General features: G+C 43.9%; 1 protein-coding gene across 1 annotated transcript; it reads right to left on the bottom strand.

Moving 5' to 3' along the window:
- Positions 1-41,808: 41,808 nt before the first annotated feature.
- On the bottom strand, positions 41,809-101,268 carry LOC143987566 (visual pigment-like receptor peropsin). The gene is made up of 6 exons (XM_077486378.1): positions 101,016-101,268; positions 89,092-89,297; positions 65,585-65,684; positions 63,102-63,206; positions 44,918-45,141; positions 41,809-42,856 (listed from the first exon to the last, which is right to left on the bottom strand). The coding sequence occupies exons 1-6, from the start codon at positions 101,134-101,136 to the stop codon at positions 42,398-42,400; spliced, it is 1,215 nt and encodes a 404-aa protein (XP_077342504.1). The 5' UTR covers positions 101,137-101,268; the 3' UTR covers positions 41,809-42,397.
- Positions 101,269-144,179: the final 42,911 nt, after the last annotated feature.

Below are 144,179 nucleotides of genomic sequence, written 5' to 3'. Positions count from 1 at the left end.
TCTAAGTAATTTTCTAGCAAAAAATACAGATTTTAACTTGTAACACCAAATGTCAAAATTAGTCATCATAACATATTTTTATTTCATTAAAGTGTATCTTTAGGCAAAATGTTTTCTTGTTAGCTTTGGATGGAGTGCTAAAGAAATAAAATATCTGTCAGGTTTTCATGTTCCTGCCTCCCTATTTACCCAGGTGACCCATATCATCAGGACTAGGGATGAGCCGAACACCCCCCGGTTCGGTTCGCACCAGAACTTTCGAACGGACCCCAAATTCGTACGAACGTTAGAACCCCATTGAAGTCTATGGGACTCGAATGTTCGAAATTAACCACTTGACCACTGGGCACTTAAACACCCTTAATAACCAGACCAATTTTCAGCTTTCGGTGCTCTCGCATTTTGAATGACAATTACTCAGTCATGCAACACTGGACCTATATGAAATTTTTGTCCTTTTTTTCACACAAATAGAGCTTTCTTTTGGTGGTATTTAATCACCGCTGGGTTTTTTATTTTTTGTGCTATAAAGGAAAAAATACCGAAAATTCTGTAAAAAAAATGAATTTTTCTTTGTTTCTGTTAGAAAATTTAGCAGATTAGTAATTTTTTCTTCATAAATTTTGGCCAAAATTTATACTACTACATATCTTTGGTAAAAATAAGTACAAATTGGTGGATATTATTTGGTCTTTGTGAAAGTTATAGAGTCCACAAGCTGTGGTGCCAATATCTGAAAATTGATCATACCTGAAGTACTGACGGCCTATTTCAATTCTTGAGACCCTAACATGCCAGAAAAGTACAAATACCCCCCAAATGACCCCTTTTTGGAAAGAAGACATTCCAAGGTATTTAGTAAGAGGCATGATGAGTTTTTTGAAGTTGTCATTTTTTCCCACAATTCTTTGCAAAATCAAGATTTTTTTTACTTTTTTTTTTTTTTCACAAAATTGTCATATTATCAGGTTATTTCTCACACACAGCATATGCATACCACAAATTACACCCCAAAACACATTCTGCTATTACTCCCGAGTACAGCGATACCACATGTGTGAGACTTTTACACAGTGTGGCCACATACAGAGGCCCAACATGCAGGGAGCGCCATCAGGTGTTCTGGAGCACCCAGGACAATTCTGACATTTCTCTCCTACATGTAAAAATCATCATTTATTTGCTAGAAAATTACATAGAACTCCAAAACATTATATATGTTTTTTTAGCAAACACCCTGGAGAATACAATGGTGGTCTTTGCAACTTTTTATCTCGCACGGTATTTGCGCAGTAATTTTTCGAATGCTTTTTTTTGGGAAAAAAAACAGTTTTGGGCTTAAAAAAAAAAAAAAACAGTAAAGTTAGCCCAATTTTTCCATAATGTGAAAGATGAAGTTACGCTGAGTAAATAGATACCTAATATGTCACTCTTCAAAATTGCACACGCTCGTGGAATGGGGCCAAACGTCGCTACTTAAAAATCCCCATAGGCGACGATTTAATTTTTTTTTTACTGGTTATATGTTTTGAGTTACAGAGGAGGTCTAGGGCTAGAATTATTGCTCTCGCTCTAACGTTCGCAGCGATACCTCACATGTGTGGTTTGAACACCGTTTTCATATGTGGGCGGGACTTACGTATGCGTTCGCTTCTGCATGCAAGCACATGGGGACAGGGGCGCTTTAAAAAAAAACTTTTTTTTTTATTGTTCATTTTACTTTATTTATTTTAGTTTGACATTTTTTTCCCCAAAAATAATTTTTTTGATCACTTTTATTCCTATTACAAGGAATGTAAACATCCCTTGTAATAGGAATATGGCATGACAGGTCCTCTTTACAGTGAGATGTGGGGTCAATAAGACCCCACATCTCACCTCTAAGCTGGGAAGCCTGAAAAAAAAAAAAAAAAAAAGATTCTGTCTTTGATCGTATTAGCGATTCGGTAGAAGCACCGGAGGGCGGCGGGAGGGGGGGGGGGGGATGTCTATGGCTGGGTATTGCAGGGTATCACCGACTATGGCTGGGTATCTCAGAGTATGGCGTTGCAGAGTATTGCATTGCAGGGTATTGGCGAGTGTTGCAGAGCATTGCAGAGTGTTGCAGGGTATTGGCGGGTGTTGCAGAGCGTTGCAGGGTATTGGCGGGTGTTGCAGAGTGTTGCAGGGTATTGCAGAGTGTTGCAGGGTATTGCAAAGCGTTGCAGAGTGTTGCAGGGCATTGTGGAGTGTTGCAGGGCATTGCGGAGTGTTGCAGGGCATTGCGGAGTGTTGCAGGGCATTGCGGAGAGTTGCAGGGCGTTGCGGAGTGTTGCAGGGCGTTGCGGAGTGTTGCAGGGCGTTGCGGAGTGTTGCAGGGCGTTGCAGGGTATTGCAGAGTGTTGCAGGGTATTGCGGAGTGTTGCAAGGTGTTGCAGAGTGTTGCAGGGTATTGCAGAGTGTTGCAGGGTATTGCAGAGTATTGCAGGGTATTGCGGAGTGTTGCGGAGCGTTGCAAGGTGTTGCGGAGCGTTGCAAGGTGTTGCGGAGCGTTGCAGGGCGTTGCGGAGTGTTGCAGGGCATTGCGGAGTGTTGCAGGGCATTGCGGAGTGTTGCAGGGCAATGCAGAGTGTTGCAGGGCATTGCGGAGTGTTGCAGGGCAATGCAGAGTGTTGCAGGGCAATGCAGAGTGTTGCAGGGCAATGCAGAGTGTTGCAGGGCAATGCAGAGTGCTGCAGGGCAATGCAGAGTGTTGCAGGGTATTGCAGAGTAATGGGGGTATTGCAGAGTAATGGGGGTATTGCAGAGTAATGGGGGTATTGCAGAGTAATGCAGAGTAATGGGGGTATTGCAGAGTAATGCAGAGTAATGGCAGGGTATTGCAGAGTGTTGGCAGGGAATTGAGGGGTTAATTTTCGGTGCGCAGCAATGTGGGCACTGCAGATGCAGCCCACATCGCTGCTGACACCGATCTCTTCCCCCTCCGCTGTACCGATCGGTACACAGAGGGGGAGGGAGGAACCGGCGTCATAACATGACACCGGTTTGTTTACAAGTGATCACTCCGTCATTTGACGGAGCGATCACGTGGTAAACGGCCGCGCTGAGCGGCTGTTTACCGTGATTCGTGATGCGCCGGGTCCTGTGGACCCGGCGGTCATGGATGCTCTCGAGTGCGCGCCCCAGGGGGCGCGCGAGAGCAGAATTCTGGGAGGCCGTTAATTAACGGCCTCTTAGAGTTAAACAACCGCCCTGAAGCCGTTAATCGGCAATGGGCGGTTGTTAAGTGGTTAAAAGTGCTAATTTTAACTGCTAATATGCAAGATACTGTCCTAAAAAGGGTTTGGGGACCTGGCTCCTACCCCAGGGGACATGGGTCAATGCCTTATATGTTTTTAAAAATTGCCGTTTTGGCGGGAGCACTGATTTTAATGATGATTAAAGTGAAAAAAAATTGTGAAATATTCCTTTAAATATCGTGACTGGGGGGTGTCTATAGTATGCCTGTGAAGTGCCACGTGTTTCCCGTGTTTAGAACAGTCCCTGCACAAAATGACATTTAACGGAAATAACGTCATTGAAAACTGCTTGCGGTTTTAATGTTATATCTGGTTCCTGCAATATGGTTGAAAATCATTGAGAAAAATGGCATGGGTAGCCCTCCCTGCCCATTACCAGCCCCTTTGGGTCTTGTATGGATATTAAGGGGAACCCCGTACCCATATTAAGAAAAGGAAATACGTGTGGCCCCCAGGCCCTATATACTCAGAACAGCAGTATACAGGCGGTGCAAACAAGACAGGGACTGTGTAGATTTGTTGTGTTAAGTTGAATCTGTTTGTAATTTTCAACTGGTACATTTTTAAAGTGTAGCTCCAGTCAAAAAAACTATTTTTAAGCTTTTTGGAAAACCTAGGGAAGGGTTATCACCCCTGTATAATTTGTTTTGCCATCTGTCTTTTTTCATCTCACTTGCTGTTGTCTCCTTCCGTTTGCAAGTAGGAGATGTTTGTAAGTTGGATGTTTGAAAGTAGGGGCCTGCCCTATATGCTCTGCAGAAATGGCGGAACAAGGTGTTGGTTTTGCCACAACATTGTAAGCCCTCAAAATGACTCTTGGTGGTTGCTGAAGCGCCCTGCTGTGAACGATTATATCAAGAATTGTAATTACATGCCATTGTTGAACAGTGGTAGAAAAATTGACCTTTGGTGGTTGTGGTGCTGGTGCCACAACACTATAAGTCCTCACAGTTACTCTGGGTGGGCACAGGAACGGGCCCTCCTGTGAAATATTATATCAAGAATTGTAATTACATGTCCCTGTTAAACAGGGGCTGAAAAATTGGGCTGCTGGCACTGGTGCTGGTGCCACGACACTGCAACCTCTCCCATATACTCTAGTTGTAGTGCAGGAATGAGCCCTGCTGCAAAGCATTGCATCAAAAATTGTAATTAAACGCCCCTGTTAAACAGGGGCAGAAAAATTGGGCCTTAGGCACTGGTGCTGGTGCCCCCACACTGCAACCTCTCCCATATACTCTAGTTTTAGTGCAGGAATGAGCCCTGCTGCAAAGAATTGCATCAAAAATGTTAATTAAACGCCCCTGTTAGACAGGGGCAGAAAAATTGGGCTGATGGCATCACCCAGAACCAAAAATGTTCTTCCAACATATCAGCGGAGGAGGAAGAGGATAGACAATCAACATAACAGGACAGTCACTCAGCATCAGCATAGGCAGTCTTGAAGGGATGTGATATTTCAAAAAAAATTATTCGGTTACATCAGCTTCAGGTGCTTGGTAGCTGTGGGTGATCCAAGACTGATTCATCTTGATGAAGGTCAGTCGATCAACTGATTCGGTGGACAGGCACACCATGTGATTGGGAACAAAGCCACCAGCAGCACTGAAGGTGCGTTCCGAAAGAACACTGGATGCAGGACAGGCCAGTAGCTCAATTGCATACTGTTCAAGCTCTGGCCAGTGATCCATCCTCAAGACCCAGTAGGCCAGAGGATTTTCGTTGGGAAAGGTGTCCAAGTCTGACCTTGCCCCTAGGTATTCCTGCACCATGTAAATCAGAAGCTGGCGATGGTTGCTGTAACCGATCATACCTTGGGGCTGCGGACTAAAAAATTATCTGAAAGCATCGGTCAGACGGCCACCTTCTCCACCGCTCCTTCTGACCGATGCCTCAGCAACACGTTGTCCAGGACCAGGAGTTTGTAACCTCCCAGTCTCTGGGAATGCGTTGCACAGACCCTTTTGCAAGTCCTCCCGGAGATGTCTCATCCTCTGCTCCCTCTGCGACGGCAAGATAAGGTCGGCAACCTTGCCCTTGTACCGTGGATCAAGGAGAGTGGCCAGCCAGTAATGGTCCCTCTCCATGACCCAAAGAATACGAGGATCCTTCCGCAGGCTTTGCAGGATCAGGGAGGCCATGCAGCCTAGGTTAGCTGAGGCATTCGGTCCGGAGTCCTCTGGGTCACTAAGGACAACATGATCCGCAGCTACCTCCTCCCAGCCACGTACAAGTCCACGTGTTTCTTGGGACTGTAAATCATCCCTACAAGACTGCTGCTGCTGATGCTGAGTGCCAGCCTCCACCTCCATGCTGACACAATCATCCTCCTCCTCCTCCTCCTCCTCATCCTCTTCCTGTGTGATGGGTGGCACAGCAGGAACACTGTCTGGATAAAGGGGGCCTTGAGAGGCAAGGAAGTCCTCCTCTTCCTGCCTCTGTTCTGCCTCAAGTGCCCTGTCCATTATTCCACGCAGCGTATGCTCCAAGAGGTGGACAAGAGGTACAGTGTCACTGATGCATGCACTGTCACTGCTCACCATCCTTGTGGCCTCCTCAAACGGTGACAGGACAGTGCATGCATCCCTGATCATGCCCCACTGGCGTGGTGAGAAAAAACCGAGCTCCCCTGACCCTGTCCTGGTGCCGTAGTCGCAAAGGTACTCATTAATGGCCCTCTGCTGCATGTGCAGCTGCTGCAGCATGGCCAACGTTGAGTTCCACCTGGTGGGCATGTCACATATAAGGCGGTTCTTGGGCAGGTTCAACTCCTTTTGGAGCTCAGCCAGCCGAGCACAGGCATTAAATGATCGGCGGAAATGCACACAGACTTTCCTGGCCTGCTTCAGGACATCCTGTAAGCCCGGGTACCTGCCCAAGAACCACTGAACCACCAGGTTAAGGATGTGAGCCACACAGGGCACATGGGTCAGTTGTCCCTGTCGGAGGGCGGAGAGGAGGTTGGTGCCATTGTCGCAAACCACCATTCCTGGCTTAAGCTGGCGTGGCGTCAACCACCTCTCGGCCTGCCCCTGCAGAGCTAACAAAACATCCCCCCAGTGTGGCTCCTGTCCCCCAAACAAACCAGCGCAAGCACGGCATGGCATCGTTTTGCCTGCGTACTTGCGTAGCCCCTGGAACGCCTACGGAGCACCGCTGGTTCTGAGACAGAGCACTGGAAGAGGCCATGGAGGAAGAAGAAGAGGAGGGGGTGGAGGAAAGAGGTGTGTTACAACCAATAGTAGCATTTTGGAGGCGTGGTGGCGGAACAACCTCCAACACTACTGCACCTTGTCCTGCATCCTGAAAGGACAGCTAACGTCCCTGTCCATGCCTGCTGGACCATGAGTCAGCGGTAATATGCACCTTACCGCTGACCGCCCTGTCCAGCGAGGCCTTCCACATGCCAGTAGAGAGCCGGAATCGCCTTCTGTGAGAAAAAGTGGTGTTCGGGGACCTGCCACTGAGGAACCGCACATTGTACAAACTCACGGAAGGGGGCCGAGTCTACCAACTGAAAAGGCAGCAGTTGAAGTGCTAGCAATTTAGCCAAGCTAGCATTCAACCGCTGGGCATGTGGATGGCTGGGAGTGAACTTCTTTCGGCGGTCCAGCAGCTGGGGCAGGGACATTTGCCTGCTATAATCGGACGTGGGTGTACTGCTAGCAGAGTGCCCGGAAGCACTTGGCTGTGACACACCTAATACACCTTCATTCCTCTCAGAGCAGATTTCAGAGAGGACTGAAGGTCTAGTGATGTTGGAGATCCCAGCTGATGAGGAGCAAGAAGAGGTCCGCTTTGTTCTTTGGTGTGGGTCTTTGAGGTATGCTTGCCAACGAGCTGCATGGCAGGTCAACATATGTCTGGTCAAGCATGTGGTGCCCAAGCGGCTGATGTTTTGGCCACGCGAGATACGCTTGAGACATATGTTGCAAATAGCAGCGGTGCGATCTGATGCACCTGTCTCAAAAAAGGCCCACACCAAAGAACTTTTAGAATAACGCGCAGAGGCAGCGCCCTGCACAGGCGGAGCTCTGCGGTGTGATTCAGTCGGTGTGCTGCCCCTAAGCTGGCCCCCGGAGGGCATACTGCCTCGTTGGACATGTGCCTCCTCCTCCTCCTCCTCTCTCCTACCAGGCACCCACGTGGAGTCAGTGCCCTCATCATCCCCTCCCTCTTCATCGCTGGAGCAAACCTGGCAGTATGCTGCAGCTTGTGGAACATGACTGCCAGATTGCTGTCCTTCTTGAGCATCCCCTCTCTCTGCATTCACGCTACTGCCTTCCTTTAGCTGAGTATCATTATCAGAGCCTACAAAACACTGGGCATCCTCCTGGAGCATGTACCCAACACTGTGCTCAAAGAGTTCAGGAGACTCCTCAGGAGGACATGGTGGGTCTAGGGAAGGAGTCACTGATGATGACATTGAGAGGAGGGAAGACGATGCGTTGGCAGCTGCTTTGCTAGTACCCTGAGCCTGGGTGAGAGAGGATGAGGAGGATGAAGAGGGCTTGGTCATCCACTCTACCAAGTCGTTGGCATGTTGCGGCTCAACATGTCCAGCTGCCGAAAAGAAGGACAAGCGTGTCCCATGGCCACGTGCTGATGATGACGATGCACCGCGTCCACGACTAGCACTGTTGTCTCTAGACACAGAGCCTGCTTGCCCTCTTTTATGGGCTCGCGCCTGTCTGCCTCTCCTTGCTGGCCTTCCAGAAATGGTAATGGCCTGAAGGGAGTTGGGAAAACCAGCAATTGGGTAATGTATATTGTGCTGGAGGCACGCACAACACCCACTAACTCCTGCAGATGGCAGATGGCTCAATTAGAGAAGAGCTATGTAGGTGGATATAACGGTGTATACTGGGTTCAGGGCACGCAGACAGCACGCACACTCTCCTACAACTGACTGCAAGCTCTATTAAAAAAAAGCAAGATAGTTAGCTATATAGGTGGATATAGCGGTGTATACTGGGTTCAGAGCAGGCAGACAGCACGCACAATCTCCTACCACTGACTGCAAGCTCTATTTAAAACGAGCAAGATAGCTAGCTATATAGATGGATATAGCGGTGTATACTGGGTTCAGAGCACGCAGACAGCACGCACAATCTCCTACCACTGACTGCAAGCTCTATTTAAAACGAGCAAGATAGCTAGCTATATAGATGGATATAGCGGTGTATACTGGGTTCAGAGCACGCAGACAGCATGCACAATCTCCTACCACTGACTGCAAGCTCTATTTAAAACGAGCAAGATAGCTAGCTATATAGATGGATATTTATTTTTTATTTTTTTTTAATCCAAAAACTGCTACCATATGTACAATATTTTACATTTCAAACTATTACATCTTCAAAAATACAAACAAAATAATAATACTATACAACTTAACTCAAAATTTTTACTCAGGATTCTGCTCCCGAAGAATAAGGAGCACAAAGCCTAAGAAACTGAGCAGGGGTCATGCTGTCTAAAAGCTTATCCCACTTTTCCCTGTCTTTTTTCTTCTTCTTACTATTTTTCTTCCCAATGCCACCTCTACCACTTGACACCGGGCTCTTCACACCTTCTGACACCACTTCAGATACTTTACCACCCACCTTAGATACTCTTTCCTCCCCTGCGTCAGAATCCTGCTCATCTTCCGACATAGATGAGCCTGAAGATTCTCTCGCCACCACCGAAGGTCCAGGCGGCGCAGAAGGAGGCACGGGACTAGAAGGTCTAATAGGACTCCTACTACGAGAAGAGCTCACTCTCTCAGGCCTCCGCCTCGTACCCCTCTTTTTAGAGACCCTCCTCCGCCTCCCCTCCACCGGACTCAACCCCCTACGGGGCGCCACCACCCCTCCAGGGCCATCACCGGCAGAAGGAGCGACGGGAGGAGGCTCCCCATTCTCAGACACTGTAGGAGGAGGGACCCCACCGCCAGGAACCTCCACCCTAGGACATCCTTCTTTCTCCACCAACACGGCCTCAGCACTTGGCCTAGTGTCAGTGGACAAATTTCCACCCGGGCCCTGAACCCCATCCGAGGAAGGGGCATCAGTAGGACCCCCTGACTTTTCCCTGTGAGCCCTGGGACACCTGCTGAACGGGTGTCCCATCTGCCCACACAGGTTGCACTGGATGAGTCCACAAGAGTCACTCGAATGACCAAATTTATTGCACTTAGCACAACGAACCACTGTGCAGTCCGCACTGAGGTGGGTTGGACATCCACACCGGAAACAGCGGCGGGGCTGACCGGGGTAGAACACCAATATGCGGTCTCTGCCCAAGAAGGCACTACCTGGGATATGGGCAACTGAGTTACCTTGCCTCCGCAACTTAATCTTGGCATTCCAAGCCCCGGTCCACACCCCGCGCTCGTCCAACCCTTTCCTCAGTGGGGCCTGCAACTGGCCATGCCTACACAACCAGGTACTTATGTCCTCCGGCGGAAGGCTCTCATTCCGCACCAAGATGGTAACATTCTTAACTTCCTCTTGCCTACTGATGGGAATGACCCTGAACCCTTTCCAGGGCTCTGCATTTTTAATAAGCCCAAAGGTGGTAATGAATAGTTCCATAATGACAGCACTAATGAAACTAACATCAAAGTCGCTGGATCCAGCGGGATGTATTACCGCAAAGATCTCCGCGACTTTGATGCCCAGGGAAAGCACCATATCTACTACTTGCCCTCTACTGGGGCACTGACCTTCACCCTCCCACCTCAATTGCACCACATTCCGGCGCCTTCTTTCCTGCCCACCAGTCCCCCTGGACCATGTATTAGCCCCTGAGAACTGATCCGCCGGAGGCACCCGGAAGTTCCCCGTACCAAACTGCCTGTATATTGTATCAAGCGGCGCCGTGGACCCCACCACATTGGCGTACGAGCGCCGCTCGCCCAAGGCCGTTAAAAGTCTAACCTCTGGTGACCCCTGCAGAACCCGCCCCGGGGAAGACCCCGGACCGGACCCCGCAGGAGCCCCCGCAGAAATCTCCCCAGCAGTACTTTTACTCTGGACTGTCTTATCTGCCACCTTGGACTGGGCCTGAGAAACTGGGAGCTCCCCGGCAGATGCACTCTGAGCCAAGAGCGCATCCCAGTCCTCTGACCAGCCTTCTCCCATATCCATGAGAGCACCCACGGACCCATCCCTCTGTGAGCCTTCTAATCCCCGAATAAATGCAAGCGCGGGGTCAACCTCACCCATCGGACTCATAGGACAGTCACCCCATTCCATCTTCTGTGCTGGGCATAAGGATTCATCTGCCATTGAACCTGAATCATTGCCCTCAGCGGCTGAAGTCTGAGGACCGGAAACCTCGGAGGTCGCGGACCGGAAGTGACGTACTGCCGCTTCCGCCGGAACTCCGTCCTCACGCACTGCGCCATTCCCGGAAATCGCGGAAGCCGCGAGCCGGAAGTGACGCGCAGCCGCGTCACCCGCTACTCCTCCCCCTTTTTTCGCGCCGTTTCCGGAGGCCGCTCTCTGATTGGACTGAGCTGGGCTAGTAACTCCCTCTGCCCTCCGGGAAGACGGCGTGCCTCTCCCACCTCCCTCCATCTTAGCGTCCACAACTACCTTGGACACCATTACACTGTCCACATTGGGCTGTTCAGCCCTAACTTTCCCCTCACCCTGGGGCTGATTTACAGCAACGATGGCCGACAGGACCACTGACGGCTCATCTTGCACACAGTCTCCACCAAGGTTCACCGGGAAGTCCTGCACAGGTAAGTCCGTTTTCTTTTTTGCTTTCTTTCCTTCTTGGGTTTTGGGGTTCTTCACGGCTGGGGTTTTCTGTACCGGGTCATGTGCTGTATCCTTAGGCAATCCCCCTTTACTCGCACCATCCCCCCCACACATGGGTAAGGATTTAGATGTTACAGGGGCGCCCTCCACAACATCCCCCTTTGAATTCCCCACCTCACCATCCATTGCTGAAGTCTCTACTTCCATAGCCAAGTCCACCTTCATCTCCACCGCTTTATACATACTTGCTGGGTTAACCATTGGCGCTGACCCGGTCTCCTGTGTTCCCTCCTCTGCAGTTAGGTCCGCCATCTTAACTTTACTCTCCGCTGTTTGGGAAAGATTTCGCCTCCTCACGGCCTGGGAACCTTCCTCATTAGCCACACGAAGGGTCTCAATAATCCCTTGCACTGTCTGTGCACTCTCACTTGTGGGTTCCTCCGCCTCTCTCATGGGCTCCGCCGCCTGTGATAGACGCTGGTTGCGGCGTCTTACCGCTTGAGAGCCTTCATCGCACGCCACTCTCATAACTTTTTCTATATTCAACAGAAAGTCCTTTTCTCTTGAGGCACTTTCAATTAGATTTGATAAAAGCTCACCAAGCATATTACACTGCTTTTTCAGTCCATCTATGACAGGTTTGAATTCTGTTCTCTTCTTGATAACTGATCTGTCGCGTCTATTCCTCAGCTCGGCCAAAACTTTCATTTTTTCGCAGTAACAGCGAGAAGCCTTTACCATTAAGCTCTTGGCTTTTCTTTTCCTCTCCGCAGATTTCTCCACGTCTTCTCCTGGCTGTCTCAGAGACCAGTCAACCAAGTCAAGCTGGTTTTCTAAGTACAGCCTCTCCTCCTCAACGAACTCCAGGAGCTTCAGGGCTCCACGCTTTTCCTCAGGCCGAGAAACAGGCACCTGGCCTGGGCTGACCGACGCCATCAGCTCCCTGTCCTCCTCCACCTCTCTGGAAGTCCTCAGAGATCAGAGCACGCAGCCAGCACGCACAAGCTCCTACCACTGACTGCAAGCTCTATTAAAAAAAGCAAGATAGTTAGCTATATAGGTGGATATAGCGGTGTATACTGGGTTCAGAACACGCAGACAGCACGCACAATCTCCTACCACTGACTGCAAGCTCTATTTAAAACGAGCAAGATAGCTAGCTATATAGATGGATATAGCGGTGTATACTAGGTTCAGAGCATGCAGACAGCACGCACAATCTCCTACCACTGACTGCAAGCTCTATTTAAAACGAGCAAGATAGCTAGCTATATAGATGGATATAGTGGTGTATACTGGGTTCAGAACACGCAGACAGCACGCACAATATCCTACCACTGACTGCAAGCTCTATTTAAAATGAGCAAGATAGCTAGCTATATAGATGGATATAGTGGTGTATACTGGGTTCAGAACACGCAGACAGCACGCACAATCTCCTACCACTGACTGCAAGCTCTATTTAAAACGAGCAAGATAGCTAGCTATATAGATGGATATAGCGGTGTATACTGGGTTCAGAGCACGCAGACAGCACGCACAATCTCCTACCACTGACTGCAAGCTCTATTAAAAAAAGCAAGATAGTTAGCTATATAGGTAGATATAGCGGTGTATACTGGGTTCAGAGCACGCAGACAGCAAGCACAATCTCCTACCACTGACTGCAAGCTCTATTTAAAATGAGCAAGATAGCTAGCTATATAGATGGATATAGCGGTGTATACTGGGTTCAGAGCACGCAGAAAGCAGCACAATCTCCTACCACTGACTGCAAGCTCTATTTAAAACGCGCAAGATAGCTAGCTATATAGATGGATATAGCGGTGTATACTGGGTTCAGAGCACGCAGACAGCACGCACAATCTCCTACCACTGACTGCAAGCTCTATTAAAAAAAGCAAGATAGTTAGCTATATAGGTAGATATAGCGGTGTATACTGGGTTCAGAGCACGCAGACAGCAAGCACAATCTCCTACCACTGACTGCAAGCTCTATTTAAAATGAGCAAGATAGCTAGCTATATAGATGGATATAGCGGTGTATACTGGGTTCAGAGCACGCAGACAGCACGCACAATCTCCTACCACTGACTGCAAGCTCTATTTAAAACGAGCAAGATAGCTAGCTATATAGATGGATATAGCGGTGTATACTGGGTTCAGAGCACGCAGACAGCAGCACAATCTCCTACCACTGACTGCAAGCTCTATTTAAAACGCGCAAGATAGCTAGCTATATAGATGGATATAGCGGTGTATACTGGGTTCAGAGCACGCAGACAGCACGCACAATCTCCTACCACTGACTGCAAGCTCTATTAAAAAAAGCAAGATAGTTAGCTATATAGGTAGATATAGCGGTGTATACTGGGTTCAGAGCACGCAGACAGCAAGCACAATCTCCTACCACTGACTGCAAGCTCTATTTAAAATGAGCAAGATAGCTAGCTATATAGATGGATATAGCGGTGTATACTGGGTTCAGAGCACGCAGACAGCACGCACAATCTCCTACCACTGACTGCAAGCTCTATTTAAAACGAGCAAGATAGCTAGCTATATAGATGGATATAGCGGTGTATACTGGGTTCAGAGCATGCAGACAGCACGCACAATCTCCTACCACTGACTGCAAGCTCTATTTAAAACAAGCAAGATAGCTAGCTATATAGATGGATATAGTGGTGTATACTGGGTTCAGAACACGCAGACAGCACGCACAATATCCTACCACTGACTGCAAGCTCTATTTAAAACGAGCAAGATAGCTAGCTATATAGATGGATATTTTTTTATTCCAGTATACTGCTACCAAATTACAAGCTTAACATAACAAAACAAACATCAGTTTACATTCACTTTACAAAAACTAACAACGATAAACTATACAGTCAAAAAGGGAAAAAACTATTTTTACATATCATCTTCCCCCTCCTCCTCCCCAGAAGAAAAATTTATAAGTAGAGCATCACCCCTACTGCTAGGCCCTTCTGGTGGCCCAGGATCCACCTCAGGTAACGGGGCCCTTTTTTTCTTCTTCTTCCCCTGCTTTTTCCTAACCGTGACCCAAGCCACTTCACCCTCCTCATCCGATACTTCTTTTGGGCGTTTCTGAGCCCCCTTAACTGAGACTTCCATCTCCTCCTCCCCAGACCTGTCTTCCCCAGCCGAAGAATCGGATGAGGAGACAGTGACCAGACGTCTGCCCGGCCTACATCTCCGAGGAAGGGGAGTGGGAGCAGTAACCTGGGAAACAGAACCCTGTGCCCCCCCCTTATCCAAAAGGGGAGGCCCAACTACCTCCACCTGACCAATATCTGGACCGGGCACCTGAACTTCAGTGACAGGGGCCTGGGCAACATCTGCAGGCCGTACCCCCTTTTCTCTTTGAGGGACCCTACTTGCCTTCTGGGCTCGAGGTGCACCCTGTGGCTCCGCCGTAGGAGCGCTTCCCTGCCTTTCCCCTCCAGAACTCTGCCCAGCAGGAGGAGGTGCACTATCCCCTCCTGGCCCACCACCTGCTGCAGCTTCACCCCTGTAGGCTCTGGGGCATCTGCTAAAGGGATGCCCCATTTGACCGCAAAGGTTGCAGCAGATCAACCCACACGTGTCACCTGAGTGTCCAAACTTATTGCACTTAGTGCAGCGCACAACTGTGCAATCTGCACTCATGTGGGTTGGACACCCACACCTGAAACACCTACGGGGCTGGCCTGGGAAGAACACCAGGATTCTGTCTCGTCCCAGGAAAGCACTTCCTGGGACATGTGCAACCGTGTTGCCAGATCTTCTCAAACGAATCCTGGTGTTCCATGCTCCAGTCCATACCCCACGCTCGTCTAAGCATTTATTTAGAGGACACTGCAACTGGCCGTGTCTCCCCAGCCAAGTTGCTATGTCCTCCGGGGGCAGGCTCTCGTTCCTTACTAACACCGTCAGGTTTTTAATCTCCTCCTGCCTACTCAAAGGAATCAGGCGGAACCCTTTCCAGGGATCAGCCCCTTTAACCAACCCAAAAGCGGTTATAAAACGCTCCATGGTCACAGCGTTGGTGAAACTGACATCAAAGTCAGGGGTGCCAGCTGGATGGATCACAGCAAATAGCTCAGCCACCCTGAACCCCAACGCCAGGACCATGTCAACCACTTGACCCCTCGTGGGGCACTGACCTTCACCCTCCCATCTCAGCTGGACCACATTCCTACGCTTGCGCTCCGGACCACCTGTCCCCCTAGACCAAGTACTGGCCCCAGGGGTCTGACCAGCCGGGGGTACCCGAAAGTTACTGGCCCCAAACTGGTGGTACAGGTGGTCCAGAGGCACACTGGACCCAGCTACATTGGCGTAGGAACGCCTTTCACCAAGTGCCGTCAGCAACCTTACCTCCGGTGTCCCCCTTAGTACGGGTCCCGGAGGAGGAGCCTCTGCCACAGACACTGGGGGTACAACATGAGAAGCAGCCCCCCCACTCACGGCATGGGAAGTCACACTCCCCACATCGTTTACCCCAGCCTGAACTTTAGGATAGGTCTCATCCTCAGAGCTATAAAGCAAAGCCTCCCAGGCTTGCTGCCACTCCACCTCCATATGGGCCCCGCAGGAATCCACTGACACTTGGCTCGGCCCTGATTGAGAACCCTCCAAGCCGCGAATGAACGTCATTGCAGGGTTCTCACCATCAAGCTCGCCCATTGGGCAGTCACCCCAGGCCGTAGCTTGTTCTGGCACTATACAACTAGACATTTCAACATTACTGTTACTGTTTACACTCTCTTGACCAGAAAGCAAACCGGAAGTCCTTTGAAAACGACCCTCGGGGTCAACTTCCGGACCCGCCACCGTCACTTCCGGCCGCGGGCTATTCCCGCCATGAACCAGCTCGCACACCGGAAGTGCGTCATCACCCCTTCCCGCGCTACTATTGGCCTCGCGGTCAGTAGCACCACCCCTCCTCCCGCGGGAAGACGGCGTTTTCTTATTCACGGCCGCCATTCCCGAACTGTCAGATGCTATGCCGCCGGCCGACACTGCACCGCTGCCCACAGCGGCAGCCAAGCTGGCTTGACTCTCATATACCCTAGTCCCCTTACCCTGAGACCGGCTGGCAGCAGTGGCAGTCGACAACGCAACTGACGGCGTGCCCTGCTTGCAACCACCGGCTGGGATCACTGGGGACTGTACAGGTAAGTCCATTTTTCCTTTGCTTACTATCCTAGCAAGCTGCACCACTGGTATCTTCTTAACAACACTCCTGTCTTTAATGTCCTTTTGCTGCCTCCTTCCCACTTCACCGGGGTCTAACCTGCCCTCTGGGGACACAGCCTCATTCATAGGCTGGCAACCCTTAGGCTTACCTGACCCCTCTGCAGGATTAGCGGAGTTAGCAGGGATAGCAGTCTTTTCATCAGGAATGCTCTTCACATTTCCAGCCTTCACAGCACTCTCTCTCTCCAAAACTGTTTCTTTACACACCGCTGGCTTTCTTTCCACCACAGTCTTTCCCTCTGGTTTGTCACTGGCCACCTTTCTTTCCACCGCACTTTCCTTTTCTTCATGGCTGGCTTCCACAGAGGGACCCGCCATTTCCTCTTCAGGCGCTGTGTCAGGGGCTGAACGCTGTCTGCGGCGTCTCCCTGCCTGGGTCCCCTCGTCACACGCAATTCTCATCGCTTTGTCCACATTAGATAGGAATTCTTTCTCACTAGAAGCACTGTCAATCAGGTTGGATAACAGCTCACCCATCAAGTTGCACTGCTTCTTCAACCCGTCTATCACCGTCTTGAACTCCTGTCTCTTTACAACACCCGATCTGTCTCTCCGGTTCCTTAGCTCCGCCAGGACCTTCATTTTCTCGCAGTAGCTGCGGGAAGCCTTCACAATTAAGCTTTTAGCTTTCTTCCTTCTGTCTGCAGATTTCTCCGCATCCTCTCCTGGCTGTCTCAGAGACCAATCTGCAAGATCCAGCTGGTTCTCCAAAAACAACCTCTCCTCCTTGACGAGCTCCAGGAGCTTAGGGGCTCTACGTCCTTCATTAGGCTGAGAAACAGGCACCTGGCCTGGGCTGACTGAAGTCATCAGCTCCCTCTCTTTCTCCACCACTCTGGAAGTCCTCAGAGATCAGAGCACGCAGCCAGCACACACAAGCTCCTACCGCTGACTGCAAGCTCTATTTAAAACGAGCAAGATAGCTAGCTATATAGATGGATATAGCGGTGTATACTGGGTTCAGAACACGCAGACAGCACGCACAATCTCCTACCACTGACTGCAAGCTCTATTTAAAACGAGCAAGATAGCTAGCTATATAGATGGATATAGCGGTGTATACTGGGTTCAGAGCACGCAGACAGCATGCACAATCTCCTACCACTGACTGCAAGCTCTATTAAAAAAAAGCAAGATAGTTAGCTATATAGGTGGATATAGTGGTGTATACTGGGTTCAGAGCAGGCAGACAGCACGCACAATCTCCTACCACTGACTGCAAGCTATATTTAAAACGAGCAAGATAGCTAGCTATATAGATGGATATAGCGGTGTATACTGGGTTCAGAGCACGCAGACAGCAGCACAATCTCCTACCACTGACTGCAAGCTCTATTTAAAACGCGCAAGATAGCTAGCTATATAGATGGATATAGCGGTGTATACTGGGTTCAGAGCACGCAGACAGCACGCACAATCTCCTACCACTGACTGCAAGCTCTATTTAAAACGAGCAAGATAGCTAGCTATTTAGATGGATATAGCAGTGTATACTGGGTTCAGAGCATGCAGACAGCACGCACAATCTCCTACCACTGACTGCAAGCGCTATTAAAAAAGAGAAATATCAGCTAGCTATATAGGTGAATATAGCGGTGTATACTGCGGTCAGGGCATGCAGACAGCACGCACAATCTCCTACCACTGACTGCAAGCTCTATTAAAAAAAGAGAAATATAGCTAGCTATATAGGTGAATATAGCGGTGTATACTGCGGTCAGGGCACGCAGACAACAACCACTACAGAAGAGCAAGAACGAAAAATCATCCGATAACGATCGGTGTATACTGTGTTGAAGGTACACAGAACACCCACTAACTCCTACAGACGCTAAAACACTACACAAGGCCGCCGCGCTGGCAGCCTTATATAGTGTGGGGCGTGTACTACACAGCCTGAGCTATGATTGGCCACAGGCATCCTGCCTGTGGCCAATCATGGCTCTCCTCGCTGCCAGCGCTGTGATTGGCCAAGCATGCGGGGTCACAGTGCATGCTTGGCCAATCATGAGCCAGTAATGCACTGCGATGGCGCAGTGCATTGTGGTCCGTGAGCGCCACACGAATTTGGCGCGAACGGCCCATAACGTTCGGAATTCGCCGAATGGGGCGAACAGCCGATGTTTGAGTCGAACGTATGTTCGACTCGAACACGAAGCTCATCCCTAATCAGGACAGAGGGGAAATACAAAATGTTATACTTGTCACATTTACAGGGGAGAAGGGAACCCTTCCACTGGGGGGCACCGGTTCTGATGGCAGTGGTCTATGGTGTGTTCTGATGGCAATGGTATTTTTCAGCTCATTTTGGCAAGAAGTATACTTACTTCCTGTTGTGTTTCCAGGGCAGGAAATGAGGGGAAACATTTCCAATGGGACATTGAGAGTAAAACAAAATACCAAGAAGGGTTTCTAAACATTTCATTCTCTGTCCAAAACAACAAACCACATTTTGGGTATACTGTACATACATTCTAATTTTCAAATCTCTTATGTGAAAATAACGGCCAACCTTTTTTTGCATATATAATGAATAAACGCTACAGTATTTTTGAAGTATTTGAAATAATACTATAGCTAAATACAGATTAACAATTTGTAATAAAACTAGAGGGCAGTTATAGAGGAAAAAAATGGGTATAGTTGACTAAAAGCATTAGAACAGTGTAATAAACATAAATACAAACAGTGTAAATCCAATAAAGAATTCTGAATATCACCTGATCAACAAATTAAAGAAACACATATGCTGCTAGCCATAAATATCTTTAATAAAGCCTAATTTTAGTAAAAAAAAGAATTAGCAAAGGGACACTATTTAGTAATAGACACTTTTACCCCCTTCCAGTCCAGGCCAATTCTCAGGTTTCAGCACTGTCACTCTTTGAATGACAATTATTCAGTCTATACCCAAATAAAATGTTTATCAATTTTTTAGACAGAGAGAGCTTTCTTTTGGTCATATTTAATCCCCACTGGGTTTTTTATCCTTTGCTATAAATAAACGAAAAAAATTAAAATGTTTCTCTTAGTTTCTGTTATAAAATTTTGCAAATAAATAATCTTTTATTCTGCTACATTTCTTTAGAAAAATAATCAAATCAGTGTATAGGATGCATTAAGGTGAAAAAACACGACAGTTCACAACCCCTTTAAGATATAGGAAGGAGGATGTTCAAGGATGAGGGTATCCTTGCTATATTTACATGATTGGACCCCGTGTCATAAAAAGATAAAATATGTTGAAAACAGCAAATTCGTTTTCAGAGGGAGTCCTGTACAAATAGGACTATGCTATGGTTATCATGGTACAGTCAGGGACATTTTTTCCATCCAGTGACACGGATGCAGGGACATTTTTTCCATCCAGTGACACGGATACAGGAATTTTTTTTCCATCCAGTGACAAGGATGCAGGGACATTTTTTCCATCCAGTGACAAGGATGCAGGACATTTTTTCCATCCAGTGACACAGATGCAGGGACATTTTTTCCTTCTGGTGCGGGGACATTTTTCTATTTTATCACACCAGTGATACAGAGGTGATTTTTTTCTCACACTGATGGCAGAACTTTTCTTCCCTTTGTCATTGTTGGCAGTAGTGGGTACATATGGTATGTGTGCAGAATATAGAGCAAATAGGCACAGATTCTTTCTTTATCTTAGTCATGCGTTTTATCTCAGTCTTGATTGTTTAGCTGGAAAGCCAAGCAGATTTTTCTTATGGATATTATTAATGTTTACATATTGTTCATACTGTTTAACCACTTCAATCCAGGGCACTTATACCTTCTTCCTGCCCAGGCCAATTTTCTGCTTTCAGTGCTGTCACATTTTGAATGACAATTGCACGGTCATGCAACACTGTACCCAAATGATTTTTTTTTTTTAATTCCCACAAATAGAACTTTCTTTTGGTGGTATTTGATCACCACTGGGTTTTTTATTTTTGCCAAACAAATAAAAAAGACGGAAAATGTTGAAAAAAAATGTTTTTCTTTATTTCTGTTATAAAATGTATTAAATAGGTTAGTTTTCTCCTTCACTGAGGGGCACTGATGAGACGGCACTGATGGGCTCTAATGAGGCGGCACTGGTGAGGTGGCACTGATGGGCACTGATGATGAGGCACTAATATGCAGCACTGATGGGCACTGATAGGTGGCACTGATATGCAGCACTGATGTGCACTGACAGGTGGCGCTAATATGCAGCACTGATGGGCACTAATAGGTGGCACTGGTGGACACTCATAGGTGGCACTGATGGGCACTGATAGGTGGCCCTGATGGGCACTGATAGGCCACATGGATGGGCACTTATAGGTGGCATTGATGGGCACTGATAGGTAGCACTGATGAGGAGGCACTGCCAGGCATTACTGATGGACACGAATTGGCATCTCTAATGGGCACTGATTTGCATCCCTGGTGGGCACGGGTGAGCATTCCTGGTGGGTCTGCACTGATAATTAATGCACTGATTATTAGCGCAGACCCCCCAAGATTGGCTCTACTCTACCCGTGCCTTGTCAGTGTGAATAGAGGAAAAGCTGATATAACAGCACTTCCTGGTTATGATGTGACCAGCTGTGATTGGACACAGCTGATCACATGGTAAAGAGCCTACATCATAGGCTCTTTACCAAGATCGGAGATGCGGTGTGTCAGAGCAACATGCCACACCACGGATCGCTGCGCTTCATGCTCTTGCAGGCGTGCACAATCAGCTTATCCTGCTGGATGTCATATGATGCCCAGTCAGGATAACTTAACTACTCTGTGGCTGTCATTCTGCTATATGGCGTGCAGGAAGTGGTTAAACATTGATTAAAATGACTGTGGGCACTGGAAGGGGATAGGGGTTCAACTCAGGATTTTGCACACATGCTTACTGCATTTAGAAAACCCCCCTGATGTCATACATGCATATGCATATGAGGCTCACTTTATAAAGCTTCATACAAGGATAAGAACCTTTATTTTTTAGATGTAACTATATATTTCTAAAAACTTTGCGGTCTATTAAAGTGTAATTTTACCCATAACAACTGGATAAAAAATAATGTTCTTCAGCACGGAACATACATTCCACATTAACCAATTCAGCCCCGGACCATTTTGCTGGTCAAAGACCAGACCACTTTTTGTGATTCGGCACTGTGTCGCTTTAACTGACAATTGCGTGGTCATGCAACGTGGCTCCCAAATAAAATTGACGTCCTTTTTTTCCCCACAAATAGAGCTTTCTTTTGGTGGTATTTGATCACCCCTGTGGTTTTTATTTTTTGCACTATAAACAAAAATAGAGTGCCAATTTTGAAAAAAACGCATTATTTTTTACTTTTTGTTATAATAAATATCCCCCAAAAATATATAAAAAACATTTTTTTCCCTCAGTTTAGGCCGATACGTATTCTTCTACATATTTTTGGTAAACAAAATCGCAATAAGCGATTATTGATTGGTTTGCGCAAAAGTTATAATGTTTACAAAATAGGGGATAGTTTTATGGCATTTTTATTAATAATTTTTTTTTTACTAGTAATGGCAGTGATCAGCGATTTTTATTGTGACTGTGACCTTATGGTGGACACATTGGACATTTTTTACACATTTTTGGGACCATTGTCATTTATACAGCAATCACTGCTATATAAATGGAGTGATTCCTGTGTAAATTACACTGGCAGTGAAGGGGTTAACCAGTGGGTGGCAGTGTAGGGGTTAAGTGTTCCTAGGGGTGTGTTGGGGGGCTGGGCTTTAATTTAGTGAACACTGATCTCTGCTCCAATCACATGGAGCAGAGATCAGCGTCACTAGTTGCTAGGCAGAACGGGGAGATGCTGTTTACAACGGCATTTCCTCGTTCAGCCACCCGTGAGACGATCGCGGGTATGCCCGCGGCAATCGAGTCCGCGGGACCTGCGACCAGACTCACGGGGGTCCCGACCAGCACCTGTATGCCAATATGCCTGCCCGTGCCATTCAGCCGATGTACATCGGCTTGCGCTGGTCGGGAACCGGTTAAAGTGGAACTTTAGTCAGACAATGAAGTCCTGCTATATCATATCAGGCCGGCCCCTTTTGCGGGTATAGCTGTGTAAAACATTAAAAATAAATGTCTATACTGTTTAAAATCCAGCAATACGCTGTCTCCCCCTGCTCTGCACATGCCCAGTTGCTCCCCATTTTTTTTTTTAAATCAACCAGGTTTATTGCGATTTACAGTGCATACATGTTACAGATTACAGTTACAAAAATGCTACAGATCGTACAGCTCCTCAAATAACAATTGTATAACCATCTCAAATCTTCAATGTCCCATCACGTTTTATGCATGAAATAAATAAAGCAAAAGGGTACCTTGTGTCAGTGTTTTGGGTTACTTCACTACCCAGGGGCCGGAGGATCTGCTTGTTATTTACATTACTATGTATTGTGCATAAACCGGCTATGAACAAGTGCTAGACTCCTGCAGCCACCTGTCCCAGATTTTGTAGTATTTCTCAGGACATCCCCTATTGGTGTATATACATTTTTTGTAGGGGAGGGTGTTGTTTATTTCTGTTTTCCATTCTGCAACGCTCGGGGGATAAGTCCTCATCCATTTCCGAGCTATTGTCTTTCGTGCTGTGAATAACGTCTCGTGTAGAAATGTCTTCATGTACCTGTCGGTCGAGTCTGGCAAGAGTCCCAAAAGGCACATTTTTGGGTCCAGCGTGGCTGGAGAGCCCATTTCGTCATGGAGGAGTTGCTCCCCATTTTTAGGCACTTTTAGGCACTGACTAATTTGTAGAGGCCAATCTGCTTACAACCTAAAAGCGGAATTAAACCCTCCTATCCTTTACACCCAAGGAAGCTGCTGCGGCTTAGCCACAGCTTTGATGGTTTGACAGTTTGGTTGAGGACAAAAGCAAATGTGACAGTTAGCAATCCTGTAATTCCAGGAATGTAACTTTTTTTGAAGCTATTATATTGATGGGTTTAGTTCCGCTTTATGATTTCCTGCTGTTCAGGGGGCTCTGGGCTTCAACCTTCAGCAAGAAGAAACAGGAGTAATGCTGGAGGGAATTTACAGCACACACTAATTTTGGTAGCATATTTATTAATGTGAAATGCATATTCTTTGCTAAAGAACTTTATTTTTTATCAAGTTCTCATGGGTAAAGTTCTGCTTTAATAATTTTGCTACCAAAATTATTGTATGCTGTAATTTACCTCCAACATTTCTCCTGTTTCTTCTTGCTGGAGGCTGCTATTTTGCCGAAGCCCAGAGTCCCTGAAAAGCAATTAATCATAAATTGGAACTAAACCCATCAATTTAACAGTTTTCAAAAAGCAGTTACTTTCCTAGACTGTCAGGATTGCTAACTGTCACATTTTCTTCTGTCCTCACTGTCAAACTGTCAAACCATCAAATGGATGGTGTCATAACTGATCACATGTGCAGCACCATGGCAGTTGCAGATCAAACAGAGGCAGCTTTTTTGGTTGTAAAAGACAGCAGGGCTTAATTATACTTTAAGACTGTCAGCAGATTGGCCTCTACAAATTCAGCAGTGCCGAATTATAGAGAGCAACTGAGCATGTGCAGAGCAGCCTGAAGTGATTACATAGCTATACCTGCAAAAGGGACCAGCCTGAAGTGATTTAGAACAGGGGTCTTAAACTGACGGCCCTCCAGCTGTTGTGAAACTGCAAGTCCCATGAGGCATTGCAAGGGTGACAGTTCCCACAGGCAAAGGCATGATGGGGCTTGTAGTTTTGCAGCAGCTGGAGGGCCGCCAGTTTTAGACCCCTGATTTAGAAGGACTTAATTTTCTGACTAAAGTTCCACTTTAATTTTAGCAGACAACAATGGCTCTGATCACATAGGATGAAACCCAATCTGAAAAGAAGCAGCAAAAAAGATAACTGACATATTAACATATACAACAGTGGTATCTATGTTCTTTCTTGCATTGACTGTGGCTCAAGCTAAAGAATATTATTAGGTTTTTTTAATTGGAATTTATAACAATCATGATATTAAACGTTGACTAGTGTAGTTCTCAGCTTTACTCCAACCACGTATGACAATGATTAACAAGTTGCTGTGGGCTTTCTTACACTAGCAATACTTTAGTGTTTGGCACTTGTTAAATGCCATACACTTGGCTCTAGCAACTCACAAATAAAAGCAGTTCTGTTATCCTTAATGAACAGACTCTATTGAAGCATTGTTGGATGAGTGCTGGTCACTAATAGCAAGCTGTTTCCACTGGGAAGGTGTTGGCTGGATATCAGCAAAGTTCTCAAACATTTCCAAGCATTTTACACTCTGTTTCCTATTTTAAAAGCAAATTGTTGATGAGCGAACTAAAGCATCCCACGCCCTGGGAACAATGCTTCTAATCACTTTTTACAAGCGCAGATTGATTCCATTGGAGCCAAAATTGCAAAAGAGACACTAGAGCCCAATACACACATACTACATATCGGGAGATATTTGCGGGTTAAAAAAAAACGCCCCACATTCAGCCCGTATGTATCAGTGCTCTCAGCCAATGGCGGAAAGTGCTGATCAGAGTGTTATGGTGAGGCGGGGGGACCCCCACCCTGTCAGAACACAACAGCTTAGCGGGGGAGATCACTGTACTTACTTTGCATAGTGAGCACAGCGGCTCGCATCGGAGCTGACAGTTTTTTCGCTTTCAAACCACTGGGTTGAACTGGAAAAAAACTATAGTGTTTACCAGGCTTAACAATACTCATAGACACCGTGAGGTTTATGATTTAAGAAATTTTCAGTCACCTGTGCTAAGTCAATCATAAATATGTAAAAAAAATAAAAAATTTGCCAAACCTGCCCATTCTATGCTGGGTCAGATGAATATGGGATGTCTTCAACCCTACCAGCTTATGAGTCAATCTATGATGCATCATTCTACGGTGCTGAGAATGAACCTGGATGTATGAATGGAAGTCTTTTGGAAGATTGAATGTGCCTGCTGGTAAATATCCTCTGGATTAGTAAAAAAGAGAAAATGTAAGATTAAAAGTTTTGCTGGAAGTTGGACTTTAAGAAAAATACTATGTAAGGGATGATGTTCTGGTCTATGGAGAAAGTTCATGACATATGACGTTATGAGTATGGCCCTGCCCCTCCTTGTGTAAGGAGACAGCTGATTCATAATTGCTGCTTGTCATGGCAGTGAACACTTTATCGATATAAACGCTGGCAAGAGGAATACAGAAGTAGGGGCAATGTGTCAGCATCAGCTTTTGCAATTATGGCAACAGTACTTATTTTTTAGGCAAAAGGTCCAAAATTTCTAACCTGCTTTCTCTTGAATTTGGCTTACTGCTTTCTTAGAAATACTGTACACACATTGCCTGCACTGAAATTATAAGCATCCTCAACACTTTCCTGCAGTATTTATTAGACTTGGGTAAACCTAGGAACAGTCATCTGAATAAATGAATGGTGAATGTTGTATTCAGTGAATGTGAAGGGATGTCAAACAATAGAAGAGATGGGTCCATGTCAAATGTTGAAGTAGATCATCTAATGCTCAGCTAATCCTTTTTGTTTAGACAGGTATCAGATAGAATCAGTAGTATTTGTCTAGATCAGGTTGGAAAAGAACAATCAGTGAGTCAAATTGTTTTTATAAATAAATAAGAAGGAATAAAGCTAATTACATGAATAACCATGAATAAGCAATTGGCTAGAGTTGAACATGACCCATATGAGCTTTATCTAATGTGAGATACCTGAGCTATGATTGAAGCTGGCAATACATTATACAATTTTCTTATTAAATTTCCTTTAGATTTATCTTCAACTATATAGTACAAGAACCTGCCTGATTGCACACAGGTGTTTAGGTTTGACCTCAGGTTATATGGTTTTGATAAATCTAAAGGAAAATTGTACAATGTATGGCCAGTCTAAGGTTTTAGCATAAACGCGTTAGCACTATGTTGAATTAAAGGATTCTCTGGATTGCTTGCCATTCTACTATCAAAGTATCTATCAGGATTAGAAGCGAACTCCAGTTCTTTTATCTACTTACAGTTGTGGAGATACTTGAAAAGATATAGCATACCCAAAAGGAATGCTCAGGTAATAAAATATTTATTATCAGGAACATTTGGATTGGCCTTGTCCTTATAAATCCTCCAGCCAGTAGGCATCTGTAATAATGTTTATTAAAATCCTAGCAATGTACAGTATATAGCATGTAATTTACTTGGAGTGGGATTCTTTCCATGATTCTGGAATATAGTCTTCTAGGGTCTGTCTCCTAAAGTTATCTTTTAGGTATTAGGAGAGCCCTGTTGGATGAGTCAGCCCCCGGCTTCTTATATTTCTTGGGCACTCCAGCAGCAAGATCTCCCTGCCATAGTTTCCAATTCTGTTCCTGTCCACCTGGGAGTTTTTGGTGTTCCCACCTACTTTTTTGTGTTTTAGCGCCTTTTTTTTCATTGTCCATAATAAAGGATGAACACAGGCAAAGTGTGTAAAGACCTCTGTTGTGCAGACCCAAGACTTCAAGAGAAAATATCTTAGAAACAGTGTCCCTAAGAGATACCAAAAAATTGTTCTGTAGTGCTATTCCCCAGTTTTTGTTAAAAAATGGTTCTATTTGTTTGGGTGGACTGAATATTAAAATAAATAAAACCTATCATCATTATTCCAGCTTCTTTGCATTAACTATATTTGGTTATGCTTACATGGCTCTGTGGTTACTCAGCAACTGATTAGACAAACCTCAGTTTTTAACTGTCATCATCAAGTTGTTTGGTATTGTAATTAGGGATGGCCGAATGGTTCGCCCGGCGGTCGTTTCGCTGCGAATTTCGGCTATTCGCCGTCCGCCTGATTGGCGGACTATTGCCGCCGTTCGACCGGCGGACTTCCGTGTTTACCGTGTAAACGAACTTTGACCTATGATGACACATCCATCATGGGGTACAGGACAGCCAATTGAGACATTACAGCACATGGACACTTGGACATTCCCCCTAACTTATAAATTGACCCTATCCGGCGGCCATTTTACATTCTTTCTTCTGTCACTATAGGGAGAGGTTGCTGTGTGGAGCAGGGAGAGACTGCAGTGACCCAAATCACTAGCTATTTGGTCCACAAAAGTTCTTTTCAGGACTGGTATAGGTGTTAGGTGTAGTTCAGGATATAGGTTTGAGGCACTGCTGTGCTACTGATTGTTGCAGCAGTCTGTCTTTTGTCAGTGTAGAGAGAGGGACAGGACACTGTGTGCTGCAGGGACAGTCAGTTTAATCATTAGCTGTTACTATTAGGTCCACAAAAGTGCTATTCAAGTTATTGTTCCAGCAGCCTGTGTTTTGTCAGTTTAACCACTTCCCGACCAGCGCACGACGAGAATGGCACGGGCAGGCATATTGGCGTACAGGTACGTCCAATATTCAATGCCGCCCTGCCATCGGGAGTGTGCGCCACCAGCGGCGCGCTCCCGCACTGGTCGGGACCCCCGTGAGTCCGGTCGCAGGACCCGCGGACTCGATCGCCGCGGGCATCCCCGCGATCGTCTCACGGAGCGGCCGAACGGAGGAAATGCTGTGTAAACAACATTTCTCCATTCTGCCTAGCAACTAGTGACGCTGATCTCTGCTCCATGTGATTGGAGCAGAGATCAGTGTTCACTAAATGAAAGCCCAACCCCCCCACAGTTAGTAACACACCCCTAGGAACACTTAACCCCTACACTGCCACCCACTGGTTAACCCTTTCACTGCCAGTGTCATTTACACAGGAATCACTGCATTTATATAGCAGTGATTACTGTATAAATGACAATGGTCCCAAAAATGTGTCAAAAATGTCCGATGGGTCCCCCACAATGTTGCAGTCACAATAAAAATCGCTGATCGCCGCCATTACTAGTAAAAAAATAAAAATAAAAAATTATTAATAAAAATGCTATAAAACTATCCCTATTTTGTAAACGCTAACCAATCAATAATCGATTATTGCGATTTTTTTTACCAAAAATATGTAGAAGAATACGTATCAGCCTAAACTGAGGGAAAAAATGTTTTTTTATATATTTTTGGGGATATTTATTATAACAAAAAGTAAAAAATAATGCGTTTTTTTCAAAATTGGCACTCTATTTTTGTTTATAGCGCAAAAAATAAAAACTGCAGGGGTGATCAAATACCACCAAAAGAAAGCTCTATTTGTGGGAAAAAAAGGACGTCAATTTTGTTTGGGAGCCACGTCGCATGACCGCGCAATTGTCAGTTAAAGCGGCGCAGTGTGCCGAATCGCAAAAAGGGGTCTGGTCTTTGACCAGCAAAATGGTCCGGTCTGCAAGTGGTTAACTAGGGACAGGCAGGAAGCTGTGTGTGAGGCAGAGAGAGACAGTCAGTTTAATCAGTAGCTGTTACTATTAGGTCCACAAAGGTTCTTTTCAGGACTGGTATGGTAATAGGCTTGTACATGTATAATATTCTTTCTTCCAAATATAGAAAGAATATTATACTTGACTGCTGCCCTTCTGCTGCAGTAGTCCTTTATCAGTATAGGGACTGAGGTAAAGTCTGCTAATCATTCACAACCTACTTGTTCCACAAAGGTCCTTATAAGGACTGGTAAGGTATAGAGTACTACAGTACATAGGGTTGAGTGAGGTACAGTCTGCTATTCCTTAAGGACTGGTATAGGTCCACAATATATAGGGTTGAGGCGAACTACTGCTGCCCTTCTGCTGCAGTAGTCCTTTATCAGTATAGGGACTGAGGTACAGTCTGCTAAGTTCCACAAAGGTCCTTATAAGGACTAGTAAGGTATAGGGTACTACAGTACATAGGGTTGAGTGAGGTACAGTCTGCTATTCCTTAAGGACTGGTATAGGTCCACAATATATAGGGTTGAGGTGCACTACTGACTGCTGCCCTATACTGCAGCAGTCCTTTATAAGTATAGGGACTGAGAGTTTTGTCACAGGGTCATTTAAAAAATGACAGGTAGAGGAAGAGGCAGGCCCTTCCACAGGTAGGGCAGGAGTAACAGGCTTGAGCCAAAGTGGGAAGTTGCAGAAGGTGCGTTCAATTACTTTAAAGGACGCACCAGACTTACTCTTCTGCACCCTCCTCATCCTCTCGATCTGCACCCTCTTCTTCACTCTCTGCTATGTGCACCCCCAAAGACACTACCACCAACAACACCACCACCACATACCTTCTACTTGAGTCACAGGAATTATTTTCCGATCCATATCAAGACATTTCTGATGCGCAGCCACTCTTGGTATTGGATCAGGAAGAGGAGGTAGCAACAACCGCCACTCAGCAGTCTGACGACAGTACCCAGATCAGCCCAAGGAGGAGATTGGTCCCCGGTGTTGCTGCCTACTCCGAGATCTCTACTTATAGCGGTGGGGAAGGTGACATCGATGATGACGTGTCTAGTGATGTCACGTGGGTGCCCACAAGAGAGGAAGAGGAGGGGAGTTCAGAGGGAGATATGGACCAGCAGATAGGGAGGAGAAGCAGGAATAACTTACATTGCACAGTAGGGACAAAGCAGACTGCTAATGTATCAGGAGCGAGTCATCAACCATGTACGGTCACATCTGGCGCTCCCAGGACGCCGGCACATGGCTCCGCAGTGTGGGCTTTTTTTAACGTGTCCGCTGCTGACAATAGCATTGCCATCTGCAATCTTTTCAGTCAACGCATTAGTCGCGGTAAGCCCAACACTCACCTAGGGACGACCGCCTTAAGAAGGCACATGAGCAGCCATCACAGAGCCCAGTGGGAGCAACAGAACACACAAAGCCACACTCCAGGCTCTCACCGTCCAGCCTTGTCTTCTACTTTTCCTTCTCCTCTCTCCTCACAATTGTCCTCCACTCCACCTTCCATCACGCCAAGCTCACGTTTTTCTGCAAAAAGGCAGGCTTCCGTGGGCCAAATGTTCGAGCGTAAAAAAATGATGACGCCAGATAACCCTCTTGCCCAACGGTTGACGGCTGGCTTGTCAGAACTGATAGCCCGCCAACTACTGCCATATAAACTGGTGGACTCGGAGGCCTTTTGAAAATTTGTGGCCATTGGAACACCACAATGAAAGGTCCCAGGAAGGAAGTATTTCTCACAGAAGGGCATCCCAGAGCTATATGGCCATGTTCAGCGGCAAGTGAATGTATCTCTGGCACACAGTGTCGGTGCCAAGATTAGGGATGAGCTTCGTGTTCGAGTCGAACATACGTTTGACTCGAACATCGGCTGTTCGCCCGTTCGGCGAATTCCGAACATTATGGGCCGTTCGCGCCCAATTCGTGTGGCGCTCACGGCCCAAAATGCACTGCGTCATCGCAGTGAATTGCTGGCTCATGATTGGCCAAGCATGCACTGTGACCCCGCATGCTTGGCTAATCACAGCGCCAGCAGCGAGGAGAGCCATGATTGGCCACAGGCAGGATGCCTGTGGCCAATCATAGCATAGGCTGTGTAGTACACGCCCCACACTATATAAGGCCGCCAGCGCGGCGGCCTTGTGGAGTGTGTTGGCGTCTGAAGCAGTTAATGGGTGTTCTGTGTACCTTCAACACAGTATACACCGATCGTTATCGGCCGATTTTCGATCTTGCTCTTCTGTAGTGGTTGTTGTCTGTGTGCCCTGACCGCAGTATACACCGCTATATTCACCTCACCTATATAGCTAGTGATCTATCTTTTATAATAGAGCTTGCAGTCAGTAGTGTTAGGAGCTTGTGCGTGCTGTCTGCGTGCTCTGTACCCAGTACACACCGCTATATCCACCTACATAGCTCTTCTCTATTTGAGCCACCTGCCATCTGCAGGAGTTATTGGAAGTTGTGTGTGCCTCCAGCACAGCACAGTATACATCTGTATATACCCCTTTATCTCTGGTGTTCTATAATAAAGGCATCTGCAGGAGTTAGTGGGTGTTTTGTGCCTCCAGCACAATATACACCTGCATCTACCCTTTATTGCTGTTCTCTAATAGAGCCATCTGCAGGGCTTAGTGGGTGTTGTGTGCCTCCAGTACAGTATACCCCTTTATCTCTGGTGTTCTATAATAAAGGCATCTGCAGGAGTTAGTGGGTGTTGTGTGCCTCCAGCACAATATACACCTGTATCTACCCTTTATTGCTGTTCTCTAATAGAGCCATCTGCAGGGCTTAGTGGGTGTTGTGTGCCTCCAGTACAGTATACCCCTTTATCTCTGGTGTTCTATAATAAAGGCATCTGCAGGAGTTAGTGGGTGTTGTGTGCCTCCAGCACGATATACACTACCCAACTGCTGTTTTACCCAACTCCCTTTAGGCCATTACCATGTCTGGAAGGCCAGCAAGGAGAGGCAGAAAGGCACGAGCCGATAAAAGAGGGCAAGCAGGCTCTGTGTCTAGAGACAACAGTGCTGGTCGTGGACGCGGTGCATTGTCATCAGCACGTGGCCATGGGACACGCTTGTCCTTCTTTTCGGCAGCTGGACATGTTGAACCACAACATGCCAACAACTTGGTAGAGTGGGTGACCAAGCCCTCTTCATCCTCCTCATCCTCTCTCACCCAGTCTCAGGGGTACTAGCAAAGCAGCTGCCAACGCATCGTCTTCCCTCGTCTCAATGTCATCATCAGTGACTCCTTCCCTAGACTCACCACGTCCTCCTGAGGAGTCTCCTGAACTCTTTGAGCACAGTGTTGGGTACATGCTCCAGGAGGATGCCCAGTGTTTTGTAGGCTCTGATGATGACACTCAGCTAGAGGAAGGCAGTAGCGTGAATGCAGAGAAAGGGGATGCTCAAGAAGGACAGCAATCTGACAGTCATGTTCCACAAGCTGCAGCATACTGCCAGGTTTGCTACAGCTATGAAGAGGGAGGGGATGATGAGGGCACTGACTCCACATGGGTGCCTGGTAGGAGAGAGGAGGAGGAGGAGGAGGCACATGTCCAACGAGGCAGAATGCCCTCCGGGGGCCAGCTTAGGGGCAGCACACCGACTGAATCACACCGCAGAGCTCCGCCTGGGCAGGGCGCTGCCTCTGCGCGTTATTCTAAAAGTTCTTTGGTGTGGGCCTTTTTTGAGACGAATGCATCAGATCGCACCGCTGCTATTTGCAACATATGTCTCAAGCGTATCTCGCGTGGCCAAAACATCAGCCGCTTGGGCACCACATGCTTGACCAGACATATGTTGACCTGCCATGCAGCTCATTGGCAAGCGTATCTCAAAGACCTACACCAAAGAACAAAGCGGACCTCTCCTTGATCCTCATCAGCTGGCATCTCCAACCCCACTAGACCTTCAGTCCTCTCTGAAACCTGCTCTGAGAGGAATGAAGGTGTAGAATTAGGTGTGTCACAGCCAAGTGCTTCCGGGCACTCTGCTAGCAGTACACCCACGTCCGATTATAGCAGGCAAATGTCCCTGCCCCAGCTGCTGGACCGGCGAACGAAGTTCACTCCCAGCCATCCACATGCCCAGCGGTTGAATGCTAGCTTGGCTAAATTGCTTGCACTTCAACTGCTGCCTTTTCAGTTGGTAGACTCGGCCCCCTTCCAGGAGTTTGTACAATGTGCGGCTCCTCAGTGGCAGGTCCCCAAACGCCACTTTTTCTCACGGAAGGCCATTCCGGCTCTCTACCAGCATGTGAAAGGCAATGTCCTTGCCTCGCTGGACAGGGCGGTCAGCGGTAAGGTGCATATTACCGCTGACTCATGGTCCAGCAGGCATGGACAGGGACGTTACCTGTCTTTCACGGCCCATTGGGTCACTCTTCTGGCAGCTGGGAAGGATGCAGGACAAGGTGCAGTAGTGTTGGAGGTTGTTCCGCCACCACGCCTCCAAAATGCTACTATTGGTTGTGACACACCTCTCTCCTCCGCCCCCTCCTCTTCTTCTTCCTCCATGGCCTCTTCCAGTGCTCTGTCCTCAGAACCAGCGGTGCTCCGTAGGCGTTCCAGGTGCTACGCAAGTACGCAGGCAAAACGATGCCATGCCGTGCTTGCGCTGGTTTGTTTGGGGGACAGGAGCCACACTGGGGCGGATGTTTTGTCAGCTCTGCAGGGGCAGGCCGAGAGGTGGTTGTCGCTACGCCAGCTTAAGCCAGGAATGGTGGTTTGCGACAATGGCACCAACCTCCTCTCTGCCCTCCGACAGGGACAACTGACCCATGTGCCCTGTGTAGCTCACGTCCTTAACCTGGCGGTGCAGCGGTTCTTGAGCAGGTACCCGGGCTTACAGGATATCCTGAAGCAGGCCAGGAAAGTCTGTGTGCATTTCCGCCGATCATTTAATGCCTGTGCTTGGCTGACTGAGCTCCAAAAGGAGTTGAACCTGCCCAAGAACCGCCTTATATGTGACATGCCCACCAGGTGGAACTCAACGTTGGCCATGCTGCAGCGGCTGCACACGCAGCAGAGGGCCCTCAATGAGTACCTGTGCGACTACGGCACCAGGACAGGGTCAGGGGAGCTCAGTTTTTTCTCACCACGCCAGTGGGGCATGATCAGGGATGCATGCACTGTCCTGTCACCGTTTGAGGAGGCCACAAGGATGGTGAGCAGTGACAGTGCATGCATCAGTGACACTGTACCTCTTGTCCACCTCTTGGAGCATACGCTGCGTGGAATAATGGACAGGGCACTTGAGGCAGAACAGAGGCAGGAAGAGGAGGACTTCCTTGCCTCTCAAGGCCCCCTTTATCCAGACAGTGTTCCTGCTGTGCCACCCATTACACAGGAAGAGGATGAGGAGGAGGAAGAGGAGGAGGAGGATGATTGTGTCAGCATAGAGGTGGAGGCTGGCACTCAGCATCAGCAGCAGCAGCAGTCTTGTAGGGATGATTTACAGTCCCAAGAAACACGTGGACTTGTACGTGGCTGGGAGGAGGTAGCTGCGGATCATGTTGTCCTTAGTGACCCAGAGGACTCCGGACCGAATGCCTCAGCTAACCTACGCTGCATGGCCTCCCTGATCCTGCAAAGCCTGCGGAAGGATCCTCGTATTCTTCGGATCAAGGAGAGGGACCATTACTGGCTGGCCACTCTCCTTGATCCACGGTACAAGGGTAAGGTTGCCGACCTTATCTTGCCATCGCAGAGGGAGCAGAGGATGAGACATCTCCGGGAGGCCTTGCAGAAAGGTCTGTGCAACGCGTTCCCAGAGACTGGGAGGTTACAAACTCCTGGTCCTGGACAACGTGTTGCTGAGGCATCGGTCAGAAGGAGCGGTGGAGAAGGTGGCCGTCTGACTGATGCTTTCAGACAATTTTTTAGTCTGCAGCCCCAAGGTATGATCGGTTCCAGCAACCATCGCCAGTGTCTGATTTACATGGTGCAGGAATACCTAGGGGCAAGGTCAGACTTGGACACCTTTCCCACCGAAAATCCTCTGGCTTACTGGGTCTTGAGGATGGATCACTGGCCAGAGCTTGCAGAGTATGCAATTGAGCTACTGGCCTGTCCTGCATCCAGCGTTCTTTCGGAACGCACCTTCAGTGCTGCTGGTGGCTTTGTTACCGATCACAGGGTGCGCCTGTCCACCGAATCAGTTGATCGACTGACCTTCCTCAAGATGAATCAGTCTTGGATCACCCACAGCTACCAAGCACCTGAAGCTGATGTAACCGAATAATTTTTTTTGAAATATCACATCCCTTCAAGACTGCCTATGCTGATGCTGAGTGATTTTCCTGTTATGTTGATTGTCTATCCTCTTCCTCCTCCGCTGATATGTTGGAAGAACATTTCTGGTTCTGGGTGATGCCATCAGCCCAATTTTTTTTTAACAGGGGCGTTTAATTACAATTTTTGATGCAATGCTTTGCAGCAGGGCTAATTCCTGCAATAAAACTAGAGTATATGGGAGAGGTTGCAGTGTCGTGGCACCAGCACCAGTGCCTAAGGCCCAATTTTTCTGCCCCTGTTTAACAGGGACATGTAATTACAATTCTTGATATAATATTTCACAGGAGGGCCCGTTCCTGTGCCCACCCAGAGTAACTGGGAGGACTTATAGTGTTGTGGCACCAGCACCACAACCACCAAAGGCCCAATTTTTCTAACACTTTTCAACAATGGCATGTAATTACAATTCTTGATATAATCGTTCACAGCAGGGTGCTCCAGCGCCCACCAAGAGTCACTTTCAGGGCTTACAATGTTGTGGCAAAACCAACACCTTGTTCCGCCATTTCTGCAGAGCATATAGGGCAGGCCCCTACTTTCAAACATCCAACTTACAAACATCTCCTACTTGCAAACGGATGGAGACAACAGCAAGTGAGATGAAAAAAGATGGACGACAAAAAAAATTATACAGGGGTGATAACCCTTCCCTGTTTTCCAAAAAGCTTAAAAATCGTTTTTTTGACTGGAGCTACACTTTAAAAATGTACCAGTTGAAAATTACAAACAGATTCAACTTAACACAAGAAACCTACACAGTCCCTGTCTTGTTTGCACCACCTGTATACTGCTGTTCTGAGTATATAGGACCTGGGGGCCACACGCATTTCCTTTTTTTAATATGGGTACTGGGTTCCCCTTAATATGCGTACAAGACCCAAAGGGGCTGGTAATGGGCAGGGAGGGCTACCCATGCCATTTTTCTCAATGATTTTCAACCATATTGCAGGAACCAGATATAACATTAAAACCGCAAGCAGTTTTAAATGATGTTATTTCAGTTTAATGTAATTTTGTGCAGGGACTGTTCTAAACACGGGAAACACGTGGCACTTCACAGGCATACTACAGACACCCCCCAGGCACCATATTTAAAGGAATATTTCACTTTTTTTTCACTTTAATCGTCATTAAAATCAGTGCTCCCGCCAAAACTGACATTTTTAAAAACATTTTAGGCATTGACCCATGTCCCCTGTGGCAGGAGCCAGGTCCCCAAACCCTTTTTAGGACAGTATCTTGCATATTAGCCGTTAAAATTAGCACTTTTAATTTTGAACGTTCGAGTCCCATAGACTTCAATGGGGTTCTAAAGTTCGTACGAATTTGGGGTCCGTTCGAAAGTTCTGGTGCGAACCGAACCGGGGGGTGTTCGGCTCATCCCTAGCCAAGATACATCTGACCACAGACACGTGGTCTAGCAAACACGGGCAGGGAAGGTATATCACTTTTACTGCCCACTGGGTGAACCTTCTGACGGCCGTCAAGCATGTAACCCGTGGCACCCGTGTAGATTTGGTTTTACCGCCACGGATTGCATGCAGGCCTGGCTCTTCTTCTCCTCCTCCTCCTACTCAATCCTCCTCCCTCTCCTCCTCGACTGACTCCTCCTTTTCCGCTGCTAGTGTCTCTTCCGCTGCGCCGCCCAAGCTCCCCAGAACCTATTCGACATGCCAGGTGAGACGTTGCCATGCCGTGCTGCGTCTGTTGTGCCTGGAAGCCAAGAGCCACACTGGCTTTGCGTTCACAGGCAGATCAGTGGCTAACACCACTCAATTTGACAGTTGGTAAAGTGGTGTGTGACAACGGTGCCAATCTGCTTAGCGCATTGAAACAGGGCAAAATCACGCACGTGGCATGCATGGCACACGTCTTAAACTTGGTCGTGCAGCGATTCATTGTCAAATACCCTGGGGTCCAGGACATCTTGCGGCAGGCAAGGAAAATCTCGGCCCATTTCAGAAGATCTTACACGGGCAGGGCTCGCCTTGCTGACATTCAGCGGCGACACAATCTGCCAGTCAGACGTCTTATTTGCGATTGCCCGATGCGATGGAACTCAACCTTCTATATACTTGATAGGCTGCTCCAGCAGAAACGTGCAGTTAACGTCTACCTGTATGAACTCTGCGGCAGAACAGGTTCTGGGGAGCTGTTTTTTTTTTCACCGCGCAAGTGGCTGCTCATGCGCGACGCATGCAGACTTCTGCGGCCATTTGAGGAGATCACCAAACTGGTCAGTCGCAGCCATGGCGCCATCAGTGACATGGTACCTTATGCCTTCTTTATGGAGTGTGCATTGCGTCGTGTCATTGATCAAGCTGTGGAGGAGCAGGAGTGGGAAGATGAGGAAGTTGCAATGATGGATGAATTCCCAGGGGGGGGCTACTCTATCTGAGACAAGTGAACAACAGGAGTCTGAAGAGGAGTCAGAGGAGGATGGTGCCGGGGCGGATGAGGAGGAGCAAGAAGAGCATGCTTTAAACCTTTCTGGGATCCCTGTTGTTGTGCGTGGATGGGGAGAGGAGAATGAAGAGGACGACATTATCCTGGATGATGAGCAGGAGCCAGGCCACCACACCGCTTTCAGTTTAGTGCAAATGGGGGCCTTCATGCTCCAGTGTTTTAATAGGGACCCCCGTATAAAAAGCATAAGGGCCAAGGACCAGTACTGGGTGGCAACGTACTTAGACCCCCAGTACAAACACAAAATGGCGGAAATGTTACCGCCGTCACAGAGGGCTGTCAGAATGCAGCACTTCCAGGCCTTGCTTCGAGAAATGCTGCATTCTGCTTTTGCGTGCGCTGGCAGAGGAGCAATTCCCACTCCCAGAGAAGGAGTTGCGGGTACCAATCCAACAGCGCCTGCAAGAAGAGGCCAGTTTGAAGATGTGTTGGTGACTTCGGATATGAGGTCATTCTTTCAGCCGACCCATCGACAGGTGTCATCCGGATCCAGCATCAGGGAATGCCTAGACCATCAGGTGTCCGACTACATCGGGTTAACGGCCAATGTGGACGCTCTGAGGAGGGATGAACCCCTGGACTACTGGGTGGGCAGGCTTGGCCTCTGGCCAGAGCTTGCCCAATTTGCAATCGAACTGTTGGCTTGCCCCTCGTCCAGTGTCCTGTCCGAAAGGACGTTCAGCGCAGCAGGGGGGGATCGTGACCGATAGGCGTACTCGCCTAGCTCACGACAGTGTTAACTACCTCACATTTCTAAAAAAGAATGAGGCATGGATCTTGGAGGAATTCAACAGATGAGACCAGTAGACCATGTATATGTCTAGAAACTATTTTTTTAATCGAGCACATAGACCTTCTTTCTTCATTTGGCTCACTTCCTTGTCCAAAAAAAGCACACCGCACTATATACCCGTACCCTCCTGTTTGAAGAGGTTGAGCTGTGTCATATTTCTACTGGGCCTGCTTATTATGAGGGGCTCCCACCATCCCTGTGCTGTGCTGACTTCCTCCTGGGGCTGTACCTCTGCTGTGCATATTATGAGGGGCTCCCACCATCCCTGTGCTATGCTCATTATGAGGGGCTCCCACCATCCCTGTGCTGTGCTGACTTCCTCCTGGGGCTGCTTATTATGAGGGGCCCCCACCATCCCTGTGCAATGCTGACATCCTCCTGGGGCTGCTTATTATGAGGGGCTCCCACCATCCCTGTGCTGTGCTGACTTCCTCCTGGGGCTGTACCTCTGCTGTGCATATTATGAGGGGCTCCCACCATCCCTGTGCTATGCTCATTATGAGGGGCTCCCACCATCCCTGTGCTGTGCTGACATCCTCCTGGGGCTGCTTATTATGAGGGGCTCCCACCATCCATGTGCTATACTCATTATGAGGGGCTCCCACCATCCTTGTGCTATGCTGACTTCCTCCTGGGGCTGCTTACGGTGCAGGTGTCAGTGCTGTATATCACGGTGCTGGTGTCAGTGCTGTATATCATGGTGCTGGTGTCAGTGCTTTATGTCACGCTGCTGATGTCAGTGCTCTCTATCATGGTGCTGGTGTCAGATCACTCTATCACGGTGCAGGTGCCATTGCTTTATGTCACGCTTCTGATGTCAGTGCTGTATATCACGGTGCTGGTGTCAGTGCTGTATATCACGGTGCTGGTGTCAGTGCTGTATATCACTGTGCTGGTGTGAGTGCTTTATGTCACGCTGCTGATGTCAGTGCTCTCTATCACGGTGCTGGTGTCAGATCACTCTATCACGGTGCAGGTGTCATTGCTGTATGTCACGCTGCTGATGTCAGTGCTGTATATCACGGTGCTGGTGTCAGTGCTGTATACCACGGTGCTGGTGTCAGTGCTGTATATCACAGTGCTGGTGTGAGTGCTTTATGTCACGCTGCTGATGTCAGTGCTCTCTATCACGGTGCTGGTGTCAGATCACTCTATCACGGTGCAGGTGTCATTGCTGTATGTCACGCTGCTGATGTCAGTGCTGTATATCACGGTGCTGGTGTCAGTGCTGTATATCACGGTGCTGGTGTCAGTGCTGTATATCATGGTGCTGGTGTCAGTGCTTTATGTCACGCTGCTGATGTCAGTGCTCTCTATCACGGTGCTGGTGTCAGATCACTCTATCACGGTGCAGGTGTCATTGCTGTATGTCACGCTGCTGATGTCAGTGCTGTATATCACGGTGCTGGTGTCAGTGCTGTATATCACGGTGCTGGTGTCAGTGCTGTATATCACGGTGCTGGTGTCAGTGCTGTATATCATGGTGCTGGTGTCAGTGCTTTATGTCACGCTGCTGATGTCAGTGCTCTCTATCACGGTGCTGGTGTCAGATCACTCTATCACGGTGCAGGTGTCATTGCTGTATGTCACGCTGCTGATGTCAGTGCTGTATATCACGGTGCTGGTGTCAGTGCTGTATATCACGGTGCTGGTGTCAGTGCTGTATATCACGGTGCTGGTGTCAGTGCTGTATATCACGGTGCTGTTGTGAGTGCTTTATGTCACGCTGCTGATGTCAGTGCTCTCTATCACGGTGCCGGTGTCAGATCACTCTATCACGGTGCAGGTGTCATTGCTGTATGTCACGCTGCTGATGTCAGTGCTTTATGTCACGCTGCTGATGTCAGTGCTCTCTATCACGGTGCTGGTGTCAGATCACTCTATCACGGTGCAGGTGTCATTGCTGTATGTCACGCTGCTGATGTCAGTGCTGTATATCACGGTGCTGGTGTCAGTTCTGTATATCACGGTGCTGGTGTCAGTGCTATATATCATGGTACTGGTGTCAGTGCTTTATGTCACGCTGCTGATGTCAGTGCTCTCTATCACGGTGCTGGTGTCAGATCACTCTATCACGGTGCAGGTGTCATTGCTGTATGTCACGCTGCTGATGTCAGTGCTGTATATCACAGTGCTGGTGTCAGTGCTGTATATCACGGTGCTGGTGTCAGTGCTGTATATCACAGTGCTGGTGTCAGTGCTGTATATCACGGTGCTGGTGTGAGTGCTTTATATCACGCTGCTGATGTCAGTGCTCGCTATCACGGTGCTGGTGTCAGATCACTCTATCACGGTGCAGGTGTCATTGCTGTATGTCACGCTGCTGATGTCAGTGCTCTCTATCACAGTGCTGGTGTCAGTGCTGTATATCACGGTGCTGGTGTCAGTGCTGTATATCACGGTGCTGGTGTCAGTGCTGTATATCACGGTGCTGGTGTGAGTGCTTTATGTCACACTGCTGATGTCAGTGCTCTCTATCATGGTGCTGGTGTCAGATCACTCTATCATGGTGCAGGTGTCATTGCTGTATGTCACGCTTTTGATGTCAGTGCTCTCTATCACGGTGCTGGTGTCAGATCACTCTATCACGGTGCAGGTGTCGTTGCTGTATGTCACGCTGCTGGTGATTATCTCCTGCACCCTCTTCTTTGCCTACCCTGACCTTCCCTCTCCTCCATTGCCTTCATGCGCTCCACAGTCCTGAATTGTCACAACAATTTCACATATAAAAAAAGAATGCTTGTAGTTGTCGATCCCAGATTCACCTCATACATGTGTTATGTCATTGGCCATGTGGTGGGACTATGTTAGCACAGCTAGTAATTATTTTGTGGCTGCAAATTTGACCTGTAGGTTTGCAAAGTTCGCCTCCCATTGAAGTCAATGGGGCCCGCCGCGAACGTTACGGTTCGCAAACTATCGGCCGCGTTTGCGAAACGTCCCGTCGGAAGTTCGTCCATTACTAATTGTAATGATTTGGGATGTTTCATGTACACAATGCCAATTTGTTTGTTTTAGATTTTTCTAGGAATGCTGCTCATAGCAACTAATTACTTGTCATCTGTCATTGTTCTAATGACAATGGGGTTAATTTACTAAAGGTATACAGACTGTTCACTTTTCTTAGTGGATAATATGAAGCTGGGTTCACTTTGATCTTCCAGTCTTGTGCAAGCAAGAATCGTGATTTTTTTTAATTTCCCTTGTATATGATTGGGTATTCACAGGGAACAAAGTTTCATCTCATTTACTAAGCTAAGTGAAATTTCACCTTTTAAGTGAACAATTTCTTTAGGTAAAGAATAATAGTCAACACTATAATGGATACATTTCCAATACATACTTCCAATTTTAAAATGAACTTCTGTGAACAAAAACATAAATCTGAGCATATCACAACATTAGAAGTACATGTTTTATAAATGTTAGTACAATAGAAGTGGTATACATTGTAATATATACTGTACATAAAAAATGTTACAAAAGGTAATGTTATTATACTTCATAACTTACTGGAAGAGTGTAAGTATAGTGTTAAGTCATACAAAAAATGAAGTGAAGTCAAGTGTTGTTTATTTAGAATGAGACAGAACGTTACAGTATGTTACAACCATATACTTTGCAATTTTCACAGAAATATAACAGTGAAATAATTAAGAAAACATATTTAAAACAGCATAGAAAACAAAACTTTCATCCTTGCCTTCATGATGACCTGATGGCTGCAAAACAAGATTGCTGCTTTGCTTTAGGCAGGCTTGGCTGATGCCTAGGTGGTCTTCCCCCAAGCAGAATTCCTTTTGCTGGTTATTAGATGACTCAGACTAATTTGTTAAGATTTCTATCAATATTAATTACTTCTTTTGATGTCAGCAGATTGCCTATTATACATTGAAGGTGATGAAAAAAGCATGGCTTTTTAACTTATCACTTTAAGGTATATATACAACCATTTCCTTCAGAGATTATGAAGGCAAAATGTTGTTACCTATAAGGCAGGTGTGTATTTTTACTGCTTCAAATAATATATACAACTACAGACCAAGTGATGCATATAAAGACAGCATAATTCAAAAAGTCTTGTATCTCTTTGTTTTATATAAAAAGAAAATGTAAGGAATTGTTGTATAACATGATCATAAAACTCATAGCCGATCACACTGATAACTTGGGTTTTCAGGTTCTATATTTAGGCGACAAGTAAAGACATCTTTTGTTTCAAGTGGTGGGGTATTGCTGGGACTTCCCACTCCAGAATCTTGACTTGGTGCTACCTGTGGTACTTCTTCAGGATGCTCAATATGCTTCTGTTCTATGAAATTAGCACGGGGTTCCTGTTTATGTTTCAGACGCTTGAAACGTTTTAGTCTGACAGGGTTCTTTCCACTTGCCTTTGTGCACGGAAGCAAGATGCCAAGGTCCTTTCTGAACTTAGAGCTCATCCCAAAATAAATCAGAGGATTGTAGAAACTTGCAGATTTTGCAAAAAGAGCTGCTAATATACTGGTAAGATTGGGGACAAAATATCCCCATGCTGACCACATAGATATCACAGCATAGGGAGACCAGGCAATTATAAAGGCTGTGCAAATGACGATGGAAACCTATAAAGAGAACATAGGAACACATTTTAAAACAGAAGCAATTGCAAAATGTGCACCACTGTATTGTTTCACTGATGCATGCTGAAGGAGGTGGCTAGTAAACCCATGATAGATGCTTAAGGGCCCCCCGTTCAGGCTGCCAAGGTTTGATGAGTTGGATGCCGCTTACTAGTGGGGATGCAGGCTGAGGAAAGGTCTGTTCAGACCCAAAGTGTACTGCAAAAATAGGAAGATATAACCCAACCACCACACACCTCACCCAGCCCAAGTGGTTAGCAGATAAAAGCAGCCTCTGCTTGATTCATTCAGACCACAACTTCAACATGTTTCACCCCAACCTCAGGGCTTAATCATGGAGAACAGAAGGTGGGGTGAAACATGTTGGAGTTGTAGTCTGAATGAATCAAGCTGTGGCTGCTTTTACCTTCTAACCACTTGAGCTGAGTAAGGTGTGTGGCAGCGGGGCTCTCTCTTACTATTTTTGCAGTATGCTAGCAAACCCAGCCACATTGTCATGCTTAGCTCTTGGGGTTTAGCCTCAGAATGAGAACTACTAGGGACAACAAATTACTTTGAGTGTTTTTTTAGATACACTAGTGGATGGTGGGAAAGGGAAGATGATTCAAGTGGTGCAGGAGGAGGCTGCTAGCAAACCCATGATAAATGCTTAAGGGCCCCCCGCTCAGGCTGTCAAGGTTTGATGAGTGGGATGTCGCTTACTAGTGGAGATGCAGGCTGAGGGAAGGTCTGTTCAGACCAAAGCATACTGTAAAAATAGGAAGATATAGCCTAGCCACCACACACCTCACCCAGCCCAAGTGCTTATCAGATAAAATCAGCTCTGCTTGATTCATTCAGACCACAAATTCAACATTTTTTGCCCCACCCTCAGGGCTTAATCATGGAGAACCGAAGGTGGGGTGAAACATGTTGGAGTTGTGGTCTGAATGAATCAAGCTGTGGCTGCTTTTACCTTCTAACCACTCGGGCTGGGTAAGGTGTGTGGCGGCTGGGCTATCTCTTACTATTTTTGCAGTATGCTAGCAAACCCAGCCACATTGTCACACTTAGCTCTTGGGGTTTAGCCTCAGAATGAGAATTACTTGGGACAACAAATGTCTTTGAGCAGAAAATGTTAGTAGCACTAATCTGAGTCTTTTAGTGTTTCGTTAGATACACTAGTGGATTACTAATGGTGGGAAAGGGAGGATTATTTGCTTCCCTGGCTTTAGCTGTGTATATGGTTCAGAAGACAGAAGAAAGGGGCTGTCACCCTAGAAACTTACACCACAAAATAGTTTTTCTTTGCGTTCTGTAGCACCTGCCACATTATGATCTACAGGTAGACAAACAGCATAATGCACAGTTAAAATAGTTCTCAACTGTTTAAACTGCCAAAACTATAACAATAATACATTTATTTAGGCTGTGGTTAAACCCAGACTCCCTGGCAGACACTTCTCAGGTGCTAACAATTTTTGTTTCTCCACTAGGGATAGGGGTTAGAATAGAGGATTTCTCTATCCTTGTGAGGAAGCCAGGAGAGGTGAAAAGCATCAAGCAATGTTAGTTCCCAGGAAGGGGACACTGTTGTATGCAATACATTTGTTTACAACTAATATAAATGGCAAGAGTATCTAAGAGTAGAGTGTGGCTAATACATTTTTTAGAACTCACATATTGTTAAATAAGTACTATCGAAAAACCACTCACTCCCCACTCACTGGAGAAGAAAAGAATTAGTAACTTCAATGGGTCGGACAGAAAACTGCAAGGTCAAGGCATATATATAAAGCAAATTTGGGGAGAGAAGGGATGAGTTAGTCAGATACGCAGTTTTTTATATTTATACTTGATAACACAAGAAAAAAAGGTGTAGCAAATTTCTGATGACCAATGAGCCAGGTCCATCCTTTTAAAAGTTTTGGGTCTCAGTGTCCATAATACTATAGAGGCTCAATCATTTAAACAATAGCAGTAGCACTGATATTAGAAAATCATACAATACATCCAATAATATTCTAAATCTGTCTCTATATATTTCAGTATAAAGATACATACCCTGGTTACATCTCTTTCCACCTTTCTTTGTCTGTCTGATAAATTTGCTTCAGTAGTTAAAGCACGACTTGATTTAACAGTGTTGATAATAGAAACATAGCAAAAGACCATGACCATAACAGGCAGGAAGAAACAGCAAATAAATATGGACACAATATACGACTTGAATATAGTGGAGAAACTGGCTTTAGTCCAGTCTATTTCACATGTTCCATACAAACGATCTAAGAAAAGCAGAAAAAAATACTTAGTATTTCAAATATTCGGAAATTGGGAACAAGTGAAAATTTATAAAAATATATGCATGCAGTTCTGATGAATTTCTAGGTACTTAAAGAGGAAGTAAACCCATCCATAAAACAGTTTCATTTCTGGCACATGCCAGAAATGTAACACTCCCATTGGTTGTGCTCTCAACCAAGCTGTCAAACCATCCAATTGCTAGTGTCATAACTGATCACATGAGCTGCATCATGGCAGTTGTAGATTAAACAGAGGCAAAGATGGCAGCTTCCTTGGCTGCAAACGATAGGAGGGTTTACATACATTTTAATGAAAATGTTTATTTGCTGACCTTACACAGTAAGCTATCTACCGTTTCCTGTACTGCCAACTGATCTGTGTGTTGTCTATTGACTACATCAAGAACAGTGAATAAGTTTGGCTCATCACATTCGTATATTAAAGCTGAAATCAGAAAGAGCACAGTGGGACTAATTTTGCGAAAAGGATATGCATTAATACCAGTGCATCATATAATATCCACTTGGTAATTACTATGCACCCACAATGTATGCATGCATGTGAATATGCTGCAGCACAAATTTGTTTAGTTTTTTTAAATGTGGTTCACTATGAAATAAATACTCTGGTGTTCAAATACACATTGTGTCGAGTCATGGAATGCCAAGAATAAAAATTTAATTTTCTCCCATTTTTTTGCATGTCTGTCTAACTGTTGTTACCATACATACATACATACCATGTAGGAATTAATCCTCTGTGGCAGCACGCAGGTAAAATCACCTGGTTGTATTCAGGATGGGAAATATGTGTGTCCTAGATTCAGGCTTTATGCAGACTTTTACAATTAGAGGGGAAGAGTTAATGAGCCCAGCTGTAGTAAGTGGGCTCATTAAGACCTCTACAAAAACCCCAGCATGCATAGGGAGATGCTCCATCCTGGAACCAGTTTTGTGTGTATAGACTGGGGAGTCTGAGATCTGTTCTGTGCGGTGAGTTAACGCCTGTGTGGCAAACCCCTACAATAGGGACAGGGACTGGGGCAGCACAAGGCTGCACCCAGTTGTTAGACAGGGAGTCTACGTGTGTAGTTAGAGGTCAAGCTGACCAGGATTTATTTTCTTGTTTTATTTTGTTTGGCTGTTATATGTATCACTGCATGTAGCCTAAATAAACTGGATCTTTTGTTTTTTGCACCTACAACGCTGTCTGCTGTGCCTGACTTTGTGTTGTGAACCCATCCAGGGGGTCACACACACCCGCTACCGAGCGAACCCCCTCACAGTTGGTGGAGAATGCGGGCAGTTTTTTTTTTTTTTTAAGGCCAGCATGGAGGAGATACTGAGACAGCTGGCTCTAGCAAATGCAAACCAGCAGCAAACAAATGCAGCTTTACAAAAGAGCCTTGCAGCTCAACAACAAGCCCAGCAGCAGGCAAATGCAAATCAGCAGCAGAGTTTGGAAGCCCAGCAGCAGGCAAATGCAAATCAGCAGCAGACAAATGCAACTTTGCAGCAGAGTTTGGAAGCTCAGCAACAAGCCCAGCAGCGATCTGAAGCCCGCTTCATAGACCTGTTGCAGAAGCAAGAGCAGAATTTTCAACAGCAAATAGAGACATTGATACAGCAACGTCCGCAGACCAATGAAGCAAGTGATTACAATAATACCGCAACCTTTGGTGTGAGCCGTTTACTGACAAAAATGACTGGAGAGGATGATCCGGAGGTGTTTTTGACCACATTTGAAAGGACTGCTGAAAGGGAAAAGTGGCCTAAGGAGCAATGGGCTGGACTGGTGGCCCCTCTGTTAACTGGGGAATCCCAGAAAGCTTATTATGACCTAGAGCCTGACCAAGCAAAAGACTATGTGGTGCTAAAAGCAGAAATATTGGCACGGCTGGGTGTCACCCTGGCAGTCCGGTCTCAGCGTGTGCATAACTGGACTTTTCAGGTTGGAAAACCTCCCAGGTCTCAAATGTATGATCTCATTCACCTGAGCAGGAAGTGGCTGCAGCCAGAGATTTTGACCGCGCCAAACATTGTGGAACGTGTGGTTATGGATCGTTTCCTGAGAGCTCTTCCTACTTCCATCCAAAAATGGGTAAGCCATGGAGACCCAGAAAATGCAGATAAACTTGTGGATCTGGTTGAGAGGTACTTGGCTACAGAGAACTTGACCACCTATTCCAGGGACTCACGGACTTTCCCCCCTAAGACCAGATCATCCCCAGTGGCGGGTAAGATGACTCCAAGGGGTGAGGGTGGAGAGAGTGAGAGGGTGGGAGTTCTACCTAAGGTCTGGCGGGAGCAGCCCAGGAAGCCCATGCTGCAAGAGGCAGCGAAAAAAATTATTTGCTACCGCTCCCGGCAAGAGGGACATATTGCAGCCAATTGCCCAGTTGTGGATGAGCCTATGCAATGTGACTTTATAAGGGAGAGACGTCAGTCGCTGTTTGCGACAGTTGCATGCACTGCCATTCGGGGACCTGAGAAACATTTATGTAAAATGTGTATTAATGGTAGACATGTTGATGTGTTGCTAGATTCAGGTAGCCTGGTAACATTGATAAAAGCTGAATTAGTTACTACAGAGGTCTCTGGGAAGAACAGGGTGGCTGTTATTTGTGTGCATGGGGACACCCGAGAGTATCCTGTAACTTCAGTGTTTTTTGAGACCCCCAAAGGTAACCTCTCTCATCAGGTGGGGTTAGTGTCTCAGTTACCACATGATGCTATTGTGGGAAGGGATTTTCCAAAATTCTGGGAACTCTGGGATTGTCCTGAGGCCCCCATTGGTGCCCCTATAAACCAGGAAGATGACCAGAATTCCTCTGGGAGTGGTGAGGACTCTCCTGAATTTCCCTTGTCGGTATTGGCGGGGGAAACTCGAGAAACTGGGGAGGAGCCAACATCCTCAGATGAAAACATGCCGTCTGTGGAGTTTTCGGATCTTGAGGTTCACAGGGAAAATTTTGCCACAGAACAGTTAAAAGACCCCACCCTAATAAAGGCACGGGAAAATGTGGTGAAAATAGATGGCGAGTTAGTGAACCCAGATAAGACTTGCCCTTATCCTTACTTCCCTATGGAAAGGGACCTGCTATATCGAGTGGCTCAAAGGGCAGAAGAAACCATTGAGCAACTTGTAGTGCCCAAACCTTACAGGAAGTTGGTGTTAGAATTGGCTCATGGACACATTCTGGGAGGTCATCTGGGGACAGAGAAAACCAGAGAGAGGGTATTGCAGAGATTCTATTGGCCTGGGGTCATGAAGGAAATAGAAAAGTATTGTTCCTCCTGCCCTGTGTGTCAGAAGTCGGCACCTATGCCACATTTCCGTAACACACTGGTACCTCTTCCTATCATTGAGGTCCCCTTTGAGAGGATCGCAATGGATTTGGTAGGTCCGATAATGAAGTCTGCTAGGGGGCATCAGTACATTTTGGTTATATTGGACTATGCCACCCGTTATCCGGAAGCAATTCCTCTCCGAAATACCTCGGCCAAAACCATAGCCAAAGAGCTATCCCTTGTTTTTAGCCGCGTGGGTATTTGTAAGGAACTGCTTACGGACCAAGGTACACCCTTTATGTCCCGGGTTATGAAAGAATTATGCAAGTTGTACAAAGTGACACAATTGCGTACATCTGTGTATCACCCCCAAACAGATGGTTTGGTTGAAAGATTCAACAAAACCCTAAAACAAATGTTAAAGAAGGTGGTGGATAGAGATGGAAAGAATTGGGATTGTCTAATACCCTATCTGATGTTTGCCATTAGGGAGGTACCCCAATCCTCTACGGGTTTCTCACCCTTCGAGTTGCTCTATGGGAGACACCCAAGAGGGCTGCTGGATATCGCCAAGGAAACTTGGGAAAATGAGAGTTCTCCTCACAGGAGTGTGATTGAGCATGTCGCCCTGATGCAAGATAGAATTGCACAGGTAATGCCAATTGTAAAGGAACATTTAACCCAAGCTCAGTTAGCACAGCAGAGAGTGTACAACCGTGGGGCCAAGACACGTACTTTTTCTCCGGGGGATAGGGTCTTGGTGCTAGTCCCTACGGTTGAAAGCAAATTTCTGGCCAAATGGCAAGGTCCATATGAAGTAATTGAAAAAAATTGTGAGGTGAACTACAGGGTTAGACAGCCAGGAAGGCGAAAGCCGGAGCAGATCTATCACGTCAATCTGCTGAAAGCCTGGAGGGATAGGGAATCCCTAGTCGCAGAGACTTTGTCACAAGTACAGCCTGATTGCTTAGTTCCTGAGGTTGGAATAGCAGACACCTTATCGAAACCCCAACAACAGGAGGTTAAAGAGTTTGTACTTCGTAACAAAGAGATTTTCTCTGAGCTTCCGGGACAAACATCTGGCGTAGAGCATGACATTATCACCCCGCCAGGAGAAAGGGTAAAACTAAAACCTTATAGAATACCAGAGGCCCGACGGGAGGCAATACGTGGGGAGGTTCAAAGGATGCTGGAATTGGGTGTGATAGAGGAGTCCCAGAGTGACTGGTCCAGTCCTATTGTACTAGTGCCCAAACCTTATGGGAGCTGGCGGTTTTGTAACGATTTTAGACAATTAAATAAAGTTACAAAATTTGACACCTACCCCATGCCACGTATAGATGAGTTGGTTGACCGGCTGGGAACAGCCCGATATATGACAACTCTTGATCTCACCAAAGGGTATTGGCAAATTCCCCTGGCCGAGTCGGCCAAGGAGAAAACTGCGTTTGTAACCCCAGATGGGGCATTCCAATATAAGAGAATGCCGTTTGGGTTACAGAATGCACCGGCAACATTCCAGCGGAAAATGGATAAGATTCTGAGGCCCCATCATAAATATGCTGCAGCTTACCTGGATGATGTGATTATCCATAGCACAGACTGGGTCTCACATTTGCCAAAAGTACAAGCAGTCCTAGACTCTATCCGGGAAGCTGGGTTTACGGCCAATCCAAAGAAGTGTACCATTGGACAGGAGGAGGCCAAATATCTTGGGTACACTATTGGGAGGGGGGTGATAAAACCCCAAGTCAATAAAGTCGAGGCCACGTCCCAACAGCAAGAAACAGGTACGAGCCTTTCTGGGAATCGCTGGCTATTATCGACGATTCATTCCCCATTTTGCTTCTCAGGCTGTGCCCCTCACCAACCTGACAAAAGGGAAAGAGTCGGTTATGGTTAAATGGTCCCCAGAGGCTGAGGAAGCATTTCAGTCCTTAAAAACAGCCTTATGTAGCCAGCCAGTGTTGTACTCACCAGACTTCTCTAAGGACTTTGTTGTACAAACTGATGCATCAGACGTTGGGTTAGGAGCAGTGTTATCCCAGGTCTGGAACGGGGAAGAGCACCCAGTCATTTACCTCAGCAGGAAGTTGAAGTCCCATGAGGTAAATTACTCCACGATTGAGAAGGAATGTTTAGCAGTGAAGTGGGCTCTAGATTCCCTTCGGTACTATCTGCTAGGTAGGCACTTTGACCTGGTGACTGATCACGCTCCTTTAAAGTGGATGGCTCAAAACAAGGAGACCAATAGAAGGGTAAATAGGTGGTTCCTGGCCCTACAGGAATTTAACTTTACAGTTAAGCATCGCCCTGGTGTTAAAATGGGGAATGTGGATGCTTTGTCTCGGATACATGCGTGTCTGGCTGCTTGTGTTACAACCCCAAGGTTGAAACAAGAGGGGGGGGGGTATGTGGCAGCACGCAGGTAAAATCACCTGGTTGTATTCAGGATGGGAAATATGTGTGTCCTAGATTCAGGCTTTATGCAGACTTTTACAATTAGAGGGGAAGAGTTAATGAGCCCAGCTGTAGTAAGTGGGCTCATTAAGACCTCTACAAAAAACCCCAGCATGCATAGGGAGATGCTCCATCCTGGAACCAGTTTTGTGTGTATAGACTGGGGAGTCTGAGATCTGTTCTGTGCGGTGAGTTAACGCCTGTGTGGCAAACCCCTACAATAGGGACAGGGACTGGGGCAGCACAAGGCTGCACCCAGTTGTTAGACAGGGAGTCTACGTGTGTAGTTAGAGGTCAAGCTGACCAGGATTTATTTTCTTGTTTTATTTTGTTTGGCTGTTATATGTATCACTGCATGTAGCCTAAATAAACTGGATCTTTTGTTTTTTGCACCTACAACGCTGTCTGCTGTGCCTGACTTTGTGTTGTGAACCCATCCAGGGGGTCACACACACCCGCTACCGAGCGAACCCCCTCACACCTCATTAAAGTGGTTGTAAACCCTTACAAACCACTTTGACCTACAGGTAAGCCTAGATTAAGTCTTACCTGTAGGTCCAAGAAATATCTCCTAAACCTATACGGTTTAGGAGATATTTACAAAAAGACAGGCACCGCTGTCTGCGGCGCATGCGCCGTAGACAGCGACGCGCAGGCGCACTGAACAGGCCACAGATCGCGGCGATATGCCACTCGTTTCGGCTCCCGTGCGCATGCACGGGAGTGACGTCATCGCGGCTCCGGCGAATCACAGCGCCGGAGCAGCGAGACACGGAAGTCACTCCGGGATACATGGCAGCGGCGAAGATGAAGACGGAGGACCGCTTCGGGGGCTTCGTTCTCAGGTAAGTTATTCATAATGAGCTAGTATGCTAGCTCATTATGCCTTTGCCTTGCAGGTTGCATTTTTTTTTTTTTAAATAGCCTTTACTTCCTCTTGAAGGGCACACTACTATTAAAAAAAAAAACACCAAAAATGCCATAGTGAATGAAATAGGGGGTATTGTACAGAGTACAGTATGTGTGTATCTTTGTGTGCTTGCACTAAAGTTAAAACACGCCAGCTTGTGTATGGTTTCCAATGATAAATATTCATGCATGCAATGCATTCTTGCTCTGATAGCATGATGCATGAGCTTTTAGACCCACTGCTTGGCTTGGTACATGCATATTTTATTGCATAGAGAGGATTTTACAGCAGCCCTAATACCTGAACATTCACCAAATAATAAAATATCATCATTACTTTGGTTGTTTTACTATTGAGTGCATATAATGGAAAGACTGGTTCAGCTGTAATTATATTATTTTGTGATTTCACTGCTTAGTTCAGACTACAATAAAAATTACAATATGCTAGAATGTTTCATTGAATTTGGAAAACAAAATTTTAATTATTTTCTCTTGGGTGTGTAAAAAGGGGGCATTGAAACTCTTGCAAAGTAAATTTTTATCCCAAGCGTACATTTTTAGCTCAAGTGTCCTGGCACTTTAAATGCTTTAAAAATGTCTGCAGATCGTGAATTCATCTTCTCAGCTCATCATCTGTTCTCTGCTTCCTTACAGATTCACTGAATTATAATCTGGTTTATTGTCTGAGTGAAAACTCATCCTGTGTAAAAATTTACCCTAGGTGAATCTCCTCCTGCTTTAGTTTACCCTCTGCTTTACTGGCTGTCTGTGTGTAAATTTAAACCAAGTGAAACTCTCATTGCTCTGGTATGTTGAGGTAACCTTTGTTTTACTGATTGTCTGTGTGAAAACTCATCCTACTGTATGTTATCTTCTATCAATCTTATAGAAACAGATGTATCTTCCTGTTTGATCAGAGAGCGGATGTTAGCTATAAAACCAGGCTTGTCTTGTATGAAAAGTTCGCTCTTGCACCCAATGGCCCTTTATAGTTTCCAGTTGATTCATTGACAAACATTCCCTATCTATATTGTGATACAATTAGAGCAGTCTTTGAGGGTAGTCACTTTTGCTACCTGAGGCATTGGTTCTTTGGTAATATCAATTTGTATTCAAAGTTTCACTTTTTAGCCCTATTGTCCTCACTGTTTAACCTCCCTGGTGGTATGATTAGTTCTGATTTTAGGTGCTGAAAGCGGTACCGTTATTTTGCATGGAAATTTGGCGTTTTATATTGTAGTCCTGTAATTCTTAGGAATAACTCTCTTAAATCTGTTCAAACCAGAGTCTAGCAGACATCCCGGGTATGATAAAGTTTATAATATAATAAATAATAATAAAAATTATTCAATAATGTAAACAAATCCAAAAACACAGAATTTTGCTCATTTGCAGAATTGTCGCTGTCATTAGATTTAGTGTTTGATGACGAATTTCCCCACAAATCGATATCGCTCAATTCTGCAAGTGATTATAATTTATTATCGCTGTTTTCTAGTTGGTCTAAAATCACTTTTGACATAAAGGGACAGTTTTTGGTTGCTATGGACAATCTCCAAATTCCAGGCAGAAAAAACTGTATTTATAAAATAAAAGTGCACAGACCACTAGGAACAAAGGGGATGTGTCTTTTTTTTTATACAGTACTGTAATCTGTAAGATTATAGTACTGTGTGTGTTTTGTGTGTTTTTACTTTTTTTAATTTGGCGCCGATTTCCGCTCCCGTGCGCCATAACGTCACAGGGAACGGAGCTCGGCGGCATTCGGGCACTGTGTGAATCGAGCGGAGGAGAGCTCGATCACACAGCGCGGAGGACATCGCTGGATCCAGGGGACAAGGTAAGTAACTTCTCCCTGTGTCCTCCCTGTATCCAGCGATGCGATCCCAAGTCTGGCTCGAGGTTACCGCTTATGGTACTGAAATCCCAGCCCGAGCCAGACTCGGGATTACGCTAGGGAGGTTAACCACTTGAGACCCGCGCTATAGCCGAATGACAACTACAGCGCGGATCTCCTTTGCCGGGACTACGTCTATTGACGTCGTCCCGTGCACAAGCGGCCTGCGCGCCCCCTGATGGGCGCGCGGCGCGCTCTGTGATCGGCGAGTCTATGAGACTCGCCTGATCACCGATCCGAGCAAGGGGTCGATCCCGACCCCTTATCACGTGCTCAGCTGTCAGCCAATGACAGCTGATCATGTGATATAACGGAGCCGGTAATCGGCTATTATTCCTCCTCGCGCTGATAGTGCGAGGAGAAAAAAAGAGCATATCACCGCCGGCCGTGATCGGGACATCAGTCCCGATCACGGCCAGCCCTACCAGTGCCCACCTGCCCCCTGCCAGTGCCCACCTGCCCCCTCATCACTAAGCATCATTAAAAAATAAGTGCCCCCCGTCAGTGCCACCCAGCAATGCCCATAGTGCCACCCAGCAGTGCCCACAGTGCCACCCAGCAGTGCCCACAGTGCCACCCAGCAGTGCCCACAATCTGCCTCAACAAAGGTGCTGCACCCCAGTGCCACATATCCGTGCCCATCAGTGTCATCTACCAGTGCCCATCAGTGCCCAACAGTGCCTCCCATCAGTGCCCAGCAGTGCCACCTATCAGAGCCACCTATCAGTGCCACCTATCAGTGCCCATCAGTCCCATCTATCAGTGGTACCTATCAGTGCCCCTTAGTGCCACCCATTCGTGCCACCCATCTGTGCCACCCATCCATGCCATCTTATATGTGCCCATCTTTGCCCATCAGTGCCACCTTATCTGTGCCCATCGGTGCCGCCTTATCTGTGCCTATTAGTGCCGCCTTAACTATGCCTATCAGTGCCCCCCAGTGCAGCCTATCAGTGCCCACCAATGCAGCCTATCAGTGCCCACCAGTGCAGCCTATCAGTGCCGCCTCATCAGCACACTTCAATGAAGGAGAAAAATGACCTGTTTGCAAAATTTTATAACAAACTATTAAACATGATTTTTTTTTTTTTTTTGCATCTTTTTTTGTTTGTTTAGCAAAAAATAAAACTCCCAGCTGTAATTAAATACCACCAAAAGAAAGCTCTATTTGTGGGAAAAAAATGATAAAAATGTCATTTGGGTACAGTGTTGTATGCCCGCGCAATTGTCATTTAAAGTGCATCAGCGCTGAAAGCTGAAAATTGGTCTGGGACTGAGGGGGGTTTAAGTGCCCAGTAAGCAAGTGGTTAAACAAGGGACTTTAAATAGGGCAGAAGCAAGACAGCATATAGAAACAGTGCTCCTGACAGACTACAGGTGAACCTATATTTCCCCATCCAGCTTTTTCCTTCCAAATTTGTCTACTGATCTTGCCAACCTATATCATGATCTCTGTACCACTCTCTCACAATAGTGCATTCTCTCCTTAAATTCTCATCCGTATAGCCTTCTTTTCCACTGCACAGCTTATACATATTACCATAAATCCTGCCCTCTCCCTGTTACTGCACCTATTACCTCCTGCTTATTCTTAACCCAGAGGCTGATGTTCAGAACACTGGGACATGTGCAATCTCACTTCTATCTCACTTTCCTCACCCTCTTGCTTCCCCTATCTACAGAGAATATCTCACCCAGTCCTGGCCCTCTGCTTACTTTCTTCACCCACACTTTATCTGCCCCCCCTGAAATCCACATGCTTTAATACTTATTTCTCTGCTTCCAAGAACCAGCCATCCCTTTTCATATGTCTTCTCGAATGCCTGTTCTATCCGTAACAAACTCAACTCTATTCATGACCTTTTTAAGTCCAACTCCCTTAACCTAATTGCCCATACCCTAACCTGACTCAAGAGTCTAACTCTACCTCTCCAGCTGCCCTCTCTCATGTTGGCCTCCATTGGACTCACTCATGCAAACTAAGTGGACAAAAAGGATGTGGGGCTGGAAACCCTTCTATTTCTGAAAATCACTTTACAAGGTTTTCCCCTCACTACATGTAGAATTAGGTCCCAGTTCCTACAACCCTAGCAAACAGATGGCACCAAAAGTTTCAAAGGACATAGCCTCATCTTAAGTAAGTGTGGCATAAAAATAAGTCTCTACAAGACTTTGCCATGTATAAAGCTGTCCTCCTAAAATATAACATTTCCTTCCCTGCTAACAAACAGATATATTTTATCACTTTCATTGAAACCCTCTCATCCAGTTCTTGTCCTTTTCTACCTTTAACTTTCTACTTTGTCCCCCACTGCCACCTCCAACTAACTAAACAAGATGCATGCAGTTTGTGATGAGTTGGTCATTGTCCAGATATCTTCCCAAATAACTTATCAGCGTTATCACCACATCAGTGCTCTCCTCTTTTGATCCTGTCACTACAGACAAGATTGCAAACGTTTTCTCTGATGCCCATCTTGCCACCTGCCCTGTGGCCCCCATTCCCTCACAACTACTCACCTTACCCTTTTGCTTTATTCTTTATTTTCTTACTCACCTCCTCAATCTCTCCCATTTTATGTGCATCTTCCACTCTCCTTTAAATTATGCATCAGTTTCCCTGATACTTAAAAAGCTTTTGCTGTTTATATATAGCACGGAAACTGGTGGCTAGATTCTGGCTTTCCTCACATATTCCCACCGGGAAACAATGAGTGGAACAGGTCAATTACATCCTTATAAGATAGCAGTTAACATATCAGCACAGAAACGCAATTCGTAAATTTCATTCTAGTTGGCAGGCCTGGTTGGAAACCCCAGGTTTAGCGCCTTCACATGTAGTTTGAACAGGCTACTACATGTGTAAAGGGCATGCATATATGCATACTTTGCTAACTCTTATCTTAGGACAGTTACTTACATACTATAATTTTCAGTATCTAAGAATGACCCATAAATATACTCTCTGTTTATCAGGGGGCACATTTTCTCAGGGAGTGGTAGGATGAAGGTGACCATACGCAATATCTGGCCTGTTGGCCATAAGTCTCTATGTTTCAGCTAGGTGTGTTAATACCCACTTACCAAACATTGCTGTTTGTTATTTCTTTTCTTTTACTCTTTTATTTAGTTCTTTGAGTGTTACATGATCCTAGTATATTGTTAAGTGTCACTCTGCTGATTTCATACTCCTGAACCATGCGGACAATTCGTTACTGGAATTGTAAGGGTGGACTCTGATTTCTAGGACATGTTATTGTTCCTTTCATAATATGTCTACAAATTTTATGTTGTGTAACCTGGACAATTTTCTTTTCTTTTTAAATATGTTATGCCATATTCATTGTAACCTGTGTTGTATGACTATTGGCACAATAAAAAATCTTTTGCTGGACCCCACCACTCTAAACATTTTAAGATACACCTCCTTGCTCCAATTTAGCTCCTTTGCCTTGCAGGTTGAATTTTTTTTTTTTTTAAATAGCCTTTACTTCCTCTTGAAGGGCACACTACTATTATAAAAAAAACACCAAAAATGCCATTGTGAATGAAATAGGGGGTATTGTACAGAGTACAGTATGTGTGTATCTTTGTGTGCTTGCACTAAAGTTAAAACACGCCAGCTTGTGTATGGTTTCCAATGATAAATATTCATGCATGCAATGCATTCTTGCTCTGATAGCATGATGCATGGGTTTTTAGACAAACTGCTTGGCTTGGTACATGCATATTTTATTGCATAGAGAGGATTTTACAGCAGCCCTAATACCTGAACATTCACCAAATAATAAAATATCATCATTACTTTGGTTGTTTTACTATTGAGTGCATATAATGGAAAGACTGGTTCAGCTGTAATTATATTATTTTGTGATTTCACTGCTTAGTTCAGACTACAATAAAAATTACAATATGCTAGAATGTTTCATTGAATTTGGAAAACAAAATTTTAATTATTTTCTCTTGGGTGTGTAAAAAGGGGGCATTGAAACTCTTGCAAAGTAAATTTTTATCCCAAGCGTACATTTTTAGCTCAAGTGTCCTGGCACTTTAAATGCTTTAAAAATGTCTGCAGATCGTGAATTCATCTTCTCAGCTCATCATCTGTTCTCTGCTTCCTTACAGGTTCACTGAATTATAATCTGGTTTATTGTCTGAGTGAAAACTCATCCTGTGTAAAAATTTACCCTAGGTGAATCTCTTCCTGCTTTAGTTTACCCTCTGCTTTACTGGCTGTCTGTGTGTAAATTTAAACCAAGTGAAACTCTCATTGCTCTGGTATGTTGAGTTAACCTTTGTTTTACTGATTGTCTGTGTGAAAACTCATCCTACTGTATGTTATCTTCTATCAATCTTATAGAAACAGATGTATCTTCTTGTTTGATCAGAGAGCGGATGTTAGCTATAAAACCAGGCTTGTCATGTATGAAAAGTTCGCTCTTGCACCCAATGGCCCTTTATGGTTTCCAGTTGATTCATTGACAAACATTCCCTATCTATATTCTGATACAATTAGAGCAGTCTTTGAGGGTAGTCACTTTTGCTACCTGAGGCATTGGTTCTTTGGTAATATCAATTTGTATTCAAAGTTTCACTTTTTAGCCCTATTGTCCTCACTGTTTAACCTCCCTGGTGGTATGATTAGTTCTGATTTTAGGTGCTGAAAGCGGTACAGTTATTTTGCATGGAAATTTGGCGTTTTATATTGTAGTCATGTAATTCTTAGGAATAACTCTCTTAAATCTGTTCAAACCAGAGTCTAGCAGACATCCCGGGTATGATAAAGTTTATAATATAATAAATAATAATAAAAATTATTCAATAATGTAAACAAATCTAAAAACACAGAAATTTGCTCATTTGCAGAATTTTCGCTGTCATTAGATTTAGTGTTTGATGACGAATTTCCCCACAAATCGATATCGCTCAATTCTGCAAGTGATTATAATTTATTATCGCTGTTTTCTAGTTGGTCTAAAATCACTTTTGACATAAAGGGACAGTTTTTGGTTGCTATGGACAATCTCCAAATTCCAGGCAGAAAAAACTGTATTTATAAAATAAAAGTGCATGCAGGGCACTGCACAGACCACTAGGAACAAAGGGGGTGTGTCTTTTTTTATACAGTACTGTAATCTGTAAGATTACAGTACTGTGTGTGTTTTGTGTGTTTTTACTTTTTTGAATTTAGCACCGATTTCCACTCCCGTGTGCCATAACGTCACAGGGAACGGAGCTCGGGGGCATTCGGGCACTGTGTGAATCGAGCGGAGGACAGCTCGATCACACGGCGCGGAGGACATCGCTGGATCCAGGGGACAAGGTAAGTAACTTCTCCCTGTGTCCTCCCTGTATCCAGCGATGCGATCCCGAGTCTGGCTCGGGGTTACCGCTTATGGTACTGAAATCCCAGCCCGAGCCAGACTCGGGATTACCGCTAGGGAGGTTAAACAAGGGACTTTAAATAGGGCAGAAGCAAGACAGCATATACAAACAGTGCTCCTGACAGACTACAGGTGAACCTATATTTCCCCATCCAGCTTTTTCCTTCCAAATTTGTCTACTGATCTTGCCAACCTATATCATGATCTCTGTACCACTCTCTCACAATAGTGCCTTCTCTCCTTAAATTCTCATCCATATAGCCTTCTTTTCCACTGCACAGCTTATACATATTACCTTAAATCCTGCCCTCTCCCTATTACTGCACCTATTACCTCCTGCTTATTCTTAACCCAGATGCTGACGTTCAGAACACTGGGACATGTGCAATCTCACTTCTATCTCACTTTCCTCACCCTCTTGCTTCCCCTATCTACAGAGAATATCTCACCCAGTCCTGGCCCTCTGCTTACTTTCTTCACCCACACTTTATCTGCCACCCCTGAAATCCCCATGCTTTAATACTTATTTCTCTGCTTCCAAGAACCAGCCATCCCTTTTCATATGTCCTCTCGAATGCCTGTTCTATCCGTAACAAACTCAACTCTATTCATGACCTTTTTAAGTCCAACTCCCTTAACCTAATTGCCCATACCCTAACCTGACTCAAGAGTCTAACTCTACCTCTCCAGCTGCCCTCTCTCATGTTGGCCTCCATTGGACTCACTCATGCAAACTAAGTGGACAAAAAGGATGTGGGGCTGGAAACCCTTCTATTCCTGAAAATCACTTTACAAGGTTTTCCCCTCACTACATGTAGAATTAGGTCCCAGTTCCTACAACCCTAGCAAACAGATGGCACCAAAAGTTTCAAAGGACATAGCCTCATCTTAAGTAAGTGTGGCATAAAATTAAGTCTCTACAAGACTTTGCCATGTATAAAGCTGTCCTCCTAAAATATAACATTTCCTTCCCTGCTGACAAACAGATATATTTTATCACTTTCATTGAAACCCTCTCATCCAGTTCTTGTCCTTTTCTACCTTTAACTTTCTACTTTGTCCCCCACTGCCACCTCCAACTAACTAAACAAGATGCATGCAGTTTGTGATGAGTTGGTCATTGTCCAGATATCTTCCCAAATAACTTATCAGCGTTATCACCACATCAGTGCTCTCCTCTTTTGATCCTGTCACTACAGACAAGATTGCAAACGTTTTCTCTGATGCCCATCTTGCCACCTGCCCTGTGGCCCCCATTCCCTCACAACTACTCACCTTACCCTTTTGCTTTATTCTTTATTTTCTTACTCACCTCCTCAATCTCTCCCATTTTATGTGCATCTTCCACTCTCCTTTAAATTATGCATCGGTTTCCCTGATACTTAAAAAGCTTTTGCTGTTTATATATAGCACGGAAACTGGTGGCTAGATTCTGGCTTTCCTCACATATTTCCACCAGGAAACAATGGGTGGAACAGGTCAATTACATCCTTATAAGATAGCAGTTAACATATCAGCACAGAAACGCAATTCGTAAATTTCATTCTAGTTGGCAGGCCTGGTTGGAAACCCCAGGTTTAGCGCCTTCACATGTAGTTTGAACAGGCTACTACATGTGTAAAGGGCATGCATATATGCATACTTTGCTAACTCTTACCTTAGGACAGTTACTTACATACTATAATTTTCAGTATCTAAGAATGACCCATAACTATACTCTCTGTTTATCAGGGGGCACATTTTCTCAGGGAGTGGTAGGATGAAGGTGACCGTACGCAATATCTGGCCTGTTGGCCATAAGTCTCTATGTTTCAGCTAGGTGTGTTAATACCCACTTACCAAGCATTGCTGTTTGTTATTTCTTTTCTTTTACTCTTTTATTTAGTTCTTTGAGTGTTACATGATCCTAGTATATTGTTAAGTGCCACTCTGCTGATTTCATAATCCTGAACCATGTGGACAATTCGTTACTGGAATTGTAAGGGTGGACTCTGATTTCTAGGACATGTTATTGTTCCTTTCATAATATGTCTACAAATTTAATGTTGTGTAACCTGGACTATTTTCTTTTCTTTTTAAATATGTTATGCCATATTCATTATAACCTGTGTTGTATGACTATTGGCACAATAAAAAATCTTTTGCTGGACCCCACCACTCTAAACATTTTAAGATACACCTCCTTGCTCCAATTTAGCTCCAAACACCTAGAATGCCTAATTTAAACCTGTCTGGGATACTACCTCACTGAAAACAATCCTTTTGACCCCTTACAGTCTGGATTTTGCCCACAACACTGTATGGAAACTACTGCTCTAAAACTCACAACTTATTAACTGCTAAAACCAGTGGCCACTATACACTACCCTTACTATTAGACCTTTCTGATGACTTCAGCACAGTTTACCACTACCCTGGCTTCCAAGATTTTCCTCTTTCCTGATTCTACACCTATCTACCTAAGCTCTCCTTCAATACCACCTATAACTCAACCTCCCCGTCTCCCTCTCTCTGTAGGGGTCCCTCAAGGCTGTATTTCTTTTGTTTTCTATCTACAGCTCTTATCTTGGTCAGTTGATAACCTTGCATAGCTTGCAATACAATCTCTATGCTAATAATACTCAAATCTATCTCTCTACTCAAAAGCTCACCCCTTCAGTCTCATTGTTCATCACTATTCTACTAACCAACAGATCAGTATGGATGTCAAGCCACTTCCCAATACTCTTTCATAAATTTCACAATATTTACTCCCTCATGCCTCCCAGGATTTCTATTGAGATTAATAGCATAACCTTCTCTCACCTTAAACCAAGCTCGCTTGTCCCCACCCCCCTTCTAGACCGGCCAGGCTGCGTGCTTAGATAAGTGTCTGGTATGGATTTTGGGGGGACCCCCACATTGTTTTTTTGGAGTAGGGGGTTCCCCTTAAAACCCATACCAGACCTAATGGCCTGGTATGCTCTTGGAGGGGAATTCCCTCTCATGCTCGCTGCAATAGGAAAATGTGTTTTTACTATTGCAGCCAGCACGAGATGTACAGTACCCTGTCGGCGAGAACCAGCTCGATGGGATTGCGCTGGAAACACATTCTTGTGGACAGGTACTGTATTCTGCCTCTAGCTAGCAATTGAATTTTACTTTATTGAACAGCTCATCCCCATACAGTTATTAACTTTTGTATCACGTCCTTCCCCCCTTAGATTGTAAGCTTTCATGAGCAGACCCCCCAACCCTTCTTATTTAAATTATATTGTAACTGTATTTTCTCCCTTTATTCTTTAAAGTCCCATAAAAACTATTGGTGCCATATAAATCCTGAATGATAATATTATTATTATTATTATTATTATTAATAATAATAATAATAATAAAAATAATATTTATGGTATTAAAATGAGCTAGAAGTTAGTGTGTATAAGTACAGGATAATATATGATCTGACATACAGGCGAAATTATAATGGACTTATTATAATTTACTTTTTATCTGTACAGCAGTGGTCATAAACCCTGTCCTCAGGGCCCTCTAACAGGCCAGGTTTGCAAGATAACTGAAATACATCACAGGTGATATAATTTGCTACTCAGTGATTGCAGTATTCTAGTCTGCGTTTCCCCAAGGTAATAGATAAAACCTGGCCTGTTAGTGGCTCCTGAGATCAGGGTTAATGACCACTGCTGTACAACACATGGTAACACTAACACATTCCAATATTAGTTTGAGTAAATAAGTACTCTTTGTTTCCCATGAATAAAAAAATGCTGTTCCCAACCTCCCAGCCTAGACAACTTAGATCACCTGATCTCTACGTACTATTTATTAGAAACTATTGTATATTTCATGCAAATATGGTTGTCTCCATGTACATGTACTGTGCATAAATACCTGTAAAATTTATAAAGATTAACTTCCTGATTTGTTTTTGCATTAATTAATACACTGTAAAAAGCAGAAAAAAAACAAGTTGCAAATGTCCATTTAATCAGGCATCTTACCTCTATAGCTTCCCCATCCTAGAAGAGGAGCTGCTGACCAAAACGTGGCTGCAATCCATATAAGTACCAGAGACACAGCAATGCTGTTTTTGCTAATGCAGTTGGCTGTAACATTACAGAAACATATGTTATACAGAGTATGCATAATGTAGAGGACACTCAGGAAAAAAGGAAAGAGGAAAAAAAAAAGAAATGAGAATGAACATTTAAGAGTTCAAAGAGGAGGTCCATACACTTTTACTTTTTTTAATGCAATATATCTATATAAGTTTTAAATGTGTTAAAAGTTAATGTATTTAGTGGTACATTGTATCATGATTGCATAAATATGCAGCAAAATTGTGAATACAGTATAAAGTGAAAGAGAGTAAAGAAAATTAAGTGAATGTTAAGAGAGACCTCCTTACTGAAATTGGCAATTTAACATGGTATAAAGGTGTCATGGGGATGTAAGACAAATATTTGTCCATACAGTTTAGATTGTCTAGCTCAGTTTATTCACCACTTGTATGGCTGCACATAATTTAGGAGATGATTTCACCTAATTTTTTCCAGTTAGAAATTATTTTACAATATAGAGATGAAATGTGTGGGTCCTGTATTGGGTACTCTAGTGCAGTGGTCATCAACCCTGTCCTCAGGGCCCACTAGCAGGCCAGGTTTGCAAGATAACTGAAATGCATCACAGGTGATATAATTTGCTGCTAAGTGATTGCAGTATTCTAGTCTGCATCTCCCTAGGTAATACATAAAACCTGTCCTGTTAGTGGGCCCTGAGGACAGGGTTGCTAACCACTGCTCTAGTAGATTACATTTGCTGTTGGTCTGTTGGATTTATAAGAATATTACCACCTTGAAAAGTATGGATTTAAAGGATAAGTTTACCCTTTGGAAAAAATAAATAGTAAATACGCATATTTTTGCAGGTAAACAAAATGTGCATTCATTATTTTTTTCCGCAGAAGCCTGTAGCGCGTGGCACCCATTATCAGTGGATTGTGGGTGCAATTTCAGGCTCCTGCTACAGCTGTCTGACCATACCTCTGTACAGGCTTTCTGTTTAAGGCTGGGTTCACACCGCTGCGGGGGGAGAACCGGATGTGATTCGCACAGCAAATCACATCCGATCTCCGTAGCACTGCGAGTTCAGCCATACAGATAGTATGGCTGAACTCGCAGCTGTCCCGCAGCAAACTCGCACAGGACCCTTTTTTGGGTCCGCAACGGAATCGGATCGCATGGGGGTTCACACCATGCGATCCGATTCCTGTGCGAGTCGGCAGATCGCACTGCGATATGCCGACGGATCTGGGGGTGTCATTAACATAACATTGACACCCCCAGCCGTCCGCATAGGGCAGTGTGAACTGCCGGCGGGAGGTGAGCGATGCGGGAAAACGCCGCGGATTCGCGGCGTTCCCGCATCGCAATAGTGTGAACCTAGCCTAAAAGCTGTAGGAAGTGTCAATAAGCTATGCGAACGCTCACCAGCACCCTAAATATGGGTGTAATGTGTAAAATTATCCTTTATCCTTTAGGCTAGGTTCACACTATTGCGATGCGGGAACGCCGCGAATCCGCGGCGTTTTCCCGCATCGCTCACCTCCCGCCGGCAGTTCACACTGCCCTATGCGGACGGCTGGGGGTGTCAATGTTATGTTAATGACACCCCCAGATCCGTCGGCATATCGCAGTGCGATCTGCCGACTCGCACAGGAATCGGATCGCATGGTGTGAACCCCCATGCGATCCGATTCCGTTGCGGACCCAAAAAAGGGTCCTGTGCGAGTTTGCTGCGGGACAGCTGCGAGTTCAGCCATACTATCTGTATGGCTGAACTCGCAGTGCTACGGAGATCGGATGTGATTTGCTGTGCGAATCACATCCGGATCTCCCCCCGCAGCAGTGTGAACCCAGCCTTAGGCTAGGTTCACACTATTGCGATGCGGGAACGCCGCGAATCCGCGGCGTTTTCCCGCATCGCTCACCTCCCGCCGGCAGTTCACACTGCCCTATGCGGACGGCTGGGGGTGTCAATGTTATGTTAATGACACCCCCAGATCCGTCGGCATATCGCAGTGCGATCTGCCGACTCGCACAGGAATCGGATCGCATGGTGTGAACCCCCATGCGATCCGATTCCGTTGCGGACCCAAAAAAGGGTCCTGTGCGAGTTTGCTGCGGGACAGCTGCGAGTTCAGCCATACTATCTGTATGGCTGAACTCGCAGTGCTACGGAGATCGGATGTGATTTGCTGTGCGAATCACATCCGGTTCTCCCCCCGCAGCGGTGTGAACCCAGCCTTAAGGAGATGCACTAACCACTCACATATACTATATCCTACTTTATTGAAGTTAGAGATTTCACTTGACCATTATAAGTATGATGTCTACTACTTCCAATAAGTGTTTTGTAGGGAGCGTTTTGTAGGAACATATAAACTAGTATTAAAATAACTTATTCTATGTTGTTTCAATCTTACCTCTTTGAGGATGACATCCTTTAATATAGCGAGTTACACTGATAAGAGTTAGTGTGTTTATACTGGCCAAACCAAACAGCAGAGTAAGAAAACCATCAACCTGTAATTGAAATGTAAAAGTTAAGATTTTGTATTCATTCTCATAGCATCATCCTTAAAAATGTGAAAAGTCTGGAATTTAAACAACAGATTTTAGTGTTTAATTCCTGAGACTGAAGAAGCTGCATTATTTGAAACACAAATACAAACAGTGGGTCTAAAGCAGGCCATAGATTATGCGATTTTCTTTTCTGCAACAGTCAGTGTAGTTGTGGAAATCCTTATTGTGTGCGCCCGGCAGGGGGTGTGGAGAACTGTCTCTTCCAGGAGAACACAGTGATTATTGCTAGCAGTTATAGCTGCTGGCAATAATCTCATGCTTGAAATTCGACATGTTGGCTGTTCCTAAGTCGATCCATGGATCGACTTGGGTACAATCAGCCTGCCAATACATGGATCGAATCTTGCCCAGTCCCTTGAATCATCTATAGCTGGCTTAAGTTGGCCATTTTTATCTAATCAGACCAAGCTTAAACAAACTTATTGAATATACAAAAGTAGTCTTACATGAAAATGATTTTTAAACATGACAAAAAAATAATTCAGACACGTTTTAATTTCTGAATTCTCTGCACATCGATTGTTTTGTCAAATCTTTATTGAATTTTCATGAAAATCTTTTTGTCTATGGTCATCCTAAGGTTCACAGGCTCACTTAAACCCCAAAACAATAAAACAAAATGTATTATCACTGATGGCCAACCTACTGTAATACAAATGGCCTCGAGTGCAGCCCTAACGTTGTCAACAAAGGGCAGCACTTATTATTTAGTGAATGTAATTCTACAGAAAGCTGTCAGAAGCTGCAGACATGCACCAGGAGATGGAGAATGATTATGGGCATGCTACATAGGATGGTTAGAGACTACACAGGAGATGGTTGGAAATGATGAATAACCAAATATACATACTACAGGAGTTTTTGGAGGCAGCGGACATCCTTCAGGAGACAGTCACAGTGTGGAGACCTTACCGGAGATGTCTAGATTGGTTCACTGTTATTAGAGCCACTTTACAAATGCTTCAACGTTTGTGCTCTCTACAGCCCAACATTAAAAAATACTTTTCCCAAATTTGATATTTCTTTCAACACGGTCTATTATATAATAAAACAGAAAAGGAACAGGAATATGTCACACAGAAAACCTAAGAAAATGTGAAACAAATAACCCAAATCAATGGAATACTGAAATTCAGTCTAACGAATGTTTCCTTCAGTGGCTTGATAAAGTATCTAGCCAAGACTAACTTGTCTGCAGATGCCCTAAGGCCTGTATAATATGTGTCAAAGGACCACATGCACTCCCTGAGCTGCAGGTTGGGCACCAGGATTTTTAGATATTTATTTTTACCAGTGCTTACATGTGGTAGCTGCATTTGTTTTCTTTGTTTTCAGGCTATTTCCCTTTAATTTCACCTAGTGATCCTGCCAGTAACAAACGTCCTGTCCTAGGGTGACAATACTTAAAATGATTGTAAAGGTTTGTGGGTTTTTTTTAAATAACAAACATGTTATACTTACCTCCACTGTGCAGTTTTGCACAGAGTGGCCCTGAACACTGAATTCTCGGGTCCCTCTGCGGCTCTCGCAGCTCCTCCTCTTATCAGATAACACCTAGGAGAAGCACTTTACTGAGGGGGTTACCTTGCGGGTGAGCTCCCGAGTCCAGCATTTGCATCCATAGGCATGAATGCCGCACGTAGCCCCACCTCCCAGAGCCCGCCTCATTGGATTTGATTGACAGCAGCGGGAGCTAATGGCTGCGCTGCTATAAATCTATCCAATCAAGAGCCGAGAACCCTGGGCAAAGAAAGAGCGCATCTCCGCCAGGTGAGATTCCAGGGCTCAGGTAAGCAAAGCTGGAGGACCGGTGACTGCCAGGTGTTTTTTCACCTTAAGGCATAGGATGCCTTAAGGTGAAAAAACACAAGGGTTTACAATCCCTTTAATTATTGTGATATATGTACAGTGCATCTGGAAAGTATGCACGGTGCTTAATTTTTTCTAAATTTTGTTATGTTACAGCCTTATTCCAAAATTGATTAAATTCATTATTTTTCTCTTGAAAACTTTGCAAATTTATTAAAAATAATAAATTAAAAAAATCACATGTACATAATTATTCACAGCCTTTGCTCAATACTTTGTTTAACCACCTTTGGCACCAATTACAGCCAAGGTCTTTTTGAGGATGATGCTTCAAGCTCAGCATACCTATTTTTGGGCAGTTTCTCCCATTCTTCTTTGAAGGGCGTCTCAAGTTCCATCAGGTTGGATGAGGAGAGTCTGTGCACAGCCATTTTTATATCTCTCCAGAGATGTTTAATCGGGTTAAAGTTTGGGCTCTGGCTGGGCCACTCAAGTACATTCACAGAGTTGTTTTGTAGCTGTTTGCTGGATTTCTTGTGCACCATGTTTAAAAGAGGCTTATTTCTGGGACGACATCCATGCAGACTAATTTGATGCAGTGTGCAGCGTATGGTCTGAGCACTGACAGGTTGACCCCTTCAATCTGCAGCAATGCTGGTAACACTCTTGCGTCTATTTCACAAGGACAACCTCTGGATAAGATGCTGAGCAAGTGTACTCAACTTCTTTGGTTGACCATGGAGAGGCCTGTTCTGAGTGGAAACTGTCTTGTTAAACCGCTGTATGGTCTTGGCCACCAAGCTGCAGCTCAGTTTCAGGGTCTTGGCAATCTTTTTATAGCCTAGGCTATCTTTATGTAGAGCAACAAATAATTGTTTCAGATCCTCAGAGAGTTCTTCGCCATGAGATGCCATGTTGAACTTCCAGTGACCAGTATGATAGAGTGAGAGCAAAAACACCAAATTTAACACATCTGCTCTCCATTCACACCTGAAACCTTGTAACACTAACAGGTCACATGACATTCAGAAGGGAAATGTCTAATTGGACCCAAATTGGCCATTTTTTCACATAGGAGTGTATTCACTTTTGTTGCCAGTGGTTTAGATATTAATGGCTGTGTGTTGAGTTATTTTGAGGGGACAGCAAATTTACACTGTTATACAAGCTGTACACTCACTACTTTACACTGGAGCAAAGTGTAATTTCTTCAGTGTTGTCACATGAAAAGATGGGGTGTATTCACCTTTGTAAGGTACTGTGCAGGTTTAGTTCTAATACGGAGGTCTACATCACTTGACCCTTGCTGACCAACCGTGACCTAGTGTAAGGCTAACAGAAAACCCATTTCCATTTCAGGCAGTTTTATTTTTAAAAGTTATAATTTGTTCACATTAGCCATTATGCTTTATCTCAACAGTTTAAACATAAGCTAATAAACGCTAAGACACAGGGATCTCCCATAGTTCCTCAGCTCAATACCGCCTACGTAACAGTAATCTCCAAACCAAATAAGAACCCAGAAGAGGTTGAGAATTATAGACCAATCTCCCTCATAAATAATGACCTCAAGATTCTGCCGAAAATCCTGGCCAACCGCTTAGCCTCCTTTATAAATAGGTACGTCCACAAGTATCAAGTAGGGTTCATACCAGGCAGACAGGGGCCAGACCAAATCAGAAGGGCCATTGATCTAGTCTCCCTTCTGCAATCAGGATGGGACGGGGGCCCCAAACAAGAAGGAATGCTTTTATCCCTAGACCTGCACAAGGCCTTCGACACAGTCAAATGGCCTTATTTATTCGCTTTACTGGAGCAATAGGGATTCAGAAATTGCTTTCTGGGCATTCTACACTCACTCTACTGTACATCAACAGCACTGATTCGCCTCAGTGGCCACCACTCCAAATCTTTCAACATAGCAAGGGGGACTAGACAGGGATGTCCCTATCCCCTTTAATATTCTCCATAGCCATTGAGACACTGGCAGTTGCGATTCGTTCCAATCCCAATATACAAGGAATTTCTTGTGGTTCCCAAATACACAAATGCGGCCTCTTCGCAGATGATATGCTACTTTTCATAACTTCACCAATCACGTCCCTCCCCAACCTCTGTAAACTCCTGAACGAATTTGCAATGGCCTCAGGTCTCCAGGTAAACTATGACAAATCCCATGCCCTCAAGATATCTCTGAAACCAGCCACAGTGGAGACGCTGCAAAGCTCCTTTAAGTTTAGATGGAACGTCTCTTTAATAGAATACCTAGGGATTAACCTTCCTGACAAAATTGCTCTATTCAGCAAATTCCCACCTACCAGAGACTTTGAGTCGCAATTGAAGACCAGGGCCAGTAAAGAACTATCCTGGCTGGGTAGGATCCACTCAATAAAAATGACACTCCTCCCCAGACTGCTATACTTATTTATAGATTAACCTAAGGAAAGACCATTTGCAATCACTCAAAAGGAAAGTCGTTAGGTTTATCTGGGGAGGAGCAGGACATAGGTTGCCTAGAAACACTCTATACCGACAGCGTACACAGGGTGGATTAGGGCGGCCAGGACTACTTTGGTAGTATTAGGCAGCGCGACATGCTCAACTTTCTACAGTCTATTTTAGAATAAGAAAAACAGACTGGATCCAAACAGAGAGACAGGTGGCACCCATCTACACCCCCGACTATTTACTATGGATCCCCTCCAAGGAAAGACCACCCATACTCTCACCGATCCTTTTACAATCCCCATCCCTTTGGGATAAATTGAAAACCCATACATTCTTAACCTCTGAATGCCCTTCCCTGGCTCACATATTCAAAAACGCTGACTTTGCTCCTGGTCTAGACATAAACTCCTTTAAGTGGTGGTTGGACAAGGTTTTGTATTGGATCAGACACTTCTTTGCTGCAACAGGCCCAATAACTATAACATTTTGTGAGCAACAACTGGAAATCCCGAGTGGGGAGAAATTCAGATTTCACCAAATACAACACTATGTCCACAAAATATGGAAAGGGAAACCCATCCCACCTAAGTTCACTCCATATGATTTATGGTCAGGACAAACCACGGATCAGTGGGGTGGAATCTCTGTTATCTACCAGTCACTAGCCAAGCAGGCAGGCAAAACTCCTTACATGTCCGCATGGGAAACTGATCTCCAAATTCAATGGGATCTTGGCAAATGACAGACATCCTTTTCCAGAACCTATAAGGGGATAAAGAATATTTCCTTAATAGAATCTAACCTCAAAGTGATGAGCAGATGGTATCACACCCCCTTCTAAATTAGTCCTCATGTATCCCTCTGCAAACCCCCAGTGTTTCAGGGGATGTGATATGAATGGCTCCATGGCCCATATCTGGTGGGAATGGAAGAGGGTGTTTAACCTAATCCAAAAAGTGATGGACCTCCAAATTTCTAGAACCCCTGCGGTAGCCCTCCTGAATACTAATATCCCAAAGACTCCTAAATGGAATCGCAAATGAATCCACTTCATTCTTTTGGGTGCTAAGTTGACAATTGCCAAGGCCTGGAAACAGCCTGAGGTATCTTTCTCAGCTGCCAAGCATAAAATATCTTGGATGATTTCTCAAGAGAAATTGACTAGTGTTTTGCTAAACTCAAAAGCACAGTTTGAGTCCACCTGGAAACCTTGGGCCAAACACATGGTTATTTCCCTCATCCCCAGAATGAAAACATAACTAGTAAGCTTCAACACTGTCCCTCCTGCTGAATGGCTCCTCGTTCTTCCACCTCTTCTTCTTCTCTTTACTTCTTTTTTTTCTTTTTCTTTTTTGGACCCTCCTCGCTTAGGTATGATGTGGCCCTATACTACGCTCTGCTTGTCAGTGGAGCACAAGTGCCTCCAGGTTCGCAAGTATAAGGGCCCTCTAGGGGCTCATAGGCTAGACACGCATACCAACTCAACACACGCGGTGCCCTTTACCCACCATTTCACTTGGTTGCACTGTCCCAGGGTGGCTGTCCCGGCACAGTTTGATCCCTTTAGAGGTGTCGAGGGAGCGCTCCAGGACGTCTGGAACCAGGTAATGCTAGGCACGTGTATAGTGATGCATCATCTTATCCACCTCTAAATTCTCACACTGGAAATATCTTAATTGCTTTTTATATCTGTAAGTGAGTTTGCCCATTCCAAGCCTACAGAAGGTATTTTATGTTATGTTGCATTGTACCTTGATATGGATGTATTGCATGTTTCTTGTTTTCCGTTTTTGAAAATAATAAAAACTTTGAAAGTAAACATAAACTAATAAAAAAAATAGCGCTGCTGATATAAAAAAAAACAGTCACCTTGATGTCCCTGCGCAGACCTGCAGCAAGCTTCCAAAATTCTTATGTCACTGCTGAACGCTGGACTGTTCTAACAAGCAAAGCTTCAACACTTCCGGCTGGTTCCCCACCCTTTCCTGTCTCCTGCACATTCCTGTATGCCATTATAGCTTAAGATCAAAGTTATGATGACTGATTCTATAATAAGGAATACATTAGGAGCAGGCCTTAATAACAAACTCCTTTGCTACCCAGAATTGTAGAAACATTGTCTGGCATAACTGGCTGCAATTTGGACTTCATGACACATACAACATGTATGTGCAGGAACTGCTAGGTGCTTATCTTTAAGACTTGCAACAGTTTTTTTTATTTAAATGACAAGGTCTCTTTGGGTGAAAGCTAAGAAATGTATTTGTAATGACCTTTGTACTAAGGCAATGTATTTGTCATCATTATGCCAGAGGGCATTTGACATCATGACTAAGTGATTACCTGATAGTGGAACAGTCATAAACTAGCCTAAGAGATTAACAATGTATCTTTCTTTTACAGTTACATTTCAAGTACTGTAACACCAGAGCCTCAGGCAAAGAGAATTGTATCACTTTTGTAAAAAATAATGATTAATTGCCTCATAGGTAAAGATTGAATGCCCCAAAGCTACTATGGGCGTTACTTAGCACATCTTTGCCATCATTGATAAGAAATGTAAACCAGCCCTATTTAATGAAACAAAAAGAAAAAAACAAGATCCTTTATTTAAATCAACCAGTCAAAGTTTATATTTCAGTAATCTTTACTGGAAAAAAACCAAAAACAAATAAAACAATGACTATATCTTGCTTTCCCTTTAACAGGAGAAAGATCTGTTATAACAAATGGCCAAACGATGTAACTAGAGAAAAACAAATAATGAAAAATCAGTGGAAGAACAATTATTTGCTCTTTGGTTACAATGTTACAATTATTCAGTTAGTATAAAAATTGTAAAACGTGGACTACTTATCTATTTGCTGTTGAATGTTGTGTCATTCCTCCCATCCCCTCCCTAAACAGGAGTAAGGGGACATCACTGCCCTAATAATGACGTACTGTTACTAAGTTAGGATATCACCTAATAAGGTAATATTATAATAATTAGTCAATTGACATCAATGGGAAAGTGATGGCTTCTTGCCCTCAACCCCCTTCTGCAAGTTATCATAGATTTTGGTAGCTACATTTGGTTTACTAGCAAACCTGATTTGTTTAGTTAACTTGGAAAGTTAACCACTTAACCACTAGGCCATGGACTGTAAACAACAACTAGGCAAATGATCAAACACTTTAGTCGTTTGTGCAAATATCATAATTAATAGGTATATAAAACAGGCAAAACTGGATAAAGCTAAAACCAGAGAAACAGCTAACAAAATCAAATCAGCAAACTTGTGAATCATGGCTCTGTTAAGAGTCCATACTGCATTGGGGCAATTATTATCACCAGTTTATACAAGCATACTTTTTTGTACTAAAAAAACTACATAAAACTAAGGCCAACTCTGAATTTGAGACAGCATGCTGCCTGTGTCATACTAAAAAGCATGCTGAGAAAACAAGGTGTCTAGATGTTACTTGCACTGCAGAGACTCTTGTGAGCAGCTCTTTACTCTATCTTCATATCTACTTCTGGATTTACTCACAAGTGTGAAGAGATGGTTAAACAGAAATGAAAAAGAGTATGCGCAAATTGATAATGGAGTATTTTCTTGGAGCCAAAAGCTATGTTTTACTAGATCAAAAGTGACTTTTAAAACTATGAAAAGAAGTAAAACACAACACAACAGAGATGAAGGGACACAATCCATGGGAAAAATAATAATTTATATGAATATAGGACACCCCTGGTCATCCTAAAGTAGAACAATAAGCAAAATGTTTTTTTCATTTTGGATAGAATAAGGGAGGGTAATAATCCCTGTTGGTTTATTTTTTGCCATCTGTGCCCCATTTATGGGATTAACGTTTACTTCCTGTCCCATAGCAAAAATAGTAAGTGAAAGGAAATCCCTGCAAATTAAGAGACTCGCTTGGGGCCCCCCGGCCACCATAACTAGTGTCCCCATTGGGAGATTTCCCCTCTATTACTTTTCTGAGGACAACCCAAAATTTGGGATTTTCATTTACTTTCACTTTCCATGATAATGGTAAACAAGACTAGTAGAGAGGATGAATCTCTCTAATGGGGCCACGGAGAGCAATTGAATCTGACAGGTATTCTAATCTCTCTCCACTCTATCCAAAACTAAAGAAAAGGTTTTGCCTTTCATTATACTCTAAGAAAACGTAACGTGGGTCTATATTTACATCAAGCTAGAGGTTTAGAAGGTACCTCAAGTTACATTGGCTAAAAATGTCAATCTAGTCCTGTACTTTTTGTTGGAGGATCTCCAGTTCTACTGTTCTAAGGTATACAATCATGGTACCACAAATAAAGAATCCATAGACATAGTATGCTACTCAAACACCCATTACAATAGCCCTTTCATGCCTAAGCCTATTTGTGACATTTGTTGTTTACAAGTTAAAATCCATATTTTTTGCTAGAAAATTACTTAGAACCCCCAAACATTATATATATATTTTTAAGCAACGAATCTAGAGAATAAAATGGGGATCATTGTAATATTTTATGTCGCACTGTATTTGCGCAGCGGTCTTTCAAATGCTTTTTTTTTTTAAAAATTCAGTTTCATGAATTAAAAAAAACCTAAATAGTATAGTTAGCCCAATTTTTTATGCCAAGTAAATAGATACCTAACATGTCATACTTTGAAATTGCGCAGACTCGTGGAATGGCAACAAACTAAGGTACCTAAAAATCTCCATTGGCGACGCTTTAAAAAAAAATGAACAGTTACCAGATTTGAACACCGTTTACATATGCGCGACTTAAATGTGCATTTTCTTTGCATGGGGATGGGGGTGTTTTATATATATATATATATATATATATATATATATATATATATATATATATATATATATATATATATATATTATTATTTTTTTTTTACATTGTCTGGTTTAAAAATAATGTGATCACTTAAACATTCCTTGTGACAGTAATAGGTGGTGACAAGCAATCTTTATGGAGGTATCGGGGGTCTAAAAGACCCCAAATCCCTTCTTTGCACTTCAAAGTATTCAGATCACCAAAAACTGCAATACTGAACACTGAAGTGATGTTGTGACGTTGCTTTCATGTTTACACAAGGAAGACTGGAAGGAATCCGTTCCGGCTTCAGGCATCATCCTGGTATAACCCCTTAAAGCCAAGGTCACATATATGCGTACAGTCGGCACTAATGGGATAGACTATTAGATCGTTCATGACCTGACACCTTATAAAATAATCTTCCACCCAAATAATAGTAACTCTATAACAACAACTGAATGCTGACACTTCAATAGTCTGCTGGTGCCATGGATAGGGTCCTACTTGGCATTATTCTACCTTGTAAGGCATAAATGAAATTTTCTCTTTACCAAGCTAAGGTGGTATTTAAACTTCTCCAATATTAAGGCTACATCTTAGGCCAAGACTTCCTGTGATAAATCCTAATGATTGGAGAAAGCTTCCCCTGGGGCCCTTATTTTTAATTCCCCTCATGGTCCCCGACAGGACTTCTTTTTTTTGTGTTTTTTTATTGACAAAATAATTATTGACATTGTTGTTAACAAAAAAAGATTTACAGTCAGCATTCACAGATCTTTAAGCTTCTAAGGGGACAGACTTAGCATGCAAAAAAATAATAATAAAAAAATAGATTTTTAATCTTTCAAATCTACATAAACACCAGTTGTTCTAACAAGCTAATCTTTAAGTGAGGCTTAAAGTAGAACTGTAGGCAAAACTTTTTTTTTTTTCATTTTGAATGGAGAAAGGGAGGGTCATAACCCTTGTCAGATTTTTTTATTTTTTTTTATTTTTTTGCCATCTGTGTCCCACTGTGGAGATGTCCCTTCACTAACCATCCCATAGCCAAACAGGAAGTGATAGGAAATCCCTGAAAATTAAGGGATTTCCTTGGGGAAACTAGTTGTGTGTTTAGAATATTTTGCCTCTATTATTTTTCTGGGAACAACTCAAAATTTAAGATTTTCTTTTACTTTCACTTTCTCCATAAAGGGGATCCAGACAGCAAAATAAACATGTATTCTATTCCCTTTCCACTCTATCCAAAATAAAAATTTGCCTTCAGTTGTAATTTAAGCAGGGCATACACATATCAACATTCATACAGTTTAGCAGGAACTGGCCAAATGTCAATGTGCGTGTGTGTGTGTATTCCTCTCAATAGAAGCTGATCTAATGACCGGCTTCTGTCAAATGGTCCCGCTAGAAAACCAGCATTCAATCAGTGCATGCAGCCAAACGCTGATCAGTGTATTCTGACAAGGGGGAGTCCCCCTTGTCAGAATATAATAGTGCAGCGGGTGTGATTTCTACATCAACTTGTGTGGGTGCCAGAATATGTGGTATTAGCAGTAGTAAATAATGCATGCAGCAAACAAATACAGGTTCAGTGCAGCGGGCTTTGAACAGAGATATAACAAAACAAATCCTTCTTGTCCAAGCCATTAAACAAACTTAAATGAATTCCTGACTAACAGGGAGCCCCAAATGAGTTCCCCCTAAAAAAGAGATGAGTGAATCTGCCTCAATTTACAAGGGATTTGTGAATTCCCATCTGAAATTCAGGAAACCAGAACTTAGCAGCAAACCCTATTGAAATCTATAGGGTGCAAATCCTGCTGTTAAATCATGCACATTTTTTTTCACAGAAATAATTTCTTTGTGTTGTATTTAATCACAACTGGGTTTTTTATTTTTTTGTTAAAGAAACAAAAAAAGATCGACAATTTTGAAAAAAAAAAACTTGTTATAAAATTTTGCAAACATGTAATTTTTTTCACTGATGTGCTCTGATGAAGCTGCACTGGTATACTGGATGTGTGTTTCTATTGTTGTTTTATTCACTTTATCTTGAATAAATCACTTTATTTATACCATACTGGTGGTCTCCTTGCAAGTCCACACATTTCTGGTCACACCTGTTTTGCAGGATACATTTACTTGGTATCACTGACAAAAGGGTCCTAGTAACAGAAAATAAAATATACTGTCCCCCTCTGGAATATGAAAAGATATGTGTGGTGTACATAAGAATGTGTAGGACACCACACTGCAATCCACAGAAATTTAGCACAAAATAGCACAGTACAGCACCATATAGCAACTAATTGACTTTATACTATCAGTTTTCCCAACAATAACCCCAGTAAACACTGACAAATGGCTGCCTGGAACCCACCCTTTTATATTAGGGAGATGACACATAAAAATGCCCTCATTATTTGCCCTTCTAAGCTAGCTGACCTAAGCTCAAGGGCCAGACAGTGCGGTTACAAGGAATTCAGTTAGGCAAAATTCACCCCAAATTCACCGGGACCAACAACCTTGAACATGCAGGGTCACCTCAAACCCAAATCTTACAAAAATAAATGAAGAACCTCTTTTAACCTTTAGTTTTCTTTTTCACTCAGCAGCATGATCTTACAGCATAGAGATGGGTGACAAACCTCTGAGCATCAGTCATCTCAATTTAAAAAGGCCTATGGACAGATGAGATCAATTAATGAGGTCTGTCTAATAGGAATAAGCTTAAGGTTTGAATGTCTGTACATTTTCCCATTTGAGAATAATAGCAGTATTCCTCAAGCAATGCTGAGCCCTTAATCCTACCCCATTCACTTAAACTGCTGGTCCCTTTTGCTTACATGGGCAGAAAACCCTGGTCATGTAAGCAAAGGAGCTGGAGAGAAAAAAAAAACAACGTTTAGAGCCTCCCAAATTGTATACGAGAACCTCTGGGTCTGGTATAGCATTTAAAGGGAAACCCCTATGAAAAAAAACCCTACCCTTATCAGAGCATCAACATAAGGCACCTCTCCAGGCTGAGATTGTTAACTATATATGGACATGACCACATAGGGTTAATTATGTCAATAATGTCATAGGGATCCTGTGACGTCATTGACCATATATGGTAAATAATGTCTCCTGGGGACCCCATCCCTGATCTAGGACATCACCCCCCAAAAAATCCATACCAGGCCCTTATTCAAGTATGTCAATAATGTCATAGGGATCCCGTGACATCATTGACCATATATGGTCAATAATGTCTCCTGGGGCCCCCACCCCTGATCTAGGACATCACCCCCAAAAAAATCCATATCAGCCCCTTATTCAAGTATTCAGCCTGACAGGACAGGTGGGGCCTGGGGGACAAGTGGGGGACTAGCATGCAACCCCCCCCCCCCCAAATCATATCAAACCTAAGCAGCCTGATATGAATTTGAGAGGAGCACCATGACATTTATTTTGTGGGGGTCCCCCATTATTATCTATATCAGACACTCACTTAGAATAAGGATCTGGTATAGATGCATGTAATCCCCTCTGCTGCTCTGTTTGTAAACAGAATGACGCAACTGGGAGCTGTCATTTTGCCGGCAATTGATTCACAATTTTTTCTGTAAATGCCAGTTTTGATGCAGTACATTGTATACATTGCACAAATTTGCCACTGCACATGCAGGTCTGGAGCATCCCCCTGAAATGTTATTTAATGCAATTTTATACTTTTGTTAATTTAATTTAAGCTTTGCTAAAATCAGTGCTACCTTAGAAATGGAATTTAAACTTTTATTTTGCTTTCATACATGTTGCCCCCTACACAATTTATTTGACAATCCATTGCCTATTAGCTCCCATTGACTGCAACAGGGCTTGGATTCGGCATCCGAAGTTTAGTGATGTTCACTAAAACCCTGCCTGAACCGAACTCAGGAATGTTGCGCTCATCATTATTGTCTAACAGGCACTGTAAGATGTGGAGCCAAGAATGGAGCCTTTATCCTACCCAAGTTTATATATAGCCTCTGGGATCCAGGACCTAGACAAGAACTTATTAAAGTGAAGCTCCACCCAAAAGGGGAAGCTGCAATTGTTTGCACCACCCCCCTCCACTGCCACATTTGACACTTTTTGAGGAGAATGGTTATCTGGTTTTGACAGGAACCCTCTCCCACTTCTGGCTCTGATTGCCACAGCGAGCAGTGTAGTCTCCAGAAGACTACGAGACCATTCACAAGGTGCAACACAACTCATGCATACCCAGTAGGAAACAGGTTGTGAAGCCGCAAGGCTTTGTTTCCTGTTTCCCTTACTAGAGATGCTGTAACCTGCACCTGAAGCCAACTGAAGAATCAGTTCGGTCGAGGGTGTGATAATGAGTGTTATATTGCATGTGTGTTGCAGCAGTCCATTCAAAATGAATGTGCTGCCAATGCACCCTAACATACTTAAAAAAGTCAACTCACTACTAAGGATTGCTGTATATTGTTGTGCGCTACAACACTGTTGCACTACTTTAGGATATTGGAGTGTCTTTTAAATGCCAGTACACCATGTTTCACGTGTTACCTCATGTTACAGTAATGAACATTTTATTACATAGCGGTCATAGTGTGACCAGGACCTTAGTGTTAATAAACAACTGTAAGCAGGACTGTTTTTAAGGCAGTGCAAAAGGGGCAGCTGCCCTGGGACTCATCATTGTCGTGGGGCCCAGAGCAGCTGCCTTATACTTGACAACTATCCCTTAAAGTTTTAGTCCCGTGCTAAGTCCCGATATCTTAGTGTAAAGTTCTGTTGCTGCTGCCCAACTCTGCCCTTTTGCCATGTACAGATGACTCACCACAGACCCTGTGTTTACATGTAAGTAACTTGCATTGATATGTAAATAGTGGCGGCATTAAAATGTAAATGGTCACACACCACTGCATTGATATGTAAATAGAGGCGGCATTCAATATGTATATTATGTCCCCATGAGGGTGTGTCTATCATCACTTTGGCTGAATGCTGCCCACCGGGGAGGTAAAGGAGCATGCTTGAACGTCCTACAACTATAGTCATTAAGACTAACATCAGCCTGTTCTGCAAAGGTAAGCATATTGGAGGTGGAACCCTTCTACAAAATAACATGGTGCCACAGCACCATGAATTTTGGTGCATGTGAATACGCACATCTCAGTCGATGCATGAGGGTGTCATTAGAAATTAATGGCACTGCTGTGTATCTGCTAAAGGACAGCATGTTTCTGTGGTGTCAGTGTACTGCCTCCTAACAATCTCCTCTTCCCACCACTGTTACTGATCCCATGAACCCCCCAGCATTGCCACTGATCACACCCCCCTCCCCCAGTATTGTCACTGATCCTGGGAGTCCTAGGATTCCTAGGAGTTTTCTGTGAATTGATAGGTCTCCTCACCTCCCCAGTCCATAGTGTTCAGGCAGTGAGGAGATGTGCTGTAACTTTTAGCAACCAATCAGTGAGCAATAATGCTGTGCACTAACCTCTTGCAACCAATTGTTGGGCAGTAAGGATATGAAGTATCCTCTAGGAACCAATTAGTGAGCAGTAATCATGTGAAGTAACCTCTAGCAACCAATTAGTGAGTGGTATAGATGTCCAGTAACCTCTAGCAATCAATCAGTGAGCAGTATTGATGTACAGTCATCTCTTACAACCAAGCAACAAGCAGAAGTCATGTGCTGTAACCTCTAGAAAATAAACAGTGAGCCATAATGTGTGCAGTAACCTCTAGAAGACAGTCAGTGAGTGGTAATGATACACTGTAACCTCTGGCAACCAATCACACTTGCTGTCTGATTTGATTCAGAAAACTGATTTTGAGTCTAGCTGTTATTTATTGTATGTCTCAAAGCATGTGGAGAGCGAAACTGCATGTAAAAGGGGGCCCAAGAAAATGTTTGCCCAGGGTCCAGTCAATAATGAAGATGGCCCCGACTGTAAGCAATAACAGTTACATATATTTTATGGTCGGAAAGTAGCAAAGATTGTTATTGAGACATGAATGGAATTTGACACATACATGACTTAAATAAACTACACCCCCCCTTTTCCAGCAGGATTTGCACATAATCCGTATCATATGCTATCTTAACATTGCACAAAGACAAGTAGATCTCATAAGTAATTACAATATGTTCCTTTCGTTGAGGTTGCCATCAATCCTGCCTGATGTGATAATTGTGGCTAACTAAGACCATTTAACATTTGGTGTATATACATTGAAAGCATCATGCAGTTTCCCTTGCAAGAAGAGAGATTACTTGACCTTGAGATTTATTTGGTATCGCAGCACATCATAATGCATCTACCCTAGGTGACATAAAACTCCGATCTATTGCTTGTGAATATAGTATTGCATATGGTTATTTTATGTTATGCAAAAAAACAAAAACACATTTTATCACATTACACAAAAAGCAACAAGAAATTATTATTATCACATCATCTGTAAATAAGAAAGGTTGTTTTATACTGAGAAGTTTCCCTTTCACTGGCTCTGTTCATCTACGGTGTGGCAGCTGTCTCTGAAAATGTTACACACATTTTTTTCCTAATCCCCTTTTAACAGAGTTAGGATGGATTGAAAACAGATTGCAAAGTAGCTATTGTGTGTCAACTTAGTCTGCAGATCTAATCCTTCCATTATCTGCTAATAAAGCTGCTGCACAAGTCACATAAACCACATCCGATTTTTTCGTCAGTTGGTTTTTGCTGAGTTTTACTTCCTAACTATTTGAAAACAGCACATAGTATTACACTGTAATTAAAGACATTTTTATCGAAGTTGTACAAATAATGACCTAGTATCTATTTTTTCACCTGTTATTTAATTTCCTCAAAACTAAATCTTAAAAACATTTATTTAGCATGCTGTATAGTACATTCTATAATTACAAGAAATAGAAGAAGTTCAAAGAGGGTTCACATTTAAAGAACTACTTTTTAAAGTGAGAGGTTCCCTACTGTTTCTGGTTAAAAAAATTGAAACACTGGGATTGATTTACTAAAGAAGTAAAGGCTGTCCACCTATCAAAGTGAATGTTCTCTTTGCAAGGTGATTATTAGTAAAGAAAAAAAAAAAAAAGGTGAAGCTATGTTCACTTCGAATACCCAATTATTTGCAAGGGAAAAAAAAAAACATTATTTTTGCTAACTCATTTCTCATTAAGTTTAAATAAATTTCTCATTACCTTTAAATTAAGTTTAAATGTGGCCATTTACATATACATATTGAACATCACTTTTGGAAACAGTGAAAGGGGAAGAGAGAAGAGGAAGGATGGCCAGCAGTTGTTCACAGGACTTATAAGCATGAGATTGTCTCAGCAGATGGAAGTCATCCCTTGGGAGTCTAATGCTGCGTACACACGACCGGATTACTTTTTGACAGACTAGGTCCGACGGTCTTCCCGGCAGATTTTCGGCAGAGGTCCAACTGACTTTCTGAACTAAACGGACTTGGCCACACACGACCGGACTAAGTCAGTTCAAAAGTCAGCTTGTTTTGAACATGATGACGTAAACAAGACTAAACAAGGAAGTTCAATAGCCAGTAGCCAATAGCTGCCCTTGTGGCATATTTGGTCCATCAGACCAGCACACAGATGAACGGTTTTCCCAATTCTGGTCCGCAGGACCAAGTCTGCTGGAAAGTCAGATCGTGTGTACGCGGCATTAGAAGCACATGTAGTTTCCTAGAAAGAACCTCCCATTTGCCAGCAGGAACAATGTTCTATATACTATTCTTTATTTTACATCTGAATGCACCCTATTATCAGGCTGCATTTCAAGCCTACAGTATAATGTAGTTCCACATACATGAATGAATCATTGTCCAAAACTTTCTGCTAGATTGTCATAACTGGATATGGATTAATGTAGAATGGGGCTCTAGGCAAGGTAGCAGCTTTACCATCACTGTTTCTCCCATGCCTGCCATTAACAATAATAATGATTGCATTGCGCATACAGAAGCCATTCTGTCTTCATTGTATTGCCATAGCCCTTCCCATCAGATAATAACTGCCTACAAGTGTATCCTGCATTGTGAATTTAACTGCTTTATGCCTGCTTTACTTTTTACTGTGGAAGCATGGAGGATGGATCTGGGCTTCATCTTTTGAATGATCCAGCTGTGGTCAGAACAGCCCTGAATAATGAAAGTTTAATTTGTAATTCTGACACTTCAAAATGAATAAGTTGTAATATATCACGCTGGCTGCAAATTTTAATCCTGCTGCATTTTTTGCAGTTTACTACAATGAACACTGAAGAGAAAGTTGGAGTCGTCATTTGTGTCACTGAATGCAATAAACCCACCCCAGCTCTGGTTTCAGTGTAAACTACAATAAGTCCCAACATTAATGTCAATGGCTGCAATAATACCCCCCCCCCCCCAGCATTGGTGTCCGTAACCACAAAAATAACCAACTGTCAGTGACCAGAAAAATAGGCCCAGTTGGGCCCCGTTTTCCTCCCCACGTGGGGGAGGAAAAATTGTAAGTTTGGTTTTGGATAGATTGAGTTTGAGGAAGTGGTGTGACATCCAGACAGATATATCTGTTAGTAAATTAGTTATACCTGAGGAGACTGAGGGGTAGAGCTGAGGGGTAGAGAGATAGATTTGGTTGTTGTCAGCGTAGAGATGGTAGTGGAAGCCATGGGAGGCTATCAACTGACCCAGGTAGGAGGTGTAGATTGAAAATAAGATTCCTAATAGCTAGGAGAAATCAGTGAATGCATGTTCACTAGTCTCCTTCCCTCAACCTGGTGATCCCCAGTGGGGGAACCCATTCAGGGGTTCTGTGAAAGCAATCAGGCTGGCTTTCCTCCATCTAAAATTCAACAGTCTAATTGATTGTGCAAATGCCCCGCTGCTGCCAATGTATGACGTACTTTGGTAGAAGTAAAGTGATTTAACCCCCCACACACATTTAGCCCTCCTCCTACACTGTTGCTCCATAGCAGTGCTAATTTTTTTATAATTCTTTATTTATAATGTCACGTTGCAAACAATTCAATGTCCTTGTCAGCCTAGGAAGGTGTATAAACATATAGTCCACTTCAGTAAATACCACGATCATTTACAGAGTGATGAATCAGAGATTATCCACATACATAATGTACAGATTATAGACAAAACTTGTAGTACAAATAAAAGAGTTGGTTAAAAAAAAGATTGACATCAGAATCATTCCTTCACCCGAAAAAAGAATGGGCTAATGGTGGTACATTAATAATTGTGTATGTAATAAAGGGCAAACAGTGATCACACTTTACCTATGCTGATGACTCAATTGGAGGTTGGTAAGGGATAATAAAGACCAGACAGATGAAAACGTAAGGAACGTAAAGAAGAAGAAACAGTGATGCCATAGGTCAAGATGGTCAGATTATGGGTGGTAATTTGTTGAAGTGCAGTCAATGTGACTAAAGCCCCATACACACGGTCGGACTTGTACAAACTTTTCCGTGGACTTTTGTACAAAGTGTGTTGTCCACAAGTTTGTATTGCATACACACGGTCGGACTTTTTGACAACAAACACGAACATAATGACGTCACAACGTACTGACGCCGCTTCAAAAGAGGACGTTCAATGACTCCAGCGCCACCTTTGGTCAACTTCTGTATTGTAGTCTGATCGTTTGCAATGGTTCTGAGCATGCGTGTTTGTACCTTGTACAAAAGTCCGATGCTTTTGCATACACACGGTCGGACTTTGCTCCATCGGACTTCTGTTGTCAAAAAGTTTGTCCGTTCGCAGAGCCAACAAAAGTCCGATGAAAACAGAAAAAGTTTGTCCGATGGAGCGTACACACAGTCGGATGTTGCTCCAAAACAGCTAATTTGCATGTTTGTTGTCAAAAAGTCCGACCGTGTGTACGGGCCTTTAGAGTGAGAGTTGATTCTCTGGGGTTGATTTACTAAAATTGGAAAGAATTTTACCAACTAACTGGGTAAACTGTTTCTAGTCCACATACCTGGTTACAGACAAAGGATTCCTCAAGGAGTGGGACTTTAAAGGACTGGATTATAAAAATACAACATTTATTGGTGAAACAAAGAAAAATTGAGATCAAATAAAACAAGCACATAACATGTAAAACAGCATTGAAAAGCATTGAAAGCCAGTGGATAACCTATACAACGACTGTCCATGTGAGTGGGACAGAAGAAATCCAATGCGTTCCAACAAAAAATGGTGAAGGTCTTCTTCAGGGATCCTAGGTTATACAATTCCAGATTTTCCACGGTTAATGCACTTGTTTTATTTTATCACAATTTTTCTATGTTTCACTTATAAATTTTTGAATTTTTATAATACACCATTTACTATTTTCTGCTCCTTTAAAGTCCCACTACTTGAGGAATCCTTCGTCCATTTACTAAAATTGGAGAGTGCAAAATGTAGTGCAGCTGTGCATGGTAGCCAACCAGCTTCTAACTTCAGCTTGTTCAATTAAGCTTTGACAAAAAACATGGAAGCTGACTGGTTTCTATGCAGAGCTGCACCAAATTCTGTACTTTCTAGTTTTAGTAAATTAACTCCTCTGCTACATTACATTAACCTCCCTGGTGGTATGATTAATTCAGATTTTAGGTGCTGAAAGCGGTACAATTATTTTTCACAATATAATATATAATATTTTTCACAATATAATATATAATAATATAAAATGATACAATTTGAAATATGAAATCATAAATTATAATATATATATATATATATATATATATATATATAAAATAAAATAAATATCTATAAATAATTATAACAATAATAATAAAAATTATTCAATAATGTAATCAAGTCAAAAACACTGAAATGTGCTCAGTTGCAGAATTGTAACTGTCATTACTTTTAGTGTTTGATGATGAATTTCCCCACAAATTACTGTCGCTCAATTCTGTGAGTGATTCTAATTTATTATCGCAGTTTTCTAGCTGGTCTATAACCACTTTTGACGTAAACTGACATTTTTTGGTTGCTATGGACAATCTCCAAAAGAAATATAAAAATACAAAAAATGCGGCGCTACCTAAAATAAAATACAATACTCAAACACATGTAGTGCAACAGTGAATTCACCTCACTAAAAGTGATAAATGTGCAATATTCAACCGTGAATATTATAGTATCCGATAAAGTGTATAAATCTTCAAAACATCCTGCATGAAATATTAACAAAATATTAAATGTAAAAATTGCTAAATAAATACTCTTATGAAAACCGGACTTCATTAGAGAAGCCCTTTTTATTTATTATTCGTCATTTCTTGTACGGTTTTCATAAGAGTATTTATTTAGCAATTTTTACATTTAATATTTTGTTAATATTTCATGCATGATGTTTTGAAGATTTATACACTTTATCGGATACTATAATATTCACGGTTGAATATTGCACATTTATCACTTTTAGTGAGGTGAATTCACTGTTGCACTACATGTGTTTGAGTATTGTATTTTATTTTAGGTAGCGCCGCATTTTTTGTATTTTTATATTTCTTTTGGTGTTGAGATCACTATTTTTTGCTGGCGGCTTCCTACATATGTACACGTATTTGGATATTTTTTAGGCTCACATATATATATATTTTCCTTAGGTATTTTTTTCACACATTTAATACTAGCCAGGTGGAGCGCATTAGTTTCGTGCATTCATTATGGACAATCTCCAGTTTCCTGGCATAAAGAACAGTATTTATAATATAAAACGGTATGCAGGACACTGAACAAACCACTAGGGGCAAAGGGGATGTGTAATTATTTGATACAGTACTGTAATCTGTAAGATTACAGTATACTGTATCTATACTGTGTTTTTTACTTTTTGAATTTGGCGCTGAACTCCGTCCCCGTGCATGGCAACGCAGGGAACGGAGCTCGGGACTGTCACAGATCGAGCGGAAGACAGCTCGCAGATCACAGCGGGGGGACATCGCTGGATCCAGGGGACAAGGTAAGTATCCCCCTCCATGGATCCAGCGATGCGATCCCGAGTCTGGCTCGGGAATACCGATTATGGTATTTAAATCTTACCCCGAGCCAGACTCAGGAATACCGCCAGGGAGGCTATGTATGAGTTTGTTGCTGTAAAATATTACCAGAGTGTTCATATCGACCTGAATTTGTCCACAGAGTTATATAGAGTGAAAGTAAGATCTTCCATAGTCAAAATGTAATTTAATTTAGAATACTACAAAGACTTAGAAGGTGGATGGATCTGTTTCCACAATAACGGAATACAGGCCTTTGCTGTGTTAAGTAAATGTACAGTAAGTGAGCAGCAGCAGCTAGTGGTAATTTCCTATTTGGGGGGCAGAAAAAAGTGCACCTGCCACCCCTGAGTCGGGTCAGGTTTGCCAGTGGATCAGTGCACTTACCTCAACAACAGACGGCTTCCCCAGCTCTCCTCCATGGGCAACACGAGCGGGCATCTCCTTCCCCTGCTCGGCGGCTTCCATCTCCTCCCTCCTCTTCGGCAACCAATCAGAAAGCTTCTCCTTTCAGCCAATCGGGAAACGCGTGTCACACCCACGCTTCCTGATTGGCAGAGAGGTGTTTCAGTGTAATAATAGCGCATATGCATTCGCTATTCTAACACGCCTGGGTGGGCTCTGAGTGCGATGCTCTGTGTCCAGAGCGCACCCTAGTTTGAAGCCTATTAAAGCCTCTGGCTCTAAGCAGGTGCTTTAAAAAAAACGCCACTGTAATTCGTGCTCCCAGGCATCCTGAAAGGGGCTGGGTGCATGAATAGGGGGTGGAGGCGGCGGTGGAAAGGGGAGACGCCTGCCAGTGCACCCTTAATGGATGGGCCACCCCTGTAATATAATATAATATGTAATTATACTTCAAAGTGGCTCTCCCGGTCATATGAAGAAGAAAAACAGCTGTATTTTGACTCAGATCTGCTGAAGTAAGTTGTTTAATCATGGATGTTACATCAATCCAGAGCAGCTGAACGTTTGGACATTGCCAGAAAATATGAAACATTATACCTCTCGTAGTGCCACATCTCCATCATTCAGAATTTGGTGGTATATTTTATGTAACATTGCAGGACCTTTACACTATCTCATTAGAATCTTATACCCTGACTCCCAGGAACCGATTAGCAATTGACAATTTGTATGCAAAATATAGTATTTTTTTCTTTTGCTGGGTGGATAGTTGGATACAGTAGCTCTAGTTCAGATTCCCTAGCAGTGCTATTTAACCCCCTGTCATTAGTGGTCAGTGGCAGTGTTCCACAAACCCACCCCTAATTGGTGGTCAATGGCAGCATTTTTTAAACTCTCCAGCTTTGGGAGTCCTCCATTGGTAACCAGTGGCAGTTTTTTTTAGATCCCTCCCTCCACATTGGTAGTCAGTACAGTAAGAATGACATGTAAACTTACCTGGTCACAAGCTCCCACAGTGCTCTCTCCTCAATGAGACCTGTACTATACCTGTACTATTGGGTGGAGTTTAACTCTGCATGACAGTACTGTCTTTACTCCAGTGCTCCCAACCTGCTGCAGCTCTGCACATTCCACAGGTGCCCAACACTTGGTGGCCCAACACACAGTGGGCCACAAACAGGGAGCCAGTAGGACACATATTATGCTTGTTGGGCATTAGGACCTTAAAGAGTGAGTTAGGGCACTTGCAGGGAGGGTTAGAGGTAAGTAAATTGTGATACCCTTGATCTTTGCTACTTACACAGGCTATCATAATTTGCATTTCAAGAGTCTGGTAGGCATATACTCACAAAGTCCTGGTGTCCTCCTGTTAAAATCAGTTTTCATTTTTTAATTTCCAATGCAGGCTAATCACAAACAAAATCAATAAACTAAAGAAAGTATAAGTGGAGAATGCCTTTCTACAACTACAGACTACTATGACACCTACCATTTCCAGGATTTTTAGAACTGAATAATTGGCTGAACTGCATTCCTATGCAACTCTTTTATCATGTTTAGGAGGTTTTATGCATTGTAAGTAAAAATTAAAATGCCAAACACTGAGATGCATGATTGACTTTTATAAAGTTGTGCAATGAACAATGATACTTCCAAAATCATTGGTAACATTTTCTGGAACCTCACAAATATTTCAGAAAAATGCACAGGTGAATATGAAGTTTAGGGTGCAAGTATAGGGTTAGACAAATTGCCATTACAGATTTAAGCCATTAATAAACTAAGGTACCCACAATCAGTAAGTAAATTATTTGTGAAGAAAACTATAATTTATTCCTACCTGGCATGTCCATATTGAGGTGATAAGAAAACCATCATCTCTGAAGACATTAAAGATCTCTATGATGCCTCTAGAGTAGCCAAATACAGATATGCTGGCATCCGACACTGCCAGGTTAAATGTAAGATAATCTGTGGGCAACAAGTGGGCTCTCTGCTTGTATAATATAAACATTACAATGCTGTTGCCAAACCAAGACATCCAACCTTTGAAAAAAGGAATAAGACATGTTAACACAAGTAGGGGAATATAGCAAATGAATATGATTTTGTAAATGATTAATTACACCAGTAACATATTTTTCTTATTCTCTGCATGGCTTTAAAACATTCATGTTTTTAATATTGCCTAGTAGAACCAATGATGTCAACAATCAGAATGATGTATGTTTTTATATATAATCAACTGCATTAGCCCTCCCATATGAGGGAGGGTCCTCAATCACATGGGCCTATTCATTGACCTTAGCCATCATATAAAAACTGTCTACCTGCATTTAAAACCTAGCTCTGAAGAAGAGAGGACACCTCTCGAAACATGCCAACTTTCTTTGGACTCTACATCCCACCATTGTTTACTGGCCAGCAGACCTTGCTGGATGATGCAAATGATGGACTTTATACTATCTGCATGATTTTATCACTCATTTGTGAGTATGCATTTTTATCCTTCAATGCATTTAAGTGTTGCAAAGGTAATGCGCAAGGCTGGTGTGCCCTCTGTTCCTTTTTCCTTTTAGAGTTTCTTCTGGGTTTCCCCTGACCTGTTGAGAGTGGCAGCACAGCTAACATGGTGGCTTGATTGGTGAAGATCCACTTTTCTAATCTACCATACAGCAATTCCTTGTGCGCAAGAGCATTTGTTTTGCTTTATATTGTCAACAACTCTACCCTGTTGTATCTTATCTTGTAGCGATTCCTATATATTGAAGGCTGCTCTTCTCTACCATTACTTCCTGTAAGTTCTTAGTGCAAAAGCTAATATTTTTAATGTTTCTTGAGAGCTCTCTGTGATTAGTACAGAGCCTAGATTTTAGCAATCAACACCATTAACATCATTCAGGTCCATTTACATTGTACATATTGTTACAATTTCTTAAAGGCCAAAATGTATAATTTGCCTAGCCTTATCTATTTTGGAATTACATGCCAGTTTCTATAATTTTTAAAGCAACCTGCCATTAAACTATTTTGGGCTGCCATTTCTGTGCTTTTGTGAAAATTCTGGTTTCCTGACTGCCATGCTGACCCTTTGGGCCAACCGTGAGTGACTGACTTAGAGGAAATCTAGTTGCTGACTACCGTGCTGATCCTCTTGCTGCAACAGCTTGAGTGACCAACCTAGAGGAAGCATGACCATAATGACTTTTGACGTTTGTCTGATTTTCTTGATTGGCATATTTGTTCCAGGAATTTTCAAATAGAGGTCAGCAATAGCAGCTCCATTATTTCTCTTGTGGTCTCTTATGTAAATGTTTTTTATATAGGATTCCTGGTGACTTCTGGGTGAAAGTTGTGTGAATCCCATGTAAAAACATTTAAACATAGTCCCTAAGGCAAGGGTCTCAAACTGGTGGCCCTCCAGCTGTTGTGGAACTACAAGTCCCATCATGCCTTTGCCTGTGGGAGTCGTGCTTGTAACTGTCAGCCTTGCAATGCCTCATGGAACTTGTAGTTTTACAACAACTGGAGGGCTGCCAGTTTGAGACCCCTGCCCTAAGGTTTTAGATATACTTGGATGCCATTTTGCATTCAGGTTCTTTAAAGTGGTTGTAAACCCTCCCCCACAACTTTGTCCCATGTAAATCACCTTAATGAACACTGTTTGTAGATATCTCCTTACTTGCTTAGTATTGTTGTAATCATTTTTGTTCTTTAGAATGAAGTCACTGAGCATGCCCAGATCTCCCCTGATTTACGGCACACTCTCTATGTGCTTATCTATCTGTTATCAGGACTTCCTACGGCACAACACTGAACTCCCAGGAGACTTCAGAATCATTCAGAGCTTCCTCCTACACACCATGTGACCATGTGACATGACATGACATGCAGTGTAAACTTGGCCATTACTGCAGTCTTATCAGCTGAAGCTGATAAGACTGACAAAGGGAAACATTCGACATCGACACAAGTAAATACTATGAAATAAAACAAGTCAGCTATGAACAGGGAAGAAGGGTTGCCATAGAAACTTTGGATTGAGAAGGAGGCTTGGTTAACAGTACAGGAAGTGCTCAATGTAAGGGCAGAAATACACTCCACTGTGGACTCAGAAAACAATACTTAAGATGGTGCTGCCTAACCCCTGGAAACAAGTTTTTTAAAGTTTCTTTACACAGTAAGTAATATGCGATTTGGGCTGGATTACAGTGGCTATAGTCTGATAATTATTTATTATAATGGACTAAATGAAGAGAAGCATCAGAGTGGGAGAGTTTACTTCCTCTTTAAACATTAGGTGTAGATGTGTATATGATTGCTATCAATTGCAGGTTGATGCAAATGGAGAGTATTAATCTAAAGTAATATTCTGACGGACCTAGAAATAAAACTAATTGTTCTAAATATTTCTGATGGAACCAATTCCTATTGGGAAAATTGCTCGTCTGTATGCTGTTCCGACGGACCAAAAACGACGCATGCTCTGAAGCAAGTAGGAAACAGACGCTATTGGCTACTGGCTACTGGCTATTGGCTACTGGCTATTGGCTATTGGCTACTGGCTATTGAACTTCCTTTTTCTAGTCCCATCGTACATACTGTATGTCACTGTGTTCTTGACAATCGGACTTTGGTGTGATCGTGTGTACGCAAGACAGTTTCAGCAGAATTCTCAGTCGGAAAAACCTTCAGAGTTTATTCCAATAGGAAAACTGGTCATGTGTACAGGGCATATGTTTCCACATCTGAGAGAATATGTGTAACCACAAAGAGTTAATTAAAATAATCTAAATAGAATACAGTGCTATAATTTCTAATGAATGCTAAAGGTAATAATATTACAAAGCTTTCATGTCATAATACAAACTGTGCAGTAAAAGAAAATTTATAACCCAGTACAGACTGGTAGAAATTCATTAACACTGCTGCACCACTTTCTGGTGTTAATCTCTCTTGTTAGTGTACTGCACCAAATTCACGAAGCATTGGCGACACTTTTGGTCCTGACAGGGACTCTTACACCAAATTCAGGTAGTTCAACAATGCGCTGCATTTACATTGTTGTACAATGAATGTACCAAATTCAAAATAACATACCAACAGTTTGTATCTTAACCTCCCTGGCAGAATGATTATTTCAGATTTTAGGTGCTAAAAGCTGTACAATTATTTTGCATTAAAATTTGGCGTTTTATATTGTAGTCCTGCAATTCTTAGGAATAACTCTCTTAAATCTGTTCAAACCAGAGTCTAGCAGACATCCTGGGTATGATAAAGTTTGAAAAATGAAATCATAAATTATAATATAATAAATAACTATAAATAATTATACCAAATAATAATATAACAATAATAAAAATTATTCAATAATGTAATTAAATCAAAAATACTGAAATTTGCTCAGTTGCAGAATTGTCACTGTCATTACTTTTGAATATTTGATGACGGATCTCCGCACAAATCGCTATCACTCAATTCTGCGAGTGATTCCAATTTATTATCGCTGTTTTCTAGCTGGTCTAAAATCATTTTTGATGTAAAGGGACAGTTTTGGTTGCTATGGACACTCTCCAGTTTCCAGGCATAAAGAACAGTTTTTATAAGATAAAACTGCATGCAGAACACTGGACAGACCACCAGGGACAAAGGGGATGTGAAATAATTACATACAGCAATGTAATCTGTAAGATTACATTATACTGTATGTATACTGTGTGTTTTACTTTTTGAATTTGGTGCCGATCTCCGTCCCCGTGCGTCGCAATGCTCGCAGGGAACAGAGCTCGGCTCTGTGAAAGATCTGGCGGAGGACGAGCAGCACGTACAGCGGGGGGACATCGCTGGATCCAGGGGAGAAGGTAAGTAAACTCCTCCTGCATTCAGCGATGCGGTCCCAAGTCTGGCTCGGGGTTACCGCTTTTGGTACAAAACTTCCAGCCAGACTCCGGAATACCGCCAGGGGGGTTAAGAAAGTGGAGCTAATTAGGACCAACTATCTTTTGGGGTACAGAGAGAAAAGGAACGCAGACAGATTTTGCGAATGTGTCTCTCATGCATTCTAAAAGTAGAGTAGCATGAGTCAAATTCAAGAGACACTTTCACAAAATCTGTCTGTGCCAGTCTTTATGAATTCCGGGGTCTGTTTCTAATATACACTCATGCCCTGTACACATGACCAGTTTTCCCGTCGGAATAAACTCTGAAGGTTTTTCCGATGGAATTCCAACGGAATTACGCTGAAGCTGTCTTATGTGTACACGATCACACCAAATTCCGACCGCCAAGAATGCGGTAACGTACAACACATACCACGGGACTAGAAAAAGGAAGATCAATAGCCAGTAGCCAATAGCTTCCGTCTTGTACTTGCTTCAGAGCATGTGTCGTTTTTGGTATGTCGGAACAGCATACAGACGAGCAGTTTTCCCGATAGGAATTTGTTCCGTCGGAAAAATATAGAACATGTTCTCTTTCTAGATCCGTCAGGATTTTCAACGTAAAAAGTCCAATGGGGCAGACACATCGGAATATACAATAAAAAGCTCCCGTCTGACTTTTTCTGTTGGAAATTCCGACTATGTGTACGGGGCATTACTGGCCACTTTATTAGGAAACCTTGCTAGTACCCAGTTGAACCCACTTTTGCCCTCAGAACTACCTTAATTCTTCATGACATACATTCAACAAGGTGTTGGAAACATTCCTCAGAGATTTTGGTCCATATTGACATGATAACATCACGCAATTGCTGCAGATTTGTCGGCTGCACATCTACGAGGCGCATCTTCCATTCCACCACATCCCAAAGGTGCTCTATTGGATTGAGCACTGGTGACTGTGGAGTCCATTGGAATAAAGTGAACTCATTGTAATGTTCAAGAATCCAGTGGTGAGACGATTTGAACTTTGTGACATAGAGCATTATCCTAATGGAAGTAGCCATCAGAAGATAGGTACACTGTCATAAAGGGATGGACATGGTTAGCAACAATACTCAGGTAGACTGTGGCTTTTAAATAATGCTCAATTGGTACTAAGGGGCCAAAAGTGTCGCAAGAAAATATCCCCCACACTATTACACCACCAGTCAGAACCATTGATACAAGGCAGGCTGGATCCATGCTTGTTTTTTTACTCCAAATTCTGACCTTATCATCTGAATGTTGCAGCTGAAGTCGAGACTCATCAGACAAGGAAATGTTTTTCCAATCTTCTATTGTCCAATTTTGGTGAGCCCGTGCGAACTGTAACCTCAGTTTCCTGTTCTTAACTGACAGGATTGGCACCTGGTGTGGTCTTCTGCTGCTGTAGCCCATCTGCTTCTGGGTTTGATGTGTTGTGTATTCAGAGAAGGTATTCTGCATAACTTAGTTTTAAATAGTGGTTATTTGAGTTACTGTTGCTGTTCATCTTGAACCAGTCTGCCCATTCTTCTCTGATCTCTGACATTAACAAGATGCCTAAATGCATTGAGTTGCTGCCATGTGATTGGCTGATTAGCAATTTGTGTTACCTAGCAATTGAACTGGTGGCCTGTGAATGTATACCCACAAGTGGCAGGAAAAATAACTTGTGTTATAAATTAAAAAAGTGTGACAAAATAACAAAAACTCATGTGGTGTAAATCCTTCACTCTATGTCCACATCAACATCTCTTCTGGTGAAAGCTGCCACCAAAACACAAAGTGCTTCCCTCCAAAGAACAAATGGACATACAGTCACCAATTTAAATGACCAATTTCTTTTAAGACAGACATGCACACTTGGGAAGCTTAAAGTGGTTGTAAACCTCAGCCATGAAATATGAACAAAGCATATCCCTCTATAGTGTGTACTTCATTCCTCTGCTATCTGCATGCATCACTTTGAACAGATGTAGAGAAGAGAAGATTACAGATAAACAGGTATAACTTTTGTAGGAGGATTTGTTTCATCTCTGTGTATCAGCTGAAGATAGTCACTTCACTGGGTTTATGGAAGGGTTTACACTCATTCCACTCTTTTCTGGTAGAAAACCACCTTCAGGCACCTGAGAAGGGCACCCTCGTCTATTCAGAGTGCCCTTACAAAAAAAGACCGCAAATAGCGTGATAACACCAAATAAAATCATATCCTCTTGAAGAAGTTGTCATTATGACAAAACACATTGGGGTGGAGCCAGAAAGGGTGTGGCCAATTGACAGACTGGTAATCGAGGAGCACTTCCATACATAACAATGCCAGCTGTGTCTGTTATGTTTTATAGTACTTCATATTCCCATTGCACACATTCCTGGAATGCGCTCTTGGATCTGGGTGCTACAGCCACAACCAGCTGGATACTGGTTCAAGTCCCAGCGAAGATATTTGCCAGCACACCATGTAAAGACACAGATAGTGTCCAAACGGGTGATATATTGCATGATCCCAACACAAGAATAGTGCAACGTTTCGGAGCCACGCAGGACCCCTTCGTCAGGTGTGTGACACCTGACGAAGGGGTCCTGCGTGGCTCCGAAATGTTGCTCTATTCTTGTGTTGTGATCATGCCATAAATCACCCGTTTGGACGCCATCTGTGTCGTTCTATGGTGTGCGAGCAAATATCTTCACTGTTATTTACCAGTTTTTCTTTGCTAGAGACCATACTCACGGTGTTTTGATAGAACTGTTTTACATTAGAAAGAGTATATGGTATTATTTATGAAAAAATTATTTTATTTGGCGGTATCACACTATTTGTGGTCTTTTTAGTATGGATGCTATAAATTGATGAGACTATGATTCCCTGATACTTGAAGGCATTTTCCTACCAGGATTTATTAATTGGCTGGAGAGAACCAATTTGTGATTGGCTGACATATTTCCACCTGAAGTGAAACTGATGGCATTATTTCTAAATAAATGATTTTTGTTTTTGCTATTATCACACCCTTTTGTATTATATTTTGAGTTTTTTTATTAATTCTTTTTTTGTCTGCACATATTTAAGGTGTTTATTATATAAAGCGCTGATTTATTTATTTTTTATTTATAACACACTAAAGCGCAGCGTGGGGTTAACATTATTATCTGAGAGAACAGGAGGATCCTACTGGCTATTATGAGCAAATGTCCTTAAAGCGGTAGTAAACCCGCTGAGGTTTTTTTTTTTTCATACCTGGAAGAGAATACTTACCTTAGAATGAGGCCCCGACATCTCACCCGATCCACGCCTTGGGAGCTGACATGTTCCCTCGACATGTCTTCCGGGTATCGCGGATTCGGTGCTGTGAGCCGCGATATCATCACTCCCAGGCATTCGCACAGGAGATTTCTTTCTGGCAGGGTCTGGCGTCTGCCGGACTTTCAGCCAAGAATGCCCTGTGCGCATGCGCCGCTGCAGTCAGCGGCGCATGGCGAGGGGAATATCTCCTAAAACTTACAGGTTTAGGAGATTTTTTTTTTACCTACAGGTAAGCCTTATTATAGACTTACCTGTAGGTAAAAGTTGTAAAAAAAGACTATACAACCGCTTTAAGAGCCATTTGTAATGTGTTGGACCTCATACATCTTTTATTTATTTCTTTATTTTTTCTTCTATTTCCTTTCCTTGCAATGAGCAAATAAAAAGAAATATACGTTGTTTATTTTCTGAGAGGGAGCTACATCTTCTGCTTTGAAATATCAAGATTAACAATGTTGATGGGAACCTACTTGCTTTGTGAAAGCAGCTATTGGCTTTAGTCTCAGACCTTCCCAATGCACAGTATGAGGAGTGACCAAAGCACTCTCCCACATGGTACCTCAACGCTGAACTTATCTCCACCCAAGATGTTGTTGTTCTCACTACATAGGTTTGGTAAATTTACATAGTAAACATAAAAAGAATTGATAATACTCGTAATGGAAGTTTCTAATGTTTTGTAATGGTTTTTGCAATGGTAACCTTTGCCATTGCACAGAGAAGGTAAGACAACTTTTGTTTGGTATTTAAAATAAATACATTTACAATCACTTTAAAGCTGTGAATTGACGACCCTGCAATCCCCAATATCTACAGTAAAATAATGGCAACTGCTTTTATTAACCACTTGCCAACTAGCCGCCATACATATACTGCGGCAGGTCAGCACGATCCCACGAGCTGACGTAGCTATACGTCGGCCCCTTTAAGCAGGATAGCCCGCTGTACTGCAGGGGTGCCGATGCGCATGGCCGGCGGTTGTGATGAACCCCGGCCACGCGCGATCCCTGGCACTAGAGCCAGACCAGGTAAACACACAAATCCCTGGTCTGTGAGGCGAGGAGAGACAGATCATGAGTTCCTACTAGCTAGAAACAACGGTCTGTCATTTCCTCAAGTCATTCTCATCCCCCTACAGTTAGAACACACACTAGGGAACACAGTTAACCCCTTGATCGCCCCCCCTTCCCTTCCAGTGACATTTACACAGTAATCAGTGCATTTTTATAGCACTGTTCGCTGTTTAATTGTCAATGGCCCCAAAAATGTGTCAAAAGTGTCTGATCTGCCTGCCATATTGTCTCAGTCCCGATAAAAATTGCTGATCACCACCAAATAAAAATGCCATAAATCTTTCCCCTATTTTGTAGACGCTATAACTTTTGCGCAAACCAATCAATATACACTTTATTGAGATTTTTTATTACCAAAAATATTTAGAAAAATAGATATTGGCCAAAACTGAGGAAAAAAAATAGCTTTTTAAAAAAAAAATTGGGGATATTTATTATAACAAAAAGTACAAAATCTTGTGTTTTTTTCAAAATTGTCGTTCTTTTTTTTTTTGTTTATAGCGCAAAACATAAAAACCGCAGAGATGATCAAATACCACCAAAAGAAAGCTCTATTTGTGGAAAAAAAAGGACGTCAATTTTGTTAGGGTACAACACCGCACGACCGCGCAATTGTCAGTTAAAGCGACTCAGTGTCGTATCGCAAAACAAAAATGGCCTGGTCATTGAGCAGCCAAATCTTCCAGGGCTGAAGTGGTTAAATTAAGCCTCCTGTTCTATAAATGAGACTGTGTATTATCTACTCAACTGAAAACCAGCTGGATCTCCATATTTAATTATACACCTATTCTTGTATGTCCTGAATTGACTCTAACATGTCAGTTTCCACCTGGCAGTTGGGTAGAGCAGAAACACTTCTGGCTATATAATGGCAATACATAAATATATATACACTGCATCTATTTGGGTATTTAGCATTTGGATGACTGCAGGGAGAGTATTTACATAAACTTCAAAGGGTAAAAAACAGATGCCCAAGACACTTTGCTGCACTAGATTCTTAAAATCAATAAATCATCTTCTTTCTGTCTTCTCGGAAGCAGAAACTGCAATTTTTTTTTTAAATAGTTCTCAAAAGTATTACTGTTTTATAGTTGTGTTTGTTCACATAATTACCAATTACAGTTAATTAAATACATTAAGAAATGTATTATATACAAATCATAACATAGACAAATAAGTTGTGTATATGTACACACAATGAGGTTAAAGTGATTGTAAGGGATTGTTAAAAAAATAAAAATAAATAACAAGTATATCATACTTATCTACACTGTGCAGCTCATTTTGCACAGAGTGGCTCTGAACCTGCACTTCTGGGGTCCCTCGGCAGCTCTCGCGGCTCCTTCCTGCATCAGATAACCCCTTGGGAGAAGCGTTCTTCCAGGGGGTTACCTTGCGGGTGCGCTCCTGAGCCCAGCATTTGGCGTCCATAGAGGCCGAATGCAGGACTTGGCCCTGCCCCCCCTGGTGCCCGCGTCATTGGATTTGATTGACAGCAGCGGGAGCCAATAGCTGCACTGCTATCAATCTATCCAATCAAGAGCCAAGAATCCCGGGCAGAGAGACAAGGCATCTCCCTGGGTCAAGTTCTAGGGCTCAGGTAAGTAAAACGGGGGACTGGGGGGGGGGGGGTTCACTGCCAGGGGTTTTTTCTCCTTAATGCATAGGATGCATTAAGGAGAAAAACATGTGGGTTTACAACCCCTTTAATTTACTGAAGGCAAATAGACTTTTTGTTTTGCAAGGAAAGTTTCACTTTCCTCAAAGCTTAGAGCATGTGGTGACATTTCACTCTGATAAGAATACACGATCATGTGCAAGGAAAATAAAAATGAACTTCATTTTTGCTAGCACGTGATTGGATGATGGTAGCATGCAGAGCTTCCTCACATTCACTAAGCTCTGTTGAAAACTCTATTGCAAAGTATAATTTCCCTTGCAAAGTGAACATCCTATTAGCTTTTAGTAAATCACAGAGCAAGTGATTATAATTCTGAATGACCCTAACAAGACAAATGGAGCTATAATACACAAAACTAGAGATGTTATTGTTTATAGGATTAGCAACTTTTATGGGGCTGATAAATATTATCACACATGTAAAAGAAACTATTACATCAGAAGAAAAACATATATTTTTTTTTCATAAAAAATTGTATCACTTTAATTCATATACTAGCAGTGGGAAACTGTATACAAGGCTACATGGTTGATTTACTAAAAGTAATTAGGTTGTGCACAGTACAAGGGATTTTACCCTGAAGCTTAGGAAATTTGCAAAGAATACCCATTCAAGTGTAAGGGAAAAAAAAATATTGCATAAGATCGGATGATGGAACTCAGCAGGGTTTCACTTAATTTATTAAGTTCTGGGGAAAATTCACCTGCAAAGTGCAACTTCCCTTACAAATAGAAAAACTGCCTTTAGTAAATCAACCCGTATGTCTACAGAGCATGTGCTTGTACTCACAATTAACAGATGGGAGAGCAATTTATATCCATAGCTGGGCCTACAGCTCACTGAGGACATAAACTGAATTTTAACTTTACCACCCATACACAAACGTTAGTTATTTTATTTTATTGTCTGACCTAGAATATCATACTGGTCAGAAAAAAAAAATACATAGCAAAAAGACCTTAGAAAAATAAGTCCACTGTTAGCGTCTCTGGTCAGGCTTCAGGCTTCTTTTGGGTTTTTAAATTTACCTCTAAGCCATAATATATTTGAAATGCTCAATTTCATTCAAAGAGTTTGTTCCCCTTTCTCCTTTTACCTATGCAGTGTAATAAGGTAATGAAATCACAGAATTTAACATTTCAACAGCCTGCTTTAAAACAATCTGCCATTCATGAACACAAATAGACTCAGGGGTTCTACAAGTGTCTAATTAAAATGGTTATGTGAGTCGAGATTAGCCATTAGCAAAGAGTTTTGCTAACACCATTTAAGTAATCAGACATGAACATGGTGCATTCATTTTTTGCTCAGTAATTTTGACATATAGATTTGTGTAAATGACACATACTGTTGATCAAAGTTATTCTGTTAGTATACCTTCATAAAAAAGTTACTGAGCTTATGTATGTATAACAACTATAATAATATTTTTTTCACACAACTTTCACACAGGATCCATGCATTTTGAATACAATTAGAAAAATGTTTTAATCTTGATTGACAGTTGGGTAGATCTTGCATGAAAACAATTCTAAATAGATTCCTATTAATGTCGTTCACAGTGGCGTCAAAATTATTAACGTATTAACAAACTGTCACTGGTATCAGGCATTAAATAAAATAGAAAAATACTATGAAACTACTTTCTTTAACATTCCATTATGTGCCACTATCAAAACAAGCAGTAAAAAAGCTGTTTTACTAAGTAGTAAAGAAGCCATTTTTAAAATTGTGTCTATTTTAGTAGCACAATCTATAGCAGTATCATTATTGTAGAGCTGATTTTATTGCGGTACATACCCAAGGATAGCAGATAGACTCCTATGATTGTTTCTGCTTGCTCTGATAATGGATTTTCTTTTTGCGGTAGAGTCATGCTGTTGTTCCTCCATGGTATTGGACGGGGAAGCTGTATAGACATTATTACTGTTACTAATTCTATGCAAAATAACAATTTAGCTCTCTAGATACATGGATGGAGTAAATGTTCAAATGTCCAGTAATAAGCCAATGCTTCTGTCTTCTGCATTCTAAGATTAACAAATTAGGAATGAAAATCTTCTCAAGAGACAGAGAGCCGGGTAAACGTTTGACCCCCCCTTCCTCCCTCCACTTCTTATTCTTTTAATCCATTCTATAAATACATCAGTGACTGTCACTGAATAGCATATGTAATAGCATAAGTAATAGGTGGCTCTAGGAAAAGATGTCTTCTTTTACCTGCTTACTAGGGATAAGGGTTGGGTTCTCTGTTACCATGAGTTTGTGGCTAATCCTGCATGTTCGAGGTTCACAGACCTGACAAAATAATATGAGAAATTTGCCCTATTAACCATAGTGCACTACCTGCCCTTTAAGCTTGGCCAATAACGGGGCTTTTGGACAAGCCAGCCCCCTCACTCTAAAAGGATGCAGTCAGAGCAGACATATTGACAAAGTGCTTTTGCTGTGATAGGGAAAGCTTGAGAACGTTGCTGACAAATTTCATAGAGAAAAATTTGTGTAGTCACTGGCAGGTGTGTTAGGGTAGATCCCCTTACCGAGTATCATGTAGGTAGGAAAATGCTATGTATCTTAGAGCAGGGGTCCTTAGCTCCTGGACCGTGCGACTGGGGGTAGGCGGCAGGGGAGCTAATTAGCAAAACCTGGAGTGCCACCCTCCCACTACCATAGGGCACCTCCTCATCTTCTCCTAGCACCACTACTCACTTTCCTCTCTGTGGTTGCTTTACCTATGGAGAGGAAGGAGAAGGGGGAGAAAAAGAAGAGGAGGTTGGAGAGCCAGGCAGGCCTGGAGGTGACAGGCTGCACATGCCCCTACCCTCTGGAGATTACAGGCTGCACACCCCCCAGAAGTAACAGGCAGCACCAACCCCCTCCCCGATTCGTGAAGGGGTTGTCATCACTGAGGCCAGTCCCTGGCGCCAGAGGGGGTTGAGGACCGCTGTTTTAATGAATTGCAGCTGGCGGAGGGAAGGAATTTTTAATTATTTGTGTAACATCTTAATGCTGCTGATGTTCTGTAGCCTCTTTATAGCCTGACCCTGCCCACATGTACTAGTGATAACATGTTGCATGTTTTTTTTTTACAGGGCATTTTCCTTAATTGTTGATGGCTGCAAAATTTTTTTTACAGGCCTTTTTTTTTTAATGGTGACCCAAACAAGAACCCTTATATCAATGTCACCGGCTGTTATGTTCATGAAAGCTAGCAATTAAAATTAAAATAGGCTTTCCAAGTGAAAATAAGCTTTTTCATGTATTATTATACAGTGGTGTGAAAAAGTGTTTGCCCCCTTCCTCATTTCCTGTTCCTTTGCATGTTTGTCACACTTAAGTGTTTCGGAACATCAAACCAATTTAAACAATAGTCAAGGACAACACAAGTAAACACAAAATGCAATTTGTAAATGAAGGTGTTTATTATTAAAGGTGAAAAAAAATCCAAACCATCATGGCCCTGTGTGAAAAAGTGATTGCCCCCTAAACCTAATAACTGGTTGGGCCACCCTTAGCAGCAACAACTGCAACCAAGCGTTTGCGATAACGTGCAATGAGGCTTTTACAGCGTCCTGGAGGAATTTTGGCCCACTCATCTTTGCAGAATTGTCCTAATTCAGTTACATTAGAGGGTTTTTGAGCATGAACGGCCTTACCACAACATCTCAATAGGATTCAGGTCAGGACTTTGGCTAGGCCACTCCAAAGTCTTCATTTTGTTTTTCTTCAGCCATTCGGTGGTGGACTTGCTGGTGTGTTTAGGATCATTGTCCTGCTGCAGAACCCAAGTTCGTTTCAGCTTGAGTACACGAACAGATGGTCGGACATTCTCCTTCAGGATCTCTTGGTAGACAGCAGAATTCATAGTTCCTTTTATCACGGCAAGTCTTCCAGGTCCTGAAGCAGCAAAACAGCCCCAGACCATCACACTACCACCACCATATTTTACTGTTGGTATAATGTTCTTTTTATGAAATGCAGTGTTCCTTCTATGCCAGATATACTTGGACACACACCTTCCAAAGAGTTCCACTTTTGTCTCATCGGTCCACAGAATGTTGTCCCAAAAGTCTTGGGGATCATCAAGATGTGTTGTGGAGAAATTGAGACGAGCTTTGATGTTCTTTTTGCTCAGCAGTGGTTTTCTCCTTGGAACTCTGCCATGCAGGCCATTTTTGCCCAGTCTTTTCCTGATGGTGGAGGCATGAACGCTGACCTTAACTGAGGCAAGTGAGGCCTGCAGTTCCTTGGACGTTGTTGTGGGGTCTTTTGTGACCTCTTGGATGAGTCGTCGCTGCGCTCTTGGGGTAATTTTGGGCGGCCGGCCACTCCTGGGAAGGTTCACCACTGTTCCATGTCTTCGCCATTTGTGGATAATGGCTCTCACTGTGGTTCGCTGGATTCCCAAAGCTTTGGAAATGGCTTTATAACCCTTTCCAGACTGATAGATCTCAATTACTTTCTTTCTCAATTGTTCTTGAATTTCTTTGGGTCTCGGCATGATGTGTAGCTTTTAAGGATCTTCTGGTGGACCTTACTGTGTCAAGCAGCTCCTATTTAAGTGATGCCTTGATTGTGAACAGGTGTGGCAATAATCAGGCCTGGGTGTGGCTAGAGAAATTGAACTCAGGTGTGGCCAACCACAGTTATAGTATATTTTAACAAGGGGGGCAATCACTTTTTCACACAGGGCCATGATGGTTTGGATTTTTTTTCACCTTTAATAATAAACACCTTCATTTACAAATTGCATTTTGTGTTTACTTGTGTTGTCCTTGACTATTGTTTAAATTGGTTTGATGTTCCGAAACACTTAAGTGTGACAAACATGCAAAGGAACAGGAAATGAGGAAGGGGGCAAACACTTTTTCACACCACTGTAGTTAAAACATATATGAGATTTTAGTGGTTGGGTTCTACGTTAAACTCTTGCACGCTGGCCACTGTACTTATATAGCTGGTCCACTAACTGGTCCACTAACTGGTCCACTAACTGTTCTGGTGGCACAGTGGTGTAGTGGGTAGAACTGTTGCCTAGCAGTAAAAAGTGGTCGCTGGTTCAAATCCCAACCATGACGCTACCTGCCTGGAGTTTGTGTATTCTCCCTGTACCTGCATGGATTTCCTCCCACACTCCAAAGACATGCTCATATGTTAATTAGCTTCTGTCCAAAATAATTTTAAAAAATGGCCATAGTATATGAATGTGAGTTGGGAAACTTGGATTGTGGGCTCCTTGAGGATAAGGACCTATGATATTCAGGATTGACTGGTGTCTTTATTCAACCTTACTAACTATGTAACTGTTACATACCAGTAGGGATGAGCTTCGAGTTCGACTTGAACATCGACCGTTCATTGAATTACAAACATTATGGGTCGTTCGCACCAATTTTAGTTGCACAGTGTGCAACTAAAGCTAACTGCAGACAATTGCTGGTGTTCTCTTCCTAATAATACCACAGGCAGGTAGCTGCAGTGTTTTCAGTCAGTGTACTGTATCCTGTGCACAGTGTGCAACTAAAGCTAACTGCAGACAATTGCTGGTGTTCTCTTCCTAATAATACCACAGGCAGACAGCTGCAGTATTTTCAATCAGTGTACTGTATCCTGTGCACAGTGTGCAACTAAAGCTAACTGCAGACAATTGCTGGTGTTTTCTTCCTAGTAATATCTCAGGCAGGCAGCTGCAGTATTTTCAGTCAGTGTACTGTATCCTGTGCACAGTGTGCAACTAAAGCTAACTGCAGACAATTGCTGGTGTTCTCATCCTAATAATACCTCAGGCAGGCAGTTCTTCAGCTAGCTGCAGCATATTAGTGTACTGTATACTGGGCACAGTATGAAACTAAAGCTCACTGCAGACAATTTCTGTTGTTTTCTTCCTTATAATACTACTGGCAGGCAGGCGAATCAGCTAGCTGCAGTATAATCAGTATATATATACATCACAGCTTTGTACAGCTACATCTCACTGCAGGCCATTCATTGTGTACCTATTCCAATACATCAAAGACAGTATGTCTGGAAGGTCAACAAGGAGAGGCAGACAGTCATAGGCCAATAAAAGAGGGCAAGCAGGCTCTGTGTCTAGAAGCAACAGTGCTGGTCATGGACACAGTGCATCCTCATCAGCACGTGTCCGTGGGGCATGCTTGTCTTTTTTCTCGGCAGCTGGTTGTGTTGAGCCACAACATGCCGAAGAGATGGTAGAGAGAATGACCAAGCCGTCCTAATCCTTCTCATTCTCTGTCACCCAGGCTACCTTAGCTGCCAATGCAGGTGCCAAACCGGCCTATTCCTTGGACTCGAGGTCATCATCAGTTACTCCTTGCCTAACCCCACTGGAGGAGTCCCCCGAACTGTTCGACCACAGTGTCGGGTACATGCTGCAGGAGGATGCGCAGCGTTTTGAAGGCTCCAATGATGGTACCCAGCTTGAGGAAGGCAGTAACATGAGCCCAGAGAGAGGGCTTGCCCAAGAAGCACAACAAACTGGCAGACATGTTCCCCCAACTATAGCATACTGCCAGGTTTGCTCCAGTGACGAGGAGGGAGGGGATGATGAGCTCACTGACTCTACGTGGGTGCCTGATAGGAGAGAGGAGGCGGAGGAGGAGGAAGAGGAGGCACATCTCCAACAAGGCAAGATGCCCTCCAGGGGCCAGCTTAAGGGCTGCATCACATGGCAGAGCTCCACAAGTGCAGGGCACTGGTGACTCCACACGTTATTTCAAAAGTTCTTCGATGTGGGCATTTTTTGAGACGTGTGCAGCAGATCGCATCGTTGCTATTTGCAACATATATCTGAAGCGTATCAAGTGTGGACTAGACAGCAAGCGCTTGGGCACCACATGCTTAATCAGACATATGTCCAGCTCCCATGCAGCCCGTTGGCAACACTACCTAAAAGATCCACACTAAAGAATAAGGCAGACCTCTCCTTGCTCCTCTTCATCAGCTGGGATCTCCAATCCCACTATACCTTCAGTCCTCTCAGAAACCTTCACTAAGAGGCAGGGGCGTAACTAGAAATCACAGGGCCCCATAGCAAAATGTTGTATGGGACCCCCCCACAAAAAAAATGAACTAATGCCATTGAACAACAGACTACCACACCCATGTGGCACAGTACCCAGGCAACAGCTTATATTAATTTTGAACAACAAAGTATGCAGTATACTGTATGCAGCCCCTGAAGGGAACACATTGCTGACCTCCATGCATTCTAACCAATTTCTGTTCTGTTATATAAAACAAAATAGTTCAACTCACCATAATGCAAAATCAGTGGGATTCCTGAGCGTGTCACTTGCCACCATCACCTGCAACCAGATGCAGCTTGTCACTTGTCACACGTTGCGGAATGTCCCCGCCACATGTTGCAGATTGTCCATTTGCCACATCCCAGATTGTCACTTGCCACGTCACCTGCCACACATTATGGATTGTCATTTGCCACGTCACGGATTTTCACTTGCCACGTCACCTGCCACACGTTACGGATTGTCACTTGCCACATCACGGATTTTCACTTGCCACGTTACCTGCCACACATTACAGATTGTCACTTGCCATGTCCCGGGTTGTCACTTACCATGTCGCCTGCCACACATAATGGATTGTCATTTGCCATGTCGTGGATTTTCACTTGCCACATCCTCTGCCACACGTTACGGATTGTCACTTGCCACGTCACGGATTTTCACTTGCCACTTTACCTGCCGCACATTACAGATTGTCACTTGCCATGTCCTGGGTTGTCACTTGCCACGTCGCCTGCCACACTGCACTGCAGGGATGCAGGGCGGATGCCGGGCGGTGAGAGATGATGTCATCTCTATGCTCCCCTGCCCATAAGCTCCCTGATTGGCCAGCCTACTCACGCCCACGGACCGTCCACTCTCTCATCAACGGAGCGCCCACTCTTATCCGCAGAGCCGCTGACCGCCTGCTCTCACTCGCGGAGCCGCCCGCTCTCACCTACAGACCACCCGCAGAGCCACGGACCACCCGCGGTGCGGCTGACCGCCCGCTCTCACCCGCGGAGCCACGGACCACCCGCGGAGCCGCTGACCGCCCGCTCTCACTTGACTGCGGGCCCCATAGCGCCCGCATGTGTTGCTTCCGCCACTGCTAAGAGGAATGAAGGTGTAGAATTAGGTGTGCCACTGCCAAGCACTTGCAGGCAATCTGTTATCGGTACACCAACGTCCAATTCTAGCCGGCAGATTTCCCTACCCCAGTTGCTCCACCGGAGAAAGAATTTCGCTCCTAGCCATCCACATGCCCAGTGGTTGAATGCTAGCTTGGCTAAATTGCTAGCACTTCAACTGCTGCCTTTTCAGTTGGTGCCCCTTCCGTGAGTTTGTGGAATGAGCGGAACCTCAGTGGCAGGTTCCCAAACTCCACTTTTTTCATGGCCGACTCTCTATCAGCATGTGGAAGGCAATGTTCATGCCTCACTGGACAGGACAGTCAGTGGTAAGGTGCATATTACCGCTGACTCATGGTCCAGCAGGCATGGACAGGGTCCTAACCTATCTTTCACCGCTCACTGGGTGACTCTGCTGGCAGCTGGGAAGGATGCAGGTCAGGGTGCAGTAGTGTTGGGGGTTGTTCCTCCCCACCACGCCTCCAAATTTCTACTAGTGGTGAATCTGCCACACCTCTCTCCTCCACCCCCTCCTCTTCTTATTCCTCCATGGTCTCTTCCTCTGCTGATTTGTCCTTGGAACCAGCGGTGCTCCATAGGAATTCAAGGGGCTAGGCAAGCACACAGGCAAAAAGATGCCATGCAGTGCTTGAGTTGGTGTGCTTGGGGGACAGGAGCCACACTGAGGCAAAGATCCTGTCAGCTCTGCAGGGGCAGGCTCAGAGGTGGTTGATGCCATGCCAGCTTAAGCCAGGAATGGTGGTTTGGGACAATGGCACCAACCTCCTCTCTGCCCTCCGACAGGGACAACTGACCCATGTGCCCTGTTTGCCTCACATCCTTAACTTGGTGGTGCAGCGGTTCTTGGGCAGGTACCCGGGCTTACAGGATGTCCTGAGGCAGGCCAGGAAAGTCTGTGTGCATTTCCACCAGTCATATAATGCCAGTGCTCGGCTGGCTGATCTCCAAAAAGAATTTAACCTGCCCAAGAACTGCCTAATCTGTGACATGCCTACCAGGTGGAACTCAGCATTGGTCATGCTGCAGCGGTTGCACATGCAGCAGAGGGCCATCAATGAGTACCTGTGCGACTATGGCACCAGGACAGGGTCAGGGGAGCTCGGGTTTTTTCCCCACGCCAGTGGGCCATGATCAGGGATGCATGCACTGTCCTGTCACCATTTGAGGAGGCCGCGAGGATGGTGAGCAGTGACAGTGCATGCATCAGTGACACTGTCCCTCTTGTCCACCTGTTAGAGCACATGCTGCGTGGAATAATGGGCAGGGCACTTGAGGCAGAACAGAGGCAGGAAGACTGCCCCCTTTATCCAGACAGTGTTCCTGCTGGCCCACCGATCACACAGGAAGAGAACGGGGAGGAGGAGGAGGAGGGTTGTGTCAGCATGGAGGTGGAGCCTAGCACTCAGCATCAGCAGCAGTCTTCAAGGGATAATTTACAGTCCAAAGAAAGCCATGGACTTGTACGTGGCTGGGAGGAGGTGGCTGCGGATCATGTCGTCCTTAGTGACCCAGAGGAGTCCGGACCGAATGCCTCAGCAAACCTACACTGCATGGCCTCCCTGATCCTGCAAAGCCTGTTGAAGGTTCCTCATATTCGTGGTATCAAGGAGAGGGATCATTGCTGGCTGGCAGCCCTCCTTGATCCATGTTACAAGGGTAAGGTTGCGGGCCTTATCTTGCCTTCGCAGAGGGAGCAGAGGATGAAACATCTTTGTGAGATCTTGCAGAAAGGTTTGCGCAACGCCTTTCCAGAGCCTGGGAGGTTACAATTTCCTGGTCCTCCTGGACAGCGTGTTGCTGAGGTTTCAGTCAGTCACAGAAGAAGCGTGGAGAAGGTGGCCGTCTGAACGATACGTTCAGACAATTTTTTAGTCCGCAGCTCAAAGGTATGATTATGGTTTCAGCAACCATCGCCAGGGTCTGATTCACATGGTGCATGAATACCTAGGGGCAAGATTAGACTTGGACACCTTTCCCACCAAAAATACTCTGGGTGACTGGGCCTTGAGGATGGATCACTGGCCATAGCTTGCACAGAATGCACTTGAGCTACTGGCCTGTCCTGCATCCAGTGTTCTTTCGAAACATGCAGCTGGAGGCTTTGTAACCAATCACAGGGTGTGCCTGTCCACCGAATCGATCGATCGGCTGCCCTTCATAAAAATGAATCAGTCTTGGATCACCAGCTACCAAGCACCTAATGTAATGTAATGTAACCAAATGTAATGTAATGTAATGTAATGTAACCAAATCATTTATTTTTTATGTGAGATCCCTTCAAGACTGCCTATGCTGATGCTGAGTGACTATCCTGCTATGCTGAATGACTATTCTCTTCCTCCTCAATGTTCATGCTGATAGCGTTAAAGAACATTTTTGGTTCTGGGCACTGCCACCAGTGGCTAAGGCCCAATTTTTCAACCCCTGTTTAACAGGGGCATGTAATTACAATTTATAATGCAATACTTTGCAGCAGGGCTCATTCCTGCACTCCAACTAGAGTATCTGTGAGGGATTGCAGTATTGTGGCACCAGTGCCTAAGGCCCAATTTTTCAGCCCCTGTTTAACAGGGGCATGCAATTACAATTTTTGATGCAATACTTTGCAGCAGGGTTCATTCCTGCACTCCAACTAGAGTATCTGTGAGGGGTTGCAGTGTTGTGTCACTAGCACCAGTGCCTTAGACCCAATTTTTCAGCCCCTATTTAACAGGGGCATGTAATTACAATTCTTGATCTAATATTTCACAGCAGGGGCCGTTCCTGTGCCCACCAAGAGTAACTGTAAGGGCTTACAGTGTTGTGGCAACACCAACACCTGAGGCCCAAATTTCTGCAGAGTATATAGGGCAGACCTCTACTTTCAAACATCCAACTTGCAAACGACTCCTACTTGCAAACAGAAGGAGACGACAGGAAGTGAGAGGAAATCTACCCCTAGGAAGGGAATTTCTCTCCTGTAAGAGTTCCTTGTTTCACTAAAAACCATATAATCCAAGAGGTTTTTTTTGGGGGGGTTTTAACAGTTTGAGTAAAAATATGGTAATGAAGGGCCAAGAGGGGGGTGTTTCAAAGATGCAAGGGGCGGTAATGCATTTCGAAGCAGAAGCTTCTTCTTCAGACCACGATAGGTTATACCGTGCGACAGTCTTATATGTGAAAGGAAGAACGGAAAGAGAAATCTTATAGGCTAACAAACCCATCAAACAATTGGCGAATTGGCCAATGTGGCACTGTGCGATGTAATCGCCGGGGCTTACCCCAGTGGCTTATATAGTCCCGACTTAGACTGAGGGAGAGAGCCTGCTTGAGAAGTAATAATTTGCTTGCAGTGAAGTGGAGGGATAATCAGACTGTTTACATTCTGTCCTCCCTTCACGCAGATACAACAGTCCAAATTCCAACGATGACTGGTGTTGTGGAGAAACCCCTATGAGTGTCCACAAATACAACCCTAATATGGGAGGAGTGGCCCTCAATGACCAGTTGATGGCGCAGTACTTAATTGGTACAAAAAAGTGTCTGTATACTCATTCCAATGGGCTCTGCTGAATGCTTATGTGCTATACAAAGCATCAGGACAAACTGGATCCTTCCTTAAATTCCAGGAAGAGATCATCGCTGCTCTTCTTTTTCCAGGTGGTGCTGTGGCCCAACTTCCCAACGTAAATGCAGTGAGCTAGCTGCATGAGAGGCATTTTCCGTATGTCTTCACTGGTACCCCTACCCAACGATCACCCCAAGGAAGATATAGTGTATGTAGAAAACGCGGATATAGGCGTGACACCTACTATTATTGTCCCTCCTGTCCTAACTAACCTGGTCTCTGCATCTGTGAATGTTTCATACGCTACCACACGCTAGTGGATAATTAGCATAGGGTACAGCATTACACAGTCATAGGACACACTTTCACAGCGTCTCCAAAAATGCCATCACATTTTGAGAGACCTGAACCTGAAATGGTTACAGTTACAGTTACAAATAAAAGTGTAAAGAAATATATATATATATAAAATAAAAAAGCCAAAAATAGTTGTTGTTTTATTGTTTTCTGTCTCTATTCTCTCTCTGTTGTTCTCTCTCAAATTTTCTGCTCTGCTTTCCTGTAATTTAACTGCAATGTTTTATTGTTAATATGTTTTATCATGTTTGCTTTTCGGGTTTTTAATTCTTTAATACTTTACTGTTTACTGTGTTTATTGTTAACCATTATTTTCTTTTCAGGTACGCCATTCAGCTGCAGTACTTATTTATTTATCTTGACAGCAAAAGTGTTTGCTCTCACGATACGTAAATCAGGGAATCGCTGTAGGAGGTGATTTCACTACCACAGTTTAAAAAAATAACGGTGCATGTATGCCCATCATTAGAAGTGGGTGGATGCAGGGTGGTATTCTAATGGTGGGCATACCCACCGATCAATCTCTTTTTTCATGCAACCCACAGGCTGCTTGAAAAAAAAAACATCACAATATATGCCCAAAAAGGACCAGCAACGTACTGGTATGTTTCTGGACTTTGAATGGTTATACCAGAGTGATGCCTGCAGGTTTAGGTATCATCTAGGTATCGTTCTTTTTAGCCAGCGGTCGGCTTTCATGTAAAAGCAATCCTAGACTGCTTTTACAAACAGTGGCAGGGAACGTCCCTCCGCCATCATCCATGGTTTTCTTGGGCTCTCCTTTCCCACCGGGGAACCTGAGAATGCAGCTGGTGGTTCTGCCAGCTGACCATAGAGCTGATTGAAGACCAGAATGGCTTCAATCATCTCCATGGTCTAAGAAACCAGAACCTACGAGCATTTCATGACTGAGATTTTTACAGATAAAAACAGCACCATTGGGATATTGGGAAAGCATCTTATCACACCGATCTTGGTGTGGTCAGATGCTTTTAATAAGAATACCTGTCACTACCTATTACTATCATAGGGGATATTTGCATTCCCTGAGATAACAATATAAATAATAATAAAAAAAATTAAAGGAACAGTATAAATATAAAATAAAAAGGCAAAATGAATAATAAAAAAAAGCATCCCTGTCCCCCTGTGCTCGCACGCAAAGGTGAACGCAAGCATTGATCTCGTGTCATATGTAAACAGCAATTGCACCATGCATGTGAGGTATCACCACAAACGTCAGATCAAGGGGAATAATTCTAACAGTAGACCTCCTCTGTAAATCTAAAGTGGTAACCTGTAAAGGCTTTTAAAGGCTTTTAAAAATGTATGTAGCATGTTGCCGCTGCATAGTTGTGCGCAATTTTAAAGCATGTCGTGTTTTATATCTATGTACTCGGCATAAGATCATCTTTTATATTTTACCAAACATTTGGGCAATATAGTGTGTTTTAGGGCATTAGAATTCCAAAAAGTGTTTTTTTTTTTAAATTGCATATGAAAATCACTGCACAAATACTATGTGACAAAAAAAATTGTAACACTCATTATTTTAATCTGATGGGCCTTTGCTTTAAAAAAGATATCATGTTTAGGGGTTCAAAGTAATTTTCTAGTAATAAAAAAAAAAATTCTTGTAAACAAAAAGTGTCAGGAAGGGCTTTGTCTTCAATTGGTTAGAAGAGTGGGTGATGTGTGGCATAAGCTTCTAATGTTGGGCATAAAATACCAGGACAGTTCAAACCCCCCCAAATGACCACTTTTTGAAAATTAGACACCCCAAGCTATTTGCTAATAGGCATGTTGAGTCCATGGAATATTTTATATTTTGCCACAAGTTTCAGAAAAATAACAAAAATGTAAATTTTTCACAAAGTTGTCACTAAATGATATATTGCTCAAACATGCCATGGGCATATGTGAAATTACACCCCAAAATACATTCTGCTGCTTCTCCTGAATATAGGGATACCACATGGGTGGGAATTTTTGGGAGTCTAGCTGCATACAGGACCCCAAAACCAAGCACAGCCTTTAGGGTTTCTAAGGGCGTAAATTTTTGATTTCACCCCTCACTCTCTATCACAGTTTCGGAGGCCATGAAATGCCCAGATAGCACAACCCGCCCCAAATGACCCCATTTTGGACAGTAGACACCATCCACATTTGGTTTAGACAATATGGGATAGTATCCACTTGTAATTCTCAAAGAATGCCTTTAGGTCAAGTCAATAATTCTGATCTCTCACAGAGCATAGTCTCTATCAGTGGAGACGCTACTAGTTCTCCTAGTCCTGCATCCTCTTTTTTATTGTTGACGCCACGATCCAGTTCCAAAAAACGAAAAGACGATGAAGTTGTAGGAGAGGGGGTAGACCACACCATACCACACCCCGAGAAAGTGCAGAAACTATAGATATACAGTCTTTCATCATAGAAATTTACAGATGATGAGTTATCAGTATTAAAACGGGGCCTACACTTTGCTCCCAGTATTCCACCCAACCCTTTTACAGTTTTTAAAATCTGAACAAATCCATTAGAAATTTCACACTAAGGAGACACTTTAACCTACACATCTGCTAAACACCATAATACCACTGTTGCCAATAATGATACAATTCCAGAGACAAAAACTGTATTTAATACCTCAATAGAAACTCATGACTTTGTAGAACTATGGGAGGGCTGTGATGACATGGAACAAATATTAGAATCCCACAAATGAGCTTACTCACCACCAATCAGACACACCACCTTTAAACCCAAATCCATCTTTAACCCCACACTAAAGGACCCTACATAGAGTCCTTCTATCAGGTGGCATATTCAAAGCTCCTGAATTCATGCAAATACACTGTTTCCAAACCACCCACATACAACAAATCCAATTTCACCTCTACAGAAGTCTCAGCCATAAACATGTTGAGTAAAAATCAACATATCATCATCAACATGGCAGAGATAAGGGTGGAGGAATAGTGATTCAAGATTGAGCCACCTATCTCAATGAATCCCACCGTCTACTGTCTGACAACAAAACATATACTAAATTGAGATCAGATCCCTTACCAGAATTCATCAAGGATTCTAAACATTTTATCATGATGGCCCTTGCCAAGGGAACCTTCACCAAATCAGAGGCTTCCGTTTTCCATAGAGACTTCTTTAATGTGTATTATTTTTACCATCTTCCCAAGGTACATAAGAGTCTCGACAATCCTCCTGGAAGGCTTATCGTGGCATCCATGGAAAGCATTACCACCAGCTTTTCCCTTTGCATTAACATTTTTCTTCAACCTTTAGCCCAAGTACTTCCCTCTTACATTCGGGACAGTACACATCTTTTGGAGTTGTTAGTACCATACACCTGGGGGCCCTCCTATGTGTGGGTTTCCCTAGATGTGTGTTCCTTGTACACTTCCATCCCACACGAGGTGGGACTTCAGGCAGTCCTACATTTTCTTTTCAAATGTTTTTATTGAGATTTTTAGCAGAGTTAGTTACAACAAGGGTTAAAAAACAAAAATAATAATATATAGTAATAAAAGTAACATAACACAGTATAATGTAGTGACAGGGTTTTCTCAGCACAATATAGCATAGAAACAAATAGTCCACAATAAAAAATAAAGTAGTATTCCCAAGTATCTAATATTCATAGTCATAAAGGGACTCGAACAAGAGTAAGTCTCTTAGAACTTGTATAATAAAGTCCGTAATATAATTATTGTAAGATTTATAAATAGCGATATGGATAATGGCCACTTCTGGACCCCAAGACACCCCTCACAGGGATCTATCTGTGTCTTGGAGTACCTAGGCCAACATCCTAAAGAAAATTCAAACACAGTAGTTATCTTTTATGAAGGAAAATAAAGATCTATTCTTACTCCGCAGCTCAATTCAGATAAACAGACATGTGATATATTTGTCACTTTGTTATGAAATTATTTTTAAAGCCATCCAAAAAATATTAAAACGCACAGGAGTTCTTTCTTCTATATGATTAAAGAATCAGCATTATCTAAATTGTGGAAGTATAATTTTTGTACCATGTACTCCAAGGTTCCCATAGTTGGTGTTCCTTAATATATAGGGATTTGTTATTAGGAAATAACAATTCGTAGGAGTGGTGGAGTTGGGTTAATTCTATAACTTCTGTCATAGTAGGAAGAGAGTCAGTTTTCCATTTTCTAGTTATGGATAGTCTCGCAGCTAAAAGTATATGTGTTACTACTTTACGATATTGTTTGGGAATCGTATGTAAATTCATATTCAGAATGGCTAGTTCTGGTGAAAGTTGAAGGACAATACCTGTTATGGAAGTGAGTAAATGGGAGATTGCCTGCCAGTAGTTATGTAAGCTTGGGCAGTCCCACATAATATGAAATAGGGTCCCCAATTGGGTACAATTTCTCCAGCAATTAGGTGACGAGTTCCCCTTGAATTTTGCTAGGATATGTGGAGTCAGGTATTGTCTTTGAACAATTTTTTGTGCCAATTCCCATAGTGTAACACATGCAGTGGCCCTATATATGCTTCGTAGGGAAGCCATCCATTGTTTAATTGAAAAGTCTTGCCCCAAATCTTGTTCCCATTTAAGGAAGGAAGGTAGTTTGCTGGGTATGTTTTTTTCCCCTAGAATTGGGTATATTGTAGCCACACCTTTCTGTGAGGTGGCATGGTTATTGAGGAAAGACCATATTTTAACCGGGATTGAAGCTCTGAGTTGTGGATTGTGTAGCAGACACTTTTCCATTTGAATATATGTAGATCGCTCAGAATTCGGAAGCTGTAATTCATTACTTAACTGAGAAAAAGACTTTAATGAAGAAGGAACCAAGTTTGATATCCCGACCCAAATTCCAGTTGTGTATTTGTACGCCAGGAATTAATGTTGGTATGATTGTTAGAGGAGGGTTTAACACTGTGATTGGAGTTTTAGTGTAGCGTCGCTTTCACCGTTGGTGGGTATTGAGCTGTAATTGTGGACTTAATTTTCCTACTAGGTAACCAGAATTGCATATTATGCTGTCGTGTGATGTCTTTCTTAATTTGTCCCCATAAAGTTTTAGGAGTAGGCAAGAACCATTCTTGCAATTGGGTCAAAGAGTTGCGTCATAATAATCCTGTAGATCAGGTACGGTCGCACCACCTATATTTCTATATGTTTAATTAGTATATGGTATGCGCAACGGGATTTTTTGCCATTCCATAGATATTTTCCCAAACTACTTTGTAAGGATTTAAAGTAGTATTTAGGGATACATATTGGAAGGGACCTGAGTTGATATAATAATTTTGGTAAGGTCATCATTTTGAAAGCTGCCAGGCGACCAGCCCATGTAAATTCGAATTTACTAAGTGTTGTCAGATCTGTTTCAAAATGTTTCTTAAATGGTAAAAAGTTTGTTTTAAATAACTGTTTTGTTTTGTTAGTGAGAGTGATTCCTAAGTAAGAAATCCCCTTGTCTTTCCAGTGGTAGGGGTATTTATTAGACAATAACTGCCTGGTTGTGTTATCTAATCCTAGGTCTAAAATATGGGACTTGGTTTCATTGATTTTATAATATGATGCTGCTCCAAATGCCGTTAGCATATTTTGGAGATTGGGGAGAGATGAAATAGGATCAGACACTATAAGCACTATGTCATCTGCGAACAGACTTATTTTATTATCTATTTGCCCAATTTTTATACCAGATAGTTTTGTGTCAGATCGTATACGTTCTGCTAGAGGTTCGATGGCTAAATTAAATATTAAAGGAGAGAAGGGGCAACCTTGTCGTGTTCCATTCGAGATGCCAAAGGGCCTAGACATCAGATTATTTGTGTATACTCTCACTGAGGGGCCCTTATACAGTGCAAAAATTGCCGATAAAATATTTCCATGAAAGCCGAATTTTAAAAGCACTGACTGTAAATAGCCCCAATGGACTCTATCAAACGCCTTCTCTGCATCCAAAGAAAGGAGCAGAGAAGGCGTTTGATGTCTCTCAGTGAAGTGTATAATATCAATCAGACGTCTTGTTGCATCTGAAGATTGTCGACCTTTAGTAAAGCCAGATTGATCTTTGTGAATGAGGTCTGGTATGTAGTTCATCAGTCAATTCGCTATTGCTTTGGCGTATATTTTGATGTCAATGTTCAATAATGAAATCGGTCTGAAATTTTGGGGAGCATTGGGATCTTTGTCTGGTTTCGGCAGTGTTATGATCAAGGCCTGAAGCATCTCAGCTGGAAATTCTGATTTGGATGCCGCTTTGTTAAAAAGTGAGCATAAGTGGGGAGCCAGTATATCTCGAAGTAATTTATAGTATTCTCCTATCATTCCGTCTGGGCCCGGAGATTTATTGTTGGGCAGGGAGTCTATAGTTCTAGCAATTTCTTCCACTGAAAATGGGACGTTAAGATCAGAGATTTGATCAGTAGTTAATGATGGGAGACTAATAGTATCTAAGAAATCACTTATTATCTTTGGGGTAGGTGTGGGAGTTTGAGAATCATCTTTAAGATTGTAAAGGGAGCTATAATAACAACTAAATGCATTCGCTATGTCTTGGGGGTCTTGCAATTTTTCTCTAGTAATAGGGTGGTATAGATATGGAATCTTTGATTTGGAATATCTGCCTTTGATCCGAAGTGCCATGTTTTTTCCTGCTTTGTTGCTAGTATGGTAATATTTAGCTTTAAGTTTTCTAGTATGTTTTTCAAATGTATCCAATAAAGTCGTTCTGAGTTCCTGTCGTAATATTTGTAGTTTAGTTTTCAGTTGTTGTGATGGGTGACATTGGTTTTGGGAATCTAATGTTTTAATGTCAGCAGTAAGTTTCTCAATGAGTTTTGTTTTATTTTTCCTGAATTGAGCATTCAGTTACATTAGGATTCCCCTACTAAATGCTTTATGAGCACCCCATAGGGTGGTGGAGTCTGACACCGATCCCACATTATATTTAAAGAATTCAGTTATCTGGTTTTGTATAGCTGTAGCATAGGTAGGCATTTTGATAAGATATGCATTTGTTCTCCATAGAAAATGGGTCGTTTGAGAGTGTTTAGGTAGAATAGTCATACTAATTGGGGCATGATCAGTCCAAGTGATGGGTGTAATGTCAGACTCACTCACCAGCTGCAATAACCACTTATCCGTAAAAATATAATCGATACAAGTATAGGTATTATGTACCAGGGAATGATATGTGTATTCACGATCTCCAGGATGATGGCATCTCCATACATCATAGAGATCGCTTTTATTCAAAAAAAAATTAAGTGCACAGTTGGTTCTGGTTTTGGGATTCGAAGTGGCTAGTTCTTGTTCATGTATTGTGTTGAAGACTCCACAAATTATTAAGGCACCTTTTCGGCATTTACCTATTTTTCTCATCAGGCCATTCAGAAAATGGGATTGCCTTTTATTAGGCGCATACACATTTACCAATGTAGTAAGTGTATTATCAATGGTACATATTAATATGAGCTATCGTCCATTGGTATCTACAATAGATTCATGTAATTGAAAATTAACTGAATGATGTATGGCAATAAGTACTCCTCTTTTTTTCTGTTGGCCTGATGCTATAAATATGTGAGGAAAGTTCTTATGGGTGCAAGTGGGAATAGCGCCTGTTTTGAAATGGGTTTCTTGTATACACAATATTTGACATCGCTGGGTGTTAGCCATTTGCCACATCGACGCTCTTTTTGCTGGATGGTTAAGACCATTAGTATTTAAAGATATTAACTTTATACTCATAAAAGGATATTAATAAGATGGAAAAAGTAAGTACATACTAGCCTGATAATAGCTTTAAATTCTACTTCCATGTGAACAATCTGTAGTCTGAAATGACTATGAATGTCCAAAAATTTAGTGACTGAAAAGTTTTGATTCAAATTTTGTAGGTTCACAACATACCTGTCCCTTTGAATGCTATGAGTTGTGTATAGGATACTGTGAAGAAAAAAATAAAAGTAAAAGCACAAACAAAAATATAACCAAACATTAAACTTAACTTGCAGTGGTAAACATTTCAATGTATACTGCAACATTAGAATGGGGAATTAGTTCAAAGGTCAGCTGTTCCAAAGATTTAGTATCGCAAGGCACGGCAGGCAAGCTGATAGATCGGTTTCCTATAAATAGGATTGTATTTTGACCGGATCTAGTCAATGAAAGCTAATGCCATTGTGGCGTAAGTTTCTCCGGATTCTTCTTAGCTCCGATAGGTGGAGTTGGTTCGGGGATAATACCCCATGCGTGAAGTAACTTAATGCCTTGTTCCACAGAAGTGATTGTATGGTAGGTGTCGTTCTTCAGTATCAGTAGTTTAGATGGTTGTTTCCAACGGTATTCAATTTTATGATTACGCAGAGCTTTTGTAATCGTGGAAAGTTGTCTTCTCATATCTAGAGTATGTTTAGACAAGTCAGCATAAATCTGGATTGTATTATATGGTTGTGGAAGTTGTCCTAGATGTCGCACTTTATATAGGATTTGTTCTTTAACATGGTAGAAGTGTACTCTAAGTAGTACATCACATGGTATCTGTGGAGGGAGAAATGACGGTTTCGGAATCCGATGGATACGATCAATTGTGAGCTCTAAGGCTGGTATAGCTGGCAGCAAGTTGGAGAATAAGTCAGTGGCATATTTTTTAAGATCAGACTGCTGTATATTTTCAGGGATACCCCTGATTTTGAGATTGTTCTTCCTTGAGCGGTCTTCTAAATCTGCGATTTTAAATTTAAGCCACTCTTTTTCAGCTTTATTTTCTTCATGAGCATCTATTAAGTCATTAATAGTATTGGTCATGTCTCCCATAGAGTTCTCAATAGTGCGTACTCTTTCACCTAAGGAGTTCACTGCTTTGGAGAATTGATTTGTGAGTTGTAAAATATCCGTATGAAGCGAAGTATGTAAAGTTAATAGCATTAATTGGGTGTCCAGAATAGGCTGGTTATTAGTGGGGAATGCGGCTATAGGCGAAGCTATAGGAGTTATGACTGTGTTATCTTGACTAATATGAGGTATTTTATGGCTTACCTCCTGGCCTGTGAAATCCAGTTTGATACGAGTTTTAGCCGGGCTGCGACATGTAGGGTTGAGGCAATCTTCCTCATGAGGAGATTCCAGATGTGTTTTGTGAGGTGATTCTTCTAGAGCAGCATCAGGCATGTCAGTGTAGTGCGCTCTCCCTGAGGAGGCCGTTGCTGGTACAGCAGCTGTGAGAGGATCTGCGCCATCTTTTTTTCTCCCTCCCACTGACTGAGAGGAGAATGTCGTTAGTTTTTTCATTTTCCGTTCGTCTTTCCGCTTTTTCGACATCACCTTCGGATTCAGGAACTCTTCCGTCGTCTGTTCGTATCTTTTTTACCGATATTCGCTGTGAATTGTCGCTAATATGCCCGTTCGTGTCACGGAGCTCTCTCACAGAGCTTCCATTCAGCTTGTGTGCTGGCCACGCCCCCCCAGTCCTACATTTTATAACTGATATCAACCTAAGACAGTCTCAATTTATTTTGGCCACTACCAGATTCTGTACGTAACATAATTATTTTCTATTTGATCTGCAAACAACAGACACTGCGATGAGGGTCAAGTTTATCCCCAGTTATGCAAATTTTACGATGGGCCTATGAGGGACCAGATGCATCTGGGAAAATAACCCATTTGCAGCTCACCTGGTCATTTATAGGCGATACATTGACGACATCATAGTCATCTGGGATGGCCCCGTCGATACCATACAGGAATTTGTATTGCATTGTAATTCCAACAACTTTGGTCTTTCTTTCACCTCAGAGGTCAACACCACTTCTATCTGTTTTTTGGACTTAGAACTTAGAGTCTCTACCATAATAGCTAAGGGATATACTAAGCCTACACCAGGAAATTCCTTCCTACACTCCACAAGCTTTCACCACCGTAGATGAGTGAAGATTGTTCCCAATAGTCACTTCTGCTGCCTACAGAGTAATTGTACTAGGCTAGAGCACTACAACACACAAAGTGTCTTTCTAAAACAAAAGTTTGTTGACCAAGGATATTGTCAGGAAAACCCTTCCCACAGACATCCGAGTGGTGTAAGGCTCAGAAGAATACCTGTGCGCAAGAAGAGCGATAATGCGATCGGCGGTGCCGCTTTGACGGCAATTGGCGCCAATGGCACTATTTAAAGGGGATCTTTGCCTTGCTGTCTTGCTGCCCGATCAACAGCGTTCCTGTGTGCTCTGCTACCCTGCATCTGAACTTACCTGATCCGTATTGGACTTGGCCTGTTTCTGACTTCTCTGCTTGCTGCCTGCCCCCGACCTTGGCTTCCGAACCCGACTATTCTCCTGGACTTCGTTTCGGTACCTGATCTGCTCGCCTGTGCTTGACCCGGACTGTCTAACCACTCTGCTACCTGCCAGTCACCTGTCTACTGTTGCTGGACTACAGAACACCTCCCGGTTCTCCACCGTACCCGGCTGGTGCCTCCCGCTGTGTTCTGTTACCTCCTACATCCTGCTGCTGGACTACAGGACTCCTCCCGTTGTCCGCTGTATCCTGTTGTTACCTGCATCCTGCTGCTGGACTACAGGACTCCTCCCTGTTGTCAGCCACATCCTGCCCATGGTCTGCTTCCCGCCACTGGGCTACAAGGTACATCCCTGCTGTCCGTTGCTTCCGGCTAGAACCACCTGCTGCGTCCTGCTATCATCTGCATCCTGCGGCTGGACTACAGGACACCTCCCCACTACCAACGGTCTCCTGCCTTCTACGCCAACCAGTCAGACGCTTGTGCTCCTTTGTGCTCCCGAGCCCCTGTGATCTCTATCAGGGCCTCCCGAGTCAGAGGTTTATGAGAGGCCGCTCCCTGCACTCCAGGCTCTGCCTTAAGGTACGTGACAGATATCCTTTAGACATTGTGGACCAAGCCCATATGTATTTTAATACTGAATATTTCCCCAAATCCAAACCACAATCTCAAGATATTTCTGGTGTTAGATTTATATCACAATATACATTGGAGAATGGAAAGTGTGTTCAAAAGGCACTGGTCCATATTACAATAAGACCCCCATCTCAATACTATCATATCCACAGTCCCTCAATTTGCTTACAGAAAGGCTCCAAATATAAAAGGGAAAGTCGATCCCAGCAAACTTAAACCTATAAAATCAAAAACCAGACAAACTTCATTGACATTAATTCTGTTAGTGGGCATGTTTCAATGCAAGAAACCACTCTGCCTGACATGTACCCAACTGCCTATGTCCAGCATGGTCAAAAACATGTTGACCATAAAAGTAGGATATAAAAATTCAATACTTTCCACAACTGCTTATCCATGTTTGTGGTGTATTGTCTTTCTTGTCTTGGGCTTGCTATATGTGGACTGCACCATCAGGACTCTACATGCTAGTTTTGGGGAACACCACAGATTTGTGGATGTGGGACGCCCCAAACATAGTGTTCCCTGCCATTTTTTGGAATACCACAAACAATCCTCCAAGGAATTGAAAGTATGGGTACTTGCATCTATTTCAGATAAATATCCCCCAGCTGAACGGTTCAAAAGGTTGTGTCACCCATCATATGCAGCCAACTAGTCATAGTGTTTAGTTTATGTGCTCAGTATACACTTTTCATTGTACAGAGCTTGCCACCTTTCTTATGTCCTGCACACAATACTCCTCCTTACAGGCTGCCAGCTTCCCTCCTCAAAAAACTTTAAAAGATCAGCTCCACTCACCTCTAACCTTGCATGTCAGTGTCAGCAGCGGCTGGCAGTGGCCCTGTACTGCTCTTATCACTTTCAGCATTCCACTGGTGATTGGTAGGGGGGGGAACTGAATGAAGAGGGCACAGAAAGAGCAGGCAGGGAGAGAGGAGACATAAGACATCTAAAGCTTCTAAATAAACAGGGATTACCAAGATAATATTCACTTCGGTTTCTCACTGGCACAGAGAAATTGAAAGCGAGGCTGCCGGTCGGAGGGAAAGCACCGCCCATGTCTCATGGCGGTGCCAATCAAAAAAAAAAAAGATAACAAGAATTAATGAGTGTAGAGGCGCACTGCATCACGCTATAATGCAGCCAAAAACCCTGCAAATGGAGCGTCTCGTCTGCAATCAGGTGATTGCATTGACGTCACTCTTCCCATAGTTCACTGTGTCCAGCACAACACAGTGCACGCAAACACTTAAAGGACCTTTTTAAATTTAAATTTTTATTTTTTAAAGGGCCTTTTTTGTGTCTAGCTTTGGGGGGCGGTACCCCTGCACCCCCTATGGATGGGCCGCCACTGGTCACCAGGAAACATATTGGATTTTTACCCTTGATACATTGTCACCTAGAGGAATGAACAAGGAGATCAAGGTCAGCACTATTAGATAATGGTGTTGGTGGGACCATTTCAAATCTATCCTGGAGGGTCACACAGTTATTGTTACTATGTTACTCCCAGTCTGACTCTGCATCCATCCCAGACTGCTTCCACCCAGTCCTCTGAGGTATGTCTCTTAGTCCTCTGACTGTGCACTCACCAGCGCTCCTGTTCTCCTGCTGTCCTCAACCTTGCCTCTGTGTGTCCTGGTCAGGACACCTCTGTGTGTCATCAAGTGGATCCCTTCCGCACCAGAGCCCAGGCACAAGCTCACCCCCCAGACTAGGGGGCACCTCAAGAGCCACTGACAGCCTAACACTCCATCTTCCACCCGAACTCCCCTGCCCAAGCTGGGCTGACCCTGAGTATATGAGGGGGCCTGCCCCTGCCAACCCATCTGTTGGGGCTTGGCCAGGGCCCTCATGAATACTTCAGGCAGCTCCACCTTACTGCACCTCCCATTATTCTTTTCTAGTAAGTTTAAGAAGTAGGGGGGAGGTCTCATTGATGCTGCCTGTGAGTCACCCAGCTCTTCCTGGATCTCTGCCCAACCCAGGAAAGAAACACACAAGCTTGACTGCCAGCCAAGCAAATTTACCTACACTAAACAAAAATATTTTTACACCTCTAGCACACTAGATCATGATACATGTGCATTAAGATAAAAACCACCACTCTGCAGCAGCCCCCCTAAAACTTACCTGAGCCCCGTCTCGATCCAGCAAATTTTGCATGAGAGACTCAGCAATCCAGGACTCTCCCTCCTGATTGGCTGAGATACAGTAGCAGCCACCATTGGTCCCATCTGCTGACAATCAAAGTCAGTGAGCCAATGAGGAGAAAAAGGGGTTGGGGCAGAGCCGTGTCTGAATGTGCACAGAGCAGTGGCTCAGCTTGGGTGCCCCCATAACAAGCTGATTCCTGTGGGGGCACTAGACAGGAGGGAGGAACCAAGAGAGCAGGTGGGGGACCCAAGAACAGGAGAGTCAGGGCTGCTCTTTGCAAAACCACTGTACAGAGCAGGTAAGTATAACATGTTTGTTATTTTTAAACAAAAAAAGAGATTTTAATATCACTTTAAGGGGTTGATTTACTAAAGGCAAATAGACTATGCACTTGAGAAAAGCAGTTGCATTCTGCAAGTGCAGTTGCTCTAGAGCTTAGTAAATGAGAGAGAGCTCTGCTGACATCCATTATTCAATGTGCAAGCATAAATACAGTTTTTTTTTATTTTCCTTGCATGTGATTGTTACACTGTAACAATGGTATGCACGTATTAAAGATTTTACTCCAAGCACATTCACATGTGCGTTATATAAGGGTTTTTAAACAAACCAACAGCTTTTCTAAATCCCGATTGCACACCATGATCTCACTGATGAGGACTTGTGCACTTGCACTGCTAAAGTGAGTTTCTTCTTCCACAACATCCACATCACCGAAAAATAAAAAAACACAAAATGTATTATAAATATGCAGACATCCATCTATTACCTGAAGCTGTAGTCTCAGACACTGACCTGGTATGGATACCATTTCGACCCCTTCTGAACCTCTGCATCTACATCCTCAGGTTCTGCATCCACATCCTCAGGTTCTGCTTCCACATCTTTAGGTTGTGTGCTGACTTCCCCATCTTCATGAGGTGTGGGGTTCCTGGTGTCCTCAGATGTCCCGATTCTTTTCTCCCCTATGTGAATACAAAAAAGGTATACTTAGCAAACAGATATTTGAGGCGAGAAATAGCAATATGAAACATTGCTTGAAATTGTCTGTTTTGGCAGAGTTCCAAGCTGAATACATGATTTTTTTCCTTTCCCACTGGAGCATGTGCGTCCATATGTGTAAACAGCTTCTGAGCGTCGTCTCCTTACACTGAAACAAGTTGGCATTTCCTTATAGTTTCAAACAAATCTAGACAACAATGTAATAAACTTCTTTTAATCCAAATAGGCATGAACAAATGTGGTTAACATGCATCTGCCAAAAATGTTGTATTAGTGGTCGAATGAACGATGTTTAATATGCACGATTACTGTGCCCACGAACCTCAAACTTGGCATTTTAAACTGTACAACAGTAAAGAAAAGCACATATACCAGCACCAAAGTAATAATAATAATAGGAACACACGACACATAATTTTTTGCAGCACTTTCCTAATCCTTCTATACTGATCCTGCTACCTCAATTTCAAGTCTGACCAGCGTTTCCTCAATTGCTCTTTGGATCGTTGTACCCCAAAAGTCCCGTGCAGACTTCTCACAACTTTAGTCATGATCTTGGCCTTTCTCACATTTGTGTTTCTGTACGGTTCATACTTCCCATCGTAGTCTGCCCTCTTCAAGATGTTCACCATCTCCACCATCTCTTCAAAGGACATATTTGAGGCCTTCTATCTCCTCCTGGATCTGGAACTGTCTTGCTCCGGGCTTTCCTCCTCATTGCTGATAACAGTACACATCTGCTGTGTCTCCGCCATGTGCTCTCCCACTGCCCCGAAAGAAAAGAGGCAGGTAATACACTAGAAAGAAGGACAGGAGGACAGAGGATCGTAAGCTCCAATCATACAAAGGAAGGTACAATTGTAACTTGGGGGCATCAGTGGTTAGTGGCCTATACTGCTTATAGATTGAGGCCTATATTCGGACAAGATTAGGAGAGTTTAGCCTGACACTAGGGTTTGTGTTATGTTGTGTATTGCAGCTAAAATGGTGGATAAATTCACTGACCCAGCGTTCCTGCCCAAATTTCTAGGCATGTACAGGGAGCTGTCATGTCTCTGGCAAGTCCAAAGCAGGGACTACTCGAACAAGCAAAAGAGGAAGGTGGCACTGGATAAACAGTTGGAATTGGTGTATCCCATGGCAGACATCAACTATTGTAAGGCCAAGATTGGTAGCCTGAGGAGCACATATAATAGGGGACGTATATGTACCCAGGTTGTGGTACTATGACAGACTGTGTTTTTTGTCAGACCAGACGGAACCCAGGCCATCACTATCTACACTTCCTTCAACACTTCCTTCCACATCAGCTGAGGCTCCTGAAGTCCAACCTGGGCCTTCCACCCAGGAAGATGTGGAGGAGCCCAGCTTGACCCAGGTATATTTTAAACTGACAGACAGAAATAGCTTCCTTCCGGTAAGAAGTGGACATCATTCTCATTGGTTGAACAACATTCCGAAGGGGCAACAAATGAGAGTAAGGAGGAATTGCACCTTAGATAGTGATTTTATCACACATTCAAAGGTCATTAGGGATAGATTTATAGAAAAGGGATATAAAGAACATGATCTGGATAAGATCGTAAAAGAATTGGTGGAGGTCCCAAGAGATGTCTGTCTGGAAGATAGGGATTGGCAGCCCAATCCAAGACAAGAATGGGGCTTTATTTAGAATTTTCATCGAAAATATCTTCAAATGACACTGGCATGTCCTGTGTTTGGATAGGGTCCCACAAAGTGCATTGCCAGCTATCCCATCATTCATTTATCGTAAAGCACCTAACTTTAGGGATAGGGTTGTGAAAAAGGTACTCGACCCCCGTTAGGAATTTTTTTTTTCCAGTTACGTAACCCTTTAGAGGATTAACAGAATTTGTGTCCATTGGTAATAATAGGACTTTTACCATTTCCAAATTCATTACATGCAACACTACACGTGTAGTGTATGTGTTGCAATGTCCCTGTAATTTAATGTATGTGGGTCGGACAAAAAGAAAACTGAAAATTTGGATTTTCGAGTATCAAAGAGAGAAACTCGGTGGATATTTCTCTTGGACACAATCACATGAACATTGAATTAGATGTGAATTGCTTCATTAGTGATTATTAGTGATTAGTGATCATTAATTAAGTGTAGGGATTAACAGCATAGTATTGGTGTGAGTGACTGTTTATTATATTATTGCATTATAATTCATTATGATTTCATATGGGAGGGATCATCTTTTTCTCAGTTTTTTTAGATGTAAGATTTTATATTTAGACATAATAGGGCTTTGTCAATATGGATATTTATAGAGGGTAATGCCCATTTAGATTATATATTTGATAGTATATATTTTTTCTGTGTGTGCACATGTGTATATATATATATATATATATATATATATATATATATATATATATATATATATATATATATATATGTATGCACTCAGATTTTATTAATTTTTTATTTTTATATCCATATTTTAGTTGTGTTTTTTTTAACATATAGATATTTTGATATATTCACATATATTGAGCCATACGGATTATGGGAAAGGATGAGCAAATATTACTATCCTTTGTCCTTTTAAGCATTCTAATGTATAAACATCGGGGAATGTGGCATGGGTTGGGTTATTTGTTTTTACATTTGAGCCCACCATAAGAATGTGCCATGGTTGGTATCCGGATGCTGTGAGCCGAATGGGAGTTAACTAGGTGACCACCCACCTACTTTGCTTTCATTGGTTGATAGTGAGGGGAGGAACTGTTTATGATCTTGGCATGTCGCTTCGTTAGGCCACACCCTCGGATTATGTCAGTATGACAAAACACGTCAGCGTTGGACCTAGCGACTGCCAGTAAAAGTGACCTTATTACATCGACCGTAGTAGGAAGCAGGAACCTGCGAGTGTCGAGTATAGAGCGAGGTAGGATATGCCGCCTGGTAACTGCTCCCATTTGGATGTGTATAGATTTTGAATTGCCTATATTACTGTGTTCACACTGTAAGTGCATTTCTTAAAAGGGGGCTTGTTTTTTTTGGATTAAAGCATTTTTAAAACAGTATCACGCTATGGATTCCATTTCTTTTGCTTGAGAGCAATAGTGTGATATCCAGCTCCCATGTACAAGAGTGTCAATGAGGACATCGCTTATTAAGAAATATCAGTGGTCACTAGGGATGAGCCGAACACCCCCCTGTTCGGTTCGCACCAGAACCTGCAAACAGACCTAAACTTTGTGTGAACTTTAGAACCCTATTAAAGTCTATGGGACTCGAACGTTCACAATCTAAAGTGCTAATTTTAAACGGTAATATGCAGGTTACTGTCCTAAAAAGTGTTTGGGGACCTGGGTCCTGCCCCAGGGGACATGGATCAATGCAAAAAAAAGTTTTAAAAACGGCCGTTTTTTCAGGAGCAGTGATTTTAATAATGATTAAAGTGAAACAATAAAAGTGTAATATTCCTTTAAATTTCGTAGCTGGGGGGTATCTATAGTATGCCTGTGAAGGGGCGCATGTTTCTGGTGCTTAGAACTGTCCCTGCACAAAGTGTCATTTGTGCAGGAAAAAAAGTCTTTTAAAATCACTTGTCGGCTCCCCGTAATACAAAGAACACTCAATGAGTGTTCTCTGTATTAGCCGACAATTCATTCATTCATTGATAAAAAAATAAAAAATAAAGCGTGGGGGTTCCCCTAAATTCAATTACCAGGCCCTTCAGGTCTGACATGGATATTAAGGGGAACCCCGTGTCAAATTAAAAAAAAAAATTGACGTGGGGTCCCCCTAAATATCCATACCAGACCCTTTATCCGAGCACGCAACCTGGCAGGCCGCAGGAAAAGAGGGGGGGACGAGAGAGCGGCCCCCCTCCCTCCTGAACCGTACCAGGCCACATACCCTCAACATTGGGAGGATGCTTTGGGGGTCTGTGACCCCTCAAAGCACCTTGTCCCCATGTTGATGAGGACAAGGGCCTGATCCTCACAACCCTGGCCGTTGGTTGTGAGGGTCTGCGGGCGGGGGGCTTATCAGAATCTGGAAGCCCCCTTTAACAAGGGTACCCCCAGATCCCGGCCCCCCCCTGTTTGAAATGGTAAGGGGGTACAAAAGTACCCCTACCATTTCACAAAGAAAGTGTCAAAATGGTTAAATAAGACAAACACACTTTTGAAAAATTCCTTTATTAAAAATAAAAAAAATAAAAAAAAGATTCCAGCGGTGCTAATCCACTCTTGCTATCCAGCGACGGATCTCCGGGGTCCAGCGATGGAGGATCATATCCAGCGCCGGGGGATCTCTCAGTCCAGCGCTGTCCATACATCCTTCTTCTGTCTCCACTGCGGAGACTGCGGAGATCCCAGCGCTGACGTTTCTTATATTAGGAGGGCGGGGCCACCCATCACCTGACCCCGCCCCTCTGACGCTGGAGAGGGAAGCCAGGGGTTCCCCAGTGACGTGTGGGTGACCCCGCCCCCTCTGATGTAACGGAAACCTGTGTTACATCAGAGGGGGCGGGGTCACCCACACGTCACTGGGGAACCCCTGGCTTCCCTCTCCAGCGTCAGAGGGGCGGGGTCAGGTGACGGGTGGCCCCGCCCTCCTAATATAAGAAACGTCAGCGCTGGGCTCTCCGCAGTCTCCACAGTGGAGACAGAAGAAGGATGTATGGACAGCGCTGGACTGAGAGATCCCCGTCGCTGGATATGATCATCCATCGCTGGATAGCAAGAGTGGATTAGCACCGCTGGAATCTTTATATAAATATTTTTTATTTTTATAAAAGGAATTTTTCAAAAGTGTGTTTGTCTTATTTAACCATTTTGACACTTTCTTTGTGAAATGGTAGGGGTACTTTTGTACCCCCTTACCATTTCAAACAGGGGGGGGCCGGGATCTGGGGGTACCCTTGTTAAAGGGGGCTTCCAGATTCTGATAAGCCCCCCGCCCGCAGACCCTCACAACCAACGACCAGGGTTGTGAGGATGAGGCCCTTGTCCTCATCAACATGAGGACAAGGTGCTTTGAGGGGTCACAAACCCCCAAAGCATCCTCCCAATGTTGAGGGTATGTGGCCTGGTACGGTTCAGGAGGGAGGGGGGGACGCTATCTCGTCCCCCCCCCTCTTTTCCTGCGGCCTGCCAGGTTGCGTGCTCGGATAAAGGGTCTGGTATGGATTTTTAGGGGGACCCCACGTCAATTTTTTTTTAAATTTGAAGCGGGGTTCCCCTTAATATCCATATCAGACCTGAAGGGTCTGGTATGGATATTTAGGGGGACCCCCACGTCAATTTTTTTTTTTAATTTGACACGGGGATCCCCTTAATATCCATGTCAGACCTGAAGGGCCTGGTAATTGAATTTAGGGGAACCCCCACGCTTTTTTTTTTTATCAATGAATGAATGAATTGTCGGCTAATACAGAGAACACTCATTGAGTGTTCTTTGTATTACGGGGAGCCGACAATTTAGCCGCAAGTGATTTTAAAAGACTTTTTTTCCTGCACAAATGACACTTTGTGCAGGGACAGTTCTAAGCACCAGAAACATGCGCCCCTTCACAGGCATACTATAGATACCCCCAGCTATGAAATTTAAAGGAATATTACACTTTTATTGTTTCACTTTAATCATTATTAAAATCACTGCTCCTGAAAAAACGGCCGTTTTTAAAACTTTTTTTTGCATTGATCCATGTCCCCTGGGGCGGGACCCAGGTCCCCAAACACTTTTTAGGACAGTAACTTGCATATTACCCTTTAAAATGAGCACTTTAGATTTCTCCCATAGACTTGTATAGGGTGTTCCGGCTTTTCGAATTTGCTGCGAACAGCCCAAATTGTTCACTGTTCGCTAAACAGGCGAACAGGCAATGTTCGAGTAGAACATGAGTTCGACTCGAACTCGAAGCTCATCCCTAGTGGTCACTGTTTGAGGCATATTGTCCAGTGTGGTCTGGTAAGAACATTTATTATAGGGGAGGCTCACCCCCCCTCCGCATTTTTCACGAGTGGAGGTGTTGGTGGTGGATTACCGCGGATAATGGACTGGGAAACATCTGTAACTGGACGCAACCCATTTACTTTATTTGACTGTGGGATTAATCACCTGTTTCATAAACAACTGTTGCTGATCACACTGCATTAACGCTATATGTATTCCATTATTTTAGCGCTGCCTTGGTTGTGTATTGATGAATTCAGGTATAGCATTGTTGAACATATTTATTGTCCAAAATTTACCATTTTCATACACAATAAGTCTCAGCCATGAGGTGGCCATGGCAAGCAGCCTGACGGCATCCCAGGCTCCTCCCCTTTGCCCTGCAAACCTAAAGGACCAGGAAGGCGAAGAACCCGGAGGCATTTGCTTGTGTCACAGCAAGCAAGCTTGAACACATGGAGAAGGGCCAACGCACAATCTGTGAGGAAATCATTCTGCAGGCTCTAAACAAGGGGATGAGGAGCGAACTAAAAACTCAAACGCACCTGTGTGAGTTGGACCATACTCCTCTACCACCTCCAGCAACACCACCAACACCACAGCCACCCAACCCACCACTGCAGCATGGAAGGAAAAGTGAAAGGAAGTGTTGACAGTGATGGCCTGGGTTTGGTGTGGTCTGGCAAAAAACGCAGGCTGTTGTAAGAACACAGCCTCTGGACATATATGTCATCTGCTGCTGCTCCCGATCTCACAGAGTCCTGGACCGTATTGTGCTCCCTATTAAATCGACTCCTCAGGTTACCAATTTTGACAGGCAAATAACTGATGTCTGCCCTGGGGTACAAAAGCTTCATCAATTCCAACTGTTTCTCCAGCATTGCTGTCCTGTTTTTTTGTTATGACCCCTATTAAATTTCAAATTTTTTTTCTTGACAAATAGTTGACTATGTGTTTAACTTAAAAAAGGACAGTTTTTTGTGAGTAGGCAGGTTCATTTCAAAAATACAATGTCAATTAACAAGGGACACCAACATAGTTGTATATTTGATGTTCAAAAATAAAAGATAATAATGGTGTTGTGGTAACTTGACACACAAAACAAAAAAAAATGATGGAGATCACTAGAAAAAAATATTATTATGGAGATCACAAGATAAATAAATAAATAAATAAATATTATTCTGGAGATCATGAGGAAAAAAATAATAAAAAAAATATTATTCAAAAGATCACGATAAATAAAAAAAAAATAAGTTTGTCAGAACTCTGTGAATATCAGCAGCAAATTAACATCATTATTATAGCATTATAAAGAAGAAGAAAATGCGCTGCATTGAGAGATTTCATAATTTGCCACGTGACGAATGTGATATCTCCATTACGAAAGCTAGTTTTACAAGATCGATTGCGCAGACTTGTGTACACACGATCGGACTTTCCGACAACAAAGTTTTGTTGATGGAACATTTTAGAACCTGCTAGCAAACATTTGTTGGCGGAAAGTCCGATAGCAAATGTTCGATGGAATATACACACGGTCGGACTTTCCGACAACAAGCTCACATCCAACATTTCCCGTTGGAAAATCTGATCGTGTGTACCCGGTATAAGTGTGCAGAAGGTGAAGTTACATGTCTGTACTGCAGCCTTTCAAAACTCTTAGGCCGCGTACACACGCGCGGACTGTTTGCCCAACCTTGTTCGTCAAACAGTTTGGGCAAACAGTCCGCTCAAAATTTGCATGAGCGGACTTGCCCACACACGAGCGGACTGTTTGACGAACAAGGTTGGGCAAACAGTTCGCTCAACTTTTGAAATGAACGGACTCGCCCACGTAAGGAGGAGGCAAATCCGCCCATTTCGAGCGCGTGTACAGGTAGGCGGGGCCCGCGAGGGAGACGTCGCGGGCTCCGCCGCCTGGAATGGGCTTAAAGGGGAACCCCAACGCCGAAAAAAATCGGCGTGGGGGTTCCCCCCAAGTCCACACCAGACCCTTGTCCGAGCACGCTACCCGGCCGGCCAGGAAAGGGGGGCGAGCGAGCGCGCCCCCCCTCCTGAGCCGTACCAGGCCGCGTGCCCTCAACATGGGGTGGTGCCTTGGGGAAGGGGGGGGCCGCGCGGCCCCCCCATCCCAAAGCACCTTGTCCCCATGTTGATGAGGACAAGGGCCTCTTCCCGACAACCCTGGCCGTTGGTTGTCGGGGTCTGCGGGCGGGGGGCTTATCGGAATCCGGGAGCCCCCTTTAAGAAGGGGGCCCCCGGATACCGGTCCCCCACCCTATGTGAATGAGTATGGGGTACAATGTACCCCTACCCATTCACCTGTGGAATAAAGTACAAAAAAAACACAACACATGGAAAAAGTATTTTATTGCACAGCTCCGGGGGGTCTTCCGTCTTCGGGGGTCTTCTCGCCGGACTCCTCCGCTATGTGTGTGTAGCTCTTTTACTAGCGGAGGAGTCCGGCTTTCTTCCTCCCCGCCGCCGGCCTCTTCTCCCGACTTCGGGGGTCTTGTCCCCCTCTTCGGTTCTTCTGCCGGGCCACCGCGCCTGGTCCGGTGGCCCGGTCTTCTGTCGCCGTCTTCCGTTCTTCTGTCGCCGCCTTCGGTTCTTCTGCCGGGCCACCGCGCCTTCTTGTAGCTCTTTTACAGGCGGTGGCCCGGTCTTCTGTCGCCGTCGCCGCCGCCGCCGCCGCCGCCTTCCGTTCTTGTTCTTCTTCTTCTTCTCCTGGAGATGTTGACTCGACGATCTCTCCGGCCGGAATGCCAGGGACACGCTCCGCTGCCACTTATATAGTGACAATGGGGCGGTGTCACATGGTATATGTCACATGGGTTGGTCACATGGGTTGATGTCACATGGGGACTATGACATCGTAAGGGGGCGGGGTCACCATGTGACCAACCCATGTGACATATACCATGTGACACCGCCCCATTGTCACTATATAAGTGACCGCACAGCGCGGCTCTGGCATTCCGGCCGGAGAGATCGTCGAGTCAACATCTCCAGGAGAAGAACAAGAAGAAGAACAAGAACAAGAACGGAAGGCGGCGGCGGCGGCGACGACAGCGGCGACAGAAGACCGGGCCACCGCCTGTAAAAGAGCTACAAGAAGGCGCGGTGGCCCGGCAGAAGAACCGAAGGCGGCGACAGAAGAACGGAAGACGGCGACAGAAGACCGGGCCACCGGACCAGGCGCGGTGGCCCGGCAGAAGAACCGAAGAGGGGGACAAGACCCCCGAAGTCGGGAGAAGAGGCCGGCGGCGGGGAGGAAGAAAGCCGGACTCCTCCGCTAGTAAAAGAGCTACACACACATAGCGGAGGAGTCCGGCGAGAAGACCCCCGAAGACGGAAGACCCCCCGGAGCTGTGCAATAAAATACTTTTTCCATGTGTTGTGTTTTTTTTGTACTTTATTCCACAGGTGAATGGGTAGGGGTACATTGTACCCCATACTCATTCACATAGGGTGGGGGGCCGGTATCCGGGGGCCCCCTTCTTAAAGGGGGCTCCCGGATTCCGATAAGCCCCCCGCCCGCAGACCCCGACAACCAACGGCCAGGGTTGTCGGGAAGAGGCCCTTGTCCTCATCAACATGGGGACAAGGTGCTTTGGGGTGGGGGGGCCGCGCGGCCCCCCCTTCCCCAAGGCACCCCCCCATGTTGAGGGCACGCGGCCTGGTACGGCTCAGGAGGAGGGGGCGCGCTCGCTCGCCCCCCTTTCCTGGCCGGCCGGGTAGCGTGCTCGGACAAGGGTCTGGTGTGGACTTGGGGGGAACCCCCACGCCGATTTTTTTCGGCGTTGGGTTTCCCCTTTAAGCCCATTCCAGGCGGCGGAGCCCGCGACGTCTCCTTCGCGGGCCCCGCCTACCTGTACACGCGCTCGAAATGGGCGGACTTTCCGAGCGGGAACAGTCCGCTCATTTCGAAAGTACAGCGGACAGGCCCACACACGGGCGGACTGTTCGCTCAAACACAGTTTCAGCGGACAGTTTTTCGGAATTTCCGAAAGACTTTGTCCGTCCAACTGTCCGCTGAAACTGTCCGCTGAAAGCCCACACACGAGCGGACTGTCCGCCCAAACACTGTTCAGCGGACAAGGTTGGGCGAACAGTCCGCCCGTGTGTACGCGGCCTTACTGTGCGATTTAGAAATTCTTCTACTCTTACAACTTTTTGTACAGTAGGTTAATGTTATGACTATTTTTAACTGAATGGTCTGACTGGGAAAGTTGTGCCTTAAATTGTATGTATACTCTAACAACATACTTCTCCTAGTTGCTACCTGTTGGTCTGTTAAATATACCACTGCAAGTTTTTTGTAATATCTGTTTGAGAAGTGGAAACAATAACTGTTCATCATGCAAGAAATTCAGATCTGCCTTGTCCATACTCCTGTGTTATCTCAAGATACCTAATATGCCTTTCCAACATGAATCCTTTCAACTGCCTCCTGTGGTAGGATCCTTCCAGGTCAGCTATCCCAAGCCTCAGTCCGAGGCATCTCTCCCCCCAGTAAGGGTCTCTTCAATCTCCACTGACAGCCTCCCTCAGCACTGCTTCTCCATCTTACACCCGACTCCCTTTGCTGCTGGCATGGCCCATGTCTATTTAAAGGCTTCTTTAGCTCCCTGCCAGACCGCCAACCTGGGTATTTGCTAAAGGCCCCTAAATATTCATGTAAACTCCTCTTCACCTCCACCGCCTTGCTCTAGAACATTCTCCAATGTCCCAGAAACAGGGGGTGGCACCAGAGAATTGCCAGGAGTCACCCAGCCTTGACATCTAGTAATCCTGACCCAGATTTAGTGACTCAGGATTTATTCCTGGTCAGGAAATGTTTTTACCTACTCTCACTTCTTGTACTACACACTAGAAGGTGCTACACTCTGATTGGCAGGATCCTGTAGCAAACTAGTGAGCGTTCCTGCAGTATGTGGGCTCTTTAAGTGGGGATCTGTCAGGAAAAATTCCATCCACTGGTAATATCTGTCATTAGGCGTGCAGTACTGAGGTCCACCAGCAGGTGTCTCTTGGCAGTTTGGAACTGCCAGGAGAACTTTTCCCTGCTGATGTTATGTCATCTTTGGGCCGCAGTACTGGCGTCCATCAGTGGATGAATCCTGGCAGTGTGGAGCAGACAGCACCTCCTACCATCAGGTGTCAATTGAGGCCAATTACAGGCCTATAAATGCCCGGCAAGCACTCACATGTTTGCCTTGGTTTCAGCCTTGCGCCCTGACCTGCTAGCGCGTGATCTAAACCTGATTCTGAACCTGTTCCTGTGCCCTGAACCTGTGACCCATGTATCTGATCCTGTCTCCCTGTCTTGATCCCTAGCCTGTCCCACCTGTTACTTTGCATCCCTGCCCTGCAGTCTGATCTATCCATCCTCTCTCTGTCCTGTATTCCTTACCCCATCTGCTGATCTCCCCATGTATGACCTTGGCCTGGCTTACGTCTCTGTTTCTGGAAGATCCCCTGTCCATCTGCTGATCTGCTGTGTATGACCCTGGCCTGGCTATTGTTTATGATCCTGGTATTTCCCATTTATTGTACTTATCTGTCTGTTGTTATTTGTGTCTCTGTTGATTGGTTATTGCACTGTGTCATATTGGAGGTGGTTGTACTTATATTATTCACTTACTTTAATAAGTCATTTATATTTTCACTTACATGCGTTTAGTGTTCCTCTGTAGCTAACCAAGCAGTTCTGGTCACACCTGGTACATGACAGGATCACAGTTTGGGCTGATCATAGTTTTATTTCCATTTTTTCCACTATGGGCAGCGGTGCTTAGTTTGTGTCTCCTGTGCTTCTGCAGATAGAGTAAGTTGAGTACTGCTGACTGTTTGCACTCTCCCTGTGTGTCAGTCCCCCTTATGCTTCAGGTTGCTATTATTGCTGCAGCCGCGCACAAGTATGATTGTGCACGTGGATTACTCCCTTGCATACTGGAAGCAGAAATGCATCATGGCGTGGAGCCAGTGGCCATAATCGTAAAGGAAATGAGTTGGGTAGCCTGGTAGAAACAGCCCTATTACTTGGCCAGCAAACTTGGAAGATGTCTTCCAGAAAGTGAAGGGAACAAAGCTGGGAAGGGTTCAGGGGCACTGCTGTCAGATCTAGAGGACACTGTAAGTAGTCCTACTGTGGTGGAGATTTTGAAATATAATATTTATAGCAAGGAGCTTTAAGGAAACCATTGTGAGGACTTTCTAGTTAAATTTCCATGACTCGTTTTATATAATATATATATATATATATATATATATATATATATATATATATATATATATATATATATATATATATATATATATATATATATATATATATATATATATATAGGAATGTATGACGTAATATATTCAGGTTTATGTGTATGTATATATATCTGTATATATATATTTATGGTCGAAGCCCTATGGCCGATACGGATATGAACAAATAGACTTACCATAAGATTACAACATGAAATGGACCTGAAGTGTGCCCTGGTCTGATGGTCGGTATACCAAAATAAGGGGGCATACCCTAGATTAGAAGTGAATATTTTGTGAAGAGAAATGAATTTGAGAAATGCCCTGAAAAGGGGATGGGAGGGTGGGTGCCGCGCACAGGAAACCGACCACAGGCGAGCAGGCTGGTTAAATACCCCCCAGGCTCCTCCCATGAATTCAGGCCACCATACTGGCCTTCCTACTTATGGTCGAAGCCCTATGGCCGATATGGATATGAACAAATAGACTTACCATAAGATTTACAACATGAAATGGACCTGAAGTGTGCCCTGGTCTGATGGTCGGTATACCAAAATAAGGGGGCAAAAACATTCAGGTAGGGGTGTAGTTTTATTAGTTTTAGCTTAATTAGTTGAGCAAGTTTGGTGAATGCTTGTGCCATTTCCACCCGAGGATTGGGGATGTACCGGGCGAGGTAGGCAGGGTTCCAACTGCTTAGTCTCTCAATGACGTGACTTGGGACCCATGCCAAGATGCTGCCAAGGGTGCTCCAATACTAAAGAGTGACCACGGTATGGACCGGGGTCGAGGTGTGGGCTGCGTAGAAGAACCCCATGTGTTTGGAAAACTGGCAGGTACACAAGTGTTAGCACGAAAAGGCAACAGGGGACTAGAGTTTACGCGTTCCGTTAGGAGTGACAGTAGGTGGTCGAGTATGGTTACTCTACACCAGGCGCTGTTTGTTCTATAGAAATGGACGTCTATCCTGGAGCCAGATTGCTGGGTTTTAGACACTGCAAGGAGGAGGATGAAATGGTGTTGGTAACGAGCCAAGTGACGACTATGCAGAACTTGGCCTGCGGGATTGCTGAAGGTGAACTTGCTGGGCCATCAGAACCTGTAGTAGGCTAAGTAACTGGCTGTTTGTATGAGCAGGCTGGGCAGAAGGCCAAATTGCGAACTAGTGAAGATAGTAGACCTGTCCCAGAAAATGACAGCCTGGAATGGACATACAGTGGACATTAAACTGGTGCCGCCAAGATAACTGCAGCAGTCTGCGCAGGAAGGACATAACCGAGAGCGGTCCAGACCTGGCTTCATCAACAAGATGAACCTCGGCCCAGTTGTCGGTGGTGAAAGCCATGGCCTGTCCTGTCCTGACATGACCCCAGAGTCGAGAGGCTGTCATGACCGGGTATAGCTTGAAGAGGCAGGAAGTCCAGGTAAACTCGGGGTTTAGGAGTATCCCTGATGCCATGGTTCTGTAAACCAGTGGTGGCCAAAAATTGCAGCGAAGCCTGTGGAGGCTGTGGCATCTGTCACTACCAGGAGTGACAGGGGCATCGTAGATGGTATAAACATTGCTATACCAATCCATGCAGTAAGGAACCTTCCGACATTGATAGGTCTGCTATTGCCACGGCATCTAAATTAAGGATCTGAGAGGGGTCCTGTGTCCGTGAGAGGAAGATCAGGAGGCGTGACATAAAGATCGACCCCGGGGAATGGCCCGTATTGCAGATTTGAGCATTCGTCAGGTGGTGTCTGTGTAGAACCTAGCTGCCAGTGCTACTAATGATAAATTGGCTAGACCGTGGAAAACCACAAAGGGCCAGATAGATGGCCGCTTGGATGACTAGACTGGGGAATGTGCGAGGATTTTATATGTCCCTAAAGATGGCAGTTGTGATGGGCGAGAGTTTGCCGTTGGCTATGGGCTGATGCCTCTGGATGCCTCGTAGTGGGGATCTTACTGTATGGGCCGTAAAGACAGATGGCTCTCCGGGTCCTGTAAGGATAAGAAATGCTGAACGCTGGCTAGGTATAGCCTGACCATGTTACAAGAAGAAGCCAGTTGCGTGTGTCAACACGATCCTGGTGCAGGACGGAAGTTGAACTCAACTGTCCTAAGGGAGAGATGACAGACAGGAAACGGTTAGTGGCTTGTAAGAAAAAGCCACAGGAGACAAGTGGCCAATTAAGTGCTCCTGAAAATGACGTGTAGCCAGTTTGTGTGCCACTGAGAATGTGCTTGCAAAAGAATGATTGCAAGAAGTTATGCTAAGTCGCGAGCCTTGGCATGATTGCAAAAGTTGTGTTTAAACTTGTGCTTGCGACAATTGCACGGGAGTTTGTCACTGGAGATGTGTTCGTAGTGACTGTGAGAAATTCATGTTACCGCATGTGCTTGCGAAGACTGCAGGAGTTGTGCTTGAACGTGTGTTTGGATGCGTGCTTACAACGATTGCAAGATGTTATGCCAAGATGCGTGCTTGCAACGATTGCAAGATGTTATGCTAGGATGCGTGCCTGCAACGATTGCAAGGAGTTACACCAGGATGCGTGCTTGCCATGTGTTTGGATGCGTGCTTGCAACGATTGCAAGATGTTATGCCAAGATGCGTGCTTGCAACGATTGCAAGATGTTATGCTAGGATGCGTGCCTGCAACGATTGCAAGGAGTTACACCAGGATGCGTGCTTGCCATGATTGTAAGGAGTTATGCCAGGATGCGTGCCTGCAACGATTGTAAGGAGTTATGCCAGGATGCGTGCTTGCAACGATTGCAAGGAGTTATGGTAGGATACATGGGTAGCCAGGTCGAAAAAGACAGAAGTCCATCCAGTCCAACCACAAATCAAATAAAGTATCGCACAACCCAACATACCCAATTCTACACCCACAGCTGATCCAGAGGAAGGCAAAAAACCCCAGCAGAGCATAGTCCAATTTGCTACAGCAGGGGAAAAAATTCCTTCCTGATCCCTCGAGAGGCAATCGGATTTTTCCCTGGATCAACTTTACCTATAAATATAAGTACCCCATTATATTATGTACATTTAGGAAAGTATCCAGGCTTTTTCCTAAAGCAGTCTATTGAGCTAGCCAGAACTGCCTTCTAGCAATGATTGCAATATATTTGTGCCTAGATAACTGCTTGCAACGATTGCAAGAGGCCTATGCTCAAATGCGTGCTTGCAATGATTGCAAGAGGTCTATGCTTGAATGCGTGCTTGCAACGATTGCAAGAAGTCTATGCTTGGATGCATGCTTGCAACGATTGCAAGAAGTCTACGCTTGGATGTGTGTTTGCAACGATTGCAAGAAGTCTACGCTTGAATGCGTACTTACAACGACTGCAAGAAGTCTGTGCCTGGAAATGTGTTTGCAATGACTGCAGGGAATGTATGCTTGGGGGCGTGCTAGCAGCGATTTGCAAGAAGCTGTTTCTTGGATGTGTATGAAATGAATCCGATATGAATCGGTCGTAAGAATGAAACGAATCCTATATGAGTCGATCGCATGAAATTAATCTGATAAGAACCAGTTTTAGAGAGTATGAATTTAATCTAATATAGATCAGACCGTGGAGAGTACGAAATGAACACGGTACTAATCGATTTGCCGCTGAGGCGACTGGAATTGAAACGGGTTGTAGCATGTATGAAAATGAAACTGAGACGAATCTTTGGAACTATATGTAACGAATCCTGATAGGAACCTGGTCGTAAGGTGTATGAAAGGAAACTAACATGCATTGGATTGTGCGACTATCAGGGGGAGTAGCAGTGAGGCGAAGGTTTTAACGAACGAATCGAGACCCTTGGCTGAAATTCGAAGGATCGATCTATAGTGAGTGTCGGACTTGGAGGAATGACAGGCAACATGCAAACGATACCTGTAATGCTGAAATGACGGGTGCGAACCAATGTATTGTTGGTATGAGTGGATTAGACTCAAGTGACAAGTGTGTGAAGTGAATGAGTGAAATGTTTGCCGTGACATAGGCTGACTAGGATAAGTGACGAGTTGAACTGTGGAGCATGTAATGAAATGCGACCGAGCCAATTGGGAACAAAACAATTGGAGCACACCTGAACGAATCGGTGCATCTCGGATGTGACCGATTCGAATCGGGGCACGGTATATGACGGTCAAATGAATGAAATATCTGTTATGACAGAGGCATAAGTCGGTCGTGCCGCGACTGCGACTGATGATGAACCGGACTCTGGAGCATGTACTGAAATGAGGCTAAAGCACTGGGGCACACCGTAACGAATCGGTGCATCACTTTTGCAACTGGATTCGAAACGGAGCACGGTACGTGGCGGTGAAATTATTTTGATTGCCATGACAGAGGCACAAATCGATCATGCCGCTGTTGCGACTGACCGTTAATCGTGCATGCTCTGGAGCATGTACTGAAATGTGGCTGAAATACCTGGGGCGCGCCGAGACGAATTAGCGCACGATGCGACTGGATTCGTATCGGAGCGTGATACGTGACAGTGAAATGATTTCCCATGACAGAGACATGAATCAGAGAACCGAAACCTGCAACCGACAAAGAATCCTGACTCTGGAGCATGTACTGAAATGAGGCCGTAAACAACTGGGGCACATCGGAACGAATCGGTGCATCACAGATGCGACTAGATTCAAATCGGAGCGCGGTGAGTGACAGTGAAATGAGTGACAAAGTTTGCCATGACAGAGGCACGAATCGGTGCGCCACAACCTGCGACTGACAATGAACGGGACTCTAGAGCATGTACTGAAATGAGGCCGAAAAATACCTGGGGCACGACGGACGAATTGGTGCATCGTAGATGCGACTGGATTCGTATCGGAACGTGATACGTGACAGTGAAATGATTTACCATGACAGAGGCATGAGTCGGTGACTCAACAAATGGGACTCTGGAGCATGTACTGAAATGAGGCCGAAAAAACAACTGGGGCGCACCGGGACAGATCGGTGCATTGTGGATGCGACTGGATTCGAGTCGGAGCGCGGTAGGTGAGAGTGAAATGATTTGAAATGATCTGACATGGTTTGAAATGGTTCGGCCTTGACATGGCACTGACCAGTGCCCATCAAATCCACGAGAAACATCGATTAGTCTGTGGAGCATAAAACAGTGAGACACGCCTAAACGAAGCTGTGTCTTTGCGTCGGTGTGTGGTACACAAAAAACAAAGAAATGTTTGGTATGACAACGTAACGAGTAGTAGACAGACGTCGCGGCTGTGTGTAGGGTTTTACGAATGACTTGCAAGTTTGATATCGAGGTTTAGTGACGAGACATTTACAATGTATGAAATGACAAGTCAACCAAAAAACCCTACCTGCGACAGCCGAATCGACGCGTTAGTACGCAAATTGCGAACGGGAACGAGGACCTCGGACAACTACGAAGCGGTAACTCACGGACGCTAACGAGTTTCGAAGAGTCGGCCTAGTGACGTCGTGCCGCGCACAGGAAACCGACAAAGACCACAGGCGAGCGGGCTGGTTAAATACCTCCCAGGCTCCTCCCATAAATTCAGGCCACCATACTGGCCTTCCTATATATATATATATATATATATATATATATATATATATATATATATATATATATATATATATATATATATATATATATATATATATATATATATTGTGGTAGTTCGGAATCTCCAATCCTGGGACCGGGTTTTGGGACCAGCCAGCAGTCTGGCTGGATGATTGCACAGGTGGGTCTTGGGCTTAAAACAAAGCCAACACCATGGTTCTGGGCTCCACCCTCCCGAGAAGTCCAGGCGTGTAAGGGAGAAGAAGTGTGCATGTCTGCACAGGTCGGTCTGTCAGAGTAGACAGAGGGTCCAAGCTTGTGGGCTGCAAGAGAAGCTGTTAAAGAGTGCTGAGGTACTGGGTGTACGGGAACTCTGTTAAAGAGCCAAGAGGGCTGCAGCAGAAGTCTGAGCAGCAGTGCTGCTAAAGAGAGCCAGGTGGCTTGGTATTTTTGGTTCTACATACATTACTGCTGTGGAAAGCTGAAACCCCTGTGTGGGCAACTATTTTGTTATCTGACTTTTCTTTCTTTAATAAAAGTGGGCCTACGAGCCCTTAAACGACATCTGGTGTGGATCCAGCTCACTGGTAAGCTCTACCTTTAAGCTAAAATAACCCCCAAATATTACAAGTGGTGTTCGAATGCGGGCACAAGACGGTGGAATCCGGGTCCTTGCTCTACACTAAGTTCAAGTCAGGAACTATTGGCTGTGTGTGAAAGTGCAGCCAGGCAAAAGGCATTGCGTGTTGTACCTGTGAATGAAAAGTCAATTTTTTTTTTTTTTTTTTTTTTTTTCCTCTTGCTATGAACTGTGTTTGTGTGCATGAGACAGCACAATCAGTGTGTGCAATGTGCAGGTGAGGAAAGCTTGCATTAAGAGAAAAGCAACTTGCTTTAAAAGAGACCCTTTCATTTTCCTGGACTGTTTAAAGTTGTTCTGGAGTCTCTAAGTATGGGGCGGTCAAAGCTCTTAAAAGAAGCCAGGTTTGCTGAAATGAGAGACAGAGCTCTGTGGTTGGAGGGGTTGTTAC

Source organism: Lithobates pipiens, unplaced genomic scaffold, assembly GCF_037356315.1.
Source record: "Lithobates pipiens isolate NorthernLeopardFrog02 unplaced genomic scaffold, aLitPip1_a1.2 Scaffold_18, whole genome shotgun sequence".
In the NCBI taxonomy this organism is placed as follows: Eukaryota; Metazoa; Chordata; class Amphibia; order Anura; family Ranidae; genus Lithobates; species Lithobates pipiens.
Note: the sequence above shows the minus strand (reverse complement) of the source record. Positions and strands in the feature narration are given on the sequence as shown.

What these genes read in the sequence shown, in the direction of transcription:
- LOC143987566 (XM_077486378.1), bottom strand. Translation starts at nt 101,136, where the DNA reads ATGTCTATACAGCTTCCCCGTCCAATACCATGGAGGAACAACAGCATG. An exon ending in AGTCTATCTGCTATCCTTGG is followed by an intron (nt 89,298 to 101,015) that starts GTATGTACCGCA and finishes CTTTTTTCAAAG; the next exon opens with GTTGGATGTCTTGGTTTGGC. An exon ending in TGGAAAGAGATGTAACCAGG is followed by an intron (nt 42,857 to 44,917) that starts GTATGTATCTTT and finishes TTCTCTTTATAG; the next exon opens with GTTTCCATCGTCATTTGCAC.